We start from the raw sequence: 108127 nt of genomic DNA on the forward strand, positions 1-108127 counted from the left end.
TGCATCAATCCTTGGTTGTTCTTAGCCTGTTTCTGTAAGCAGCTAAATCAAATCCACCATTTCAGCAACTTCTTCATACTATTTATCCTAAAGCTGCTAAAACACATATTTCCATGCTCTGGTAGGCTAGTACATAAAAAAACTAGCCACAAATAAATGAGCCATCAGTGGAGAGAGAGAAGAATTTCCAATTACAAAGAAAACAAGGAAACTGGCAACTGCATTATACAACATACTCAGTTCATTTATTTAGATAAATGTAATTGAACAGTGATACAACTTTTTAATTATAGAAGTGTAATAAAAATAAGGTTTTTGTTGCTGCAATCCTGCAGTTGGAATTCCACATTTATTCTCACTGGGACCTTCTGGCTACTGTTGAGGTGCACTGGCACCTCGACTTAGGTTCTTCTGAAAAATAAAATAAATTATAAAAGGATTTCACCAGCTGGAGAGAAAAGAATATTGAGAGACTGTATTTATTATTCCTCACAGCAAGACTTTAATCCCATTTTTCTCACCTAGTAGACTCAGGTAACCAAAACCATCTTTCTTGCCTTCCCCACATCATGTGAAACACAGCAGAATCTGATTCTGTAGTCAGTCTCCACATCTCCATTGGATGCAAAACCATCCAAACATTTCTCCCTCCATTCTAGATAAGCTTTGCATATTCTTGTGTGTGTGTATACCCCAGAGCTTATAATTTTGGGATATTTAGAAACAGTTAGCAACAGGTAACTCTAACATTTAAATTTAACATTGATATGAACACAATTTTCACTGAAGGCTGTAGGTCTGATGTGTGTCCTTCATGGAGAGGGTTATAAAGAGGGACCGTGGATCCTTTCTGTTCTTGCGGACTGTTATTTCTCCTCTCAGACTTTCTCCTGCAGAAGTAAAAAGGAAATATTTAGGTTATGCTTACATTACTGAACCATGCACAGCAACAGTAAAGATGCATTACATTCCCTTATGCTGCATGAGACACTGTTCCCAATTAATCAGAATTAAACTAGTCTATAAAGGTTGATTTTTCTAAGGTCTAAGCAATGGTCCTGACAGCAAACCTAATTCTAACTAACTGCAGTTAAATCTGGTGAGGTGCCGAGTTACATCTGATGCTTTACTTCTCAGATGACCTACCCAAAGTACACCAGTATTTTATTTGTGATTGGTGAAAACCTCTGTATTCCTTGGGTACATTAACCTCTCTTCGAATCTGGTTGTGCTGGATCTGCACACCACTACGCACCCAGCTGGACAGGTACCAAGGGCTGTTGTACTATCTCCCTCCACCCTCTGAGCATCAAATATCAACTGATTTTTTCATGAAATTATATATAATATCTTTAAGTTGTTCAACTTGGATTTCCACCCACGAAATAAGCAAATTAGCAATAATAAAACAGTATTTTAAAAGCAAAATTGCTACTCCGCGATACTTAATACTGCACTATTCCTTTGCTGTGCTCCCTAATTTAAATGGATCACTACTACTGAGCAAAACTAAGTAACCACAAAAACCTATTCCACTTCCTATTGCAAATGGCATGTGGTTTGTATTTGCACTGCTTTTTATTTGAGTTCTCATTAGGTGATGTTTTTATCTGGCAGGAAACATTAACACAAATCTTCAGAGCATTTCAAGTATACACATTGTTAACAGTGAGGTTTTTTGTTTTTGTATTTTTTTTTATTTTTTTTTTTTTTTTTACAAACTATCAGGCTTTCTTGACTGTAGCACTTTTTTGGTGTTGCTAAATTGAAGTAAGAGTTTTTGTCCTAGAAAAATTCCAGACCTGGATGCTTCTGTTTAACATTTTGTCCTAGCCTGCTCTGATCAAGACCTGGTTCCATCCCTAATGCAGCTACAGTTCCATAGCACATCAAGTTCTCCTACATTTATTCTTTACATAATTCAAAGGTCTGTTCTAGCTTTTAAAAGCACTTTCAGATTCCAAAATAACATGAGGAGAAAAATCAAACCTGCCATGCTGTCTTAAGAGAACTTGTGCATAATCTCTAAGAAGAGATGTTTCACTTTTCACACAGAAGACAGGAGACTACGTGTGGATCTCTAAGTCCAGTTTAATGAACTAGCAGTATATTTTATTGTCATGCAAACATACTCAATGAAGAAGATGTGAAAAGCCTTTACAGCTCTGTAACTTTCTGTAACTTTATACAGGACTAAACAAAGGGATAAAGAACCCATTTCTCCATAGGCACAGCAGTTATTAATTTCTCTCTCCCCCTGTATCTAAAAATCCTTGTAAGAAGAAGACAGCAGAAAACTAGATTTACAGATATTAGGAGCTCCAGGAACAGATTCATGCTATATAAATTTAAGGCAAACGTGTAAGTTTGCATCTGTCACGTAAAAGTGACACAAACTGAAATCCATTAGCAATTTCAACTAGCCATAGGGTTTACTATTTGCATATTTGAAAACCTGATCTAAAAAGCAGTTTTGAGACACCAAGTTTTCTTGATTTCCAGATATTGAAGGGGCTACCTGAATTAACAATATTCATATTTTTGAGTATTAAGCACAAGTTTACTGAGAAGGCTGAACAGGAGGACATTAAAGAGAATTTGTTTGGTTTTTTTTTTCCCCACCTTTCATCTGCTTCTCCTAACCCTGTTTCCCACTGGGTTCAAAGTTCATAAATTTCCTAAACCATCTACAACTGACGTCCTTGTCCCTAAATTGGAGAGATATCAATTTGACAGATGGACCACTTGGTGGATAAAGAACTGGCTGGATGGCCACACAAAAACAGTTGTGGTCAATGGCTCAATGTCCGGCTGGAGACCAGTAACGAGTGGTGTCCCTCAGGGATCGATGTTGGGACCGGTCTTGTTCAACATCTTTGTTGGTGACATGGACAGTGGGATTGAGTGCGCCCTCAGCAAGTTTGCCAGTGACACCAAGCTGTGTGGTTCCGTTGATACCCTGGAGGGAAGGAATGCCATCCAGAGGGACCTTGAGCAGCTTGTGAGGTGGGCTGATGCCAACATCATGAAGTTTAACCATGCCAAGTGCAAGGTCCTACACCTGGGTCGGAGCAATCCCAGGCACAGCTACAGGTTGGGCAGAGAAGAGATTCAGAGCAGCCCTGCAGAGAAGGACTTGGGGGTGTTGGTTGGTGAGAAAATGAACGTGAGCCAGCTTCAGTGTGCGCTCACAGCCCAGAAAGCCAACCGCATCCTGGGCTGCATCAAAAGGAGCGTGACCAGCAGGTCGAAGGAGGTGATCCTGCCCCTCTACTCTGCTCTTGTGAGACCTCACTTGGAGTATTGTGTGCAGTTCTGGTGTCCTCAACATAAAAAGGACATGGAACTGTTGGAACAAGTCCAGAGGAGGGCCATGAGGATGATCAGGGGGCTGGAGCACCTCCCATATGAAGACAGGCTGAGGAAGTTGGGGCTGTTGAGCCTGGAGAAGAGAAGGCTGCATGGAGACCTCATAGCAGCCTTCCAGTGTCTGAAGGGGGACTATAGGGATACTGGGGAGGGACTCTTCATTAGGGACTGTAGTGACAGGACAAGGGGTAACGGGTTAAAACTTAAACAGGGGAAGTTTAGATTGGATATGAGGAGAAAATTTTTTACTGTAAAGGTGGTGAGGCACCGGAAGGGGCTGCCCAGGGAAGTTGTGAATGCTCCATCCCTGGCGGTATTCAAGGCCAGATTGGATGAAGCCTTGGGTGCCATAGTTTAGTGTGAGGTGTCTCTGCCCATGGCAGGGGGGCTGGAACTAGATGATCTTAAGGTCCTTTCCAACCCTAACTATTCTATGATTCTATATTGCAAGGAAATATTACCTATAAAGGCTTTTCAGTCTTGTTTTTAATGAGCTTACCAAGTGGTATCTCTTATTTTCACAATGCTTTTGTGAAGATTGCTGCTTGTATTTACTAGAGAAAAATAATCTCTATTTATTTTCAGTCCTTAATAAGACCTGCACATGAAGTTATATTTGTAAATATGTAGGAAGCCCACTGCTGAGCCTTTTCAAACTGTCATTTTAAAACCACAAGAATTACATCTCAACAGATGATTTTACTAAACACATTATAGAAGGATATGATCTCCATCTATAGTTCTAAGTTCTCTGCTACTCTTACCTTATGCCTCGCTTGCCTTAGTCATCTCTGTCCCTCACACTAGCCACATCCACTGTTACTACTTTTCTATCTCACTGCATCCAAAGTATTTCCCAGTTGTTCATTACTTACCATGATTTTAAAAACCACTGTCATGTTCTGTTAAAAAGCTGAAACTTTTTCAATATTCTTATTGCAAAAATGAAAACAAACAGCAATTTGTAAACTTGCTGGTTTCAAATTCTCTAAGAATTTCAGAATTCTCCATCTACCACAATTCTCAGTTGCATCCACAAACAGTAAACTGACAGATTATAAATTATAAATAACAAATGCAGGACTTTTTGTCATAGGCTGAAGTCTAAACATCGAAAAAAACTTTTCAACAAAAATAGCTGGTACGAATACTGTATAAAAGAAAAAATACATTTCCTTTGTTTTGTTTTTTTTCCTCATAATTTAACCATTAGCTGGAGATTCCGCTTCAATTCCTGTGCGGCTTGATTATTTGGACGCAATAAATTGCATCAGAATTGCAAAAATGGTTTCACAGATTATTTAAACAGAGATTTGACAGACAGAAGGATGAGGTATGGAAAAAAAGGCATTATAGCTTCTGCGTAGCTGGGAAGCTTAACCTAGTTTGAACATACAGATTTTCAGAACTGCTACAAAAAGTACTATTTGATCTCTTTTAACATCCTATGATAATAATTTCTAAATTTTTTTTTAAATGTTAGTTCAGTAAGACTAAAGAGCCTCTGAGAACTAAAATTCCATGATTTAAATTAATCCATACTTCAATCTTAGCATTTAAAACATTAACAATAAATGAAGTAAAAATCTAATTGCAGAAATTATAGTTGACTTTATAGAACAGAACCCTCAGATTCTGTTTGCAAAGGCAGCCAATGAAACAAAGCATTCCATTTTTCTCAGCTTTTTGGTTTTTTTCCTGGAACCACATTAACGCTGCCTTTCTAAGCCATCTTTTCTGAGGGCCGAAGCAAACAGCAGTGCAACCAAGGCACAGAAAGGCAGTTCAGAACAATTAATCAATGTCACATAGATAGAAAATGACTGATGTTTTTTCACCCCTGCTGTCCTTTGAGCTGCCTGGAGGAAGCAGGCGGTGGGACTCAGCTGCATCACCTTCCTCTTATCACACTCAGTTGAATGCAAGTAAACCACACATTGCCACTGCAGTTTGATTAGGACAAAACTGAATCCATTACAATCCCCTTACTGCATTTTGATTATCCCTTAGGGAGACTTGAAATTTGTCCCCAAAAAGAGAAAAAGACAAAAGGGTTCAGCAGAAGTGCTGCTCAAGCTTTCTAGCACAGGAAAAAAGCATCTCTGTGTCTGGACTGACCCACTGCAAATACTGCATGGCTGAAGACATGCTCTACAGTACACCCTATACAACTGCTCTGGACAATATATTTTGGTTCCTTTACCATCAGTAAAACTGCAAGCAATTGCACCTTTCACTGATGTTTGTGCAATATGCAGTGCAAGCCTGCAGTCTGTGAGCTAAGACACCTCTCATTACAAGACCCCTATCACTAAGATGCTGTTTAGGCCAAACTAATCATATTTTTTCAGTCTATAACTCGATTCATCTGGAAGGATTTGACCAAACCCAAAGACTTCATGCAGTCTCCTTGCACACATATCCACAATGTCTATTTAAAGCTCAAAATGATTCATGGCAACAAACTTGCGACGTGAAGAACTACCCTGCCTTTCAATACAACTTGTTGTCTCCTCCCTCTTTGATTATGAAAAGGACTGAAAGAGCTACTGAAGGAGGCCAGCATTCAAGGTCTTTCAAGGTTTCCTTCTTTTCCTGTGGAAGAGCTTTATGAAGCTGAGACAAGTAGTAACATGGTACTCAAAGCATTCTTTATTCTGAACCCTGTTGAAATTTAAGAACCTTATGAAAGATCTCACTGGAATTATTCCCAAGGGACCTGCCAGAAAACTGTAGTGGATTTGGGACTAAAGACACCTTAACTACTGAGCTACTGGTAAGAAATATCTTTACAAATCCCTCAGAATGTACTGTGATAGTCTTACATGCCTTCAGTTACACATTCAGTAAACTCTGACACCACTCTTTACAATAAGGTTGTCCCCATTTGAGGCTGACAATTTAAACACTATCTACTTCTCCACTCTCATTTAGACTAACTGGAACACCTAACTTTATGCAACACTGAGGTCCAGCATGCAACTGAAAAAAATCCCAAGTCTCAAAAGCATTACTCTGGAAGAGTTGGCTAGAAAGTGGTTTTCCTATGCCATTGACTGAAAAAGAAAAATGAAAGATAGAAATCATCTGTGGTGGGATCATGGGCATTCCCCTTAAACTCAATAATTTATCCTTAATCTGCCCATTCATCTTCTTAAACTATAAGCACCTGCAGCTGTACACAGATTGCCACCTTCCTATTAGGCCACTTCTTACTGAATCCCCAACACAATGAAATCCAGTGAGCAGTTTCCTTACGGAGCTGTAATCACTGCCTTTTGGTATTATCCACCTGATCTGTGACATCCTTCTCCCACTGGCTGCCTACTTTAAAAATTAGGCATCTCTCTGCCAACTCCCTACTGTTGCATCACTCTTCACCCTCTTTGAAACTATGTTGGGGTTCTACCTTTTCCTTTCATGCTCTGAGTACTGGCACGTTTCAACACCCCAAGACAAACTCTGAATTAGGCTGCTGCAAAGTCTATAGAGCCAGCTGAGTAAGGTAGGAGAGCAACCTAAGATAATGTGCATGCACTGCAAATGACCAAGATTCCCAGCATAGCTCAGGTACCAGAAATAGCTGCCACAGGGAATGGTGAAGGCCAGATAAATAGTCCTCCATGTAAAGCTGCAGCAGCCCAGCTCACTCACCCACCACGAACTAATCTTAATTCACTACTTTTTGTAGTAGAGATCCTAAACTGTATAGTCTTGGGCAATCTTTCTCTCTGCAGTTGTGACAGAAATCTGACAAAACTAGATTGTTGCTGCTGTATGATTTGTATTTCCCTTGCAGTTGCAGAACTTGAGAAGGGGGCACAGAGAATGGCACAAGAAGTTCTCCTGTCAGATACAGGACCTCTTTTATCTTTCAATGCAATAGAACAGCCATGGGAAGAGATTCTCTCAATTTAGTGTCTGAAATACATACTTAGGGATGTTTCTGAAAAGTCAGCAGGATGATTTTAAGCTGCAGATTTCAAAAGATACACTTTAAAACACGGAAGATTTAGTGTGATCTCAAAATCCAAGTTTTAACAACTATTAGATTTAAAATCAAGCATCACTTTTCGGAGGTATCATTTGTAAGTAAACAAGTGACAGCATTTTATAGACACCATATCACAGCTGTAGACAGGCAAAACAGACGCTAGAATCTCAATCTGGAAACGAATTACCCAACTGGGATGCACAATACTGAAGTATTTCAGTATAAGATCAAAATATTCAGCCAGATTAATTGTGCTAGTGTTGTTATCCTACTTTTAACAATGCTTTCTAGGTAGACAAATTAACATTTTACAGTTTGTAAATTCACAAACAGCTCAATTATGGAGACTGGGGAGTTAAAAGATAATCAAGGATTTTATAGGGGCTTAGTCATGTGAGCTCTACCTCAGTTTTGCTGTGCTAGCATCTTTTAGCACCATAGAAAATCAAACCAAGGTTTTATTTCCACTGCAAGGCAGTATCAAGAATACAAAACACTGACAATACGCTGTTTTACTGCTAATAGAACCTGCTTGCATAAAGATCTGGGTTTTAACTTAATTCATTGTTACTGAAAAGATTCTGTGGGCCCTTTAAAATAATTTCGGAAAGCATTTCATTTATTCAGTAAATACTTGAGACCATCAAACGAGAATGCCATTCTGTATATAGTTTTTCATCTATGTAAATTAGCAGGAATATTTCAACAAACAACAAAAGGAAAATACGTTTGGACCATTAATAAGAAAAAGATACTGCTTTGGCATCTCAGCTTCAGTTTTCAAAATAAAGACATATTCAAGCTATTAAAAGGGCTGCTTAAGTAAAGTCTTGTACTCTGTAGAAAGTCTACAATACAAAACTCATGTCTGAGAAAACAATTTTTATGGCAATAAAATATCTTCCTTCTTTCTCCAGTTTCTTCATTTTTACTGCTTGCTAAGCAGTTAGAGCATATCCAACATGCTGATGCTATTTTGTTCCACTTCACTGTACACCAGCTTCAAGTCTCTCTTCCGTGAGAAGGAAAACCAATTTTGCAGAATACATGAGTAGAAAGAAAGAGACTATCTCCTCCTCCCCTTCCAAAATCTAAACCAAACCAACAGAAATTATCCATTAAAACATATATATGTTTTAATATACAAATATATAAATATATAAACCATAGTTGAGTATCAAGCTGATATTCAGTGGAAAATTAAGAAGTATTAATTAGGTGAAACTTTAATTGCCTCTCTCCAGATCTTTGGACTTAGATTAAATCTTTCCTATGGCAACCCACAGAATTTGCAAATACTACACATCCAGCGCAGGCAGTGGCAGGAATGGTAAAGGAGGGAGGGTAACTTGCAAATCCCATCCTTTGGCTTCTAACAGCTTCATTTTATTGTTAGAATAGAGATCAAAACATTCACTCTTTTTTATGGCTGAGAAAACAGATCTATTTTTACAACAAGTAACCTGGCATCAAGCAGCTGAGAAAATTAGCTAGTTCACACTGCAGAATAAAACCATTTAGACATGCATAAAGGAGCCAGGTTTGGATATCTGTAAGCTCAACCTCTTCAACAGAACAAATCCAAATACAATCAGTGCTTTAGCACCACTTCAGGCATATCCGCAAAAGCTATAAAGCATCTGATAGAGACTTTTAAGTCAGCCTTACTATTTTACTCAGAATTAGAAATCCAAGGTAACAATTTTTCTTTAATGGGGAAAATGCCAGGGCCATATCTGAAAGATGCTTTCAAGATAAGAAAACATTTCAAATGCATTTCATAGCACAAATTCCTCTTTCACAACCCATTAAAATACTGAAAACAAATGCCACCATGGGGACACCAGTCAGATTAATGCAAAGGCAATGTCAAATTACCCAGATGAATATTTAAGTCACTATTTTTACAAAGAAAAAAAATGGGAAAAATGGAAGATGGAGAAATCTGTACTTATAGTAACATGTCCTGAGGAAAAAAAAGATTTTTGGAACCATGAAGGAGAAGGTCAAAGTCTGAGAGAATGCTGTTTTCAGTGTTCACTTACATTAAGAAACATTGCTATGTAAGTATCAATAAACACCTACTGCCCTGATGGGCTTGTGTCATCCATGAACAATAAATATCCCACAAAGGATTACAAAGGAAAAGGAAATTACATCAAGAGTTTCTCTCAGAACCTTCTCTAACACTGGAAATAACAGAGAATCCTAGATTAAAGTGGCAATTTTATATAACATATAGAAACAGAGAGAATGGGTAAACGCATGGAATGGGGAAATTTAATGATGAAGAGAAGTAGACAGGTAGAAGAAAAAAAAACAACACGGCTGTAACAAGATTTGTTATGGGGATAATGTTAGGAAATACAAGCTAATAAAGAGAAAGGAAGGAAGGGGTTACAGGAAAAGTGATCTTGAAGGTCAACCAGGTTGTGTTCACTGCTTCAAAGCACATAGTTTCTGCAGTTGTCTTCAGAAAGTCACTGCACCTAGACTGGAATTCTCAAGCCAGGCACACCTTCCAGTCATTTCACACATTTGGCAAATGTCAAATGATCTAGGTAATATTAAATAATGTGCATATTCTAACAAATGTCATCGCACTTATTTCACTTCACATTCTATGACATTGAAATTTAATGAGTTGCAGCAAGGAGACCTTAGCCAGCCTTGTCTAGAAAGAGAAGCTGAACAGAATGCAAGCCAAATACAAATGCACCAATGTGTATGTACCAAGAAGTGACAAAACCTAAGAATAAAACTTATTTAGGGACATAAACCCAAAGCATGAAGGAGAGAAATTATTTGTCAGATAACACTGACCATAGTGCCTTTAGGAAGGAAGCTCCTGCTCAAAAGCTGTCATGGCTGATGGCTGGAAGACGCAAATGTAAAAGCAATGTAACTGAGTGCAGATGCTGCTTTCATATTCATAATTAGGTCTGGTAAGAGAGAGAATATTCCATCTACATCAATATTTCTCTGTACCTTCTCTGAGCTTCTTGACCTCATTTTTTTTTCAACATCGCATAAAGTTTTGTACACTTTCCCCCAGTTTATCCAAGCTATTTATCAATTGTTCGGGTCAGGGCCAGGTAGTACCATGAGTTTATTAACCGACCAGCAGAAATGAGCCTCATTTCCAAGGTTCCTCTCCCTTGGTCCTGCCAGTCTGTGAAGAAAAATGGTCTTCAAAGACAACAAATTCACTGTCAAGTAAGAGTTCAACGATGGGGAGTAAATACTTAGTGGTTAAGTGAAAAAGGTAAGAAATAATAAAACCATTAAAATGTAACTATTTAATCTCCTTTGATTTAAAAAAAAAAAAAATAAAGACTGGGAGAGTCTGAAAGAAAGTGCAGTTCTACAGGAACAAGAGGGCAAGACTTGTAATTCGTGACCAGTTTTATGTTCATCCTCTTGCATGACTATCCCATGACAGTCATGGACATAATTCTGTCTATAAATCAAGGAATGTTTGACTACTTGCAAAGAAATGTATTTTCAAGACTTACCAAACAGAACTAACTGAAACCGCTAATAAGCACCATTTCAGTCTTCAAAACCTTGCTTGAACAATTTATCATCCGATTTTGAGTTACCCCTGATGACAATTAAAGCCTTTTCACATGTATCAAATTCAAGGTGAAACTTACAACACTTGTACTTATAACACCTAGTACTTATCAATTTTATCTAAATTTACAGTGTATCAAAGTAGCATCTTCCATTCTTCAATGGATTAAGCTCATGGCTGTTTCAAGTTCATGATCTTTGAAACTATTTCCAATTACAGAGCAATCCCCACAACTGCCAGCTACAAGATCCACGCATATATTCATGATTCATTTCAAAAATATAGCATAGTTCAGGAGGGCTACAAAAAAAAATTATGTAACCACTTGTCAAATATGATACTTCAGAACATTACTTCTGTTAAAATTAAGAGAATGGTCTTAAACTCTAGTGCCTCAGAAAAGCTTTGATACAGAAGTTCTCACCAAAATTACAGCATGAAGCTACACAAGACAGATGCCCACTTACAATACACCTATGCAGACATTAATACGTATTTTTAACATGAATTTTGCATAGATAGGTATTTCCCAGTGTTCTGCAGACATAGAAAAATTCTTTAGAGCAGCTGAAAGATTTACTTTTTTTTAACACTTATGTAATTTTTAAGGTATTTTAGATTTCAATTTAATGATAACAGCAGTGTAACATAACCATTGCTGCACCACAACTGCATTTAAATATACCTTCTTCTACAGGAATTGGTTTCTCCAGGAGAAAAACTGTCTGTTTCCAGTGCGTTTTGGTACACTGGGGACCAGTTGAAAACAAGACCTGCAGCAGAAGAGTTCAAGAGTTTGATTAAGAACAGCATTTTTGATATCACACAACATCAATCAATTAAACACACATGCAAATGAAGTGCTTGCTACAGCAAAAGAGACTCCCCGCCAAACACCTTGAGGCAGAATAAAACACAAAACCACCCTCATCTCCCAAAGACTTAAAATGCACAATCCCAAATACTCACCTTATTTTGACAGTTCTTCTCAAAAAAGATATCAAAATACCCAGCAATTGCCTATAAAAAGGAGTAAATGCAAATATAATAAAGGAACAGTAGTGACACTTAAGAAAAAGTCTATCAATATATACATTTATTGGGATTTCTATTCCATTTCATGCACTGAGAGAAACAAGATTAGATTTATGCTAGAAATCCTAAGTCGAAAAAATAAGCAGTCATCGCACATTTGTCGTACTTGAGAATATTCAGCCCACTGAAAATGCACTTTATTACACGCCAACTTTTAGTCTGATTTTCCACAATAACCCACACATTAACTTCAACTAGAATTTCACAGAATACAGACTTTCATATGCACAGACCCCCAAAAAGCATCAAATTCCATCCTTATCCCCTACAGCTACCACAGCCATCACTAAATTAAAACACAGCACAAGGGATTCTGCATGACATGCTCACTCTTTGCATAGCTAAACACTATTTTCCATAAAAGCTCCCTGTGAACTGAGGCAGAGCATGAACAGGCAGGGAATATTTCTCCTTCCTCTACTACACACACAGGTAAGAGACAAAAGATTCCCAAATACTTCATGCTGGCCTTTCCAGCAGTTGGTAGTTTCTAATAGTAACTCTCCATAGGATTCCTTGGAACACTTATTCTGTCCCTCCTGCCATCCCACTCCTAACCTCAAAAAAAGCCTCTCTTCAGTACATAGTTCATTAGCGGAAGAAGAAGAGAAAGAGGCACAAAATGCCCGCGCACAAAACAGTATACCAACACTATTAGTTATGCAGTCTTTTAATACTAGCCTGTTTTTTGACAGAACAGCTTTATGAGTCCCAGATGCTACTAAAAGGCATTTCTATGCCACAGTTTCACCTCTGAAATCCTGTCCATGCTCACCTTTATTTGCTTTCTACTATCTTCTACGAAAAGCAAATCAGACTAAGGCATTTATGCTTTTCTATTATGTCAGCCTTAAGAAACAACCTAGAATACAGCTTTTGAGTAACAAACTACAGCAGCTGGGGACTTCATCCCAGTGGCAGCAGGAAGGGACCCACCCTCACATCACCTACAGTACATTCAAACAAGGTATGTACCAATTCCACGATGGCAGGCCTGCTGCATGAAAACTAACTGCAAACAACTGATTATAACCTTCCTCTCACAGCATTAGTATTTTTCTCCTACTCTAGGAAACTGGTCGTTCTCAAGGGTTACAAAAGACAGTTTCTGGAGCGTGGCCTTCATACTCAGTCAGAGACAGACTATGAAAGGAAGACAAAAAATCAAATATGCTTACAAATGCAGGTAAACTGAATGGCACAAGGCTTTATCATTATGAAATATGTAAACTGAATGACAGCTAAACCATTCTGGTATTTTTCTTCTCTGGTCTAAATCCAGAACAGATTTCACCAACATTGTGGAGAACAGAGTGTGCTAAAGCACCTGTGTTTGCTCTTCAGCTAAGGGCACTTCAGAGAAGCCTTGCAAGTTTCAAATTATGATGTGGGCAAATATTCTTAAATGTAAGAAGCAAGGAGACACTGAGGGAGCTTCATGACAAATGAGCACCAGATGGTGGAAATGGTGACTCTTCCATCCCTATCGCTCATTGAGTCCTAACACTCAACGCTGAGAAATTCGTTGCCAAGTGAATCACAGCCTTGTCTCTAATACGCCTTTTTGGGTAAAGATTGAGAAGGTTTTGACAAAGTTTTATTGACCCATCAGACTGCTCTTATCAAGGCACAATCTTTTCTGTGTATTAGTCAGAGATCTACTAAGTCATAAAAATACTTTTCAGAGACCAGGTCAATACAGTTGATATGCTTACAAGTAAGACCTAGGACATGACTACTGCAGAAAGGAGAACAAGGCGGCAACAACAAAAACATAATAATTCAGAAAAAAAAAATACTGGCTTCCAGAGAAAGCAAGACTATCAAGCTACATTTTGGACAGAAAGCTAAAAGCTCCATGCAGACACACCATAGCTAAGGTGGATGCTTTTATCTATATATTTGATAGAAGAAGTAACAAAAACACACTGAGAAAACATCCTCACATTGGCATTTTTATTTTGGGAGGATGAGGTTCAGACTGGAAAGAAACCATGGGTACAAGGAAAGAAACTGTCCTCTGCTATCTGCTGCCTCTTATGCTCAGGGAAAGAAGATTTGTGCAATTTCTGTAAATGACTAGGATAAGTATCAACTTTATTTCATATATAATCAATGGTTTCCCTAACAGAAACAACCTGAAACACTGAACTTTGGCTATCTAAATCAAGAGGTAGTAAACAGTAATTATTAAACATCACAAAGACTACCTCATGCAGAGCTTCAGGGATTACAGATTTACAGATTTCAGGTGACTACAGAGAACAGGAGTTCTACGCTGATCCATTAAATTCTTTTTCTTACATTCTAAAACAGATAGATGTCCTTCAGCATTGATACTGAAAAAATTATTCAGCCAAAGGTTAAAAAAAAAAAAATGCAGACAAATATTCCAACAAAACAAATTCCACAAGTCCCATAGGATAAACCCTTGTGAACAGCTTCAAGCACACCAAAACCAAAACACACACTCTGGTGAGCTATGCCAACAGGCAGCCCCAGTCCTGCATAGCTGAATAGAAAGTATATGCTTATAGTTAAATAGATCCAGGGGAGAGTTTGAAAGATGTTTTGAAAACTCTTAAGAGCACATATTGCAGTTTCAAAATCTAATGGGTATCTTTACTAACAGATTTTCAAACCAGTTTTGAAACAACTAATAAAAACAAAACACACACATGGCTTGACCATTTTTCTTTGCAAAATTGGTTTCAACTATGTAATTTGGTTTTAATAAACATTTTAAGGCAACCTGCCATAATTTACCAATGCTGCATTTAATATCCAGATAGAAATCTCTTGCATGTGTTTTACGTCTTTGGGAAAACAAGACTTGTTTTGTTCAATTTCATAATTTGTTCAATTATGGCAGCTATTCCAGAAGCCAATTACAGCTGAGGAAATCTAGAAAGTGAAACTGCACAGATCCTGTTGCTTACGCTGTGAAACAAGAAACCAAACCAAAAGTTTAAACCTGCTATTAAACAGAAGTAGTTATTTGCCTACACCTAGGTAATAAACATAAGCTCAAGTGTATTCTAAAGCCTTCCAGTAACTTCAGCCTAAATTAACTGCCTTCTTCCTTTCCTCTTTTTGATTTTACACAGAGGATTTCAGTGATACGGTTTAGTGGTGGTCTAGGCAGCCTGGGCTAATGGTTAGACTTGACGATCTTAAAGGTCTTTTCCAACCTAGCTGATTCTAGACTGCATGTTCCCCTACGAGTAACATAACCCTTAAAAAGGCATTCAACCAAATTATGCATTATTTTCATGAGTATACTCCATTTTATTTAACAATTCATTCCACCCACTCCAATACATCTGTGTATGAAACTGAGGGTTCAAATAAAAGTTTAATGAAAAGAAAAAGGTTGGTGGTCTTCAATGCTAAAATACAGGGGGGCATGAAGGATCCCAGTGTAGCTCTAAGACCTTTCTGTAGAAAGCAAGCATGTAAGGAAGGAACACAAGTGAAAGCAAGGCCTCAAATTTACGCTTAATCTAGAAAACCTCAGCCTAATGATGAGGTAGGTCTATGTCAAAGAACAACCATTTCCTTCAGCCAATTTTACAATTTCTTCATACCAGGAAAGTTGAGAGCTTCTTACAAGCTCCCAAGCTTTGCTTTAAGCAACCTAGGAATTCAAAGGATAGACTTTTATAGCCTTATTATGATGGCCTGGTTTTATTCATGTAGCACAGATTAAGTGCAAATGCTAAAAATTAATGCCTACCATAGTATTTTAAATCCAGGGTGTACTTTTTTCATTACAGCTCAGTTTTATAGATCTTTTTGTACTCAAGCTAGTCTGCTATTAGGGGAGCCACAAAACAACTGATTTTCGAAAAATCAGTCAATGACATTGAATCTTAAAGACAGAAAGAGTTGCGGTTTGTTTTTTTTTTTGCCACGTCAAAGGCTATAGTAAAATCTCTGACACCATTTCCCAGGTCCAGAGAATAGCAATAAAGCAGAAAAAGGGTCTAGATAAAAGTCTGATGAGGAAGGGCTGAGGGAACTGAGGGCATTTAGTCTGGAGAAGGCTCAGGGGGGACCTTATCACACTCTCTACAACTATCTCAAAGGAGGATGGAGCCAGGAGGTGGCTGGTCTCTGCTCCCAAGTAACAAGTGACAGGACAAGAGGAAACAGCCTCAAGCTGCACCAGGGGAGGTTAAGGGCTGGGTATTAGGAACAATTTCTTCACTTAAGGGGTGGTCAGGCATTGGAACAGGCTGCCAAGGGTAGTGGTGGGGTCACCATCCCTGGAAGTGTTTAAGATGTATAGATGTGGCACTTACAGAATCACAGAATAGTTAAGGTTGGAAAGGACATTAAGATCATCTAGTTCCAACCCCCCTGCCATGGGCAGGGATGCCTCACACGAAACCATGTCACTCAAACCTTTTGTCCAACCTGGTCTTGAATACCGCCAGGGATGGAGCATTCACAACCTCCCTGGGCAAGCCATTCCAGGGCCTCACCACCCTTACAGTAAAGAATTTCTTCCTGATATCCAATCTAAATTTCCCCTGTTTAAGTTTGAACCCGTTACCCCTTGTCCTGTCACTACAGTCCCTAATGAAGAGTCCATCCCCAGCATCCCTATAGCCCCCCTTCAGATACTGGAAGGCTGCTATGAGGTCTCCACGCAGCCTTCTCTTCTCCAGGCTCAACAGCCCCAACTTTCTCAGCCTATCTTCATACGGGAGGTGCTCCAGTCCCCTGATCATCCTCGTGGCCCTTCTCTGGACTTGTTCCAACAGTTCCATGTCCTTTTTATGGTGAGGACACCAGAACTGCACACAAGAGTCTCACAAGAGTCTCTTGAGGTCTCACAAGAGCAGAGTAGAGGGGCAGGATCACCTCCTTCAACCTGCTGGTCACACTCCTTTTGATGCAGCCCAGGATACAGTTGGCTTTCTGGGCTGCGAGCGCCCAGAATCATTCAGGTTGCAAAAGACCTGTCTCTATGTCACTGGCAAAGTACTGGGGGATATAAAGCTGCAATACAGTTCTAGTTATTTCTCTTACCAAATGCTTTACAGAAACATTAAAATTCCTGCTTCTTCATAAGGCAGCAGGAAGGTTTCCTCAAAAGAGCTACTAAAACCTAGGATCTCAGATTGCATTACAGAAGCCTACTTCAATACTCCCAAACAGAACAGCTAAAACCCCCTAAACTAAATCATCCCCCCACCATTACCCTAAGGTACATTAGTGTAAGCCTTGCACCACTACAGAAAGGATCTGGTACCCCACATAAACAGCTTGGGAAAAGAAAAAAAATATCAAACATCTGCACAAATCAATGTTGAAATACCTGATGATACAAAACCAGCTTTAAGACTGGGTTTGGTTAATATTTTCTTTTGAGGAAATTATAGCTTCCCTTACCCTCTTGGCTTTTTTTATTTTTATTACTTGGTAGTGGCTTTATCCTGAAACTCACAACACACATCTTTAATATTTAAGCACATTCCAGTGAAATAATTTTATGAAAGTGAAGTTCAAAGCATTTTCCTTTCATTTCACTTTTGAGCACTACCACAAATAGCAGTAGCTGTAACAATCACACTCTTCTATTAAAGATGCAATACTACAAAGAAAGTAATTTCCGATGTTTACAGCTTGAAGGAAGATTAAGTCCTCCTGTAAAATTTAACACATGCAGCTAAGCAGTAAAATATAAGGGGAAAAAAAAATTATCTACAAGTGGCATACTAGAAGCAATCACAGACACAATCATATTAAAATGGAATATAGGGCTGGCCAGATTTTTATTAAAGGTGGCATCTTCCTTACAAAGAGTCAAACCTAAGAAAAGGAAGAAGCAAACAATGCCCCCATGAATTCTATACAATGTTTTATAACTATTGCTTTAGGTGCTGGGTTTTTTTGTTTGTTTTTTTTTAAATCAACGGTACAATAACAGTTATTTCCTCCACAGCAGTTTTACTCATCTTTTTGCTCCACCTTTGACAGCTCATTTACAACTTCCCCAATGACTAATCAGCAAGAACTTGAGCCTTCTCTGGAAGAATCTTTCAAGTGCCAGTTTCCTGAATACCATGAAGGAGGAAAACAAAAATAATGACTTCTAAAATGGTAATAAATAACTGCAGCTCTAGCCTCAAAGGATGTTAAATATTGGGAAACACCACAGAAATATTATCCTTCGTATTCTCCTATAAATTGCCAGGAGAAAAGCAGAGTTATAAGAACAAAATCTTCAACCCCTGAACAAAGTTTCCATATTTCCCCAGGGAACTAAGAGGGTTAAATAAAGAACTAATGAAATATTTAGGAATAGATGTACATTACAGAGACTGCAAAGCATTATCCTATACAGGTCAACAAAGAGTTTGCTCAACTAAGAACAAAATATTTCCAAAATTACAATAGCAGCTGCTAATTTCTACCCAAAATTTTGTCAAACCCAGGTTTCGATGAGGAGCTCACAAAGCAGCTTAAGGTCTTCATCCATCACTGAGGGTTTCTAAGGTGTTAATGTAAACATATGAAAACCACCCCTCGTAAATGAAGTATGTCCTCCCAGTAAGAGTCACTTGCCTTTAACGTATTTTTCTTCCCTCACACACAAATTATCTTGAGCCTATTTTTCCACCATTTATTCACGTAACATGCACCAAATATATTAAGATCACAAAAGGCTTTAACATATGTAACAGATGTGTATTAGTGCATATTATTTCAATCCTTTCACTTACAGCCCTTACTGAAATTGCAAGAGGAGCCTAAATTTTATTTCAAATATATCTGAATACTAAGGGTTTTTTTTCTGAAGAAAATGTTTGGCTGTATATGCAGTATTTTAACAGGATAAAACAAATGAGACTGTGTGACTCCTTGTGAGAACTCATAAGGGCAACCTTACCAATTCACTTAGGAACAAGGAAATTAAAAATTATTACTATTGCTATCACCTACACTGAGTCATTTATCATTCTTGCTCTTCACTAGTATCATGTTCCAACAGTGAGTGGCTACAACAAATACAATTAGCCAGCTGGCCACAGAAGTGGGAGATAATGTGCTTTTGATGGAGTTTATCCAAGCATGGAGATGGAATGTTTGTCATCCACACAGCAGAGTTGCTGCATTTTTTATCCCAAGGAAAAGAAACCCCTCACGCAATGATTTTGTGTTTTAAAGAGACCAAGAATCTGGAGATCTCTGTAGAAGAGGCTACCAACAACTACACAGATGAGAAAGACAAATCCTGCATTCTAACATGATAAAGTAGTCTTTCATTTAAACAGAAATCAGGCATTTAAGGTGTGTTTAACCACGGTACTCAAAGCCAGATTTCCAATTAGCTTACAAAATTTAGTTTCTCACTTAATGTTGCAATTAAAGATTAGTATCCTAATGCTTACTGGTGGCTCCCAAATGGAAAATTTGGTATTAAGAAATTAAACTGTCTAACACTTAAGAAAATTCTAACAAGCAAAGATTTTCCTTAGACAAAATATTTTTCTCCAGTCAACTCAACTTCCTTTCTCCTCCTAAAGGTTTTAATACATCAGTCACGTCCTCTGGTTCATTATCCTTCTTTCACCCGCTTCCTCCCTCCCACTTTTTATACACATCCACTGCTCTTTGACAACATCTCCTGGGAGCAATGAAGAGATACTGCCATTTTCCTCCCAGGGGATATTTTTATTCAGCTAGGAAAGATCAACCTTGATGGACTCACAGGGGAAATGCTCACAGACAAAAGAGGAAGTTTGTCAATTGATTTCTACACTGAGGGTAATCATCATTATATGTTATCTCAAAAGCTCACACAGTGATCAAACTCAGAATACAATTAATGGAATATTTTCCTAGCAGCATCTACTAACTGATATTAGCCAGATGTCTCATTAAAATCAGCAGTGACAAACCCTAGCTCTTTCTTAGGAAAATGCACTTTTGCAGGCTAATTAAATCTATTTTTGGCCATTATCTTTTGCAAGACTGAAATCAAGGCAACTTGCCCTAGAAGTGCTTTGAAACAATTTCATATAATGATTCTGTGCAACCATTTTATGCTTTGTAAACCTTCAGTCTTTGAAGCCTAAATAATGATAGATAAACTTACTGCTAAAAATACTGTTTTGTGATGTACCACAAGAGGAATAAAGGAAAAGTCAGTAGGAAGAACATATGCTCTACAAAAAGCCTTGACACCCCTCACCAATAAGTCCTAAGCACAACATAAGGTCACACTTAAAATGTTTATTTTTCACTCAATCTTTATATATTTCTCAGGTTTGATAGCAATTTTTTTTTTCCTGAAGACCTATTTAATTGAACACCTGGAAGAAAACCCCTATTTGGAGCATTAAGCTTTTTTTTTTTTAAGGATACGACTCAATAAATGCATTACAGGATCATCTGCAATACCCTTAGGATATACCTACAGAGAGACATCAGGCTGATCTGTTATGAGAATGACTTAATTACTTTGCTAGGATAGGCTTTTTTGATCATATAAAAGTATAAGAGTTAATTTAAAATATTTTACAGATGGAAGGACAGACAACTCAGGTATGAGTCAATTAACACTATGATCTTACATTTTGGGAATTGCATAGTTCTTCTGTTTTGTGGATGCTCATCGCTAATTCTAGGCATTTATGTCCTTAGTCTATTTATCTAAAACCAGAAAACAGTTATCCTGTTGCCTTCTGAACTGCAGGGTTTTTGAACAACTTGTACAATTAAATGCCACTATCATGCAACCAGATAATTAGCCAAGAGGTCAGACTAGCAATAATTGTGATGTCTAGAAAGAAGTACCTATTTCAGCACTTGCATTATCAATTTTCAGGAAGTAAAAGGTTTGTACTACAAACAGACAAAATGGAGAGGGGAAAAAAAAAATCCAAAGATGAGCAAAAGGTGGGTGACAAGGCCCAAAGGTCAGCCTTGAGATTAGGCTAGTCTTTCTGTGCTCTTTTCAGACAAGGAACAGAAAAAAACCCTCTGTTCCTAACTCTGCCAGGAGAAGCTTTCCCACAGTCTTTATGAAATCCTCTCAGAAGCGTTCACCAGAACGGTTTACAAGAACAGAAATAACGTATGGGGAAAATCAAGAAGAGGTCAACTTCTCTGCTGAGACTAATTTGAAAAGTCAACTGAAAGTCATGGCTCCTTTGTTTTCTAATGCTGCTATCAAAATAACGTTAGATGCAGCAGAAAATGAAGCACTGAGTGTTGGACTTCATGATTTTTATGGGTCCCTTCCAACTTCAAAAATTCTATTATTCTAAAGGAAAAAATCAAACACCAAAACAAAACAAAATCCCAAAGTGACCAAGGCTAAAATAACGTCAGATTTTAGTTAACATCCTACTACAGAAATAAGTGCAGCTTCTCCTGCCTGAGAGATCCTGGCAGTGTTCCAAGCCATAATCAAGGCAAATGTGGTAATGAGTTGGTAAAATGACTGCATTATGGCTCCAATTCCTGTCAGCTTTTACAACAAACCACGTTGTCACCACAGATGTGCAAACGGGTTGATGGGAGGAAGCAACAGACCCCAACACAGCTAATGCCTCCAGAGCTGTCAGCTAAACGTTCAGCTCTTCAACAATTACACTGTGTACTCCAACTAGATGAGACCACAACTCTTTTGTCCCACCACCACGCACCTAAGTTTTCCACTTGCTTGGGTTTGAAGAACAGACCACATACAAAAGGAATGCTACTCCTGATGGCAACACATGTCTATAAAGTTGGCTTTGTTATTAATGGCAACACTAGGAATGAGACAATCAAATCTGCTTCCACACTGTTATGGCACAAAAAGGGCTGAGAAAAATTTTTGGTTGCAAGCTAAAAAAGCCTGATATGTACAAGTATAACATTTCAATTTCTTCTTTTTTTTTTTATAAAATACTTTGTAAATAAAGCAAAAATATTTTTAAATGCTCATTTTTTAAAAAAGGCAAAAATCAGCACAGACATGTATCAAAAGCTAGAATTTTGGGAAATAAAACCAGCTTTCTCTTTCTGTGCCAACAGAACAACAAAACATGGATGCAAACAAGAAATACATCAAATGTTATTTTCAAAGGACAAACTGCAATCCTAAAGCATCTCCTAAAAATCTCAATATAAATAATGGGCTTTTATTGTTCATTTACTGCAAGGTTAGGCAGCCTGATATGATGGATGAACTGCCAACTCCCAACTAAACTTCTCCAATCCATCAAAGAAAAAGTAGAAATTTCACTCAAAGTGTCAATAAACCTAAATCATGAAGTGCAAAATACTTCACAGAGTTCTGATCATTTTTTAGGACCTGCATTCACTGCGAAATTGCAGAAACATTGTTTTTCCCTCACTTCCCTCCCCTTCTCCCTGCAAGGTGCACATCTTGATTTATAAGTCAATGATACCACAGATTGATAGAACAGAAATGAAGTTTTTTTGCAAAGGTTTAATGCTAAGGAAAATGATGTCTACAAAAGAAGCTATTTTACTCTACCCAAAAGCCAAAAAAGATCGCCAAGATTTTGTAAATCAGATATTCAAAAGTGGCTGTATTAAAAAAATTAACTCAGGGCTGCAACTGGAGCTTTGCAATCAAAGCTGATGCTGCCCTGAGGCAACTAGAATGATTCTATGACAACTAAAACCAGGAGATACATAGCAGCGTGAACCAGCACACAGACCCATCAAAAAACAGGTATTACATTGTTTGACATAGATACCCAAGACTGCAATACTTAACTAATTACATCATACAGCAACGTGGTGTCCCTGCCCATGGCAGGGGGGTTGGAACTAGATAATCTTAACATCCTTTCCAACCCTAACTATTCTATGATTCTACGATTCTATGTTCTTTGTGTCCGCATCAGAGGAGGCCTGCGTTTCTTCTTCTTCTTATATACATACAAAAGACAAATAAAACAGCTGTAGCAGACTTACCACGATATATTAAAAATCAGCTACCCCTTTGGACTTGATTCTGTGACATGCTGCAGCATAAAACTAAGCATGAAGCTCTCAGGTGAAGTATCACTGAAACCTAGACTACAAAAATTTGAGTTTCTACTGCAGATCTCAGAGCCTAACACCTTTTGTCAAATTTGATGAGGATAGTTGAATGAATTGGTAGAAAGCATTTATAATTGATGTTGAATGTAAAAGCATATTAGTGCAATCATAAAAATCTTTGAAATTAGGTCATCCTGCCTTTGCTTATCATTTAGTGTTTAAAAACTCAATGCATTACTTTAATCCAAACACCCAGACTCTCTCATCTGTACCTCATCTTTATCACAACTGCCCTGCCTAATGGTAGTAATACAAATATCCTTCTATTTGATTATTTTCTTCCTTATTCCAACAAAGAAAGCAAGCTGTGCATCTTAAATCAAAAAGGAATCCTCACATAGGTACCCATCTGTACACTTCTAAATACACATCTACAACAAATACACATCTAAAAACTTATATTTATGTAAGAATATCTAATTTGTTTTTGCTCTAAAGACATTCATGTCATTTTTATTTCAAAAGTCACTCCCCCTCCCCTACATGAAGTATGCTAAGTAAAAACATTTTGGTATATTCATTGACTTAAGCCTGAAAACTGGAACCTAAGCCACACAACATAAATTGCATGGGCCTTCCCAGAAAAAAACAGCAGGGCACATTTTTCATTAATCCAAAACACCAGGTACTGAACGACCAAAAAAAAAAAAAAAAAAAAAGCTGCAAAATGAATGTGCATTTATGTAAATTCAGCGTGAGCAACATAGGCACAACTTCTCTGGAGTGTTTGAAAGATGCCCTTGTGCTGAGTTTTCATTTAATTCTAATGCCCAGACTGAAAACTTTTTCCTTTTCTTCCATTTCATAATGACTAGTGTTTGATAAACAAATAATTGATCAGTCTCAGATTTGTTCCAGATTCTTTACTTAATTTAATGCAACACTCTAATACTTGCCTTGAAACCTTCATTTTCACGGTACGGAGGTGTACTGTAATACTGTCAATAATACTAAAAATAAGCTTGTGTATGCTGCAACTAGAACTCCCCTCCCATCAAATTTCAAAGCCTTTCTAGACTTAGTGTCCTTTTGAACATAAGTCACATTAACTGCCATCAAGTAAAAATACTAACTTGCATGAAATAAATAAAATAAATGCAGTAAACCCTCCGGTTATCAGATTCAGATTCTAGTGTTCTATTTGCTCCCCCTCAGTTTTCACATGTAAAGTTCATCAACTTTCCTGTTTGAAAAACTGAGTTTGCCATAGGAGCTGCTAAATGTTTATTGTCGGAGCTGTAGTCTACCTTGTCCTTATGTTGTTTTTCACTTTTTACCAAACACAGAAAAGCTCTTCTGAGAATAGTGCCCATGTCATTCTTGAGCACAGTGGTAACAAGATGTCTGAACAGAAACCTCTTCTTTCAGAGAATGGGCTAGATAACAAAACAGTACTAAGGCTCCTCATCTTTCCCTTTCCTCATGTACCTGCATTATACTGTAACATTACTACTGGAGTTTTACATTTATCTCTCTTTACAAGAGCTCATTTGACACCTCTGTACCATGGAAATGAAGGTTTCAAGGCAAGGACTGATCATAAATGAAGCATAATTAATGCGCTATTAGTCCAATGTGATATTGACCATACATGAAAAAAATAAAATTGTCTTACCGTACACTTTGTGCTCGTTGTGATGGTCAGGGTGAAATCTGAAGAGAATTCTAAGTCTGGAGTGGATGCAGTATTACAGTCAACATGCTGTTGAAAGAAGTAATACAATTCTGTCAGTGCTAAATTTAGAGACCTTCCTTTGGATGAAGGTTGCTCACATAATGAGACAACTTCTTGAGGGCAATACTAATTCAGCTCTGAAAAATGGGAAGAGGCTTAAAACCCACTTAATCCTGTCGGCACACTGACAACCTAAAACACCCCTTCCCAAAATGCCAGCACTAACAGGCACTTGGACTAGTAGCACTACGGAGCCAAGTGTAGTAGCTCACTTCTTTCAAGACAATTGCTTGATGACAGCTGCCCACTGGTAAAATCAAGTCATATTCACCGGCATCTTCACCCGTTTTACTCCTTGTTCATACAGCCACATGGCAGAATACAGTATCAAAAGTGATACAGGCTCAATCTGGGCTTTTCTGATTTGCCAGGTTAATGTAGTATTGATCATGGAATAATTGAAAGGGACCTCTGGAAATCACAGTCTACAGCAGGGTCAGCTAGAGCAGGTTGCTCAGAACCATGTCCAAATAGCTCCTGAATACCTCTACGGACAGATTCCACAACTTCTCTGGGCAACCTGTGACACACTGTTCAATTGCCCTCAGAGTAAAATACCATTTCCTGATCTTTCAAGACAACTGCCTGTAGCTCAACCTGTGCCCCTTGTTTCTTGACCTGCCACTGAGAATCACTGAGAAGAATCTGGCCCTACCTTCTCCACTTTCCACCACCATGAGGCATTTATATGCACTGATAAGGTCCTTCCACTAGATCAGGTTGCTCAAAGCCCTGTCCAACCTGGCCTTGAGCACTGCCAAGGATGGGGCAGCCACAGCTTTGCAACCTGTGCCAGTGCCTCACCAGCCTCACAGGGAAGAGCTTCTTCCTGTTATCTAAATCTCTGCTTTGTCAGTTTAAAGCCATCCCCCCTTGTCCTGTTACTACATGCTCCTGTCAAACCTCCTCTTCAGGTTTCCTGTCAGCCCCTTTTGGCACTAGAAGCTGCTCTCAGATCTTCTTGGAGCCGCCTCTTCTCCAGGCTGAACAAGCCCAGCTCCCTCAGCCTGTCAAACTCTTCTCAGAGAAGCTGCTTTCCAGCCAGTAGACCTTCAGCCCCTGTTGATGAGTGGGGTTATTCTTCCCTCCCCTCAGCAGGATTATGCATTGCCCTTTGGCTGCCCCGAGCTTTTTGCACAGGACAACCACTGGCCCATTTCTCCAGCCTCTGGATGCCCTCCTGAATAATAGCACAACCATGAGGTGTATGAGTATGTGAAATATCAAAGTGATGCAACCGAGCAGAAAAGCCAAGAGGCAGAGAACTGCTTTGCTATTTTGAATTTAACACAAAACACAGCATATCCAGGATAACAGTGGTAACGTTGCAATGTGCATTTCAATATAAAAATCAGACTTTGTAGAGTGCAATTAGCTTCGATTTTCAGTTGTTCATAAAAATTACACCACAATTTTTTTTTCCACTGTATGAAGTTCTTTAGCTTATGTACTCAGTTAAAATCACAGCATCATAGAATAGTTAGGATTGGAAAGGACATTAAGATGATCTAGCTCCCCCCCGGCCATGGGCAAGAGATGCCTCACCCTATACCATGTCACCCAAGGCTCCAACCAACCTGGCCTTGAACACTGTCAGGGATGGAGCATTTACCACTTCTTTGTGCAACCCGTTCCAGTGCCTCACCACCTCCACAGTAAAGACCTTCTTCCTTGTATCTAATCTCAACCCATTCACCCTTGTCCTATCACTACAGTCCCTGATGAAGAATTCCTCTCCAGCACTCCTGTAGGCCCCTCAGATATTGGAAGGCTGATGCTTTATTCAAGAATGCCATATAATGCTGAATATAATATCACAACTATAATTAATAAATATTTCTTGATGCTGCTTTGTCTTTCCTTAAACAAAGTTTTGCTTCCTGAGAAGTTACACTATAAACTATATAAAACAAGCAGCAGCTAATCAGAGCAAACACACTAAAATATCTTCTGTAATAATCATATGATAAATTGGAACCTTTTAAAACTTTTCCTTAAAAATATAATCCATTTGCTTTGTGGAATGGCTACTGATTAAAACAGTTTACCTGTAATGCCACTTTGCTCAACTCATTAATTTTACTCCTTTGTACTGTAACTTCAGCAAACAAGTTCATGCATTGACTTTGGGCTATTTTAAAAACTCTGACTGCTACCCGAGTACAAAAGCATTAAGAAACAAAGTGATGGAAACTGCTGCACGATGACACAATTTGCAAATCACATAAACCTGAGCTGGAGAGTGACTGCTCATCATGGCACATAATCGAAAGGGGCATTATCAGCTCATAGACCTCATTTGGCACATTAAACCAATTATCAACATTTTCCAGGTTAAAATGTTGTTCATTTGTTTGCCTAACAAACAGAGCTTAACTCATCCCTACAGCTGCTTATTTGCAGTACCATATACGTTCTTCATTTTCTGTATACCAAACTTGACCTATTTGAAAGAAGTATTCAACTACACTACCACTTGAATTAGAACATGTAAAATGTTATTAAAATGCCAGGTGAGAAAGCCTATGCCTCACTCATTGCACAAACCTGTCAGATGGCTAATAATTACAGCCTTAGACTCTTCACAGAGTCACGGAATGGTTTGGGGTGGAAGGGATGGTTAAGGATTGTCTAGCTCCAACCCCCTGCCACAGGCAGGGACACCTTCCATTAGACCAGGTTGCTCCAAGTCCCATCCAGCCTGGCCTTGAACACTTCCAGGGACAGGGCAGTCACAGCTTCTCTGGGCAACCTGTGCCAGTGCCTCACCACCCCCACATGGAAGAACTTTTTCCTTATATCTGATCTAAATCTCTCCTGTCGGGTTAAAGCCATTCCTCCTTGTCCTGTCACTACTTGCTCTTCTTAATCTGTGTTTTGTCTGTACCTCTATTTTGTGCACATTCATTCACTAATGGTGGAATTTATCTTCACTATAATGACAGGTCTGCAAAATATATTCCAACAACTGACTTGATCACTTGACCCTCTCCTTACACTCAAGGAAAACAGACACTTGTAAGCCTTAAGCCACAGAACCTATTACAGGTGTCCTGTAAAAAAAAGAAGTAGAGATGCATAAGGAAGCTAAAGTAGTTACTCAAGTTAAAGAAGTATTAGTCTCAGCACTTCCTATATTTGACTGCCCAATTAAAAAAAATAAAAAATAAAAAAGGAAATTTAAACTTTAAAATCTTCCCTGTAATCAAATTATAGACAAGAAAAGCTTAAACAATAACTTGTGTCAGGATATACTTACACCAAAACTGTACTTGACCCATTACTGCTTTTGTGGGCAGGACTGACAACTGACCACACCAAGTAGTTTCTACACTGGAAGAGACCTCAGTAATGGTTTCAAGTTCAGTGATAAATTACACAAATCTATTTTCTTCTATATCAAAGTAACATAGGAATGCATTTAAATAGAAATTACCTGTTTACTAAAGTGGTAATTCCCATTGAAGGAAGGGCAGTAATAGTACTGCTTTAAGTGTATTACAATAGAAAAGTAACTGTATGAATAATAATTAGAATACCATTGTGGCAGAAAATCTTGATTTATAATAGACCCTCTTTCAATTTTATCTGACCTGTTCCAAAGTCCATCAGAATTGCAAACTAGTCAGTGTTTTGGAATTACATCTTATCATGTAAGTGTTCTCTCATATGAAGCACTATCAACTTTGCTGCTATTCCCCGTGACAAAGCTGCTATAAAAAAAGGACACCGCAGAAAAGCAAGCATAAAATTAATTCAATTAGTATTGCAGAAACTAACATTGCATTTTCAGACATGGTTGCTCTATTGGATGAAGTTATGCAACTCAGTACACGAACTGAACTGAAAAGGGAAGCAAAGTAAAAGAAAATTCTACATTCCATGTTGTGGAGGGTTTTTTTGGTATAGTTTAAATTTCAGTGACACAACTTGTAACTTAAATGCAAGTTTGGGTTTGGATAGAACAAAATTTAAAACAGAGCAATCTAAATGTGGGAATGCTACTTTATTAAGAGCTCAAACTTGCTAAAACAAAGGCAATTAATGAGTCTTCCAGTCTTAACACCAAGAACCTTACTGCACTTGTAGTATTTTGAAGATGCCAAAATTTGTGTGCATGCGTATTTTTTATCCTCTCCTCCGTAAAAAGAGGGAACTTCTAATCTGCCTTCTACACATTTAAGAAGTATGGTACCTTAATGACACTGGCGGTAGATATCACTGTGTTTGGATCCAGCACTTCCACAAAAGCTTCTGGAATTACAGCCTTCTTCATACAAGACATGTCAAAGCCATATACATCTTCCCAGAAAAGTAGCTTGTCTGCATGTTTCTTCATGTCTCCAACAGCTACTAGACTAATGGTGCACATGTCAGGATAAACTGCAACAAAAGAAACAGATTAGCGATTTTTTTATTTTATGTATGCATAAAGAGGACTTTTTCTTCTTTTTCTTTTCTCTAAGTGAGCAACATCTTAAAAGAACAAATAATTTTTCTCAGCTCTTGGACAAGATACTTTCTACTACTTTATTTTCTGGAGTCCCACTTGTCCACAGAAGAGACTAGAAACTGAAACTCAGTTTTCCCGCATTACTCAAGTATTTCCTCTTCATGACAAAAGATCTTTCCAGTTGAATCCCTCTGCTAGGAAATGACTGGAAACTTGATGCCTGAAGAAAGTAACTTAGAACATACTATTCTGGCTTATATATGGAGACTGACATAAAATGTGTTTAATAACTGTAGAGCCAAAGGAAAATTCAGATGAGAGCTTTGCAATAACAAGAAACCTCTGTGAAAATACCCTATTTCCAGAAAAGCACAAATATACTCACTCAAGAATTTTATTCCTGTTCCTTACCAGCTCTAGCTGGTACTTGCCTTACAACTTAAAAAAATATTTTTGAGTACTGGAAAAGATTAACAACTCTTCTATCTGCATCTGAAGAATATGGAAGTGACCCAACAGAGAATAACTTCCTTGTCAATTCTCCCCACAGCTTTAGGATGACCGCTATCATTCTTACACTATCTTCACACTTCTCCCAAGAATATCTTCAGAACAAGTACGCTTTACAGCTTTTCCAAATGGCAGTGCAAGATTGACATTTGCCTTTTTGACTGCTGCCTAGAGCAAAGCCAGTCAATCCCTTAGCAATCTCTATCCACTGCTGACTAGAAAAGACGCAAAGAACAGCTGCTATGAACATGGCAGTCTACAGCATTATCAAACAGTAAGAGAAGCCCAATTTATATTCAGATAGTTTCTTTCCACAAAGAAATTCCAATGTTTTGGGTTGAGTTTTAAAGCCTCTAAAAGTCACATACATTGAATCCTTGAGCTGGCTTCAGAGCAAACTGCCTAATAATAAACACTTTATTTTTTTTTTTATTGATACACGAGTTTGTCTGTGTTGATAAAATTGAAGCTAAGTTTCTCTTTTTTTCTCCCCAAAATCTGATGAACTGTAAAATTAATCTTGTCTTCAGCACTGCCTGAAATTGTAGTTTATCAAAATGAGTATGGAGAAATCATTGGTAGAGCATGGTAAGTCAGAAAAATGGTATTTTTTTTCCCTTGCAAAATACTGAAGATAGAAGCAGAAAATTGAAATTAGAACTTTCATCTAGTGAGAGTAGATTTAGGAAATAAGATCACACATATTAATGATAAATAAGAGCTGTCTAAAAAAGCTTCTTTCTTTTCATGTGAAGACATTAAAGTAAGTAATCTACATTTAGCATGACTAGTTTATGCAAAATATGAACGCACTGTCATTTTTCTCACCTCTGTTTAAAACAGAATAAATAAAGAAACACCAGCAAGCTTAAACTGGAATCCCATTTGTAAGCTATCATCACCCTTACTTTACAGACAAGGGATTCAGAGGAGGTTTCTCCAGGAACAGCCTACAATTAACTTGGCAATACAAAGGCAGTCTGAGAATGGAAACAGGAAGGCGTTCAAACTGCCTTGTCTGAAACAAATAATTTAGTTCCAGCACACCTGACAGTTGCCACACACACAAAGATTTAAAATCTGATGGCAGGAGTATTTGCAAGTGATTTCTGGAGCCATCAATAAGGAATTTCCATTTCTTGAAGATCTGATGTTGCTGTTTACCAGCGTGACAACTGCATTCAATCTGGTTTTACCTCCCAGCAACTCAGACCTCCAAGAGCCACCACTGATGCTGCAAAAATTCAAACACAGTGTGAAGCAAGACAACAAAAGCCAAGAATACAAGCCTTTGAGGGAGTATTTTTCAGGGAAATGCTCTTCAAAAGAATGCCAGGTGTTTGGCGAAAAGAGCAATGCAAAGAGACTGGAAGTCTCTAGTTACAGAATACACTTACAGGAGCATGCTGGCATCGCTGCAAGTGAAAACCACAGCAAAAAGTAATCAACTAGTTTATAACCTTCCCTCCTTTGAGTAGCCCACGTTTCTGGGACATTGTGTTAATAACAAAAAGTTTACCACGTCTATCAAGCATTAAATATTTCAGTGGTACAATAATTTTTAATTAAATCTCTTGGTGCACACAGCAAATCCTTAAATTAGTAGTGGAACTTATGATTGATTACATATCAAATATCATTATATATATTATATACACAGTGCTTAACAAGAAGCAAAACCGTAAACACTAATGCTGTAATCTAAGCTGCAATTTTAGTTTAGCCCATCAAATTAACAACAAAGAAGTAGACAATGCGTGTTCAGAATCTACAAGAAGAAATCTGTGTTCCATCAACAGTGCATAGGCAAGAGACTACAGTGATTCATTAATTTCCAAATTTACCTAACTTATGTACAGAAGCATATGCTATACTGAGGTTTGACTGGAAACATAAGCATGTTATCTAAATATCAGCCTAAATCATCTAAACACTGTAGGTTTTTGAAAATGTTTAAATGCATCTGCTTAAAAAACTGCATTTGCCATCTCACCCACTATCCTCGATCCCCTGCTCTTTCTGCAACCCTGCAATACTTGCCCATGCAACCTGACAGACTTACTATTTTTTTAATCTCATTAAGCCTATAATTTAATAATTTTTCCTTCTCACGAGTGAAATGAACAAAATGCTGATTGGACAAAAAGCACAGTCCTCAATGCTCTCACAGATTCATCGTTTTGACCATCTGTCCTTCTCGACTCAGTGCCCAGAAGTCATCTGTCACTAGGAACAGCTCACGTGGTGAACAGAATACAATGGGAAATCCTTTATCGCTTAGCAATGCCTCACAAACTTCACGATGCTGAAGGGTAAGGCAGCAATCCTACAGGGATATGGAAATGATTCCAAGTGAATACCATCATCATTTCAATGTGACCAAGCAAACAGCATTACGTTTTGAATGACACCCTCCTTACCTATGTCACCCCTCACTAACGTGCACTGCCCTCAAGTATATGCAAAAACCGCAAGCCAGTAACAGCTCTAAAGAACAAACAGATGGGTCCTGGACAGCAAGCATTTTGTTCCCAAATAAAGCTATTATGTACTGTATACATTACCCTAGACAGTTTGGCATAATTCACTTCAGCTGGCCAACAGGCTAAATTGAAGTAACGACGATATGACTGACTGAACACAAAGTTACACATTTGGATTCTATTCCTAGCTCAATCACTCAAAGATCTGGCCAAATCACAGCTGCTTCTACTGCTATTTTTTAGCTTTCAAACAGTCCCAGTAATAATGATCTTGGATTCAACAGTACAAAGCGGCTCAAGACAAAGTTAAGCTTTACGGAAGATTCAGGAGTTTCTCTGGTAAGGCTTCACATGGGAATGAGCTCTTAGTTTTGGCTCACCTAAACCTGGATATGCCCACAGTCCTGCTGCTATTCATCCACACTGCAGAAGTGTCTGTCTTGCTAAGCTGACTGGTGAGCAACTTACTCAGTAACCTTAGGCACAGCCATTTACCTGCTATACAAGCTGGCAGGGGAGCAGCAATTGTGAGCATCTTAAGAAAACAGCGTTCCATTTAAAATCTGTCCATACCAACCTGTGACTGTACAACACTGTATCCTTTGAAGAGTCAAATAAGGTCCAAACATATTCCCAAAGCACAAAGTATATGTGTACTGCAGAATCAGCATACCCTGTCTTTCAAAGGAAACTTTGGGAGGCACGAGCCCACTACCAACAATATAACTAGAAAAAAGGACACTATAGCAGTTTCAATAGAGGTCACAAGCCTCTGGCCCTTTTCAGAAGCTTTGGAAATAGTAGTGAAACATAAGATTCCTTACAATTTTAGGGAATGTCCCCCAGACTTAATCATATTGCAATGTAAAATTATCATCATATATCTGTAACAGAGCTTAGAACAACCGTATTTCAGATCTCCTGACAATTCTAAATTGCTAAAAACAAAAAAAGCTCTTACTCTGTCATGATGTTCAAGTGGCTTCTAAATATTTCACCACATGAACAGTAATCTCTTGCTGGTATAGTCAGCTTTGTGGCCAAACGTGGAACCATTGCATAATCCCCCCTTTTTTCTACTGCACTCTGTAGCATACAAAAGCTCGCTGCAATCAGAGAAGCACTGCAGTGAGCACTGTTAAACAGTCATTAATCCAATCATGAAGTCAGCGTAGTGAAACTAACTATGTGCATGGTTAGCACAAAAGGGGAAAAAAAAAACAACCCAGACTGATGACTACAATTGCAAAGGTCAATATGAAATAGAATACTGACAAAGGAATAGAGCACAAGGAACAAAGCATATGCAGAACTGGTGCAGAAAATGGCATCACATGAGGAATAAATATTTACAGGCACTTAAACACTGCTTAAGATGACACTACTTAACCTACTTAAAAAGATAAAAGAAATCTACTTAAAAATAAAACTTTTATATTCTGTCCCTTCCCTACCATCCAATCACAAAGAAAATTAGTATATTCCCAGCAGGATAAAATATGCTGAAGAAACCAATGCAATTCCATTAGTTATTTCATGCAGCTTCTGTTGTTTGAAACTATGTTCTCCCCATGCAACCTCCCTCCTCCAAAAAAAAACATCCTATCCATTCTTTCTATAATTCACAACAGCTTACTCAAACAGTGCCACATCCCACAGAATAGAACTTATTTTCCTCTGTTTATAGTTATGCAAAAACTGGGATTTTGAGAGGTGAAAACAAATGCTCGTGTGTGGGAAGAAGTAGGGAGGAAAAATTTAGACTGTACTCAAGAATAAATAACCCCTTCTATTCTTAAAAACACCATTAACTTGAGACCTTGATACCCCATCTAACGTTCTTCTATTATCCATACAGTAAATTAATGCCTTGAAGCTCATACTAATGGAAACATTTTTCATTTAGACTGGCAACTTTCTCATCCATGCATAGCTTATTCTAAGTCTCAGAGTTCATTTAGTTTCCCCCCAGAGCTAAATTTATTAAAAGAATTATGCACACCAACCTGAGCCTCCCTCAGTCAGGTATTTGTCCTTTGCATAGATGACAGAATCCAGCATTGACTCAAAGAGAAGGAAATAACCCTGTTTACAGAAAAAGGAAAGATTTCAGAAATCATCATGCTTCTTCTGTAGCCTATTTAATCAACTTACATATAGACTTTCTTAACATATTTTAAGAATTTCATATTGCTCATGTACCTCAAAAAGAGCCAGCACCCAGAGAATTTCTCAATGGCAGTACTTTCACCTCAAAACTTATGTTACATGAAATACCATCTTTAATTTCCCAAACAACAAGTATCTAGCACCTAACTAAATAATAAAGTATAGGCAACACACCAACAATTACCCTATAGTCCTACAACATCAAAAGAAATCAAATTCAATTCAAAGTGAAAAGCTGTATGGATTGATTTTTTTCGTAATAACTTGGAGGCACCATACAAAGAAAATACCCAAACCCCAAGAAAATCCCTTCCCACTTCAAACTTCCAGTAACATTAAAATTGTCAGAGAAACACCAACTGGAATGCATCTTTGCTGCTTCACGTCTGCAATCTCGTGGTGCCCTGTGGCAGCTTGGGCAATGCTCACTAAGGCAGAAATAAATCATACGCCAAAGACATAGGTTCTCCGGATGTTCTGCATCATTTAGCAGTGACTGAACTTAAAAGAATTCTCAGGATAAAACCGGTCAGAACTAGATTTACATGAGTTTTTTGGTGTTAATTTGACAGCAGTTTAATCATACTGCTATGCATGTTTAGAATAAGTTATTTTAAACTTTAGTCAGCCATTTTCTGAAACAGAAAATAATATTTCTTAACTCAACATTTCCAAGACATAAAACACCCCCATATAGCAGTATTAGATACAAGTTATACAGAACATACTTTTCCTCAACTACTTTTAAGTAAACTGCAGATTTCCAAGAGATATATAAACCCTTTGGTTTTCACTTGATTTACTTACTTTACACCCTTTCTATCTTCCAAGTTTGAGAACAATCCTCATACTTACCAAATACAACACCACATTCTTATGACATGAAATCAATTAAGACAAATTAAACTGGCACAGATTTTGGATTTTCACATAGCATCACAACTCTCATTTTGCTTAAAAAAACAGCTTAGCCATATGGTTTGATTTATACACTCATTGCCAGTAAGAAAGAAGAAAAAAAGACAACTGCAAGTCCAGAATTAGGACCTGCAGTCCTACAAGCCCGGACAGCAGTAACCAACCACATTTTTACAATCAAAGGGATTATTTTTTATTTTTGAAGGGAGACCTTATTTAGCCTTTCAGTACCTAAAGGGGACAAAAAGAAACCTGGAGAGGGGCTTATTAGAAGGGCAGGTAGTGACAGGACAAGGGGGAATGGCTTTAACCTGACAGAGGGGAGACTGAGATGAGATCTTAGGCAGAAGTTTTTCCCTGTGAGGGTGGTGAGGCACTGGCACAGGTTGCCCAGAGAAGCTGTGGCTGTCCCATCCCTGGCAGTGTTCAAGGCCAGAATTGGCAGGGCTTGGAGCAACCTGATCTAGTGGAAGGTGTCCCTGCCCGTGGCAGGGGGTTGGAACTAGATGAGCTTTAAAGTCCCTTCCAATCAAAACCATTCTGTGATTTTACGATCATGCCTCCTTATTGAAGATAGACAGCACTGCATAGGAACTGTACAGCTAAGAATACCAAGTTTACTCCAAGTTCATCACATCTTGAATGTTTATTTCATCTAAAGCTCTTAGAACAAAACATTCTGCAAGTTCAAAATTACTTATAAACGTCACCATTCACAGTGCAGTCTGAAAAGAAAACTAACCTAAAATTAAAATTAGAACACAAGAAACTTGAAGCACAATGTATATGCATTCAACAAGAACACAGTTTGAAGAAAATGGAAATGCCCTCTTCTCAACCTGTTTCTTCCAGTAACAGGACAGTGCGTTACTGGGCATTCTTCTTCCAAATGTTGTTTGCTCTTCCACTTTACTGCCTGTTTTTTTGCATGTCCTTAGAACTGGTCCAGAACAAAGACTACTGCTTTTTGAGCAGTACTTTTAGTAAGCATTTGCAAAACAGTTGCAAAGACCAGGAGCTCTAATTGCACCATGCAGACTTTATGCTTACGGCATAGAGCACAGAATAGGACCAGAGTTTTATTTTTTTTACTCTTACTCTTACAGTTTTAAAAATAATTAAAAAAAAATCCTTTCAGATGTCTTTAACTGAAAGAGTTGTTTTTACAGTATTTTAAATGTAACCTCTAGGACACATCTTAAGACCAGTTGTCACCAAGAGTCATTAAGTTATGAATCAACATTTTTACGGATCAGCTCTTCAGTTATTTCTTCCTGGCTAAAATGCCCATCACCTACGTCTGCCAAACAAGTGCAAGAAGTACAGCTGCAAAACACTTTTTCATGAGAAATGCAGGAAATTGTCACTGTCCTTTCCCTGACCTTTGCAATCCCAGTTCTATCTTCCCCCAACTCATTATAGCATTCCTGTAAGTTACAATAAGCTGTCAATGGTACTGAATTAATTCATTTATCACTTATACCAAAGCCTTTTGCTCAGTGTGCTGTGCTCATCTGTAGTGTAATTTAGAACATAATTTCACAGCCTGCTGCCTCACCTGTAGGGGTGCCATCTGGAAAAAGAACTGCACCCGACATCTCTTTCCCATGATGCTGTGGGGCACTCTTGCTTCTACCCCAGTAACATTCAGGGGTTTGCTTTTTCTTAACTGTGTATGAGCATCCTCAAAATTCATTACAAAAAAGAGATCTCTGCGAGCAGCATATTACTATTTCAGTCTTGGTAGTGGCTAAACTAAGAAAAGCTGACATGTTCTCTGTTTAAAGGCAAACTGAATACAGAGCACATCTTAAAGTGTTACACTGTCATATGTGTTTTCTACTAAAAAGCTGACCATTTCTTTCTCAAAATGAAGTTCCTTATTTTTATACTTTCAAAGCTCAAAATAAATGGTTTTTCTCCACCCCACAATGAACATACATATATATAAAGGGATTTGGACAGAACAGAAACACAGCACCCTGGAGTTGCTCTGTTCAAGCATATATCTGTCCTACATCATGTCCAGCCAAGAACTCAGCTATCAAAATGCTTGAGCCCACTGACAAACTGAATCCAGAGGAACATGAATATCCTTTATATTTGTATTTTGAGTTTAACAGAATTATAAAAGGCTCACAAGGCTTTAGTGGCTTAATATCTCCCATTGTTACATTCTCCTCTTACTACAGCACTAACATTTATTTTCAAAGCTACATAAAAATCTTTTACCAATTAATCAAAATATAAGTATAGGAAGTTCTTTTTACATTAGTGCTTCAGTATTCATTATGATATTCTTCATGAAGAAAAAGAGATTAAGCTCTTTAAAAGCATCAAGACACAACAACAACACTAAATATGCCACACTGTGTGGAGAATACTACAGAAAAAAGTTTTGTTTAAAACATAAATTATTTGAGATTAAATATGGCTCTTCATGTATAGCTCCCTTACCTGTTCCTATCAAATACCATAGTGGAACTTGGGTTCTTCTCCACTTACTTTCTACTCATTGGTGAAAGCCATATATATATTTCAAAAAGTGGTATTAGCATGCTTACAATAGCAAGAAATAGCAGAATTTTTGGTACAATGGAGAAAACTTGTGAAGATAGAACTAAGAAGTAGTATTTACTTGAATAAGCATTGAGCTTCCCCCTGCCCTTTATTAAAGATCCCTTTTATAATTTGCTGTAACATAACTGAACCTGGTCTGGTACACCAGATTCAGTAAGGCCCAACACTTGAATATTTAAAGAGATAAAAGGCAGCTATCAAATCTCTGGTCCAGAGAATGGACTTATTTTGTTTTCAGTCCCTATCAATACAAAAGAATACATTAATACAAAAAAAGTGCATTATTTTCTTAAACCAAAGTTTCTAACTGCAAGGTTTTCATTGGACTACAGAGTAAAACACATTACAGAGGGTATTATAAAACAGATTGGACAATGCATTCTGATTTAAAATATAAAAATCTACTCACAGATGCACAAACCTGATGCTGCAAACTCAGTTCTGTGAAAAATTCCTTTCTATTTGACAAAATCCCCCCCCCCCCAATCTGTCGCACATTTAAATGAGAAGCGGCACCTACATGTAAACTGCGTGCTGTGGTGCGGCACCACTTCCCTCATGACAAGCCAGCCTTCCTGCTGATCTCTCATGTATGATTTAATTAAAAAAGAAAAAAATGGAAATAATTCATTACTGACAGAGCAAGCCCACACATTTCAAAACCACAGCTTGACTTTATTATTATGCACACCCTGTTGTGTTCTTAACTATGAGTGAGAACACCAAATGGGAAGACCTGAAGAACAGAAAAGTGATACCCATTACTGGTGTTGGGAAAAAAATAATTCATGCAAGGAAACAATTCCTTGATAAACCCATTCTGAAGTAAAGAAATTAGAGCATTCAGCTATGTCTGATGCTTTTTACAGAGCATTGTTAAAACCACAAAAAAGCAAAGCCCCATTTTTACACATAAAATTGTAAATTATTGCTGTGTTATAGAACACTTATATTAATGCTCCTCCAAATACTAACAGAAACAATAGAGAATATTAGGACTACAGAAAGATTAATAAGTGTTCAAAGAAAGCCAGCACTGTGTATCTGTCATAGAAACAGGGAAAAGGAGGAAGAAGAGAAAAGATGATTGCAGTGTTTCAGACATGCTCACTTCCTAGTCCTTTTCTCTAGATCCTGAATAACTCCCATTCACAGCCCATCCTGGTATCACTTCAGAATTATCTAACAAAAAAAAAATAAATAAATAAAAAAAAAACACCCCCCCAAAAAAAGGAAGGAAAAAGAAATAAATTAGCTGCCTGAGCAATGATATGCTTAGGAGACAAGAGTACTGGATTCTAACATTGGTTTATTTTAACTTGGAGTCCACCTCTTTTCCTTGCGTAAAACTTTACTGCATATTCAGTATCATAAAGCACTGCATGAAACAGCAATTTATGAGTATGCACAGTACTCAAAAAATATATTTGAGACAACTGTCTCAGACAATCGTTTCTCAAAGTAATCCTCCTTAGAAGCAAGAAATGGAGATAATTTTCAAGTTTATTAAACTCAACCTCTAGCTTTACAGTTGTAGCTAGAGAAAGGAAGGGAAAGCATACAGAGAAAAAAACCTGCAACACAGATGCAGCTGGGTAAGAACATTCCAGAAAAGCACTACATCCACTTTGTTTTCTCTGCAGTCACCCTTTCAATAAGCAGTCCACAAAGTTTACAATTACATTACCAAAATCCATGTGCAATAACACAGCCACCTTGGCATGTTTGTAACAAATCTTTTCCGGTCCAGTATTCAATTTAATAAAAAACTACCTTCAGCACTTTGCACAGCAGTTCTCATTTCAAACTTACATGCTGTATGTAAAATTACTCTAAATACAGTAAACCATTATTGTTTCTCAAAATTTATTGTTTCTAAGGAGAATGTGTAAATGTGATCCTAACTGAGAGCAAGTCTATGGTGTATGCATCTTCTCAGGACTTTCCCACCACCCATAAAAACAGCAGCATACCCAAGTCAAAATACTAAATCCCTTATGAAATCTGAGAATTTGCAAACTGTTTTCAGGTCAAGTCACTTGACAAGGGATTTCATCCCTTACACCAAGGTGCAAAGAAATCACTGATGTGGGTTCAGAAATGATTTGCAGCTAAGATTGCCATGAGGCAGTGTACACAAATAACTGTACCTTTGCTTAGAAACATCATTCATGTTAAGTCTGCAGTTTGACTAAGAAAATAAGATATTTGCTTGTAGATGCTCTACAAGCAGACAAGCAGAAAAACATCAGAGGCTGGTACCTGCAACCACTAACAATAATTTGAAGTTCCACAAACTAAGGCTTTCAACAGTTTCACACATCAGAGCTACAGGCAACCAAGCAGGATGGTGCATCAGAAGCTTACAGCCCTGCTATAGAGTATCAAATGACCTTGGAGAGGGAAACCTCTACAAAACAAGGCCAGCAGTGAGATCTTACATAAAATTCACCCATTCTTGCATTCAAACAACCTTTCTCAAAGAACTGGAAGACATTCTACTTATAGAATCAGTTTGGTTAGAACAGCCTATTACTTGGCCATTCTTGTGCTCATTCTGAAGTCAATGTGATTCACTGGGTGAAGCTGCTCTTTGGTCCACCTGCTCTACTGTGTCCTGCTGGTTCACAGCACACAAGAAGCTCTTGTGCCAGGCTGTGCACTTCACCAATGTTTTGCTGTAAGGAATGCACAGCTGTCTTTGGGGAGAAAAAGTCTAAACAGGTGGCTTTACCTCGGTCTTCAGTAGTCCAACAGGCCGTCAAACTTCAGCAATCTACCTTTTGGATGGCAGAAGAACAGCTCATCACACCTTCCACTGTCTTTCTCAACAGCTTAAACCACAACATTCTCATACTGGTTTTACCCATACACAATCACACAGATCTCCTGCTTATCATCTCATAATACTCTCACATACTTCAGTTGTTTCAAACAATGCATTTATGTCTTTATATTAAAAGATCACTGCTAGTTTCTTTCATAGGCTTTAATAAAGTCACTGAAGGGAGAGCTGCTCATCACTCAGCTACTAAACCTGGAACATGACAAATCCATATCCAGGTGAATTTAAAATGGAAATATATTATTTTGGAAGGGGACAAGTACACATGCGAAATGTAATTTGACTCCATGTATACAAACAAACTCATACTGCCCTATCTGCTGTGTAATATTTAAGATGCTTCTCCCATTTGCACATTTAGATGGAACAAATTAAAAAAAATGAAAGAAGGAGGCACAACAAAGCAGTCTGTGCAAGTCACAGATCACACCTGCTTTTAATTTTCTGATGTTCCAGGCACAGCTCTAAAGGACAAAAAAAAAGAAAAGCAGCCTATAGTGCACTAAATGCAGTTTGTTTTCTGAACTGCAACTTTTCATATTTTTGTAAGAAAGAAAGAACACTGGTCCCACTAGAATTTTCCTACTAATCCATGCAGATTCTTTAAATAAAGAGCTAAAATCTGACATACTCTTTTTTGTTCTCATGCTTCAAATTTGCAACATTTTCAAGCACTTAGATTCAGATATTAACAAAACATTCCAGACTGGCCAGACTGGCCAGTATCATGTAGGGAAGGGAAAGAAAAAGCAAATTCACACAAGAAAGCCAGACAAAGAGGAACCTTCATTTACATCCAGGCAATATAATGTTCTTTCTGGACAGTGCTGTAACAGTGCGTACACTGTCTGGCTATCAATCTTACTTCCACAGCATTGTTCTCTTTATCTCTGTATTGCAGCAACCTATAAAAATACTAACATTCCTAAATATTTAGAATAACTAATAAAGTGAAATGCACGTCTGTATAATTATGATATTACAAGGTCAATTAGCACACAAATGGCAAACATGGAACACTCAATACTTCATTTCTAACAAGAGCTGCTTTTGAAATCCTTTACTTCACCTCAGAGGCACTGACTTAAAACACGACTTAAGCTCTTCAGCAACCGAGCTGCTTTTAAAAGCAAATCTTGGGCTGCAGAATGAGAAATAACATTTTTGGGAACGTTATTCTTGGTGCACAACCGATTAAAAGTTGCCCTGAAAGAACTATAATTACATTTCTAGAAGTCACTATCCAGTCAGAAATTGCTAACTGTAACACTATTTTTAAACCCACAGTTCAAGCCAACGGCTTAAGCCTTCCTTGAAACTAGCACCTCAACACTAAATGAAGCTCATGTTTCAAATAAGGTTCATTACAGTAGTGGACAAAAAACTTTTGCAGCTTTCCACCTCACTGAAATACGTAATACAAAAAACTCAGAGGAAAAAAAAACCCCAATCAATTCATTTCCACCTTTACATGGAAGCTAGTTAAGACAGATATGGATCCTGGAACTAGATGAACCCAAACCATTCTATTATTCTGTGATCCACAGTGGACATGTGACCACTCTCCAAAAGGCTGCTGTATATAGTAGAAGAGACACATTCTGTAAAACAACTACAAAAAAAACAAGTGATTTAGAATGTAAGTTTCCATCACTGATGTTCAACTTGAAGGACAAAAGAATTCTTCATTAAGTCCAAACAGTGGGAACCAGCATGAAAAAAAGAACATGTTTTGAAGTGTTTTTTGAAGGTCTGCAACATGAGGAGACTATCAGGAGGAATATCAGAAGTCTTCAAAAAACATCACAAGGGGTGTATCCTACTGTATTTTTGATAGGGAACAGGCTTGATCAGTCACTACAAAGTTCAGCCTGGCACTGGGCCTTGCCACACAGATTTCTTCCTTAGAATCAATGGCAGGTAACAAGCACAACTGTCTAACAGTCACAGAATCATAGAATCAACTAGGTTGGAAAAGACCTTTATGATCATCAAGTCCAACCTTTACCCCAGCACTGCCAAGTCCACCATTAAACCATGTCATAATTTGTGAACACCTCCAGGGACAGTGACTCCACCACTACACTGGGCAGCCAGTTCCAATGCCTGAACACCCTCTCAGTGAAGAAATCGTTCCTAATATCCAGTCTAAACCTCCCCGGTGTAGCCTTGAGATAGTTTCCTCTTGTCCTATCACTTGTTACTTGGAAGAAGAGCCCAGCCACCTCCTGGCTCCATCATCCTTTCACGTGGTTGTACAGAGCGATAAGGTCCTCCCTGAGCCTTCTCTTCTCCAGACTAACTTCCCCCAGTTCCCTCAGCTATTCAGAATATGAAAGAAAACAAACAGGCAAACAGCTGAAATCCAATGGATTCCAGGAAATGGCCCATTTACACACTGCATTGACTGTTGGCCACCTCTTCATTACGTGCTCTTAAAATCAGTTACTCCATTTTTATACTAAAAAACTGCACTGAATAGTAACGCTGTTTTCAAGCACTAGATGTATTTGCACATTTCCCAGTGCGTATGCTCCTCACCTCCTTATCCCATTATCCACACAGTCATGACAGTCTTTAGCTGTCTTTGCAGACTAAAGGTATTTTACTCATCAGAATGATCGAGCTAGATGACTACTACAATATTTCTCCATTACTTTCACCTGAGCAGCTACAATAGTATTACTGAGGCATACAGTACTGTGTAGACAGGCATACTAACTACTACTTAACAGAAACTTACTGCTGTACCCAAAAGAGCTCAACTGTACTTACAGAACCTTGACTTGAAAGAGCATGAACAAAAGAGATCAAGAGTTGTACCCCAGTACCACATAATTTGTACCATTATCCCTCCTCACATGCTGTCAAGGACACTTGCAAGCATGATATATTTTTGGTTAAAAAAATCTCATCACTTACAAGAATCATTTTTACATGAAGAAAAAAAAAAAAAAAATTACAAGTTTTCCTAAAAATAGTTATGTCCTGAAAGGAATATTCATGCATCTTACCATCCATTCAGATACTATCACATCCACTTTTTCCAACGGCAGATCTACTTCTTCGACTCTTCCTTTGACTAACGTAATGATATTTTCAAGTTTATTTAATCTGCAAGTCACAACATCAACAAATTAGTTTCCATTTCCAAGTCATTCTGTCAAGAGAGATAGAATGATGTTTGTATTTTGCCTTTCTCCCTCCAATAACTTTTTTAACTCTTCTCAGTTATATTTCAGAGGGAATGATTTCGAGTAGCCAAAAAACAGCAGCAGATTTAGTGCCAGGCAGAGGTGTCAGACAGTAGACCTGCATACCTCTAACATGGTGTGTGTGGAAATGTGTAAGCTTCAGAAATCAGAAAAATAGAGAAAAAGACAACTTAAAATTACACTTCTGTTCAGAGTCCCTTGTTCCCAGTTCTCCTTCTTTGACCCCTGTAGCCTATAGTAATTAGAGGCTACTTATCACACTAGGATAGCAATGGAAGTTAACTTCCTTGCAAAGCTGTTTTGCACAGCTTTTTCTTTTTATTTATTTAAAACTAGCTGCAAAGTCACTGCAAGCAAACATTCCCTCTAGATCAGTATTACAGCTATTCCACAATAAAGGCATCCTTCCCACTGTGATTGGGGCCAAAATCATCTGCAATGTTTAGTAACTGCAGTCATCAGGTATAAAACCTCATATGCAAGTAAGGGTACCACCGTCCTGTGTAAAGAGGAAGGTACTGTGATATGACTACACCTTTTTAAACAAAAACTGCATGACAGTGAAATTACCAAATATGTAAATGCTTGAAATATAGTACTTTTTTCTTGGCAAACCATATTAGTCTGTCTTGCACATATGTGTCTTGCACATACACAATATCACAATAGCTGTTCTTAGTGATGGCAGAAATGTATTTCCACCCAATAAATTTATTTTTCTATGGCAGTTCTTATCTCTGCCCCTTCCCTCCCTATCCTGATATCTTACTCACATTCTGTCTGGCTTTCAACAGAATGTTCAATGTGCAGACTGGTAATCACATTAAAAATTCAATCTAGAAGAAAATGGGAAAACAACCAAAAATGAAGGGAGGCAAAGGAAAGGGTCAAAGGGCTACTTGAACATGTGGGCTGTTGGAAAGATCAATTAACCACTCTACATGAGACAGTTTTCTGATAGAAGAGTAGCACTTTATCACTAATATCATATTTAATGCAGTAAACAGAAGTAAACCCTGAAGTTCTAAGTGAGAAATAAAATGCTGAAGAGCTATCCCCCACAACCATATTTCAAGAAGGACAAAAAGAGATTCCAGGATAACTTCCTAGATGACCACACACAAGGATACAATTTAAAACAAAAGAGGAAACAAATTCATTACATACTTGTTTTCAATTGCAAGGTATTAAAAATCCCCGAACAAACCTATGTAGTTTACACACTGCAGGAAAAACTGATCAGATGCTATATTTAGGAAGTATAATTCAACTTTCTATTCTACTATAACAGTGATGAATGACAACAATAAACTCATTCAGTGTGCTGGAAATTTTATGAGCAGCCATTCACAGTAAGAAAAAGGCAAGTATTTAGTTACAGATAAGTTTATTGTGTAACTTTGGGAAATAATCATGTCACTCAGGCACTTACTCCAGTTCACTTACACACATGGGTTGCTAAGTTTCTAGTCATGAACATGCTAGGAATGATTCTGAATTCTGGAAGGCACAAAAGCTCTTTTGGGCACATGCTGGAATCACTGCAGAAGCACACTTCAATACAGAGTTTTAAGCTACACAGCTGTTTAGCATTCCAATAAATATTTATTACTCTGTTACAGGTTTGTCAGCTCTATTCCTTTAGGAAAAGGAGATTTAACAAAACAAATATAAATAATTTTGATATGAACAGAAGACTTTAATGTGAATTGAATCTTTTAAAGCAGAAGGCATCTATCAAGGTGTACCTTACACTGATGGTTCACTGTGTACTTCAAGTGGCAATTCATCACTCTTAATGGTTTAAGAGTTTTGATTTGTGGCCTGCCTGTCTCCTCACCAAGTGGAGAGATTGGCTGATACACCAAGCTGGCTGATACTTCTATCCTCCTCTAAGTAACAACACATACAGGACTTTCTGTGCACTTGTTTGAAGGAATGAACAATCCTAAGATTGTCGTCTAGTACATTAGAAATAAAACACTTTCACATTTGTGACTGTTCTAGAGATGTCACAGATTCCTGAGAAAAGTCCTCATTAGAGAACAAGTTCTTGTGCCAAAAGCATTTGAGTCTAAGTTGCACCTAATGCTTAACATGGTACTTTTCTTAAACAGGCATTTATTTAGCAGTATTACAGTATCCAAGCATGTGGTGTTGCATCTCGACTGTGAAGTGGTATCTAACCCAAAAATTCTACCAAGACAACGTTACTTCTGTGCAGCCTCACCTTAGATAAAAATTGTCACTCCCAAATTCTTCAGTATTTACTTGGACTTTCTTTTCTACAGCTGCTCTTACAAAAAACAACCACAACAAAAAGCAGTACATTTCTCAGCTATCAACAGTACCCATTTACACTTACCTTTCTGCTAACTCATGCTAGGAAATACTTTCTAAGTTTTCAGGTGCCACTGCTTCGTTTTTACATATACTCACAGTCACCCTTAACATCCTCTATAGGTGCATTAGTGAAATGCAGAGTGCATACACAAACCATCAGATGGGAAGAAAGCTGCCTAGACCATAAGGATTACAAGAAGTGAGCAAAGGAGTCCAAAATTTAACTGGTAGCCAAGTACCAGAGGTGTCCCTCAGGGTTCAGTGCTGTTTCTGATACCAACACTCTTACCAGTGACCTAACAGGACAGAATGCACCCTCAGCAAGTCTGTGGATAATGCTGAATTAGCAGACAGCACTTGATATGCTAGAGGGCAGGGCTGCTATTTAGGGGGACCTCAGCCTCAGTAGATAAGTGAATGACAGGAACCTCAGAGATCCAAAGGTAAAGGTGCAGACCTGCACCTGAGTGGGAATAACCCTGTGAAACAGTACAGATGGGTTCCTGCTGATCAGAAATCAGCTCTGCTAATTGTTCCTGCTCTGATAAGGGGCCTGGTAAATAAATTGAACAGAAGTCAGCAGTGGACCCTTGTAGCAAAAGGAGTCTACTGTCAGATATGCAAGAGGGCAGCAGCATGTCAGGGAAAGTGAGCTTTCACCTCGCCTCATTTTGATACTTGCAAAACTGCACCTGGAAGCACAGTGGCCAGCTGTGGGCTTCCAAGTACAAGAAAAAAATTGACATATTAAAGCAAGTCCAGTGAAGGACATCAAGATGATGGGATGCTGGAACACATGACACACAGGGAGAAGCTGAGAGAACTAGCTTTGTTCAGCCTGAAGAAGGGATGGTTAAGGGATGGCATTCTGATGTCTGCCTCTGTTTAGAAGAACGGTGAAGAAAAGACAGAGCCAACCAAGAGGTAACAGACAGACGGAAAAAAACAGAAGTTATGATTAGTTTAAAACAAAGAGTGAGGCTAGTCAAATGAGACACTTCCCACAGAAGTTTAGACAGAAGAGGCAGCTATCTTCTGAAGCTGAATCTAGGCCACCTATGACTCACTCTGACACAGGATAGACCAGACACACTCCCCACACTCCCCCAGGGCTCCTTCCACCCTATACTACTCCAAGACAGTTTACGTGGCACCCAACATCTTTGATGGAAACAAACTTTTCTGAGTGACTCTGCAGGCTACATGCATGTGTATCTGTGCATGCTCTTAAAATGGGTTTGCATTTGGTTGGGTTGGTTTTTTTTGCTTGGTTGGTTTTAATAACTTTCTACAGCATTATTTACCATCCTTTTCTTGGAACTTTTCCTACCTAATGATGTCCATGGCCTGATAGATGATTTCAGACTGGTCAACTCCAATCACTTTCTTTGCACCTGCTTTGGCAGCAAACATGGAGAGTATTCCAGTTCCACAGCCAACATCCAAGACTACCTGAAATAAATAAACAGAGGTAAAAATAAACATCTTATTTCATGTCTTCCTACATCAGTGAGATACCATACTCTAACAGAAGGAACACAAGGTAGCATCAAGTCTTACTACATTCAAACTAAATGATCTTCAAAGGTCCCTTCCAACCCAAACCATTCCATGATTCTATGATTCAGAGATACCCAAATGAAACTGCAGTTCTCACTCCACACCCTCCCCTGCCTTTTACAGATAGACAATGAAGCAGACTAGTTCCAGCTGCAGATTCATTCAGTCACATGGGAAACTATCACAAGCAATTATTTGGGTAGTAACTGAAAGGTTACATGACAGGAAAAAAAAGGAAATTATAACCTGAACAATTTTAATCAGTGAATCACTAACAATCATCAGCATTCTTACAGCTGGACTTCTACTTAATATAGTTACACATTACTAATGTGTTAAAAAATTCTAAGCACTAAACCCCAAAATGTTCTGAAATATGAAAATCAGTTTCCTGAATACAATGTAGTCACTCATATTACGCATAGCATTTAAGCATTAACAGAATCAGAACTGTGAAGACAGACTTTTCCTATACAAGATACCTAAACAAGAGAGTAAGCAAAACTTACTAGAAGACTTCCAAGATGAAAACATTGAGTCAGAATTACTAGTCATAAAAATAGTTCATTGGAAACAAAAATTTATTTCACTGCCTCTCCTTAGCACAGCATCCAGTAAAAGGTGCCCTCACAGCTTATTACATTAATTTTTTTTTCCGAAGAACTCATCAAATCATTCCCACTCTTGAGAATTATAACCCCATTTTACAAAATATATCAATGCAGTAATACACCCTTCTGACAAACTTTCTAGCTTATGAGCTATTGAGTGTTTGATTGCTTTGGCACAACAAAAACATGCATGTACACTTTTAAATTCCACCTGACAAATAATATCTAAATAAGTACTTGAAGGCTCTACACACAAGGTCTGCTTACCTTCCCTTGTGTCTCTATGTTCTGATGCTGGATACAGAACAATGATTCTGAAGCCAACATGAATAAAAATAGCTGTTTATCCTTGGCAGCACAGTATAAGTAAGCTTCTGCAGTGGTGTCCTGGGAAGCAATGACCGAAGAGTTGACCTGCCTTGATAGAGCAACTTACAATTTGGAATCAGACTAAAAAAAAATATGATTTTTTTTATAGCACCGTGTGTAGGGGCTGGTCATGAAAGTTGTGGACAGACTTATTTGTTCCACTTTGCAGCTACATTCCAATAGGAGTCAATTTTACAACTCATTCACAAGTTACATATGCATATGTAATGGCTACAGAAATCCATAAGCTGAAGTCTCCTGTAGCCAGGAATAGAAGGTAAAAATTCATGTTTCAGCAGCTGCTGAAATCTCACACCCTTTAGCATCATCTATTCTAACACTTTACCCGTGGCAGTTAAAAAAATTGGTGAGCCTCGAAAGCTAGAAATCAGAGCCAAATATAAACCTAGGTTAAAGAATGATCTTGATGTACAGTTGCATGAAGAGAGCAATCACCACAAATTGGAAAAAAAAACAAAACAGACACCGTTCTGGACAGCTGCCCTGGTCACTTAAAATCATAGAACTCATCTGGCCTTAGGCAGGGGATAGGAGTGGAGAAAAAGGCACAGGAGAGAAAATACACAACCTGGAACACATCTGAGGAATGGAAAGACAAGCAGAATGATCATCAGTTAGCCTAAGAACAAGGGTCTATGGCTAATGGATTCTTGCAGTGATCACATATGGCCTCCCACCAGAGATCTGGAGCAGCCTGGGCTGGCCATTTGACTATAATGTAGCTCAGTACAGCACTACACCCTTCCCTATAGTCTAAAAAAGGTTATATTCTACTTTTAGTAACAGAAAAAAAATATTTCAAATTCACAAAAAAAGGAGGTTGGGTATTTCCACCAATTAAATTAATTCCAGCTATGAACTTTTAGTAGGAACAATGTATAAAAACTGGCTCTTTCCCCACCAATAGGACGTTGATGCCTGCCTAGACTTCTATAACAAAAAATAAGCACAGCAGTAGTGCTTTTCTAACCAATTCTTTTTGCACTAAAAAACAGTCTTGCTTTAAAATGGATCACATTTCCTTTCATTGAGTAAGGCCATCGCAACCACTCCTGCTAGGTAGGTAACCTGAACTGTCCTTATCTCAAGTACATTTGACAGGAAGAAAATAAAGACAGCAAGCAAGATATATTCAAGGTTTGGCAATCACTTTTGAAAACCGAGAGAACAAATTGGCGGGTTCTGAATAAAGTATGTATAATAAGCAGCCCTAGATATTCTGTTATCATCTATCACCATGCAATTACACCTCTTTGGGATACTGCAGATTTGTTTCCAAAGCTAATATGACCAATGGACCTCTTTGAACAAGCTCTTCCCAACCCACCACACAAGCGTCCTTTTAGAAAGACAAAAAACATTGTTTTCTAGGGAGGAATACCATATGGAACTTCTAGGAAATACAGTATCAGACTTTTCCTCACTTTTTTTTTTAATTGACATCAAATGTTAAGGGAAGAGAGCCAATTTCCTCAAGTTGGAAGCTTCACTCATTAATACAGTTCTGAGAGCATTGTACAATACATAAATTAAGCAACCCATCTTAACAGTTCCTTCAGAATTCTATAACAACTGTCACTTCAAAGCTAGATCGCTGAAAAAAAATCCCATATATTCTCCATTACAGCATATCAAGTTGGAGCAACTCCAGAGGAGGCCATGAGGATTATAAGGGGCTGGCGACCTCTTAGACAGGTCCTGAGAAAGTTGGAGCTGTTCAGCCTGCAGAAGAGAAGCTGTGTAGAGACCACATAACAGCCTTCCAGTACCTGAAGGAGCTGGAGAGGGATTCTTCATCAGGGACTGTAGCAATAGGACAAGTGGTGAAGGGTTTAAAATTGAACAGGTGAAGTTCAGGTTAGATATAAGATAGATAACAGATTCCTTGTGAGGGTGGTGAAGCACTGGCACAGGTTGCCCAGAGAAGTGGTAAATGTTCCATCCTGGAACTAGATGATCTTAAGAAATTAAGTGGGTCACTGGTCACCTAGATGGAAGCTGTTGGGAACTCTAAGCAATTGAGAATTTTTTTTTTTATTCAGCCTCAACACACTAATACATTATGAATTTGAGGTGATGTTGATCAAAACAGCTGTAAAAATGCCAAGTTCAGAAATCAGTTTCCATGTGTTTCCACACGTTCCATGTAACTTGAGATCAGCCTCACACTGTAAAAGCGTGCATTTACCAATTTTAGGGGCATCTGAAACTGAATTTCTCCCACAAAAATTTTCTTTCTCTTATTGATCTTTCTGCTGTGGTGGATGTGCTGCCAGCCTGGGCTGTCACCTGCATCTTTTAAGCAGCTGACAGCATAGCGTTCTTCCAACACTTTTGCTTGTTCTGTCATTACAACTAAAGAGAAATGTTTAGTAGAAACAGGCTTGTGACATGGATTGAAGCAAAAAAGGAAGAAAACTATTTTCCTCATAATTTTTCTGCTGGAATTGCCAACAGAAAACTGAGGTAAGACAAAGAGCATGCACTATCTACCTATTCCATACAAAGAGTATGCACTATCTACCTTGGAATACCTCCCTTCTAGGACAAAACCGTATCTAGCACTATTCCCAGATAAGTCCTGAGGAATTATCAGATGGGTGCGCTTTTATTACTTCCACAACTACTGTGAAGCCTTATGACTTACTAATAAAGTCTCAATCAACCCCAAAATAAAAATCAAAAATGACTGTCTTCCATAAAACCTAGACATCCTAGTTTCACATTAAGAAATATCCATATGCAGCTTAAGAATGCTGAGCACCAAGTAGAGGAAAACTAATCCAGAAGAGAAGGTTGCTCACTGTAACTCAAATCACAACAAACTCATCAGAGTTCTAATTACACAGTGCTTCTAAAATGTTTGTACTATATCAGGCACAAATTTGTGCTTTACTACTAGTAAAGAGGCCCTCTAAGGTAGATCCCATTTAATATACTGGACAGGAAAGGCTCAGCTTAACTCCACCAACATAATTAATGAACACCTCGACATGGCACACAGAGCACTGACAACAGTGATCAGCACTTCTGTTATCAGCACTTTGCACCCTCCAGCAGCTGAATAGAACTCTGCCACCTCATAAAGCCAGAGGACATAAAATCAAATCTTGTCAGTGCAGTATTCCATTCCCAAAGCTAAGAAGTAGCCAAACCGAGGGATTTCTACCACTTAAAAAATAATAAAGAGCAGAAATTATTGTATTTGCAGAGCTATTTCACCTACCTTGTCCTTGAAGATATGTGGGTTCTGGTAGATAAAGTCACGATAGCTTTCTGTACGCACTTTATCCTATAATTTAAAGGATAAAGAGGGTTCACTTTTTCTACCGAGGCACAGCATGTTGTTCAAAAATGCTGAAAATCTTGCTTTCCAACTTGGCCTGAAGCTGTTTTGTGGCTACTGTACTTACAAGGGCTCTGCAATCACACTTCCCATACAATATTTTTCCAGAGTTTATTTTCCTTGCAAATAAGCCAGCTGAGCTGCTGGGGGAAAAGTAAGAAATTGGTTTACAGTTTCCCAGCCTGCTGTGTTTGATTTTGTTTCAAAGTTATTAATACCTCTCCACCACTTTTCCAGGAAGAGCACTAATAGAGTGGCAATACTGCATCAACTTTACATAACCACCTTCTATACAATGGTAAAAACTGGAGTCGTGAGCTCATACAATGATTTGTTTCATTTTATTTTCTGACAATCCTACAACACACAGATTCTTTAAAAAAAGGAAAAAGTTAGGGATCAGATTAACCTTTTTTTATTTCTGAACAAACTGTAAATTAGCAAACCTTATGCCAGCTAGTAATTGAAACTGTACATTCTATGAAAGCCCAGTACAATAAATAAATAAATTTAACTGTAATACAACCCAAGAAACTGGAATGTTTTCAAGCACAGAACTAAACATTTACAGTACCTTGGTATACGAAAGCTAGCAGCATAGCTCAATGCAAGGTAATCTATTAAAACATTGATTTAATATGCATCAGCAGGTACACAAATTGACAGCCAACTATAGGGTTTGAAATTGTTGTTGCAGTTCAACTGTTCTAGCTAAGAAAAATTTTAAGCTATTTTCGCCTAGTAGAGACATATCCATAAATAATACTGAAGTGTAAAATCCATCTGCTTATACTTAATATTTTTTTCTACTATAGCAGGTAAGAATTTTTACAATCAATACAGAAACGAAAGGAATTTCCTCTAGTAAGAAAGAACAAAGTCTATTTCATTAGAAAAACAAGATCCAAAACAGAGACTAAGAACAAAGGAAGTGTTCATAAAAAATCAGGAGACTAGCCAAATTATTCTAAGGCTTGAAAAGCCTAAAATCCCATCTTATGTTTGGGAGGAGTATCTTATATACATACATAGGCCAAAGAAACACTTAGGGATTATTTTAGAAAACAGTACTTGAAAATTATACCTAATTAACATCAATAAAAAAGTGTGATCCTTGAAACTGGTTTCCTATGAGGATGTATTTGGAGCAAGTATTTTTAGCAGTTCACCTCTACTGCAGTATGTAACAGGATTTACTGAAGCAATCAAAAAAAGTCTAGGAAAAATAAAATCAGAACATTCAGCACCAATCCAGAATACAGTCAGCTGGAAAGCTTTCAGCCTTACACCCTGCCCACTCACACTGCCTCAGCACTGCCCCAAATTACTCAATACAATATTAGCTGCTGTTTCTACTCTTATGTGCTGCTGCTCCAGTAAGCCACTGTCATTCAGGTGTCTCTATTCACCATCATCATTCTCTCACTCAGTGCAATGCTTTTTTTTTGGTTTGTTTTTAAAAACACATTAAGGAAAATCATTAAGATGATAATCAAGAAAGTACTGAACAAAAGAATACAGCAAGGGAAACACTAGCCATTTGGCCAGTGTAAAGTAACACTACTCTTCCCCTTTCTCTGAAGTACTTCCAGAAAAAAAAACACTCAAATTGAAATTTCACCCTATCACTACCAGGGCTAAGGGAAAAAAAAAAAAAAAAAAAAGTGAAGAACTGAACAGTGTCAGAAACAGGCTTAAAATTCTTACAGCAAGATTCCATAATAATTTCAATATAGCAATCCTCTGTATTCATATAATGTCGACAAATAAATAAATCAAATTCCGTATCTAGCACATAGGAAAAAATGCAACGCATCGATGATAAAAAGCAACTATTTCCATATGTTTAGGACAGTCAAAAGTCTTAAAAGCATTCAGAAAAACATTCCTGAAAACCACTAAAATACAATTTTGTCCCAATCTCCTTGTGCAGACATGCAGAATTATAAAATTTATTAGCAAATGGAAAGGCTGCCTCATCCTATAGCCTATAACTATCTTAAATGACACCTTTATACCACTGCAAAACCAAGCTTCTGTAATTCTTATTTATCTTTAAGACAAATTGTATTTCTCTAGACTATACATTTGGGAATATATCAACTTTGGCAGAAATGTGTGCACTTCAGTGAAACACCCTCCCTCCCCCACTTCCTCCCCCCAAATTAACCTCATGCTGTTCTCAAAAGATTCATGTGTATTGCCACTAAATTATTTACAAAGCAGAAAACTTTATATGCTATTTGCATGGACAAAGTCACTTCACAACTCCCTTATCTCTACATTAGGCAGGAATTTAATTATTTCTGCATTAAAATGATAAAACTGTTCATGATTTGCACAAATATGATACTTTTTCTGAAAGGAAGCATTAAGAGATTTTGATTTACACATCAAGCATAAGTTGTTGGGCTTTGTGTTTGGTTGTTTTGTTGGGTTTTTAAGTTAAAAGGGAATACACAGGCTTGCCTTTGAAGAGTTTTAAGTATTAATTGTCTGTATTTATCACATAAAAGGAGCATACAGTTTTTTCAGGTGTTCAATGTCATGTATCAATTTACTGAAATGTGTACAAATATCAACAATTTCTGTTTATGTACTGCAATAGGAAACCCCAATATTTGGGAAATGTTTTTTCCTCACAAATTTCAACTGTTAGGAGAATATAAACTACAGAAAAATATTCACTGACTGTACCATGTTTTATCCTTTATATTTTAAGCATTCCAGAAAAAGCTGCTTTTGGTAAGGTAAGGCTGTGCTATACATATTCTATCTTCAAGCATATCTGTAAATGATTTTACGTTCCTTATGTTTCATGTAAACAGAATTTACATAAGGAAATAGAAGTGAAAAATTCCCACAACCCGAACTACTAGGAAAAATCCTATCATGAATAGCAAGGGTTAAAAATGCAGCTGCTCTGCAGTATATTTATGGGCACACAGCCCACTTCGTCCCATCTTTCCTCTTTAGTCTTACTAAGAAGCAGTTGAGATGACTTTCTAACCTTTAGCATCTCTTCGTGTATCCCATAATGCCCATACGAGCTGAAGTAAACGCCATCCTCATCCTCCTGAAGGTCTGCAATGGCAACGGATGACAAGCTGCTCCCAACATCTGCGTTCATCACAAAATCCTGCGCAAATCGCCTGCAATCAGTTTGAAATAGACCCTTGAGACATCATTTATGGGATCATGGAAAGGAGGCAAGGGTGAGAGGGGGAAAAAAGGGCTTCAATGAGGCAAAGGACCAGGCTGCGGAGGGCCTGTAACAACAATGGGCCCCTCTCTGAGCGGGCACAACCTCCCTCTGCCGACTCCTCTGGGCTGCTGCACGTGGATCTCTGTCCATCACCCTCCTGCAGTGATGCTTTCTGCTTCCAACCAGCAAAAACCAGCAGTGAAACAGTCACGCTTCATTTCTGGTTTTAAGGAGGAATTATCTTGTACCACAGTGGTCAAAATGACATACGGTTTAGGCTGTCTATGAAGATAGGGACTCAATACAAAGAGCACAAGAATTACAAACCATACAACACCATACAACTAGCAGAAGGTAGAACAAAGTGCTTTAAAACTGAAGCATTTGGGTGGAAACAAACCACAGCTTAAAATCCCATGTACTGCTTCAATGTCATGCAGCTTATTTTTGCTCCTTCACAGCCTTGCATTCCTAACACACGTTCTCTTCCAATTTCTCAAAGCTGTTTTGTTGACAAAATACACAAATCAAGAGGTATGCCAGCTTTTTTGTTCTCACAATACGCAAACAGCTCATGTTATACCCACAATGACATGAGAAAAAGTAAACGTATTCCAGCCAGACAGTATTCCTGCAAGGTATACAGTCCAATATCAACTGAACTTGCATACCAGATGACTCCAAAGCAGCCAAAGCTCAGCTTTAACACTGGTCATATTTGCTTAAATAGGAACTTAATGTATGGAAGATGCAAGTAGCATCTCATTATGGCACCATCCTTACAAAACAACAAGAAGACCAAACAAAACCACTATTTCAGTCCGGACATGTCAAATACTTTTCTGCTTAACTAGTTAGGATAGGAAAAAGATGGTGGTAAGGAAATTCACACTAAAAGTTCATCAATATCAGAAACCTCCTGGTTTTGCTGACATACAGGTAAGGTCTGGATCTTATTTTTAATATTGCTCTTTACCAATACAGTTTGCTTTTTCATTACTTACAGATAAATATCACAATGATAAAAATGTAAACTTACAAAAGAACAGATTCTATGACATACAATTAAGTATTATTATCCTTTTGTAAGATTTAAACCCAATTTTAAATTTCAAATTATTTAAAATAGATTCAGCCAATACTTTCTCCAGCCTATGCACACCACACAAGTACCAAACTCTAGAAACGGAGTTTTATTAAAAAATAACAAAAAACCAAACAAAAAAAGGATATCTAAACCATGCTCTTAAATCTCTAAGTTACATCAAATGCTAAAGGTGACATGATTTATAGCACTGTTACCATTTGGAGGGGGAGAGGGGGCAGAAACAAGAGGTCACTAGGCCTCCAGCTGCATGTCTCTGCTTTGTACCCTTTTTAATTCTCAGCATTCTAGAAGTCTATTCAAAGCTCCTGGATCCAATTTTTTTTTTTTTTAATCTCTAGAAGTTGAAGTCAGACAACCAGCCTGCTTCATACCAGTATAAACCTATTTCCATGGCTGTTGTGGTTTAAGCCACAGCATTGTTCTCAGACTAAAGTCAAAAACACAGCACTGCACCAGCTAGTAAGAAGGAGAAAAATAACTGTTAGAGCTGAACCCAGGACAGTGACAGAAAATAATATAAATACGTGTTACTGTACATTAAGGTTCTGTAAACTATTCTTGCTCTACATCAGACTCCCAAGATATTTTGCAGAGGTTTACCTGAAAGGAAACATTCTTTGATGGTCTCTTTCAGTGGAGTAACCTCCAGCATGAATCAGTATCACTACGAACCACAGCACATAGACTACTACAATCCAACAGGTTCACCTATCTAAAATTAAAACCTGTGCTGCTTCATCACATCTACATCTGGCTATTTCTACTGCCAGCCAATCCCTGCTGAATTGAAGAGCCTGTATTGAATAAGAAAAATTAAAGGCTGCCTTTTTCAACAGCAGATAATTCTATATACTAACCTCAAAAAGAAATCTATGTAAGCTTGATTGAAGTTTAGAGTCAAAGAGAAATTGCAACTGCTTACTTGAAAAAGTTTTTCTTTCTTTTAAATGAAAGAGGGAACAAGAGTACAAGACAACACACAGAAGAAAACTCAGTTTTCCAAGTACAGCAACAAATTTCTTTCATTCTTATGGTTTATGATTAATTAATGCATAATGTACTCAGATATCAAAAAACTGCTGTCAGCTACAAAGTATTATTTGCAAAAGTTAAACCCAGCTGAAGACAAAACTGTTCATTTTTTACAAGCATAATTGTTCACAGATGATAGGATCTGAATACATGAATTTATTTTGGTAAATCTGGTTTCTAGTAACATCAAGCATTTATTCTCAAAACATACAAGGAACATTCAAATGTCCTTTACAAAAGAAGGGGTTTGCCACTTCTCCACAAAAGAACTTGAATTATTATTCCAAGTCTCTTAAACACAATTTCAGTTCTACAGTGCCCAATCAGTGTGATCTTGAAATGACAAGTTTGTACACGACTTAATCCTATATGAGCCAAAAAGAAGTTTATACTCCCATAAGCATCATCAATCCATATTCTGAAGACCTCAAGATTTAGAAGTAGCATGTACAGCTATGGGGATCTCCCAATTCCTGACTGCAGTGCACCAAATTACTAACAGAATCCACACCTGACACTGAAAATACAAGTAGCTGAAAACTTGGTTTATTAATTTCACTGAGGTTTTCTCCAAATTGTAACTGGATTCTATGACTAACAATCATTGTTTGAAGCCATTTCTGAAAATGTTGAGAGTCACATATTTAATTTGTCAATACCTCCCTCTTCTCTGTGGTATACATCTTCAATGTTTAAATTTGCATCTAAAAGACTAATGGAAAAGTGAAAAACAGAGTGGTCTGAAGCAAAATACATGTTTCTGGGCCATGTGGTTATTCAGCTTTCCTAAGAATACTTTGCTCTTTCAATCTGTGAAGGTTTTGTGCAGTTTTAACTAATCGCCTACAAGATGTTTACTAATAATCCACAAGATAAGACAAAAATACGGCCCCAAGAGAAGTCATGAGTTCTATTCCACAGTTACATTCTATCATTGCTTTGAATTTCTATTGGTCTTTAAGCATAAGCATCTCACATAGAACACATCAAATTAAAACACAAAAACCTCAGTTCTAACACTTACCTCATTTTTTGAAGATCCTCTTGTGCTCCAGCCAAGGCTGCTTCTGCAAGTCTTGCTCTGTGTTCTGCATGTTTTAATTGTTCAAGGATCATTGTGTTATCATTTAAGCCATTACAAGGCAACGCGTTTTCAGGTTCACAAAGATCTTCTATATCTGATGAAATGAGGAGAAAAAAAAATCATCTACCAGTCATGTATTGCTTCACAGCAGCTCATAAACATATGATGTTTTCAGTGTTGCTATTTCTATATTTGGATGACTTGTAAAATTAGTCTGATTTACAAAAGGCATCACTGATTTGATAGCATGAACCACACACCACAGTAAGAGTAAGTATGCTAGAAGCAACTTCTAAATTCACAAAGAATTCAGAATAAAATCCAGAATTTAAGCTTCTTTAAATACCAGTGTTTGATTATTGATAAAAGAGATATTATTAGGTTTAGACTGTAATTTAGTTAATTACAGTCCTACCATTTTTCAGTTACATTATTCTGAGAAGAAAATGACTATTAAGGGTAACAGCAAGAGGTAGGAAAGTATATCCATTTAAAATTTCTTAATAATTTATTATTAAATTTTAAGCAAATTCCTTGGTGTTTTATAAAGTTTATGAACACAAAGAACTCAAAAGAGCATAAGCAGAGTGAATCTAGATGAAACACTGCTTTTTAGCTACCAAAACCCAGGCTCAGCATTAGGTCCCATTCATCTCCTGCTAAATTTGGCTGGTGATTTTAACAAATGTCACTGCATAAAAAGTGGTGCTAGTGTGGTTTTGGATGTAGTACGAAGTTACTGACAGCTTACTGGGCAAAAGACTTCTTAAAAAAAAAAAAAAACAACCAACAAAACCATATATTCATTCCTTTCAGTAATGAAAGAATATTTGGCCCGTGGGACTGAAAAAAAGCACAGATACTGAGATTTCTGAGGTTCGTAACTCCCCATAACCGTTTAGCAACTGCAACAGCAACTCCAAAGTATTCAAGCTTGAGCAGGAGCTGATATAGTAGAACATGAAATCACTAAATAACCAACCAGTGTCCTCTAACACACATTATCTCAGTGATCATGCAGCAAGGCTTGCTTAGAAGAGTGTAAAACTCATTCCAGATTGTACAGAGAATAAAATAGCCTTAAGTACCTTATAGTTTAGGTAAAAGAAAGATGTACAATCAGGCAGGAGATAGGAAGAAGGTGAGAGAGCTGTGGGCAGCTAAAATAAGTTCAAAAGTCAAACTAAATTCTCTCAATACCATCTGATGAACGGTCATGAGAGAGAAACTAAGGCTTCTTCTACTTTGCTAGAACCACTAAAGAAGCAGAACTCTTCTATGCAACTACGTATCTTACACTGGGTTGGACCTGTGTAAGAGATTAAGATATTTTCAAAAGGAATCACTCCTTACTTAGAGCATACATTTTTTAATATATTACTTTAAAAACCTACATTTAGAAGTTTTAGAAGCTTGGTGAGATACTGGCACAGGCTGCCCCGAGAAGCTGTGGCTGCCCCATCCCTGGCAGTGCTCAATGCCAGGTTGCACGGGGCTTGGAGCAACCTGGTCTAGTGGAAGGTGTCGCTGCATGTGGCAGGGGGTTGGAACTGGATGAGCTTTAAGGTCCCTTCCAACCCAAACCATTCTATGATTCTATAATGATCTTCCAATTAGGTTTGGATGGAGTGCCTCTCTGACCTGCTTAATTATTACATACAGCATCTCCACTATGAACACCTTATCTACAATAAGTGAATACAGGTAACAAGAGATGGCTATGGAAATCTCAATCACTAAAAGCCAACATATGACATGTGGTAAAATTTTTAGAGTGTGACTTAATGTCATGACTTCAGCTAGTATGTGGACTTTCTCATGGTTGTAAGTCAGTAACAGTGATGATGCTTATATGACATGAACTCTGCCAACACCACATTTACCCTACAAAGCAGTACAGTCATACTGAAACATACTTATTTACCAAACTGAAGGAGGAGATCATCATCTAGCTCTGGTTTCAAATATTCCTCTCCTTCCCAGGGCAGTGGGCTGCTGAGAGAACTCAAATATGGTCCTGTTGGTTTCTAGACAAAAATAGAAGAGAATGTAAGCTGTTTCTTTGAAAACACCTTAAATTTCATTCAATAAAATAAGGCAAAGATCTGTTCTTCCACACATTAAAATAAGCAAGGCATTATTAAGCAGCTTTGTAGCAAAGGCTGAGAAAGATACTACTTTAAAGCATGGCTAGTGGGAACAGTAAATAAGTAGAGTTCTTGCTTTCATCCTGCCTCTGACAGCCAGTACTCAGCACACTGCTGTGAGAGACTGAACTAAAATCAGACTCCACTGCCTGCTGTCTCAAAGACTGGTATGAGAAGCTGAGACGGGACTCCACTCTCCATTGTCGGGGAGATGGGTGGGAAGAGCCAAGATAAGACTCCACAGCCCATTATCTTAAGGACTGGTGTGAGGAATTGCTGTCCATTATCTCAAGGATTGCTGACAGACATGTGCAGTTGAAGAGCTGGCTGCAAGACCAGCAAAACTGGATGCACATAATCCACCAGGAATGTGTAGTACCTCACATTAAGAATAGAGATACTCCCCCCCAACACAAAATAAAAGGGGGAAAAGGTAATTGCTGTTGTGGCCACTCACCTCTGATGACAACTACGGACCCGGGAAGACACCCACCACCAAAGACAATAACTACAGACCCTTGGGATGCTGCTGGACCCATGGTGGCAACTATCTTTCTGCACTTCGAATTCTTGCTTAATTTCTATCCTTTTCTTCTGATCTGTCCTATTGCTATCTTTTTTATACTATTTTATAACAAACAAACAGATCGATTACAGTACTTAACCTCACTTGTGTCTTCATTCCACTCTGGGAATCACAAACGAAGTATTTCTGACACCGGATTTTTCTCCAGTTGGACCCTGACAACTGCCACTACAATCACAGCAACCAGAGAATAGTGTAAAACTACACCTATGAGCTAGTCCCAAAGCCCAGGAAACTACAGGGTCAAGGAGTTCAGTATGAACAGTAAGGCACAACAGATTGACAGACACTGAAGGATACCTGAAGGATTAAACTGGTATCAGGAACCAAGTTCACTCAGGAGCTTGCCTGCATCTGACTTACAGTAGCCACCTTACAGTAGGGCTAACCAATAAAGCCAAGATACTCATCATGCCAAGCGTTTTCACGCAAACAGCGCTGTAGAGCCAAGCATCAGAAATTGTGCATTCTCTCTTGTTTGCATCCGGCCAGTTAATATTTTGCCAGGAAAGGAGAGGTGACATTCTGGACTTCAGTTTTTCCATTTTTGTGTTTAATCTCCATAGCTAGTGATGTCTTAAATAACTATTTGAGGATTTAAGGTTTGAAGATTCAAGATGCTTAATTAGGTAAGATGATTATTAAGTCCAAGCCTAAACTTTCAGGGAACAACCAAGGAACATACTTCAAAGTGAGAGACTACACAAAATACACAGAGGCCTAACTTGAAACTGTAGGTTCTCATTGGCTTTCCTGCTTCTGGTATCATTTTAGCAGAGATCAGTTTTAGGTTCTGTGATTTAAGGTGTTTTCCTTACTAACAGAGCAGTAGGGTTCTGGACAGCTCATGTCCCCAGAAGGTACTCTTTTATACCTATACACACACAAGCACTGAGAAATTTCAGTTACTAAGAAGTGAATCCATTACTGGGGCAAGATAGCAGAGTCAAAGGCTGAGATAAATTAACAAAACAACATGATACTCTATAGCCTGGGGTTTTGCAAGTCTGAAGATCCTCTTCTGGAAACAACAAAACTCACACTAATTAAATATACTGTAAAATAACTTTATATCTAAATAAGCCAATTCAGTTTGTTTAATTCCTGTGATTTCTTATTTCTAGAAATACCAAATTCCATACAGTTATTAAAAAAGGACAAACTGAAAGATAGGCATCTTAATTTCCCTTTCTCCAGACATAAGTGACAGTAGTAGTACGTGGCACACCTACCTTTAATCTAACAAAGTTTATTAGTTTAATGTATCCATAAAAATCAAGTCCTGAAAAGAAAGAAAGGAGGGCATGAGTTTATGTTACAGAAAACCACGCACATCTCACAATGATATGAATACAATTACTTGATCAGTTGGCCAGTTTCCCCTTGAGCTGTATGTCATTAACTAGTGCAATCTTCCTATCTGAAGTTTGCCATTTGTGTTTTTCTTCTCCTTAGGACTAAACCAGCAAAACGTCACCCTTGGGACAAATACATTTGCAACAAATTAAGAATGGAGCGCATGAAAATGTGGACTATGAACATGGACTTAATTCATTTGGCAGGCAACTACATCAGGACAAGCACATTTATCTCCTACAAGACACCCTGCTGATATTTTAGGCTATTAAGCCCCTTTGTTTATGTTTTTAGCTTTCTGCTTAATAAAATGTAAACTGATCCCACTCATCAGGAATACTGATTTAAAACCTTGCTCAGAAATAACAGGAGCTTAAATAGTAATACCCTGCACATACATCCTCCTATTTGCACCTTCTTCCTTTAGTCACTACCTTGGCCTAAATATATGACAGCTTCAATTCAAGGCCAACATTAAACTTCACTTGTAAAGAATGAAACAGAGATTGGAGGATGTACTTTCCTGTGATGACCTGAAGGAACATAAGCCAAGACTGCAAACAGCTTAAAAGACATCAGCAGTATCAAGTTGACAGTGGGAACTCAGCATAAGCCAGCAGAGATCAATCTTATTTTTTGACTAGTTGAGAGCTTTACCAGAAGATAAAGCACACGGGAAACTGCCAACATAAAGATAACACATAATACAATAACTTATCTTGATCAATCATGGAATCTCCAGCTACAAGCAGGAAGTCAGGAACAAACTAATCTTTGCAACCTATTTTAAGTGACACGGTGGTATATGGGAGGAAAAAAACGAGTCATGAAAAATCTTACCATGTTTCTGGATCACATCACAAACACTGAATTCATGCTCTGCTTTGCAGTGGGAAAACACACCTTCAGCAGAAGTAAACAACCTGTAAATAACAAGTTATTAAACATGCAGTATTAGCACCCTGAGAAGTTGGAACACACTTAGAAACATTTGCTATGCTCTGTTCTGACCTGCTAGGCAATGTGTTCAGAGCATATAATTTTTGCCTCTGATAAACTATCAACAGGCGCTTGCTTACAGAAAAACTTCTACCTTGTTTGCAAAACATTTTACACCAAAATGTAATAAACGTAAAACCTCTGATAAAACCACAAGCACTATTAACTTTCAAAACCTCCTTGAGTGCAGAGACAGCATTTAACCCAAAATTTAAGAACTGCACAGAGTTGACCGGCGAGGTCTGCAACATCACAATAAAAGTTAACATCTATTTACTGACGAGGGCAAAAGATGATGAAGAGAATTCAGAAGAGAAGCTTTCATGCTGCTTCAGAGTGAGGAGAGGGGGACACCCTTCGCATTCTCTCCCTCGTTTTGCTTGTATTTAACAGCCCTCTGGCTCTAGAGAGGCCACACAGAACACCAGCAGGCTACAGCGCCCCGATATAAACAACGTATTATTCATGTCCGTGACACAGCTGCTCCCGCGGGCCGGCTGTGGGCACTCACCCTCCAGGCTCCCCTCCTCAGGAGCTGCACGGGTACCACCACGCCTCAGGACCCCCCCCCCCCCCCCTCCCCCGCCACGTCCCAGCGTGGGGATAACGAGTGCACACCGCGGCCCCGGGGTGGCTGCCAAACCTGTCGCAGAAAAGGCAGCGGGTCCGCAGGCCCTCACTGGTGCCTTCCTCCTCCTGCTCTTCCTCCTCCCAGGCTTCCTCACCGTCGGATAGCTCAGGCATCTCCTCGTCGGCGGGCCGCACGGCGGTCCCTGTGGAGCCGACAGCAGCGGACAGTTACCGACCGGTGCCGAGGGGGTGATAGGGGTGGGAAGGGAAGCGGGAAGGAAAAGGAAGAGAATCCCCAATACCCACCCGGTATCCACTGGGACCCCATCGCCCCACCACGGCCCCACGTGCGACGCTTCCGGACAGCAGCCCCGCCCCACCTGCCGACGTCAACGCGGGAGGGTAGGCTAAGGGGGGGCTAGCGCGCCCCCTGGCGGTGAGAGGCGTCATCAGCACTTCCGGCCCCAGCCGTTACGTTTGAAACGTCGTCCGTGAGGGGAGGGAGAGCTGGGGGGTGCCGTTTTGTGGGGCCGAGCTGCGGAGGGGGGCGGGAACGGAGCTTCTGCGTCAGCGTTGGCCTTGCGGAGGCGAGCGCTGCTGTGGTAATGCCTGATAGCGAGAAAAGCAGGAGGACGGATAAAGGGTAACCCCTCAGCCAGCCTAAAATACAAGAGATTATTTCTGCCCGGAGGTGGAATCCTACCTTCTGCAGTTGAGAGGCAGCTGGCAGATGGGTTTCTTATTTTCCACAGGTAGTGTGGCTGTGATGGGAAAGTTAAAGAAAAGAACACATGACTACCAGCTTTTAAACAAAGCTCAGCAAGAGGCTTTTGCAACTGAGGGAAATGCAGAAGTTAAAAAGTGGTTTAAAACATTTACATAGCAAAGCTTAAGCGTCATCTGAAAAAGACAGTATTTAAGATTCGAGGCAGGTTACCAAACCTGCTTTGTTTTCTCTCTTCATAGAATCCTAGACTGATTTCAGTTGGAAGTGAGCTTAAAGCTCATCCAGTTCCAACCCCCTGCCATGGGCAGGGACACCTTCCACTAGACCAGGTTGTTCCAAGCCCTGTCCAACCTGGCCTTGAACACTGCCAGGGGTGGGGCAGCCGCAGCTTCTCTGGGCAACCTGTGCCAGCGCCTCAGCACCCTCACAGGGAAGAACTTCTGCCTAAGAGCTCATCTCAGTCTCCCCTCTGTCAGGTTAAAGCCGTTCCCCCTTAGCCTGTTCCTACGGGCCCTCATCCAAAGCCTCTCTCCAGCTTTCTTGTAGCCCCTTTAGGCACTGGAAGCTGCTCTTAGGTCTCCCTGGAGCCTTCTCTTCTCCAGGCTGAACCAGCCCAGCTCTTTCAGCCTGTCTCCAGAGCAGAGCTGCTCCAGCCCTCACAGCATCTCCATCGACTCGCTCCAACAGCTCCACGTCCCTCTGGTGTTGTTGCCCCAGAGCTGGATGCAGGACTGCAGGGGCGCTCTCCCCAGAGCACAGTAGAGGGGCAGAATCCTTTCTCTCTATCTGCTGCTCATGCTGCTTTTGATCATATCACATATCATAGAATCATAGAACAGTTTGGGTTGGAAAGACAACCATCCACTTCCAGCCCTCCTGCCATGGGCAGGGACACCTCCCACTCATCGTCCACTCAGCAAAGTTAGAGTGCCTCTGCATCAGCACGTCAAGAGATGTGTCCTTTAAAAGCTGATTTGCCAAACTTCCCCAAAATACAGTGTGGTCTCAGCATGCATCAAACAGGTTCCTTTTTCAAAGGAAACCTCCAGGCTGTTCCAGGACTGTAGGCTATGGGACCAAGCTACAAACACCTAGCCCCAAATTAAAATCTTGGAGCATCCAGGCACCATGCTTTCTGCACCAGGGCAGACACGGCAATAATCTCTTCCCTTGTCATCTCCAATATTATGTTTTATAAAATGTTATTCTACATTATATTTATTGTAGAAAGGCTTGGTTCGCAGCAGCAATTAATCGCAATAGGTAGCACTCAGCATAAGCACAGGTACCATGTGCTGGTTAGTACATGGTAGTTATCGTTGTTCAGCAGAGGGACCACCACCGTTATCATTAGCACAGGTTGTGGTCATTTCTAGAGGGGTGGAACTAAGGGTGAGGTTCTAGTCTCTGTTTCAGTGTGCAAAGGGTCTGTTTTAGTGTGCAAATTCAGTGGTCTTTGCTGAGTGTAAAATTATAGAGATTTGAATTGATGGTAAGAAGAAAAAAAAAAGGACAGGGAATGCAGAATTCAAGAAGAAAACCCAAAAGTCTGAATTTACTTGTCTGGATTACAGTCTCTGATTTCTGATCTGTATTTGTCAATCTGTACCATGTATCTTAATTTTCCCTTTCGCTTACCCTCCTATCTCTCACAGCTAGCAAAGGAGGCTTTTAAGTATGGTACTAATTAACCAGATTAGTCGTGATTGATAATAGGCAAATCCAAAGGGAGACAGAAAATCTCAATATGAAAACTGATACTAGATAAGACTAGAGTGACAGGTTTGCAAAAGGATCTAAGAGCTACTAAATCATAATCCTTCATAAATTCTGCTTTGTGTTTCATTTTTAAATTCCATATCCGTTCAGAATTACTTCTAGAATTATGACAAGGTAACACCAACTCTGCAAACCCTGATCAGTGGTGTAAACCAATGCTCCTCATGGAATTGTTTCCTTGCACAGCAACTCAGTCCTTCTCACTGAATCAGAATTAGTGCAAAATGCTGGCCAAATGCTGAGTACCTTGAATGTACAGAAGAAATCGAGGGAAGACAGATGCTTCTATCTGCATGAAAGGAATAGAAGTGACATAGAACAATTATACTTATTTTTTCACTGCTCTTGCTCAAGCAGCTAATCACAGAAATAGATTTAACAGCCACTGCTCTCGTTAGGAATGCTGGACTGATAGCAGCAAAAGCAGAAACAGCAGCTTCTTTGTGTTTTACTAGAATTCTCCCCCACCAAAGGGGCAAGGGGTCACTGATTGCGTACTCTTTGCTCCACTGCACACCCTCAGCTATTGTTGAGTCCAGTCAGAGACTGAATGTGCAGCACAGCCTTGTAACCAAACTTTCTTCTTTATTATGCTGTGAATTAAGATTCGCCATAAATGCAAAGCACCTGCTCATTTGGGTCAGTGTATACAACATGTTGGGTGAAGACTATGAAATCCTGCAGGAGAAAAGGTTAACTTACACTGGTACTGCTTGAAATATGATCATCTTTGTTACAATCTCCTAATCCTTGTAAATGGATTTGCATGGTACAGAAAGATTTACAATGTAATAGATTACTATTTCATAATCCACGCCAAGGAGAAGAAACTTCAAATATTTACCATTTTTTACTGCATTTCAAACTTTTTTCCCTCTGATCTGGAAGCACAACACTGGGGAGGCTGTTAGAGAGTGTTTGCACACAAAATATATTGTCAACATGTCACTCATGGGCTTTGTTTCATTGGAATTTCCAAGCATGTGTAACTTCATTCTCCACCTGCATCACTCCTTTTTGTGATCACAGCGCTTGTCATTATTCAAAAGCAAAGAAAGAATGTTAACCGTAATCACACAGGAAACAAATGAAACATTTTTTAGCATGCTATTATGAAATAGCTATGACTTTACCCTGTGTAATCAATCAGAAAATAACATAGAAAACGTTTCAAGTTTAACATTTAAATAGCCGAATTACTTCTTAGTCACTCATGTGGTCAGTTACATTTGTTCGATTTTAACCGCTCAAGGTCGTCAACAGACAAATGCATAAAACCAAGCTCAAGACTGAAGACTACTTTTCAAAAGCATTCTCTATCTAGAAAGTCCAAACTGTCTCAGGTTTTACAATACACTCCTTGGATACTAAACCCAGCCTGCTACATACAAGTGCCAAGAATGATGCTTCCCAAAGCAGAGAGTATGATCGCAAACACTCTCTTACACTCAATCCTCCCATCACAATGTGTTGCTTTATTAAATTAGTGATGGAAACTATAGCAAGCAGTCTAACAGCAGAGAGTGGTTGTTTCATTAAGACTTTAGGATATGTAGCCATGAGGAGGTTCTCAAAGCTGTTACTTCCCTACATTGCACAGCAATGAACAGCATAGCTGCAGCAGTTAAGTACAGAAACTGCACATTTTGCAAGTAAGATATTAATGCCAGTGACTCCTTGCACCTTTATTACCTCTCGCTGAAGGGGGAATTCAGACATATTCTGCTTAATAAAAATCAGAATGAAAATAACTGACAGAAATATTTTTCACCTGGGCAGAGCTCAGGGAACCCTGTGTAGGGCTAACCCTGAAGGTAGGGTTAGGTTTAAACCTAAGAGAGAAAGCCTAGACCTCTAGCTGAAGTGAGTCTGGGAGAGGCTGCCATTTTCAAGAGAGAGCTGCAACAAAATGTGAGACTCAGGATGTTATAGAGGTGATTTTTAGTCACCTTCATTCTTTTTCTGTTTCCTCTCCTTAAACATTAAAGCAGCATTTCTCAACCTGTCAGCAAGGCAAAGGAACTACAAACATCACCTTCTCCCCTACTTTATTGCATCAGATCAGCGAACTGATTACATGGGCTGTTATCTTTCCTCTGATGTTTAATCCCTGACAGGCTGGTTAAACCAGTACACTTCAGCATTTATTCAGTCAGCAGCTTGGAGGAACAGCAAGCATCAGGAATGTGCAGCCAGAAGTGTAGCACTGTTGGTACAAACACTGAGAGTGTCCATTTTCAGTGAATGATTGAGCAAAACCAGTCTCTGCCATTAGAACAAATCCACAGTGTAGAAAAAGAAAGTAGTATCAAGATAGTATCAACCTTGAGATAAAATACATTTATGCACCTGCAGAAGTGCCTGTGTAAGAAGTGCGTTGTGCAGCAGCTTGAGGAAGGCAGGACAATTTCAGGTGCTACAGACCTCTGGGATCCAACTGAGATAAGTCCTCAGATAATGTTAAAAGAATAATAAAATATTTAGAGGTTTTACAAAAATCAGTCATCTTCAGAGTTACTTTCACTGTTTAATGTCCAAAGGGTAAATGAAAAAAGGAATCTGAAGTATCTTAAGGCTAAACCAGTGTTCAAAGAGAAAGTATTATAAGGAATTCAGACTTTTCTATCTGTTAATATCTGTGTTTCAACAGTAGAAAATACCTGGATGTAAATAGCTGTAAAGATAAAATACAAAAGAAATCCTATCCCCTTTTGTAGTAAAATGAAATGTTAACCTTAGATCATGTTTTAACCATGAAAGTGTGGTTACTATTAATTCCCAGTAAGGAAGCAAGTGAGGACAGGTAGCAGTTTATATCAGTTAACAGACCAAACTCATGAAACTCTTGAGGGCTGTGCACTGAAAACAAACCCAGAAAAGCAAATATTTGGCACTTAATGGTTTGTAAGTACCCACAAGATACTTAATGTCATATCAACATTGGATATTAAGCATTTAGTGGAACCTGAATGCAAATACCTAGATGAGTTACTTTGAACCAAAAGCCCTTTTTGTGAGGGGCTGAGCGTCTAAGAATGTTAAGTTCAACAGAACCAGCTCTGCTCCATGTTCATGAGGAGTGACAGATCAAAGATGGGAATCTTGTGTTGTGCCAGAACATAAAGGCTTTAATTGTTTGAGCTCTAAATAGCAATGTTAGAGCTGAAGAAAAATTTAGGAATCATAAATAAAAAGAGCATTAGTGCAAGTTTTCATTGCTATTTCAGAAATCTCCTGCTTAGTGCCTAGATTTCTGAGGGCATAAGAATGCCTTGAAGAGCAGAATTAAAATGCAAGTAGAGGAAGAGTGTGATATTTTGTAGGGTCTACTTTTGCTGAGTTGTGACTCCCCCAACAGAATGAGGAGCAGTGTTGGTGATCACAAGCAGAGAAAACCAAGTTAGAAGTAATAGAATCACAGACTGGTTTGGGTTGGAATGGAGCTTAAAGCTTATCCAGTTTGAACCCCCTGCCATGCACAGGGACACCTTCCAGTGAACCAGGTTGGTCCAAGCCCCATCCAGCCTGGCCTTGAACACTGGATGGGGCAGCCACAGCTTCTCTGGGCAACCTGTGTCAGGGCCACAGCACCCTCACAGGGAAGAACTTCTGCCTAAGAGCTCATCTCAGTCTCCCCTCTGTCAGGTTAAATCCATACACCCTTGTCTTGTCACAACCTGCCCTTCTAAGAAGTCCCTCAAATCAGGCATAAGACCACATCCACTGACAACGTTTTTCTTGTAAAATTACTTTTCCAAGAAAGATGGGAGGGGGTACCCATCACGTTGCATGTTTGAAAGATAAACTTCATAGTTAACTGGAATTAAATTGGTTGTTTGCAGCAAAGGATGTGCTATTTTACTTTTGTTTCTATATCTAGAAAACTGGAGAGACTGTTATACCATGATTCCGACAACACACATTGGGAGTATGTTGTGAGTTCAGGGGTTCGAAAGATTCACTGCAACAAGTCAGTTAAATCTTTGTAGAGGATCTATAAACACATAATTTCTTTATGTTACTAGTATCAAAAAGACAGTTACTATCTCTTTGTGTAAATTAGATACCAGACAGCTTGGAAAAATTGTTTTTTCAGAAACAATCTAACTACCTCAAAGGCTTCTCCCAGAGGTCTAAAGAATGTAGGAAGGAGGAAAAAGAATGACTTACCCTGCACAAATAATGCAAGTAAAAAATTGCTAAATGTAAATGTGCAATCAGATTATTTTTAAGGTAAGAAAACTATCCATTGTGAATCAAACAAGATGTCATTAGATAAGATTTTTGAGCCAGTTTCTTACAAGTTCTCTTGGTTTAGCTTTTTTGTTGGCAGATTTTTTGCCTCATCTTCAGTTCATTTCTGAAAACTAAAACTGCACAAAACTAACATAAAAGTGGAAATGTCCTTTGGTAAAACTGCAAATTCTCCTGATAAATATTAATTCCCACTTCTTTAAAAGTTGCTTGCTTGAGGTATAATAAGTAGTAGCTATATGTGTTAAATCTCCCATTCTTTGGAGCAGCTTCTTTAAAGAAAAATAAACCAGCCAATGAGAAGTGCCTAGACGGACGCTGTCTCCCTCGGTTAATCCAAGGCCAGTAGAAGGATAATTTGATTAAACTGAGACCCTAATTTATTTAGCTTTAGTTCTGGATCAACCTCTTCTTAATAGAGTGCTGTCGTCTCCAATTGTTTGATGAAAATTAAAGTGACATAAATACCATGAGACTTTTTCAATCTGATTAGTCAGCTAACTTGCATCAATACTACCCCAGCCATCAGGCGCTGGCGTCCTTCCTTTCACCAGCCTTACTAACAACTGACAAGTTCTCCTTGAAGACCAGGCACCCACGCTGCCACTCAGACCCCCACACTTAACCCATCATCTGCCCTCAATGGGTCTTGTTTGACAAGGTGCCCACACCTTTTTCCATTGCTGTTCATCAGACAAAGCTAAATATTGTTTTATTAGCAATCAATAGCCTGTTAATCCCAAACGATTTCACAAATCCACTGAGCCCTCAAGCTGATTATAAATGTTTGGGTTTGTTGTGGGTTTTTTTTAAGCTGCTAAATTTCTGATGGATTTTCTCCTCACCTCCCAGCCCTCCTGCTTCAATATGGGACACTGTAGCTGGTAAGCAAAGCCACAAAAGCGAAAGAGCTCTGTTGTCGTTAATGTTGCCGTTAACTGCACATTTACAAATGTCAAAGTTTCTTCGAAGTTTAGACATCATCAAACCTGTGCCATCAAACCCCAGCAGATTTACTAGCTCCTCTACTTTCGATCCATCAGTTTAAAATCTCTTAAAGAATAAGAGAGCTTCTCAGCCTTCCCTTTTTATAGCAAGATGGTAAATTGTTGCTTAGTCTGTGGGCTGGGGGGCTAAGGAGTGAGAGAAAGAGATGTAAGCTGCTTTTATTTTCAGTATATGAAATACTAGCAAAGCAAGCTCTTGCACTATTGAACAGGCTGCCATTCATGTCCAAGGCGCAGGTGCAGGCGTGAGCATACCTGGTATACTCTGATGATCCCTTTGTTTGCCCTTTGGGTCATGGCTATGTCTTCTGAGAGGCACAAGGAGAACAGTATTACAAACGCACTTCCTCTTGGATTTACTCATCCTCGCCTATGCCTGTCTGCCTGCTTTTGCCCTGGAGTCACCAATCCTGATAGCTGCTAATAAAATGATAGTTCACTTATGTGGTGCAGTATAAATCACTGGGTGAGGCAAACAGGCAGTATTGGTAGGCACACACTGAAGCTCCCAGGAGCAGGATGCTAATTTTCAAGGCATGGTGAGCTGGCTTTGCAAGTCTGGGTTCTTCTCTGTATGTCCCTGCTGAAGTGAGTTTCTGTATAACCTGCTCCCCCTGCAATAACAGGAAAGAAGGGTTGTAGGCAAAGTGGTGCCTCAGCAGCGTTACACATACCCTGACTGAATCAGATCTTAAAATTGGCCTTGACTCTTCACTACAAGACAGTTAACTCTAGTAAATTCCTTGTTGACACTGCAGGAGTTAACTAAAAATGGGCTAAACACACATTTGTGGGGGGACTTAACATACCCAAATTGTGTTTTAAGTAGAAGGGGAAAAGTTATTTCAGCTGATATAATCCTCTGAGAGGTCTGTTGAAACAAAACAGATTTTCTTATCATCATTGACAGCAGAGTACCACTTCTGAAACAGACCATAAATGTAGTTTCAAAGGTAACATTTCAAACCAGTAACTTCCAGAACTTGACACAACTGCTGTGAATGCACCTGCTTTGAGTGTAATGATAAAATAGCTCCAAATTTGTCTGTTCAGTATCTGTTTTGAATGACCCTTTCATATAAGCTTAGGTCTTTTATGGGTTTATCTCAAACTCTTTTTTCAACAAATTTTTCTGTTAGGAGAAATATCTATCCTACCGAAAATATTCATCAAAACACTGGAATATACTGACAAAAAATATGCATATTTATAATTTTTATAAATGACATCTTAAATATAAGAGATTATTTCTATGTAATAAAGGGGTGAAAAAAGTGCCACTGATATCTTAATCTTCACCTAGTCATTCTGGAAAGGAATATTTGAACATCCAAAACCACATAGGGAATGAAATCTCAAAAGAGTTTCTTTGACAGCACAGTAAGAAATGCGCCATCGTCATAAAGAGGTGCTAAAGGCTGAAAAATCAGAAAGAGTTCTTGCTACACTGTGAGATCTGAGTATGTCCAGACTGCAGTAGTGTCTACAAACTGACTCAGGAATTGAAGGGAGTCTATCCACTTTTTATCCACTTTGTCATCTTTTATCTTTATCCATTCTAACACTGCACTCTTTAATGTACCCCAGTGCCACATGGACAGAGAGCTTTTCAGTTCTCACCCAGTATACTAATCTTTAAATTTCTTCAATGTTTTGCTTTTAACGCTATGGAAAAACATAAGGAATACAGGAAAACGTAAGACAGTGGATGCAGTGGCTGCATCTACCAAAGCATGTTTTGTGTTTGGTTTATGGTTTTGAAGTGATTCCCATTTCTGATTTGTCCCTTGGATCTGCAGAGCACTTTTGCTGGACACACTTCAGACTCTTTTCAGAAGATGCTAAATCAGAGGCTCTACTCCAGGTGCACACCAAATATGCTCTGCAATAGAACTGCGGTTCTGAACAAACAACTGCCTGTTCAGACAAGCTCCAAACAAGTGTAGTGCAGACAGAGAATTAAAGGGACCAGACTAAATCCAATCCAGCCTATGAAATTCTTGAATTTAGAATCATAGAATAGTTTGCGTCAGAATGAACCTTTAAGGATTATCTAAGTCCAGTCCCCCTGCTATGAGCAGGGACATCTTCAACTAGATGAAGTTCCTCAGAACCCCATGCAACATGACCTTGAATGTTTCCAGGTACAGGACATTGCTACCTTTCTGTGCAACCTCTTCCAGTGCCTCACCACCCTTCACAGGAAAGAATTTCTTCCTAATATCTAGTCTGAAACTACTCTTTTTAGTTTAAAACCATCAGCTCTTGTCCTATCACAACAGGCCCTATTAAAAGGTTTGTCACCATCTTTCTTGTAAACCCCCTTTTAAGTACTGAAAAGCTGAACTCGGTGTGGTGTGGATGTAAAAGCTTTGGCATCTCTTCCTTCTGTTTATTGATTAAACATCCCTGGCAATGTTCAAGGCCAGGTTGAACGGGGCTCGGAGCAACCTGGTCTAGTGGAAGGTGTCCCTGCCTGTGGCAGGGGGTTGGAACTGGATGAGCTTTAAGGTCCCTTCCAACCCAAACTGGTCTGTGATTCTATGATCTGTTTCTAAGAAACCATTGACTAATATAAACATGACAATCTTTGCTGTCAAGCAGAGCACAGTGTGTCCTGGGTTCAGCAGTAGCAGTCATTTTTTCTCCTTAGTAGCTGGTGCAGCACTGTGTTTTTGACTTTCAGGCTGGGAGCAACGCTGATAACACCAATGTTTTTGGTTACTGCTCAAATGTTTAGTCTGATCAAGGACTTGATGAGTCTCATGCTCTTCCAGGGAGGAGGGGAAGCCGAGAGGAAGCAGAGACAGGACACCTGACCCAAACTAGCCAAAGAGGTATTCCATACCATAGCATGTCATGCTGGGGATGTGACTGGGAGTTACCCAGAAGGGCACTCACTGCGCGGTCAGGCTCTGTTGGCGGGTGGTACCATATTCTCTTCCCTTGTTATTTCCCCTATCATTATTATTATTGGAGGTAGCAGTAGTGATTTGTGTTATGCCTTAGTTACTGGACTGTTCTTATGTCAACCCGTGGGAGTTACATTCTTTCGATTCTCCTCCCCATCCCTCTGGGAGCGGGGAGGAGGAAAGAAAGGGGGGGGGGGGGGTGTGTGTAGACTGCGTGGATGACTTGCCAACAGGGTTTAAACCATGACACACTTATTCCAGAGCAGAGCTCTTCCCAGAGGAATAATCCCTGTGATTCATGACAAATTGTCATGAATTAGAGCAATTCCTCCTATGTTTCACTTGGTGCTAGGGGTCACCTGCCTCTGCAAACTGAGTGGTAGTGTTCATTGATGCTTGTGCACTGGTACAAGATTTAGGTCTGGAACCCTTTGACTGGTAGCCAGATCATGCAGCTGGGAGCTGAGGCAGATGCTCAACTGCTGTTACCCAAGTTGCATGAGCAGGAAGGAGATTTACTGCTTTGCTCAAGTTCCCCAAACCAGTGGCCCATTTCTTTGGCAACTGGAACACACTGGAGGTGGTAGTTATGCAGTTTTGCTATTAATTGATTAGGCATTTTTGTTTCTTAACTGTGGGTTTGGGTGAATATGACTTGATTTCTTTAATGGCCATATCATTTGTACGCTGAGGTTTTGTCATCTGGACTTTTAAGTCCCCAGAACCGAATAACATGACACTCAGAGAAGATCGAGACCAAATTCCAAACCCAGATTCATGGAACTTAATTTCCTGGCAGATTCATCTGGATATGCAGTGATTCAATAAAATCAAAATTGAATTTCAGGGGCTTTAAAGATAGTGGCTTATTTTGACTTTCAACTTCCATGCTTAGAAATATCTGACAATAAATAATTTTTCTGTTAATATTATTTTCACTTTTGTCCCCGAGAAGAAATCTGGGATTTCTTGAAACTATGCAAGGTTCTATCTTCAAAACACTTCAAGGAATAAGAATTACCACTTTTATGTTACCATTGCAGTAAGCCTGGTGCAACTCCCTGGAATTAATCCTTTGCTGGTTTATTCCAAATCTGTCCTCTCAAGGATCTGTCCTGTTTATCCCTCAGCAGCAGCACTGAATCAAGTTTGGGGTTCAGTCTCCCATTTCCTGCTTTCACTGCCTGCATGCTTTATTGCTGTTCTGTTAGATACAGGTCTCCAGGAACCAGCTCATTTTGAAGACACGTTACTAAGATGTACTGTCATAAGCGGGAGGAAAGACCTACTCAGTGAGTGGCTTGGATTACGTCAGTAAATTCAAGATCCTCCTGATTTGTGTACAGCACCAGAGGGCACTCCTTAACAAGCAATGGCTCTATATATTCACATAGGTTTTCCTATACCACCTGCTTTCTCTTGCAGGCCGCTGTTTCTTTTGAAGTGCATGACATCTAATTTTAAAATGAGTTGCTCTTCTTATTCCTAGCCTTTCATGAAAAGATTGGTCTAGACCTCAGTTTTTCTGATGCTCAAGAGCTATTTTATTTCTAGGCTAGCAGGTGGATGGAGCCACTGTGCAGGTACAGAGATGGGAGGGCAGAACCATTCACTGCTCAGGACACTGCAAGCCCACTCTGCTGCAAGCTGGACAAGGGAAAGGGATTTCTTAGAAACTCTTTGTTACCCACCATTTCATGTCCCTGCAAAACCCTTTGAATTAGCCTCCAGGCTGTTCAATGTAGCTGTACCTGGCAGAGCCAACACCACTGAGGTGTGCTGGCTAAACTCCACAGGCTTCTGCTGGCTCCAGCAGTGGCCAGACGAGGGCTGCATGGAGATCTCGGTCTTGTACATCCTGGTTTTCAGGTTTCAGCCTGAGCCTGTCCTTTCTGCTTTCCAGAAATCCCTGAATTTGCTGAACTCAGCATTTGGGGTGGTAAAAATAACTAACTGAGTAACCTCCCATCTGCGGCAGAGCTTTCTACCCCTGGATGTATTGTCAGTGATGGCTTTCAAATCCAAACAGTTATGAAATGGTCAGGATCCCTGAAGTCTTTATATGAGGCTTCAGTGGAGCCTGAACTCATTGCGTGTAAAAGCAGAGCATCTTGCAAAGCTTCCAAAATGTTTGGGCAGTGAATGCATAGTTGGAAAAAAACACTCCAGTTTGGACAGTCCACTTTTTCTGTATGTTTTGGGTGTAGCTGAGGGCAAAATCTGCCCTAAGCAGGAAGAGTTGGAGTTTTGTATAAAGATTATATCTATATCTATATCTATATCTATATCTGTGTAACTTGGCTTCTCTAAGTAGTTAGGGACAGAAATAATTTTGTTCTTAACATACATGGCACAAAACTACACTTCCCCGGTAACGGAGCTGTGTTTCTCTAAGCCTTTCGCTTTCTACATGCGATTTCGCTGCTGTGGACGCGGGAGGGCAGTGCAGTTCTCATTTGGATTCAAACCTCTATGCAGCAGATGGTCTTCAACGTAAAGCAAGTTTAGCCCAAATCCAAGCAATGCCTCTGCTCCTGTTAAAGGATAGCTTCTACTCTTTTCTTCATTATTATACTTGGCAACCCACTTGTAGTTGCACTTTTTGAAAGAACTCTATCTTCCTCAAGCTCTGCATGTGCAGCAAATAGCTGTCCTGCCAAAGAAAGGGGGGGGGGGGGGGGGGGGGGTGAAAGGAAGAAAGGGGGGAGAAGGGAAGAAAGAGGAGAAAAGGTCGGGGGAGGGGGGGGGGGGGGAAGAGAAGAGAAAAAGAAGGGAGAGAAAAGGGGAGCAAATCCTGGCAGGTGCTCATCACCCGTAATGGCTCTGGAGTCATGGCCATTTGTACATGCTCTGGCCTCCCTGGGCTGAGATCAAAAGCAGACCCAGCACGTCTGAAATCGAGCTACCTAAAGGCACCAGGTAAGGGCTCTGCAAGACAAAGCTTTTCAAATTTCTTCCAGACTGCCATCAGTATTACCATGTAACTAGTACGCTGTATACCCATTTCAGCTAAGCGGCTGCTTAGTGCAGCAGCCTTTCACCCACAGCAAAAGGAGCCCATACTGAGTCTGAGATGTATATCAAAGTATATAAAATGTATATAAAATGATAAATGATATAAATGATGTGTATAAAATCAAATAGTCTTGCTTTCTTACATGTCTCTTTTTCAGCATCTTAACAGCTGTATTATCAATGATAAGCAGAGCCTATCAAGAGAATCCAAGACTGTAATAAAAAGGCAATACTAGAGAATGCAAGTACACTGAATTTGTGTATGTGTATGTGTTGTGTGTGTGTGTGTGTGTGTGTGTGTGTGCAAGTGTCATTGCTAATCACATTGCTTACTGACAAAAAAGTGAAATAGGGGAAATAAAAACTTTTAAAACAGATTCTTTTTTCCTGGTAACCCATTCATCAGATTTGTTCTGATCCCTTCTGATGGGTCAGCCTCCTCCTCCTCCAAATTTTGCCTTTAAAATGGATTTCAGCTGTCACATTCTGTTTATTTTAGTGCATTTGTTTCTCAGCAGTTCTTCCAACCAGCAACCCTAGTGAAAAGGCATCTTAAAATGTAAATACCTAACACCACCCAAACAAAATAGTCACTGAAGTAAACGAGCAGTTTGGGGAAATAAAAGTTGCCCTGTTTGATGCCATAATTTAAGTACAGTTTTCTTAAGCACAGTTATTTTTCCCAGCATGCTGAGGCAAAGTCAGCTAGTTAGCATGAATAAAAGTGTGGTGTTAGCAGTATATTTTCTTTAACCAGGCTCCTATCTTGTGCAGAACCTGTGGAGTGGGGTATTTCTGAAAACTCCTCAGTCCCACTCAAGGTTGGGATCCCATCACATCCCACAATGTTGAGAAACCTTTAGAGCACATGGTTACTTAAGATGGGTGATATTTTACCAACAGCACCATGTAGCACGCAGATCATACGGTAGCAAAATCTCACCAAATCTGTTGTAGCCACAGCAGTGGAGAAGATTTTGTGCTGAAATACTTCTTAATCAGGAAAATGTTTACGTTAAATTCTGTACATCATCCATTTGTGGCACTTCCTAAACTTTTTGTTTAGTTCTTCTCATTGTTCCTTGGGAATACACATTCTCATAGAGAGATATACAGAAATTGTAGAAATCTTTGGTAATATCCATCATCATTATTTTATACTCTATTTTTATGAGCATTTCTAGCTAACATTTTTGTGAGCTACATTCTACTTCGATATACATGTGCATTTATTTTTCTGTATTTCAGATTTTAGCTTTACTAACTATTAAGATTGAAGAACTGTCAAGAAATCACATTGTCATGCAACACATTTCGACACCTAGGTTCCTCTGCAGCATGAAGCAACATTATGATTCTTTAAAGGCAGATAAAAAAATAAATGGAGGCGTTTCAAGTAGTTATTCCAGTCAGGTAAAAAAAGAAATTGAAGACATTCTATTAGAATAATCACATTTTAAAACACTTTATAAGATATAATAATAATGAAGATAATCATAATAATGGTAACAACTGTAACAATAACAATATTACTTTGTTTCTGACAAAAAAAGGAGGTACCCTGCTTCTGTTTCTGTTTCACATCCGTATCATACCCTAACCTGCTCCTAAATGAATGAAAAACAAATTCATCTGAAAACTAAACCTGTAAAAATGGATCAGCCGGGTTGGTGTCTGCACTGTCCCAACACATGGCTAAAACCATCTTGGTAAAGGGGGAGAGGTAAGATACAAGGACTTGTGCACAGCAAAAAGCACACAGGAAAACATTTGAAATTCATTTGTTATTTTATCAGCAAATTAAGTTTTCATATTTTCTCAGAAAGAAAATAACGATCCCTCTGAGCTTTTTTAGTTTTCACCACAGAAAGCATAAAAGTAATGGATATCTGATCAAATTCACACAGAAAACTGATGAACATTAGCTTCAGCTGCAATTACCTACTAAAGGATTTTCTTCCATATTAATGCATCTGGCTGCATAAAAAAGTAATGTTTACCCTACCATTGGGTTGGGTTTGGAAAACTTTAAAGGTAGCAGGGTGTCAGGAGCATATTTTTGGTTTAGTTCATCCTTATGAAGTATCTACTTCTACTGTGGCAATTTTTGTTTATTGAAAACCCCACTTATTCATGGGATCAAGTAGCAGAAATCTTCATAAGGATGCAATGAGCAACCAGTTACTGCAAATAATTGTCCCCAAGAGGGTTACTGAACTGTAGAATACATTCAGAAAATAAAGTGGTACCAAACTAGAGAAAATTATTTGAGTTTTTACAGAGAAACTACATTAATTCACACTAGGGTTTTATTTGGGGTTCTTTTTTTTGTTGTTGTTCTCTTACAGTAATCATAACATTTTTAATTGTTAATCAGATTTGGAGAGACACTTGTTTTTGTACAAAGAAACAACTTTCTTTCCCTCCTTCCCTATTTCACTGGCCTAATTCTGCTTTCATAATCTCCGTGAAACTCCTCCTGATACATAGAACATGTCAGAAAACACCCAGTTTTTTTAAGCACTCTGAGAGATGATTCAAAATGACAGGGTGGTATTTTAATTTTGGGATTTCCGGCAGAGCATTCCTGAAACATCCATGCCCTCCCAGCATCTTCAGGAAGCTGTTTGGACAAGTGCAAAGGTTAACAAATTACAAATGTCAAGAATATTAAAATAATGTGATCATTGCCTGGCAGCCAAACTGTTTTGAAAGATCCAAGATACATCTCCTGCACAGCCAGAGGATATGACTGAGATAAAGGGATGACTGGACAGAAATATATCCCAAAATCCTATAACCCATTTCTCCATAACTATTTCCAGCCACTGGAATCAAGAACAAACAAACAAAGCAATCTGACCTCAGCAAAAAAAAAAGATAAAGTGAACTGCAAACACATCTCGTATTCCATCTCCCTCATCAACATGCTCCAAATGCCCTCTGCAGCTCGCACTGGAGGGGAACAGGAGCACACAGCTCACAAAAACCCCCTTGGGACCAAAACCAACCTCAGCAATGGGATGAAAGAAAGTTCCATATCCATTTCATTTCCATTCAGCATTGTTAAGCTTCAAGTTTAAGAAAGTTTCATTGCCCAGAAATACTCCGATCATAAGCAGCTGCACACGATATCATTTAGAGCCCGTCTGTGTAACCCGTATTTCCCCCGAGCTTTGTCCCTAAGCTGCAGCCTGACAGGCATCAGCCAGATCCAGCTTGCTTTCTTCAAAAAGCCTGTGCAGCTTTTTTACGTTTAGCAGCTGAACCAAACTTCACAAAAGCAGCCGAAAAGAATTGGTAAAAGGTTAGGGTAGATTGACTGTTTCCAAATTGGAATACTAATGATGATCTTTAATGAAGCCTGACAGTACAATCTGTTTCTTATTGTTCCCTAAGTGCTGGCTACTGATCATATTCACTGGCTTTAGGTGATGGGGGACAGACAGGGACAAATGGGCCCCTCTGGTGAGCAGGACTGTGCACAGCTGATCTTTCAACAAGGATTAAATTAATTAAAATGATTCTCCCATCAGAAGAATAACTCTTTTGATTTGTTATCATCATAGTGGTTATTAATTTTGAATGATGTCTAATTGGTGCCACTGCTGTTTGGGTCAGCTGGCTTAGTAGTCTTAGAAAGCAGTGGAGAATACATAATTTTAGGAGCTCTGGGGAGGCTGAAGGAGGGAAAAAAAAATATCCCCAACTTGATTTGATACTTCTCATAATGTGGAAGAAAAATGGAAGCAAAATACCTGCAAGACCCAAGCAGAGAAAACTGACTTCTTGATTCATTTCACTGCTTTTAATACAATGCTCTTTTGTCATAAGGATAGCCTTAAAGAATTAGTTTATTATACTGTTGATAATAAGCACGGTTGGAAAGACTTCATTCTCTGGGAAAAGACAAGATGTTCAGGGCTGCACAGGACTCAGGGTAGGGAAGCCCAGGAGGTCAGAGACAGGACAGAGACAGACGCTAGACCTTAGAGGCAGAACTTGGACAGTTTACATGGTGTCTGGCTTAACCATTTCAGAATTTGGCCCTAGCTCCACAAACAACATCTACCATTTCTTTTCACAACCAGTCTTTTGAAACCAATGTCCATGACGATAAGGTTAAGACCTGGAGGATCTGATGTCCTGCTCAAATTTGTAAGGTATTTGCACTTTAAAACATCAGCGGGAGTTTAGAAGAAATAACAGAAGCACCTGCATGTCATGCAAGGTTGCCCACCTGCGTGGTTTTGAAGTTTGCACTGGACATGTTATCTCCAAAGCTATTTATCTCCACAAGTATATGCTCCAGGAATGCTCAAATCATCCCTGCAAACGGATGTCAGGCTTCTCGTTTGTTATTTGGATTAAAGTGACAAAGAGAAAGGCCACGTTCTCTGCCTTATAATAACAGACGTCTTAATGAGGTGAGGACAAAACTGCTCCTGACAGAGCTGGAACACTGTAGGCTTTCTTCCTATTCACTACTGAAACATAAATGTGTGACTGCCATGGAGGATCTGAAGGAGAGCTAAATCCTGAATCTTCGATGGTATTCACCCAAATTAAAGCCCTGGAAATTTCTCTTGAAGCAAGTGATACCTGAATCTCAGTCAGTTGAGAACAGGGACATAATTTTTACTTTTTGTTAGTTTGTCTTCTACACATAGGAAAATGTTTCTGCCTATCCTCATTTCATATTTCATAAATATCCAGCAGTAGTATCATTACCTTGTGAACAGAGCACTTCATCTGGGAAGACATCTTGTTTCATCAGTGGAATAGGTGTTTAGATGACATGTCCATCTAACTGAACATATTTGGGAGCTAATGTGTTACTTGCGTCTTCCCCGCAGCCGGCAACAGGAGGCATCCAACTCTGCAAATCCAGCTTCTGCCCACCTTTCTCCAGCTGCACTCTCCAGCTTCACAGCTAGCTGTCTTGTAGGACAAGGAAATGAACTGTGGGACAAATGATTTCTCTTGGAACAAGCTCTTCTTCTCTAGGAGGATGGCACGACTGGTGTAATTCACAGGTTTTATGCAAAACATCAGTCTGGCTGTAATAATAACACTGGAGTAAAAATTGTCATGCACATTAGCTCTTTGAAGTCAACAGCAAAACCATCAACACAAGAGCATCTGTGCATGACATTAGATGAAAAACAGAGCTTTTACTATCTTAGCTACATTCTGTAAGAAATTCTGCCTCACCTGATCTTGTCAGGCTTTACTATATGCCACAACTCTCACCAAAGTCTTCATAATTCAATTAGTAAAAAGGGATTAAAAAAACTTTGTTTCTAATTCGTCATCCTCCAGATGGTCATTCTTCAGCTGTAAGAAAGCAGGATAAACTTCAACCAAATCACAAATCAACATAACCAAAGGCTACTGGTTAATGTCTAATGGGATACCACCAGCTCCTAAATGTTTTATCTATATGGATAGATTGGTATCTATCCATTTTTTCACATTTGCAGTCAGAAGAGACAAGGATGTTAACAGAGTCTCATTGAAATACTTACTGGGAATTTCATTTCTACAATGAGTCTGAGACAACAATAACGACAAAAAAAAAAAGAAGAGATTAAACTATTTTGAAAGCTACTCAAAGCTGTTACTGTTTAGTTAGGCTTTGAATCATGCTTGAGCTCAAATCTTCTTCTTATATTCTGTTTAGAGAAACAGCTGTTTTGACTATGGATTCAAAATTCCTCTAAGCATGAAAGTATATATTAAAGCAAGAACACTGAAGAATCCACTTAATTCTAAGCTCAGTTGTCAAAAATGTGTTGCATTGCTATCTGACATTGCTTTCTGTCCAAATATATGCAAAATATAAAACTTCCTATTCTTCCCTATAAACACGATGCCTGTAATTGAAGCCTTGGAATTGCCTTGTAGCTAAAAGCTATTTATACATTGGGAGGCTACAGCATACAACTGCCACAGAAAAGCCAAAATGCAGCCAACAGGACACCAGCTGCTTGTTGCCCTGAGTCAAAAGGTGGGCGACTTTGAGCAGAAGGTGGAATTAACATCTTCCCCTCATGACAGTGTTGGAATCCAGTATTTATATTTTGGTAAACATATTCCTGAATCCGGTATGTTTGCTTCTATGCACATATGCACACACACAGAGTTTTAATCCTGAGAACCATATTAGTCCTTTAAGGCTGCATAAGTGCCTGTCTTGTCTTCCCTACATTGTGCTCAAAACCACTGTGGACATTTTCGTAGCCAACAAAGACAACAGCCCTGTTGTCCATAACAGCCCACCACTCCAAAACCCAGAAGATTCAAGAATAGCAAAGAAAAGGTAGAAAAGAAACCCTGCAACCCAGATCAGAAAGAAGACCCAACAGCTGTACTCACTGCTTAAACAATACAGATGTTTCTGGCCACCTACATTATAAAGTTTTCTTCAAAACAGGACACTATAAACTGGAGAGTTTTTATTATTCCAGGATTCTCCCAGGTGAACTCCAATTCCTGATGAGATACTGCTTTGAACAGTGCAAGCTCAGAAGCTTCCAAGTGCCTTTTCCTTTGATTCAGATCTGACTGTAAAATTACCACTTACTTTACAAGCTCTGAAAAGAAAAAAAAAAAGGTAGGTCTTGAAAGGCAGAACTACATCAAAGAAGAGCAACATGGGAAGAGAAAACTATGTGTACATTGGAAACAGAGCTTAAGTACAGGCAAGCTAAAGTATTTGTGGAGAATGCTCTCTTTCTAGCAACCATGATTTCTACACAACCTATTTGGATACTGTCAGATTTTTGTAAAGAAAACTCATCTTCTAACGGTGGCTTTTAGTTTATAGGGCAACAGGCTTTCTGGAATTCCCCATCTCTGCACTCTTTTTGTTCTCCTAAATACTTTCCCTGCTGGAAAATGCACTGATTCCAAACAGCTATAATGGCTAAGTCCTCTAGCAAATGTCTTAAGTACCTGATTTTGAATAACACCTTGTCCAAGGAATTGGTCAGTTGTTAACCTTTAACCCTATGTACTGCCTTGCAGGAGGAATCCGCTTAAAATTCTCATTGTAAAGATACACAAGGAGTAGTATTAAGGCTGTTTGACCTCAGGATTTTCTGAAGGTAACTTTTGGACGTAAGTTTCTCACATCTTTGGGCATTTGCAAATAACTCCTTAAACAACAATCCAAACAAACTTACTTTTCATGGTGCCTGGTTTGGGTTTTCTTGTGTTTTTTTTTTTCTTTTTTCCCCAATTGTGATCCCATTTAGCCGGGAGGGAACTGGGAATTCTTTCCAGAAAATGTTGCAAACAATTCAGGATTCAGAAGTGACACAGAAAGAAGCTGTATTTACTTTCCCTGGGGCAGGGGACATAAAAGCTGTCTTTGGCAACTGATCTTTCTCATAATAGAATTTTCCTAAGGGACCAGAAGTGGTTCACTGGGAAAGCTGAAAAGCTAGTTATAGACCTGCCCTGGGCATATAACTAAAACGAAACCCATATAATGCAGACAGATGCCATAATATTTTCATGTAATAGAAAATGACTGCCTGGAACAAGTACGCAGAATATAACTGCTGCAGACAGATAAGGAAATCTGCCTGAAAAAGAAGGAATTATAATTCTGTGATACCACGAGGTTGACTTTGAATAAGAAAAGAAGTCAGATTTATCTTGAATCAAGGTTGCAAGAGTGAAGGCATGGAAAGAAGCCGTGAAACATAAACTGAGTTACGATGTAGGATGCAGAGTTACAACTTTGGTGGTACGTATTAGAAAATGCCAACATTACAACACATTTTGGTCTCACCTTCTTGTCAACTGTGTTGCCAACCACTCTGTTGAAACCACAACATGGAATGGGGCCAAAGCACTGTGGAGTACCTCGAAGCGTAGAAGATCACAGAACAGTAAAGCTCCACAGACTCGCCTCTACTACCTAACTATGGGCCACATCACAAGACCCATTTCAGTACAGAAATCAGTGGGCTCAGGCTAGGCTAGATTCATAGTCTAGATCTCCAATGTTATCCTAACCCCATCTCTTCATTAGGCATCTCTGCCTAAAGAAATACTTTACTGTGTTAGTGAGAGCATAGTATTTCTTTAAGCAACATACAATTGCTTGCTGATGGTCCTACAAAGTAGAAGCTCTAAAAGATACTCTAGCAGACTGGGAATAATATATTAGAATCATAGAATCACAGAATCATAGAATAGTTAGGGTTGGAAAGGACTTTTAAGATCATCTAGTTTCAACCCCACTGCCATGGGCAGGGACTCCTCACACTACACCATGTCACCCAAGGCTCTGTCCAGCCTGGCCTTGAACACTGCCAGGGATGGAGCATTCACAACTTCCCCGGGCAAGCCATTCCAGTGCCTCACCACCCTTACAATAAAGAATTTCTTCCTTATATCCAATCTAAACTTCCCCTGGTTAAGTTTTAACCCCTTACCCCTTGGTCTATCACTACAATCCCTAATGAAGAGTCCCTTCCCAGCATCCTTATAAGCACCCTTCAGATACTGGAAAGCTGCTATGAGGTCTCCACGCAGCCTTCTCTTCTCCAGGCTCAACAACACCAACTTTCTCAGCCTGTCTTCATACAGGAGGTGCTCCAGTCCCCTGATCATCCTCGTGGCCCTCCGCTGGACTTGTTCCAGCAGTTCCATGTCCTTTTTATGTTGAGGACACCAGAACGGCACACAATACTCCAAGTGAGGTCTCAAGAGAGCAGAGTAGAGGGGCAGAATCACCACCTTTGACCTGCTGGTCACACTCCTTTTGATGCAGCCCAGGATACGGTTGGCTTTCTGGGCTGCAAGCGCACACTGAAGCTGGCTCACGTTCATTTTCTCACCAAACAACACCCCCAAGTCCTTCTTCGCAGGGCTGCTCTGAATCTCTTCTCTGCCCAACCTGTAGCTGTGCCTGGGATTGCTCTGACCCAGCTGTAGGACCTTGCACTTGGCATGGTTAAACTTCATGAGGTTGGCATCAGCCCATCTCACAAGCGTGTCAAGGTCCCTCTGGATGGCATTCCTTCCCTCCAGGGTATCAACTGAACCACACAGCTTGGTGTCATCGGCAAATTGTATTCCCTTAAGTATGGTGGAGGATGCACTTCAAAGCTAAGGAGGGTAAAAATGGATCATCTTTTCTATGAATATGTCTGTTTCCGTGAAGTAATTTTAAAATGACTTGCAGTAAAATCAGCGGCTCTAGATAGATCCCAGCATCTGAAACTCAAAACTGGCACAGCAATTCTAATTCATAAAGAGCTATGTGTCTTGGTTTGTTTTTTATTATTATTTGCTCTGCATATGTAGGAAATACATGTTTTATAGTGGGTTCCTTAAAACAGATGCCTCATTCATCTAACCCCCAACTTCTATTGGCAAAAAATATTACTACAAGGGCGACCAGGGAAATGCCTGTTATCTAAAGCATAAGTAAAACATAAGGCTGAAAATCTGATTTGCCTGAAATCTGAAAGAGGTTTCCTAAAACAGACTAAAACTGCCGTGAACCTTGGCAATATCATTCTGCCATTTCCATTCTAGAGCCAAAGAAGTAGAAATCAAAGAGCATTTGCAATAAGGCAAGATAAAATGGGATTCCTGAAGTTGTAGTATCATGAGTGCTTTGATTACAACCTATGTGGAAGTCAAGGATGCTTAGCATTTGAAGGGTTCATTTCCAAAAGATAAAATGAGCATTACCTGGCAAATTACACTGCTGCTAGACTGCCCCAGTCTTCCACAGAGGCCAGCTTTCAGCTTTCTTGGATGATGGGCCTTTGATTTGTGCCTCAGAGCTCACAAACTCAGATTGTCTGTCTTCACCAGCAGTCAGCCAATGGAAATCAGCATGGGTTACTTCATAATTTAATTTTAATCTAATATTTACTGCCACTGTTTTATCCCTCAACATGTATACATTCTTGTAACCCATGTGTTTTTCTCTACTGGAGCACAGACACTTTTTCACACACACATTCATTTTCAAACTATATCAGTATAATTCACCAAATGAAGGAGTAACCTTTTCCTTGGATGCAGTATGCACTGTCCTCGGATTGCCAGAAGCAGTCATCCTTGCATATATATATATAAAAAGGAAAGAAAGAAAGAAAAGTACAAGGTACAAATAGGCTTTTTTTCTGCCATGTCTTTTGCATTCATGAAATGCATGAAGTCCATTGCATTTCATATATTCAATAACTTTCACCTTTTCAGTTCTCAAGTAAAACAGAGATATCAGCATCTGGAGGTGCTGCTGTTTCACTGACATATCCATTAAAATATTTTTTCTTTTTCTTTGTTCTAAAGAGTTCCTTAAGCTTTCTGAGTATTTATGTTCTTTGTGAGCATTCAGGGATTTTGGTTCCTAGGCTTTTGAATAGGTACAAACTCAATAAACCTTCTTTACCTCAATATTTGAAGCAATAACATGCAGATATAAAGCATAAGGATAAATAGGCAGTGCTCCCTTTATTAACTACAAATAGCACTCCTGCTACCAGGACCCCACTGGGCTGTAATCAGTATGATTCAAATTTTCCTTATAATTTCCTCCAGGTTTTAAAGGCGAACAAAGAGCAGGATGACAGAACAAACCAAAAATACATGCTCCATTTAAACCATTCCACTATGTCTGGCTTTCCCCCATCCATTAGCCAGCACATTTTATCTTCTACAAGGTCCAGTAAAAATTCATGATACATAGCATCAGGTTATCCCAAGCACAACCTGAACAAGACAGTGTCTGTGGGCCACCTCAGGTTCCAGTTTACAGACCAGGAGAGCAAGGCAGTGTTAATATAAGTGCCATATATCAGCAGATGAGCCAGCCTCTTTTATCCAGAATCTTTAGGTTGAAGAGATTGACTGCTGATTGCAATGTGCAAATTTCAGACCCGTGTTTGATTTTCAAATGTTTTGGTATCAGAAAAGTTCAGATGCAGAGCCTTCCTCTAAAGATACACATTTAGGTAGGATTAGTTAGAGCAAATAGCTGAACAAGAGAAATGCATGCATTAAATCAAAGAGGTTTTGCCTATTTACATTTGAGGACCCACTTCCCAATGTTTACCGTTTAAACCTTTGTCTCAATCTCCTTATGTATAACGCTGACAATTCCAACTCAATCAGTCTGAAGATGAAATCAAAGATTTTACCTCCTTAAAGACTACTTAGGCCCCAGAATTTCTGTCTTCTTCTAGGACATGTCAACACTCTAGTGAGGCCCCTGATTTTTAAGTAATATTTAAATGAAGGAAAGAGTCATTAGAGTTTTTACTGTTGTAATAAAAACAAAACTCCACATCATCACATCTTTTTTGGCAAAATCCTCAAACAGGCCTTAAACTAAGATTTACTTTAAAGTGCCTCCTTTCCTCTGCTGGCTGGAGAAGATAAAAGCTGTCATTGATTGGGCATCTTCTATTTAATTGTGGCACTTCTCAGAAGATGTGCTTGTTGATTTCTACTATATTCTGTGTCCCTCATACATGGAAACAGCTATTCCTCTGTATCTCATTGTTTATAAAGCAGGGATCGTAGAATAACAGATCTTTAAAATTATTTGCTAATCCTGTCTTAATTTCTACTGTAGGCTTGTATGAACTGGCAGCAAAGTCCTTTGGAGAAATAGTGTAAATTGCTGTAGACTTGCCATATTCGTTGGAATATTTGCTGTTTAGTGACATGGTTTAGTGGTGGTCTTGGCAGTCCTGGAGTAATGGTCGGACCTGATGATCTTAAAGGTCTTTTCCAACCTAGTTGATTATGTAATTCTAGCCTATTCTATGATTCTAATATTTGTTGTTTACAAAATGAGTATACTCAAGGAAATTTTAGACAACCATATAGCAGTGGCTGTTCACATCACATGCTCACTGGCCTGTGAATACCTTCCTGATGTCACACACCCCCCCTTTTCAACACTGACACGGTGAGTAAATGCACTTCAGTGTAGAATTGGATGCATAGTGAAGGAACTTTTTAAGGAAATATCACTGAAGAAGAATAATTAAGAAGCAGGAAGTTGTACTGAACCATTCGAACAGCCAAAACCCCAGAGAGAGCCTTCATCCCCAGAAACAGTATATTTCATTCTCACTGTATACTTTTAGGCTGTGTGCTCTTTTCGTGGAAGAGTGAGTTGACTAGTTGTGACCAAGAGAATATATAGATCAATTATACTTCTATACTCTACATTTTCTTGCAAAGTATGCGAAAAAATCATGTCAGTGTTCACTAACTGTTAATTAAACTCCGCCTTTGCCCTCCTGTGGCAATTTCCCAGGCAACTGGGGCAAAGGAAGGGTGAAGTCCCCAGTTCAGTCCTGGGTTGCTGTATGTATGGCTAAAGACCAAACCAATCGGATTTATTAACTTCATATCTAGCAGCAATGGGTTTGTGTCAGACCCACCACAGCCCTAATAGATCTCCTACTGGGCCACAAACCCCAGTACAAATGGCAGGGCTACCAGCACAATCCCAGTATGAATGGGCCTAAATTAGCCAGTGCCTAATAGCCAGTTTACTAACACCTGTATTAGTACTGTATCACTGTGAGGAGGACTACTGTTAGACAAGGCATAATCCCATAAGCTTGTCATTTGCATATCCCTAATTAGCTGATTAAAACCTTGAAGGAGGCAGGTTTCTGCAGCCGGTGGGTCCATTCCGATGCTCCGGCTGCCTGGGTGGCTCAATAATGAAGTAATGGTGCTGAATGTGAGGTTTATGTATATGGAAGGGATTAAGAGTATTAGAGTTTCTGTGAACCGATGTTGCCATATTCTCTGTCCTGGATCACAGTAATTGGATGGGAGGAGCAAGAGTGGATCCATTAGTTTTGTCTGTTTGCCCAGGAGCTGGGTGCTAGAGATTCAATTTGGCTTCCCTTTACTCCTTTGCTTTTGTGAAGCATGGCTGCTTTGTCTAGGCGAGCCCTTAGCACCTCTGTACACGACCCACGCTAAGGCGATTCAACCACAAAGAAGAAACCTCGGAGACAGCCAGCAGAAAATGCAGCCTTGCCTCAAGTAGTACTTGAGGGCAGCACAATCCTGCATAGCCCAATCCTGGGAGAGAAAGTAAGAGATAATTGAAATCTATAAACACCTCTGGAGTCTTTTTATTATTTTATTAGTTCTCCACGTTTTGGCTTAACAAACCTCCTCATCAAAGAAGCCGTGAGCTCCTTACAAGAAAACTGAATGGCTTGAAATTTCACTGACTTAAAGGAGCAATTGTTGAGGGTATTTGCGGGGCCTGCATAATTTTAATGCAAAAAAAAATCCATTTCCTACATTATTTGGACAGCTGGAGTAATCACTCTGTGAGACCAATGATGCAAGATTGTCTCTCCCATAGTGCCAGCAATGCTCCTTCAATGAGGGCAAGAAGAAAAAATACTAAACAATTCAGGAAAGCCTGATGCCAAAGACAGGCTTGGCAGGATATGAAGGCACAAGCAGAGCAGAACAGACAATAATTGGAGCCATGGTATTTAGAGATGGGGAATATTTCAGACATTCTAACATGGCCACATCACTTCAGCAAGAATTTGAAGAATGCTTTCTTCAGTTTAGGATAGCTTAATAATTGAAAAATGACTACTTAAATGAAGCTGTGGGGCACAGAGAAGATGGGACTAATCAAATGTAATAACAACAATAGAAGCAACACCCATGGGCAGCAGATTTTTTCCAGATTTTTTAATATTTTATCCCTAAAGCTTACCACCATTATTATATTACACTTCTCTGAATTTTGGTAGTAAAATCTCAACTTGTTTTATTATTGACTTTTTATTTTGTGGGTTTTTTTTTTTCACAAACAGTGGCAGTTGTTTGTGAAATAAGAGAAACTAAATATTTCTTTAGTTAGGGATATGAGAAAAAGGAAAATATTGCGGTCTTTAAAACAACCAAATGCACAGTGGCAGTGCAGTGTTAAGAAAAAATGTTATTTGTCCTCATGCTATTCCAGGATTTCCTCATTGGAACAGTTCTAGCAGCATGAAACTGCAGTGACACGGGCCCTATTTGTTACCAGAGACTCAATCTGTATTACTGACTCCATGTACAATCAATATAGTTACATGTATTTCAGTGATGCTACGGTCATTTATAGCCTTTCACCTGAATTTTACAAAACAAGAAGACTCTACTGTCTTTCTAATTGGATGTAAAGTGGGATGTTTAAATTAAAGACAATCCAACATTTACTCTTTAGTTCCATACCTAAATTATATAGTCTTGATTAATGTCTACCTTAGGCTGTGAGCTGACCTGATGAGGCAGCTCAAGGGTGTGAGAAGATATGCATCAAAAGTACTTTGCATCTTCTTTCTCTCAAGCCACTGGAAGGCAAGGATGGGTGGGCACAACCAACCTGCCTTACTGCTGGAGCCTCTGAAATCCAGACAGGAACTACAGCTTCCATCTACAGCTTCTGTCCCCAGGAACACACCCAGCCCTAAGCCCTGGAAGGGTTCTCTGGAAGTGAACTTCATGCACTGGCTGTGTCAGCTTTGGGTGACAGCACAGAGACTGTGAAGCCTCATATCCCTTACAGCTGATGTGAATCCTTGGATTCAGACTGGATGGTGTGGGATATAATGCTGACAGTTCAGCACTGGGCCCCAACACGAGAACATAGACCTACTCAAGCATGTCCAGATGAGGCCATGGAGATGCTTCAAGGGCTGGAGCACCTCTACTGCGGAGACAGGCTGAGGAAGCTGGGCTTGTTCAGCCTGGAGAACAGAAGGCTCCAGGGAGACCTTAGAGCAGCTTCCAGTGCCTAAAGGGGCTACAAGAAAGCTGGATAGGGGCTTTGGACGAGGGCCTGTAGGAACAGGCTAAGGGGGAATGGCTTTAATCTGACAGAGGGGAAACGGAGATGAGCTCTTATGCAGAAGTTCTTCCCTGTGAGGGTGCTGAGGCGCTGGCACAGGGTGCCCAGAGAAGCTGTGGCTGCCCCATCCTTGGCAGAGTTCAAGGCCAGGTTGGACGTGGCTTGGAGCAACCTGGTCTAGTGGAAAGTGTCCCTGCCCATAGCAGGGAGTTGGGACTGAATGAGCTTTAAGGTCCCTTCCAACCCAAACCATTTCATAGTTGCCAGAGTCCAAGGAGTTGTTTCTGTGCTTACTGAGCTCCACTGCCTCTGTTAGGTGACACCTACATCATATACTATATTCTCTGTTCATGCTGTAGGCTTACACAAGGGTTCCTGCTCTGCCCATTTCTCATTTAAAGCAGTGTTGATTGCAGCTGAGAGACCAAATAAAATTCTACATCCAAATTATTTCTTTATTTTACCCACAAAACAATTAATTTTGTAATTATGCTACTTAAGTGTCTGCATCTAAGTATTCTAAAAGGTATTCTAAAAATACCACCGTAGTGCCATCTCTACTCCCTGTTTTAAAGTACACCTTATCCTACCACTAGAAACAAGCAATTCCGCATGTCTTTACCCACTTCTCATTTATGGCAGCCACACATCCCTGCTGAGAACCAAGAATGGAGAATACAGGTAGACTATGTTTGACCTTGTGGGGTTTTCAGGAAGCTACACAAAGTACCACCAGCTTGTGCAAGCAACCACTCTTCTCTCTTGATAACAAAGGCTTTCATTTCCTTCCTTCTTTCTCTTCTCCTTGTGGGAGCTGAGCCCTCTGCAGCAGCTCTGACAATGCTGGTTTTGTCTGCAGGGTAAGGCTACCTGTAACACCCAACTTTACAGCTATAAGAAATCAGGTCCCTGCCATCCTGTATGGATGATTAATGAACCAGCAATAGTTGCCAGACCACTGCTGGAAGGACAACACACATTTTTCTAAATATTATGTTTTCAGAAACTCAGGTTCAGCCAGGACTAGTACAAAGAAGAACAGGGCTGTAGGTCTTTCAACAGCTCCTTATGCACTTTGCTCTGTGCCTGCACTTCCTCTAAGGTCCCAGCTTCGAAAGGGAAAGGGGCATCAGAAGTTCCCTTGCTACCTCTTATTCCTCCAAGAAAAGTGTACTTTTAATTCACATTATTTTCATGTTTGGGTTTATAATGTAGACCCAACAAACAGATTAGCTGCCAGAACAGGACGGGCTCTAAACTGTAAATACGTCTTCGGCCACCTGGGCTCTGAGTGCCAGCCCCTTCAATGCTGGAGAGTCAGACACATCGTCTGTCTGCTGCAAAACTCTAAGAGCTGCAAAACAGGGTTTCCTATGACAACAGGATTCTGTGGTTCAAGTTAGCCTTTCCAGACATGTTTCTGAATTGAAGTGGTAATTAATTTAGGAATTCATAGAATTCATTTGAGGTTTTTGAACAAAAATACTAATTTTTGATTGGACTCGATCTTAAAGGTCTTTTCCAACCTTAACGATTCTATGATTTTATGATTTCTTCATAGAGCAAACACCCAGGTATGTTTTCAGCATTCAGTTCAAATTACTATCTAAACATCTCAGTGCAAGAGAAACCATGTTGTGAAACAAGCCAGCCAGAACATTAGCTTATCGGAGTACTTTATTATTAGTGATCACACACTTTATTCATAGGATACATCTTACTATCAAGCAGATTTTCTGTGGAAAAAGACCCATGGTCTTCTAAAATGACTGCAGTAAGCTGTAGGAGAAGGCTGCCAAATGAATCATGCTGGGGCTGCCCTGTGGTAAATTCCAGAGCACATAATAATGATCCCAGTTGTTTGTTTGAATCATTTTCTGATACTGCATGCACATTTAGCTGATGTACCAACAGTAATGTACCATGTCATTCTTGGAGTTAAAATGATAACGTATCCCATAAACAGCTTTATTGCTAGGCTCATGAATGATAATTCCACCAACTCAAATCATTAAGCACAGAATATATCGAGGTAATTATCAAAACCAGGGGTCTGCTTTATGGAGTTTGTGGTTAGATTATGTTCTTCTTTGCACAAAGAAGACAGCAGTTGCCTGCTGCTGAAATTGCTCTGCACTCGGAAGGATCAGGTCCTATTAAAACAACAATGGTCAAGCAAGCCACATTCATTACAGCACTGTCAGTGTACTGCCTGTATGGAATGTATTCATGTTGCTTTTATTTGGCATACACACAGACATCTCAACACTGCTGCTGATTTTTGTAAAAAGAACCAAAAATATCCTCATCACATGCTTACACTTGACAAGGCCTGGTTCTGAAATCAGGAGAAGATCCTGACTCACAGAAGATCCTGCCTCTGCTTGTCCATCTTGTTCCTTGTTGTCGTGGTTTAAACCCAGCCAGGTAACTTGTTCACTCACTCCCCCCCTTCTTTCCCTCCCCCTACTCCCAGAGGGACGGAGAGGAGAATCGAAAAGAATGCAACTCCCACGGGTTGAGATAAGAACAGTTTAGTAACTAAGGTATAACACAAATCACTACTGCTACCACCAATAATAACAATGATAAAGGAAATAACAAGGGAAGAGAATACAACACCTCACCACCAGCCAACCAATAACTCGCCCCCCCAGCCCGACCAAGCTCTGACCCATACCTCCTCCAACTCCGCAGTCGCCCAGCCCTTCCGGCTCACTCCCAGTTACATCCTGGGCATGACGTGCTGTGGTATGGAATAGCTCTTTGTTCAGTTTGGGTCAGGTGTCCTGTCTCTGCTTCCTCCTGGCTTCCCCTCCTCCCTGGCAGAGCATGAGGCTCACAAAGTCTGCGACCAAACCAAAACATCGTTATCAGCTCTGTTCCCAGGCCGAAAGTCAAAACACTGCACTGCACCAGCTACCAAGAAGGAGAAACATGATGGCTACTGCTGAACCCAGGACACAAGGAATGATGACAGAATAAAGTACAGAAGGAGGGCAGTGGGTTGTATTTCTGCTCACTTCAATCTTTGTTCTTCCCTGTGAGGGTGGTGAGGCGCTGGCACAGGTTGCCCAGAGAAGCTGTGTCTGCCCCATCCCTGGCAGTGTTCAAGGCCAGGTTGGATGGGGCTTGGAGCAACCTGGTCTAGTGGAAGGTGTCCCTGCCTTTGTCATGGGAGTTGGAACTGGAGGAGCTTTAAGGTCCCTTCCAACCCAGTCTGGGATACTAAGACTGAAATAACTTTTAGAAACAGAAACATTTTGCATTATTTGCTAATATTTTGAATTTTTGCCAGTTTTGACAATTTGCTTTCTTTCTAGTTAGTGTTGCCATCCCATTTTCAAGCACTATTATGATATGGCACTGGGTTTTAACAGCACTGCAAGAAGCCATCATATCCTCCAGTCCCACTCTATTTAATACCTTCTTCTCCCTTTACCATCGCCCCCCAAAAAACCTATAAAAGTGGGAAAATACCATTGCAACCTCCAGCCTAGGCAGGTCTCCAAAGTACAGCTGAACTCTGGGATTCTGGGCAGCCAAGAAACACACATTGGAAGAAAGCTTCACTGTCTCATTAAGGGGAAAGTAAAAAGTTTAGTTTCATAAGGACAAAGGATATTGGTCCAGAGCCATTAGCTCCCACAGTTGTTGGAATAATTACAAATATTGGAATGGGCATTTTCTGAGTATTGGTATCTGGCTTTCAATCACTATGGTGTATAACCAGGTATCCCTACAACAGCCTGTGGCTTGCATCTAAAACGGGCAGAAAGCTCATTCTCTGGGTTACCTCTTTCTCCATTCTTATCTTAGAATTCTCATGATCAGTAAAACCATTGTACAGCAAAAATAAAGGGATCCTGTACCATGAAGGGCCTTTAAGCCACGAGCTCTCACTGGAGCCTATAGAACTTGATATGGCCATCAGAGGAAGGATACAATAGCGCTTCCTGGAGCACAGGAGGGTTCTGAGCGGAGCTAGCCAGTGTTGCCACGGATCTGTGGAACAGGCAGGGTGATTGGAGGCATGTGTTGCAACATGAAATGCTAGAATGGTTTGTGGAGGACACCTCCACCTTCACAGTGGTGAGAACCACCCGACCCTAACATCTGTCTGCATGCAGCTGTGCTGGCCTTTCTTCTCTCAGGAAATGGGTTCCCACTGCACAGGATCAGCTGTGGAGAGCACTCAGTGAGAGACATTTCAGCTCTAAAAGGAAAATCAAAGTGTTAGCTCACTAGGGAGAACAGCTGAGGCTCAGCTGTGCTTACAAGGCATCACCAAATCACTGAGGGAAACTAAATTCTTCTTTTTGAGTCAACTGGTTCTCCCTGTCCCTTCAGTCTACTTGCCAGTGACTTCTAGGAAGCTGCATTTTCTTCTGCCATGTGAAAAGCAATAGACTTTTATATACCTTTGTAACACAGAAATAGATTCTGTGCCCCATTACACCGCTACCATTCAGTTTTTGTATCCTGGGACATTTTGATGAGTGACACCTTGAAAGCTCATAACATTTTACTACTTACTGTGCAGCACTATTGTTTTAGCATTACACAAGTACACAAATAAAATAATGGAAAGGATGGGAGCTGAGGCCATGGGACCTGTATGATCTACTAGATGAAGTATAATCAGGAGAGCCTATTTAGTGTGATCTGGCAATTATCCATTTAAACAGAATTACAATGTCTTCAATCATACTGGGACAACAACAAGCAGAAGACAGTGTTAATCAGCTTAATGGACTGGGGCAGGTAAGCCATTATATTCTTTGGGCTTTGAACCATTATGTGAGAGCTGAGAGTGCCTCAAGGTCCTAATTCACTCAACATGTTGCGCACTGACACTTAGGCAGTTCGATTACATGATTCTTGTAGGTCCCTTTCAACTGAACTATTCTATTCTAACATTAGTAGTACTTCAAGTGCAGTTCCCTTGAATGAGTGGGTGATACTAGTGGCCTCAACACAAGAACAAAGTGCGTTGGTGAAGTTATAAACTGACAGTGCATTATATCACCTTCCTCTATGCCTACACTTACTCCAGGATTCTCTCTTGCTAAACACCAAGTAGTTTCTCCCTTGTATGTTGCTACCACAGCATAGTTGAGGCACAGTAAGACAAACCCATTGCTGCCATATTAAGTGATGATGTAACTACCTCAACCCTGAATCTTACAGAGAGAAAAACACCTCCTTTGCCAGGCTTTAAAGGAACGAAAGAGACACGGTCATATTAAATAATAGTTCTCATATGAGCTGGGCATGATCATCTACATCAACAGTTTCTTGCGTAACTCTTCACAGGTGGAAGAACCTTTGTCATGGTGCAGACTACTGGTACATAAAACTACACAGTTTTTCTGCAGCTACTTAACTGCAGCTTTTTTTATACTTAACATAAAGCAATGTGCAGTATAAAAACTTCCAGCAATGCTCACAGTAGGGTTAGAAGTCTTAAGCCCGAAGTCAGGATCTTTGCTAGGCAGAAGGACAGAACAAGAAGAGTGCCCTTGAGATGAAGAGTGTGATAGCCAGTTAAAACAAGGCCACAGGTTTGGATCACTTACTTGTCAATCAGCTGTCAAAGCACTGTTATTTCATTGATCCTTACTGTTTTTCCCTTTGTATCACAAAGGTGGGAGGTGCAAAGAAGTCACTGACTCAGCCCCAGACACAGACCCTTTTCTCTACCTTTTCCTCACACTCCAGCCAAGTACTGAACACAGCTGACTCTGAAGAGACTTATATTGGGGAGCGGGTATGTGCCTATGGGCACTTCACATCTACCTAGAACACAATTAACCAATGCTGGTGAAAAAAGGCTTTTGGGGGAACAATACATGGATTTAAAAAGTTTGAGTTTAGCTGAACACACTTGCATCATTTAACACACGTTCACCCTTGTTCTGTTTCCTCTGTCCCCACTATTTACTGCTAAAACAGGTCCCTTATCTTTATTGATCACTTAATTTATCTTTTCTTAACTCCCCTTGCTCCGTCTGGTGCTGTGTGTCCAAGGTATTGAGGCTAAACATCCGTCTGTTCATACTGTCATGACTGGTTTGCCTTTGAAATAATAGGGAGAGCAGGTGGTGTGACTAAGTAGACCCTCAACAGAATAGGGGCACCATTGCTGCGTCCTGTCCCAACCTGCCAGTGATTCCCCACCCTCCCAACTGTTCCACATTAAAGCAGTCAACTGTGGCTTTACAGTCCAAGTTTTACACAACTGTTTTACAAACCAGGAAGAATTTCTTTTGTTGAAAACCTTTTGTTAGGCAGCACAGAATGGGGAGGGGGAAGTGGGGTAGAGGGAGTGGAAAAAGCCCGTTCTGAGGCCAAGTGCATTTTAATGTGTATGTAGATATAGACTATGGGATGTGCCGAGTCACTGAGCAAGCAAGCTCTGTATTTCTGTGCTGCTTTTAGGCTCTCTTTGAAAGCAGTTGCAGAATGTATCTTTCTAATACATCCATCTTTTTCCTTTTCTTGGGGTCTTCTAGTAACATTCCTTTACTACCGTTTATGGTACAAGTTTAGTTTATTAGATGATCAAATAGAATTAAATCTAATATGGTTTGGGTTTTTTTCTCAGTAAGAAAGGAATATACATTTTTCAGTGTTGAAAAATTAATATAAACCCATCTAACTGGATAAACATCCCCAGATGATGCTTCAGCCACGTTCCAGTTTCCTAGTAATCCTACTATAGGCACCATGCTGCTTGTGATCTCATAGACTGTGTTACTTCATAGGCTTCAGTGGTGGGTATTTCAACCCACATGTAGGAAAGCACTTGTACACATGGGTTATCTCTGAGATAACATACCCTGAAATGGTCTGGTCCATTCAGGAGCTCACAAAATGGAATCCAAAAAGAGCAAATAATTGTTACAGCTGTAGAACCAATCTGGTATCACCACCGAGTGCTACAAATAGTTTCATATAAAAACTGAACCTACCGAGTTCTTCTCACAAGGAAGAGGGGGAAAAGACAAATGAGAATTCACAAACTAGACAATTCACAAATTTTTCAAAGCCAACCACAAAATTTGGGTATTTTCTACATTTTCAAGGGAAAATGCACATTTTTGCACAGTAACCTTTTTTTCACAGGCAAAAGTGTATTGCAAGTTCTATTTCAGGCAGAATTGCAATCCAAGAGACAGATATCCTGTCCCTTTTAAAAAGGTGTTGCAGCCAATCACTTAAATCTTATAACTCTACACGTAAAAACAAGGTCACTTATTGTGGATGGATTTTTAGCAAAGAATGGCCACATTCCCAAGTCAGCAAGTGCCTACGTGGAGCTCAACATGAACCAAGGATGAAGGAGGACATGCGTAAAGAAGCAAAGGTAGCAGTAGCAAAAGTAGCAGTGCAAGCAAGATAAGAAGAAACTGGTCTGTGTTACAATACAAAATAGTGGACTGTTAGCAAATTTTAAAGGTTAAGTTCTCATACGCTTATTGTTACTAGTTGCTGTGTGCTGCAGGAATATGTATCAAAGCGTAGTATACTGAGCCACTGTATATGTATTCAATCATCATACAACAAGCTATTGAACATGTATCTAATTATGCTACAGCGAACTATTGAAGATGTATACAAATATTATACAGCGAGCCATTGTAAATGTAACCGTAGTTGCGGTGTATTACAAGGAAATATATCCGATTATAATACAGCAAGCTATTGTAAGCCGAGGCAGAGAAACAGTATAAAAAGGATTGATACGCTATAATAAATGGCTTTTGTCTGATCACATTGATCTCTGACTGAGTCCATAATTTTTCTGCGGCAACTTACCTTTTTCTTTCCTTCAGATATTTGTCTGTCTTCCTCCCATCCCCATCACACCACAGTGGAAAGACAAAAGCAGCGACCCTGCTCCTGTAATCATCAGTGGCAAAATTCACAAGGCCCAAATTTCACCCAAACTGCAGAGTCCTGCAGCAACCACTGATAAAGAAGGAATGATTCCCATTTGTTACTAGATCACTGGAAAAGTACTGAGAATTAATTGTACCAAAAGCACTGTTTTAGGAGCCTGATCCTCTCAAACATACAATAGACTTCAGCTGATAGAATACAGATCGTTCATGGGGTGTTTACCTTCCTCATCAAAAATAAAGCAGAAAAATAGCCAAAAAAAAAGACATTCAGAGCTAAACTGAAATGGAATGAAGCATATGTTGGTTTTGGGAGGTTTTGGTGTTTGTTTTTTTGTTGTTTTTTTTTGGGGGGGGGATTGTTTGTTTTTTGGGGGGGTTTGTTGTTGTTGTTATTTTTCTCAAAAAAAAAAAAAGGAAAATAGTAAAGAGAAAGTGTATGTTCAGAGAAACCCCAAGCGACGTATGTCTGCAGCCTCTCCAGGTGGAGGTCACTCAGAAGACCTGGTTACAATCCTTAACTTTCTTGAAAGGACCTGAAGGGCTTCTACAAAAAGCACTAAAACCACCATGATGTATGATGACATGGATGCTGTATGATTGCCAGTCTTTCATATTACTGCAATACCATTGAGCATAAAGTCAGTGATCTTAAAGCCAGCAGATGAAGTATCTTTTCTCTGAGGCCAGTGTCCTTATCGTGAGGTTCTTCAAGTCTCATTTTGCATTTCTTATCTCTCTGAATGTTTAATACATAGTGACACACCACCTACAAGAAACAAGGGAAGCTCACCTCACCCTCTCCATGCTTGTATGCCATGGTGCATTGCAAAGTTGCTCTGCATAAGGGAGACAGGTTTGATCTTTCCCACATTGAGAACACCAAAATTAGCACTCCAGAAGTATGAACAAATAGGTAAATACAGGATAAAAAGGAATCACTATGGTGTATTTTCATTCCAAACTTTCCGAAATGCAGCAAGACTTTCAAATACTCCCTCAACAACCAAGACTATTTCCCAGCCAAATTGGTAGGTAGCAATACATCCCCAAAGGTTTATCCAGACCTAGAAGTGGTCACCAAGGAGGTGAGGACCAGCATCACCATGAAAAATTCTCAGCAATTTCCCCCAAAATTCATATAACACTTTCACTGCAGAAAATAGAGTTCAGTACTTTAGCATTGTAGGTAAAGAAAGGGAGTATCTACAGATATCTGTACAGAGGGTATCTAGAGATCTATAGATCTAGAGTCTCTGTAATTTAAATTGTACCTAGCCATTTTCTCAAGAATAGATGAAAAGCTGTGTTAATAAAGCTTGAGGGAGATAAAACACGTTAGAACAACTATTTCCCAAATGCAGCATTACCTGTAAATTTCCAAGCTGCCTTCCAACTCTAAAATCACAAAATCTACTCATAGATTAAAAAATCCTTCCTGACTGTTCACTTTAAATATTGTATATTAACTCTCTACTACCACGTTTAACAGTATCATTGTGTTCCTGCTAACTTCTTAAATGCTGAGTAAAATATAGGTGTAAAAACCAGCTGTGAAGTACACAATAATTCTATCTTATCTGGTCGTGCTAGTTGGTATATCTAGAATCTTCTTGTCTACAGAAACACTTGGAGAATTATTGAATATCTTTATATTATAGAATCATGGAATGGTTTGGTTTGAAAGGGACCTTAAAGTTCATCCAGTTCCAACCCCCTGCCAGGGACAGGGACACCTTCCACTAGAGCAGATTGCTCCAAGCCCCATCCAATCTGGCCTTGAACACTGTCAGGGATGGGGCAGCCACAGCTTCTCTGAGCTATGAATAGAGAGAGAATCAAATCCATAGATGATAGAAAAAAAAACATGAAACTACAAAGAGGATGACATGGTGCTCCTAGTGCCCTGCAATGCAAATCTGAATTGGCTCACAAATGATCCAGTTAGACCTGAAATGAGGCTCATGGTCTTTCCAATCCTTGATGAAAGTTTGTCTACATCACAAAAACCACCATACAGTTTGGCACAATTGGACAGAACTGACATTTTCAGAGAGGCTTATTGCTGGCAAGTCATGGATTCCTTAGGTCAGAATAAGTTGTGTTGGCTGATCTGCTATAGGCAAGGTTACATGGCAATTGTCAAAATCTGTTGAGAATCAACAGTGCGTGCTTTCCAAGAAGAAATTAATTAAATTAATGACACATCCCAGCATATGGCTGAAAGAAACCTGGTTTTACAGTCAGACAGCTACATGCATCTATATATTCAGGGGCAAGAACAAGGTTTCTGCACTGGCCTATACAGCTTTCAAAATATTTTATGTGGATTTTGCTGCTTCATGAAACAATGTTATTGCTTGCTGCACAAATCAAACCTTGTTTAACTTGCTTACAAGTCACATACTGTTATCCTTAATATATATAATGCCTTTGTTTTGATTTTCAAATGGATGAACGAAGTTAAAAGGGGGGGGGGGGAATCATATTAGCTTCAACTTACCCCATTGCAAGTGCAATATTTGCGTAATTGTGTATAATTGTTTAAAGTATAATTTAATACATCCCTTTAACAACCCACAAATTATCACTTGACAACTAGAAATAATAGGTCTTTTTGTTAAAAACAGAAAGCATGTGAAGACTAAAGGTTAAACAGGTCTTTTCATCATGATAAATCACTGGTTAATGAGCCTGGTATTGTTGGCTATTATACTTGCTCACTTCAATGCCATTACCTTCTGGTTGTAAAGCTGACACTACTAATGATCTTCATTCTTTGAACTTTTCCACAATATTGACTGGTTGCATAGAGCAGATGTTACTTGGATTTGACTGCAAAAGTGGCAATTCTTTTAAGGCTTGGAGCAGCCTGAAAAGAATGATACTGAACACAAGGTATTTTGATATCTCTAAGTCAAAGAGATTCTTCTGTCAGTGTCAACTATTGCTCTTGCAGTTTCTCATTATCACACAAAAATCAACCACAGATAAGAGATAAATATTTTTCATCCATTTTCCGCTGTTCCTTAAAAAATAAATAAAAGTTGTAACAACTTAATGAAACAACAGAAGAAAGTTTGTATCTAGTCTCTGATGTTGTATCCATAACTTCTCCTGCATTATGGCATGCACAAGTATAAAAACTATTCAGTTCTGTATTTCACAGCTTTGCTCGGTCTTGGCTGAAGGACACTGAGGTCACCAGGAGCTGCTTTAGTGATCCAAGTGCTGACAAAGCAGGATGCAGAGGGCCTGCATACATGGTTGTGTACCCACATCCATCGCTTGTTATTCCAGAGGGAAGGAGGCCCAGCAGACATTCGCTACTAGGCAGTTGAGAGAAGCAAGTAGTTCCTTAACACCTCTTTGCGCATGGTGTTTATTTATGTGAGATACTAGGTTCAAATAAACTTGGGAGCAAGGCGGAATACTGAAGGGTAATTTCTTACCTCAGCAGGGATGCCGAGATGAATTTGAAACTGAAGCAATGTGGAAACTTCCTGTTTATCCCTATTTCTTTCTCTTCCTGGCCCTTTTCTTGCACCACTTCTGTTACTACTGGATTCTAGAAAATATGGACTGTAGGGTAAAACTCAGACCTTACGATGGCAGAGGTAGTTTTATCTCAGTGTACATCAGGTTCTGGGCCAGAAACATTTTGTTGCATCATAGAACAAAAATGGCAACAAGTGAACTTGTCATCCTCAAAGTCAAACCTCAGATCATTACACCCTTCACACACACATGCTTTGTATATTTCCATGCAGCAGCAAGCACAGAAGCTGCAGTTTAGCTTACATAAACACCGTATTCTGTCCTCTTTACAACACTATGTTATGCCTAATGTACTTCAAGGTTTAATCCTGAGCTTGCATGGGAAACTCAAGAAACTTCTCAGTAATATTAATCTCACAGTATAAAAGTCTAAGCATCAGCATATTTCCTGCCTGTCGCTTCTGATCCTACTGAACTCAGTTGCATTGAGAGGAACACTTTTCATATAATTTCTATCAAACGAAGAGCTGAAGGCTATCATGAGCTGCAAATAGAGTCTTATTTAAAGAACTTGGAGCTACTCATACAGAGGATAAAACCCTGAACAAGTCAACCAAAACATCAACAAAATAAAGATTTCACTTGAGAAATAATTAAGTAGACACCAGTCATTTATTTAATAGGGAGTGAGGGATGTGACACGGTCTTTAATAAACCCAGGCTTCAACCTAAGTATTTCTCATCTGAAAGATGCCATCTCCAATGGTATATAATAACACCCATGCCTAATATTGGCCCTGTGCTAGTGTCAAACTGTCACTAGTCCCAGCTTGCAGTCATGATAAATTTTTAAAACCATTTCCAAGGTTGCTGTTAGATACATCTATCTATCTATCTATCTATCTATCTATCTATCTATCTATCTATCTATCTATCTATCTATCTTTCCTCAGTCAGAACTGTGGTCTTGAAAAACCCAGGTCGGCATACTTTATAGTGATATAAATCCTCTCCTACTGAGAGTTTATCAAACACATGGAACAAGAATTTTCATTTAAAGAATATTTCCTTGGTAGTGCAGCTAATTTGTTTCTATTTTAGTGTCTAACACAGTGTGATTTTCATCATGTACAAATTAGTCAAAGGTACTTTGAAAGGCATGTTTTTGTTAAAATCACCTCTTAAATAAAAATATTTTTTCTTTGAGTAGTATCAACATTATTTTTTATTTCTTTTGCTTATCAATTTAAGTGTTTCCTAGTTTATTGGTAAAGCAAGAAAATAAAATACTGACTACTGCCATGAAAAAAGCCTTTTCAACCTTGTGGACCACACACAAATGCTCCATGTATTTTAAGACTCTTTTTCCACCAATTCCACTCATATTCTTTGATGCCAGTATTGCAAACTGCACTCTCACGCTCTGTGTTGTGTTCTCGGGCAGCCTTTATTTTTGCCATCAAAAGCTTTCCATTCTAAGAGCTATTTCTGATTCTTTTTCTGGGATGAGCTGCAAGCCTCATGACTGAACATCTGCAGTCATTTGAACGTTCAGATATAGTTTATTACTAATAATCAGAACACCTCTACAGTATTTGGGCTACTAAAAATCATTAGTGGCAAACACTTCAGCACAAGCTAATGCAAATTAGCCAAGAAAGGCTTTGTTAGACAAACCTTATTTACCACAGAGGCAGACCCTGGGAGTATCAGTTTCACAGGAGGGTAACTTCTTTAATCAAATTTATTAGGTCGTTCCTTATTTCTGCCTCTACATCCTAAGTGACTCCATGGTTTAATTTATGTGTCTTGATATTTTAAAGCAGAACTGTACATCAGGTAATTTTCCTGAAGCTATCTGGGTTCAGGGTCTGCTCTCATTCGATAAAAAACCTCTTTCACAGAATCCTCATTTTCTACCAGCATGTTCATGATTTAAACAGCGATAAGCAACTTGCTTCATGCTCACATTCTAATGCATCAAAAGCCCATGATTCCTGCTTACTTTGCCTCCCAATATTATAAATCCCTATTAAAATATTATGCTCATAGAAACTGTAACAACGAACACCTTCATTTAGTTGTTTCACTACTTAAAGTTTTGTTACAAGGAAGAAAATCTGTAATATTTTGCATGTATGTGCGTGTATCTCTAAAAATGTTCAATGTGCAACAATGTATAATACGCATTTAACATACTTTCACATGTGTTACCTAGGGGCTATCTATAAAAGCCCAGGAAAATCTGCTCTAGCAGCAGAACTGTCTGAAAAGAGTTACAGGCTATCCAATAGAAAGTTTTCCACACACATATATTCATGCAGCGTCCTCTGCCTATCACCCCCTAGTACTTGGCCACATTCACCCCCACTAGCCCTTTGCCTTTGACCTCTCTCTGCCACTGCCTCTAATTTTGTATTTGTTTTCTGAGAACCTATTATCAATCACTTTTAAGTACCCTTAAGCAGGACATTTAACCTAGGCATGGGAAAGTAGTAGATCCATCCAAAGAAAAAATTAGTTATTGTAAGCAAGACATAGTTTGTATCCCTTAAAACAGTAAAGCCAGAAAGAAAAAAAAAAACAAAAAACAACCAAACAAGTAAGGAAAATAGAGAAGTTGCATATGTTCTAGCTGCCAAAAAGAATAAAGAAATAAATAGGAAAAATAAAGAAGCACATGTTCCAGTTGCCAGAACTTGCATTAGGTTTGAAGTGCCTCACAGCGTTATCTGCTTTGGTAACCCACAAACCAAAACTTCTGCTTAGAAAAGTTCAAGTGCTGTTGTCAGCTAATTTCTCTTGTACTAAAATGTTGCATTTTATTTCCACTGATTAGCATAAAATTGCTCCCATTGTCTCAGCCACAGAAGCACACAATGGTGCCAAAGATCCCTGCAGTGAGGAGTTTCTGCATGTTTCCAGCTCCTGGCTTTGCTTTAGAATTCATTAGCCACAGGAACACCACATGCTCTGTGTTGGATTTCCATATATGCATCAAGAAAAGTACTGTTTTTCACTGGTAGCTCCCTGAAAATTGTAATTATCTGCTCTCAGCAGCAAGAGGAATTGTTTTTCATCATTGCATCCTATGGCTGAAGCCATAATATGCCTGTGTAATAGATTTTTTCCTGTTTAGCCTTTTTTCTGACAATATCTACTTCTACCTGCCAGTATATTGTACACTTCCTACAATGTGGCTCTTGCTGAATTCTCTCAGACAGAAAAAGCCTGCATGTATGTGCAAGAACACCCCCCCCCCCCAAGCCAAATTTCCCCTAAAAATTACTGTGAAACATTCAAATGGCTTTCAAAGTGACTGCCAATAACCATTATTTCACTCTCTTTGCTCTCCTTTCTTTTCTTCCATTTTTCTCCTACTCTGTTTCTATCCTTGCTGTCATTATTATGAAAAAGCTATTGTAAATAAATGAAAAATAGCGAAGAAGGGTTTCACTTCTGGCTGGGTGCAATGATCTCTGCAGCCAGTCCTGTGTCCCCTGAGGAGATGGGGAGAAGGAGGAGCTCCTCACATGGGATTAGTGATTGAGAAGGCCAGTTTTTCTGCCCTAAATCTTGTTCTTGGCTCTGTTAACTCCTTCTGGCTGCAGCTGTCTTGGCAAGTCACTCTTCTGGAGACCTTGATATAACCAGAGGAGACAGGGGGAAATCAGCAGGGAGGGAAAAAACAATCTCTATAAGTAACTGTAAATGACTAAGTAGCGCAATGAAAGAAACCAGCCAAACTCCTTGTGTTTTAGGGCTTTCTCCGTTAATTGGCACTAGGCTTTTTGATTCCCTTT

General features: G+C 39.3%; 1 protein-coding gene across 5 annotated transcripts; it reads right to left on the reverse strand.

Moving 5' to 3' along the window:
* Positions 1-223: 223 nt before the first annotated feature.
* Positions 224-64702, reverse strand: PRMT3 (protein arginine methyltransferase 3). 5 transcript variants are annotated; one of them, XR_009743324.1, is made up of 17 exons: positions 64666-64702; positions 64433-64562; positions 63631-63713; positions 62667-62716; positions 60626-60728; positions 58642-58795; positions 55283-55424; positions 52149-52218; positions 47696-47813; positions 43822-43921; positions 34302-34380; positions 29045-29232; positions 24730-24816; positions 11910-11960; positions 11626-11713; positions 641-890; positions 224-411 (listed from the first exon to the last, which is right to left on the reverse strand). XR_009743324.1 is itself a non-coding variant. In XM_061453086.1 (16 exons), the coding sequence occupies exons 1-16, from the start codon at positions 64685-64687 to the stop codon at positions 781-783; spliced, it is 1575 nt and encodes a 524-aa protein (XP_061309070.1). In that variant the 5' UTR covers positions 64688-64702; the 3' UTR covers positions 475-780. The 5 variants fall into 5 exon arrangements, 1 of the variants encoding a protein (XP_061309070.1); XR_009743326.1 differs by lacking the exon at positions 24730-24816; XR_009743325.1 differs by lacking the exon at positions 64666-64702 and having other exon boundaries at positions 64433-64640.
* Positions 64703-108127: the final 43425 nt, after the last annotated feature.

Source organism: Pezoporus flaviventris, unplaced genomic scaffold (genome assembly GCF_033815535.1).
Source record: "Pezoporus flaviventris isolate CSIRO_AGI_PZ_B2104156 unplaced genomic scaffold, CSIRO_AGI_Pfla_v1 ptg000014l, whole genome shotgun sequence".
Classification (NCBI taxonomy): domain Eukaryota; kingdom Metazoa; phylum Chordata; class Aves; order Psittaciformes; family Psittacidae; genus Pezoporus; species Pezoporus flaviventris.

Bases quoted from the DNA above. Each gene is read 5' to 3' on its own strand.
- PRMT3 (XM_061453086.1), bottom strand. From the start codon at position 64,687: ATGGGGTCCCAGTGGATACCGG. The intron at 47,814-52,148 runs GTGAAATAGCTC...TATTTCAGGTAG, and splicing joins TATCTTCAAGGACAAGGTAG to TCTTGGATGTTGGCTGTGGA. The intron at 34,381-43,821 runs GTAAGATGCATG...TTCTGTAAACAG, and splicing joins TGATAGTATCTGAATGGATG to GGTTATTTCCTTCTCTTTGA.